The sequence below is a fragment of the Lissotriton helveticus genome, chromosome 11, assembly GCF_964261635.1.
Source record: "Lissotriton helveticus chromosome 11, aLisHel1.1, whole genome shotgun sequence".
Classification (NCBI taxonomy): domain Eukaryota; kingdom Metazoa; phylum Chordata; class Amphibia; order Caudata; family Salamandridae; genus Lissotriton; species Lissotriton helveticus.
This window is the reverse complement of record NC_136072.1, coordinates 209,337,310-209,481,488: the sequence shown is the minus strand read 5'-3', so window position 1 is coordinate 209,481,488 and position 144,179 is coordinate 209,337,310. Positions and strand designations below refer to the sequence as shown.

Here is a 144,179-nt window from a genome sequence, read left to right as displayed (position 1 = left end):
GAAGTAAATTTTCATAAAAACCACTGGAGAAATGTTCACCAAATATAGAAAAGGCACTTCTGCGTACCAGTCCCTACAATTTTGCAAAGTTTGGTGTAATTCCATTCAGCGGTTCGGGCTGTAGCCGTGTCTGAACATCCTATGGAAATTAACATGGGGAAAACACGTTTTGGGACCCCCCTTTTTTCTCGGGCCCCGCTTGATGAATCCCCCCAAAACTTTCAAGGAAGGAGCAGAACTGAGCTGGCCAAAATTTTGGAAAATGGCACGCAATTTCCTCAATCGACGCTAAAGTTATTCCCAATAGAATGTTGCGGATTTCCTATGGTAACTAGGTCATAACTATATATACCTACTGGCTATCGCCAGTAGGTAATATATATATATATATATATATATATATATATATATATATATATATATATATTTATATTACCCAGTGGCGGCCACCAATAGACAGTTATAGTGAGGTCAGAGGTTCATTAAATGCATTATTTATGTTTAGACAAATCTTCATGAAACTTCCCAAAAAAGTGCTCTTTGTTGCCTACATTGTGCATGGAAAGTTTCAGGAGATCCATCAAGCAGGAATTGAGAAAGAAGGGGAGTCCCAAAACAAAAAATCATAATGCATTTTCCATAGACTTCTTCAAGAAGCCCTACCGCAAAGACTGCTGAATGGAATTACACCAAATTTGTCAGGAAGCTAGATCTTGGTCCGCAGATTGGGCCTTTTGTGATCCGGTGTAAATCTGTTCAGTAGTTTTTGAGAAATAAAGATACAAAAATGTTTGCATATCTTGACCATTGGGCATGAGAGACTCATGCAAGAGTCTCATGGGACTGCCAGTTTGAAAACACAGAGACTACATATATATATATATATATATATATATATATATATATATATATATATGCACTCCATCCAGCCCCCGCAGAATCATCCACAAACTCATCCACGGAAGAAGGCACAGACTCGAGGTAGTCAGGATTCGGCATCTGTTTATTCTCGTGGGTCACCCTCAATCCCAGAGGTAAAAGAGAGACGCGTTTCGGCTTGCTAGAAGCCTTTATCAATCTGGTTGGCGCCATTACAAAAACATATTATATAGCCCTTCCCAATTACGACATTAGTAAACATAGAAAACATACTGAAAAATGCTACAACAATGTGGGCCCTATGCAGCATACAGATCCATGTTACCTACAGCTGGGTATCAGCGATGGTTAAGGTGCAGCATATTTAAACATATAAATTGCACAGTGCATGTAACTAGTTAACGTGAAATCTCTTCATTACAAATTGCATGGGCAAATAATTCAGCATGTTCACAAAATGTACATCACCTCCCGTAATTGGTACATTGTTGGTATATTAAATGCGCCGCCAAACATCTCATCCTGTGTTGCCAGAATATACAGCATAAAATGTATTGAATGTATTTTAAAAGAACAAGCCGCTAAACCAAATGTGCCTGAATGAAAACATGCTCAGTCCCGGAGTGCTCTTCACAAGCAGATAACCAAGTTCACTGGTTGATGACCTTTCCCTTCGAACTATGGGATCAGTCAGACAGCTGCCATGCTGTAAATGCCACGATCCCGGACATCAATCAAATATAGGCATGGGAACAGGATAATTGCAGCAGCACCCTGAGGCCTTAATCTACACAAAATGTGGAATTTCGACATGAATGCCTGTCTTCAAGCACATGCTTGAAACCTCCTGGGGACTACCACTCCCATAATGCCTTTCGTTGGTGAATTAATGTACGAAGTTTTGCAATGAAATGTCCGATATGAAAACAATGTCCACGTTCATACCGGCAGGACAAAGGCAAATGTCAAAGCGTCTTAATGGTAAAAACGGCATTAAATACAGTTCTGCTGAAACACAGACTCGGGATTGAGGGGGACCACTTGGACAAAATGATAACGCCAAACAAACCTCACCGCATCGGTGTAGCCATCCGCGGTGCCCAGTCACCAGATGGCGCCAGACTCCTGGGCAAGGCATTTCTTGCTGGGGAAAACTTCGGCCCACGCTGGCAGTTGCGAAAACCGCCTCGCTGTGGGCCTTTGGTCTCCCACTGCAGTCATCCTCGTTCCTCTCTCTGGCAGTCACTCAATCAATCAATTCAACTTTATTCAATTCAGAAAGAGAATCATAAAAGCTTACAATTCAAAACAAATTTAAAAAAGGAAAGAATTAATCAAATCATTAAAAACAGATGCAATAAAAACATTTACAGTTTTAGGGTGAAGCAGTTATAAACTTCCTTCTAGTGATGACCACACATGTAAACAAGTCCGGGAGCAATTGTAAAAATTAGTAGGCTGGTCTGCATTGTCTAAAATGTAACGATTTCATTAAAGGCTTAATGAAAATAATCCTTAAGTCTGTATACAATTTGTTAGTGGATAGTTGATTGATTAAAGATCTGGTCGCAAGGACAGCATATTAGTTGACGAGACCAGTTATTGGTATTGAGGAAACTTTTAAGCGATGAAAAATGTTTAATCTAAAATGTGTCAAGACAAATCTATGTTGAGCATTTAAAACACCAATTAAATACGGTTGCATCGTGTGACAGGTCACTACCATTTGATTATGTTGTATGGTGGGATACACAAGTTCCAGTGTTAATCTCTTTTCCTCTAAGTTGTTCAAGCATACACTCTTTAATGATACTCTTGATATATGCAACAAAGATTCAGGTTTTTCGTAATATTCAGAGTGTCAATTATCATGTATGACATTTTTTATGTACTTCAGCCATGGGATTTTCAGTGCATGTTCTGCACCACAGCAGTCCTGTACAATGGCTCTGTTAAGGCCCATATGATCCGATGTCCATAGCTTGTGCCAAAGGAGGACTGGCTGCACCCTTACAAGTCTTCCAAATAGGTTACGCCCAATTCCGCATGACATACAAAGTTAGAACAGCTGGTTAAAAGCCCTAAAAGGTTTTTAAGAAACCCATTTTCTACCAGCTGTAAGGAATCAACATGTCCGTGTCCCCACAACTCAGAACCGTACATTGCTATTGACCAGTATTTGGCGTTATAAATGCTCAACATATCCCAGGGAAATTTGTATTCCAATTTCCTAGAAAAGTTACTCAGATCCGGAATTGATCTAAGGAACTGTATTCTTCTCAATTTTACTGCACTTTTCCAGTTACCCTTGCTATCTAATTAAATAGCTAAATACGAGTAAGTTGATGTTTGAGGTAAAATATCATTTCCTATTGAAATATTGCGTCCCTTGGCTAACTTTCGACCAGCTTTCATAATGTACGTTTTACCTATGTTAATTAAAAGACCCAAATTCTCCATAAAATGTACAAATGTATCTAAAAGATGCTGAAGAGTAAGCATGGGTGGATTTTGCGAATTGGCAATCCGCGAACTTGCGTATTTACGGATTCGCAATCCGCAAAATCCGCGAACTCTCGCGATTTTTTTGTTTGTTTGTGTGTTTGCAAGGGTTTCTGCCAGTTCGCGAGGGTTGTGTACCAGTTCGCAATTGCAAACTTACTTGTCGGCTCGCAATGGCCGCGACTATGTTGTTTCTACGTCTGGTTCATCATCACTGGTTCACAGCACCCTCTGTTTCACCACTGCCACCCTCTGGTACACCCATTCCACCCTCTGGTACATCACTGCCACCCTCTGGTTGGTTTATCACTGTAGATTATGGGGGTGAAAAAAAGGAAGTAAACCAGCCCTGCTTCAACTGACATTAATTAATTTGGGGTTGATTAATGTGTCACTGAATTTAAACTTCCAGTCTGGCTGGCACCTGCTTCCTTATCTGTAATTTGCTTTCTGTTGCAGTGCAATTTTTTTTCACAGGACCTTTGTGGCCTACTTGTAGCTATTCTCTGAGCCTGCTGTGAGGGTCAGAGCAGGGTCATAGAATAGTTGCAAGTAGGCAACTGAACTCTGAAGGGGCCCCTCAGGAAGCACTACAGGGAATGGTTACTAATGATAAGATTGAACTTTTGCACCTGCTGAGTGCTTTCAGTTTTGCAAAAATCCAAATATCCAGCAGCGTCCACAAAAAGTAACACTTCCAGGTCAAGATCCAAATCAAAGTGACCAGCACATGAAAAAAGCACTGGGAGGAGCCTACTGGACAGGAACAGGAAGTTGGAGACCGTGGTCACTTCCTTCCTCCCACCCCCCCCCCAAAATGGACTCCTTGCAAAGAAAAAGTGCAGGCAAATGTCAACCTGAGGAGTTATTCTGATAAAAATCATAATTTTCAAGATTTATGCTGCCTGCTGGTGGATTTCTTGTGCGAAATTGCAAATTTTGCAATCTCGCAATTGCTGGATTGTCGCTGCCCGCCGCATCTACGTGTTCGCAAGTGTTTACTCCCGCGAAATTGTATAATATTCTAGTTGGCAAGTGCGACCAAGCAAAAAATCCGCTTCGCACGGATTTTACGAATTTTCGGCAAGTTCGCGAGAGTTCGCGGATTGCGAATTTGCCGAAAATCCGCAAAATCCGCGAGCGGAACAGATTTTACGCCCATGCTTACTGAAGAGCATTGGGGGTGGCGCCATAAGCACCGCATCATCCACATACAATAATACTGGTACAGGCCTATTACCGATTTGAGGCAGGTCAATACAGGAGTCCACAAGGGTACTGCCCAAGCCACTGATTTTCAAATTAAATAAAAATGGCACAAGTACGCACCCCTGGCAGACCCCCTTCTTATATATAAAACATATTTAAACTTTACAGAAACACACAGTCACTGGATGATGTCATCAGTGATGTCATTTGGGATGTCATCAGTGATGTCATCAGTGATGTCACTGACCATGTCATGAATGATGTAATATGTGATGTCATGAGCAGTGCATTGTAGGGGCGCGATGTATAGTCAGCTCAACTAACTATATAGCCGAATTTCTCTGGTTTTGTACGAATGAAATGTTGAACTAACTATAACGTCCCTGAAACCTGTGATTTTTTCAGTGAATTTCTAAGGTTTTTAAATGATAATTTCTAACTATACCGTCCCTGAAACCTGTAGTTTTTCCAGTGAATTTCAAAGGTTTTTTAAATGCTAATTTCTAACTATGCCTACAGAGGTAGGACATATGCAGAAAGAGGAAGAAAGGCGCAGAAAGCAGCAAAATGTAGAAAGAAACAACAGAAGTCCAGAAAGATGAAGAAAAGTGCAGAAAGAAGCAAGAGATGTGAAGAAAGAACCAACAGAATGCAGAAAGAGCCCTTGTTGCAAAGTCACCCTGTGCCCCAAACTTTTTGGTTTCTGGTACTGGTGGAAACTGACTCTGACTAACCAGGCCCGGAGCCAGTGCTCTGCTGAAAGACACTTAGAATACAGTGAATACACCTACATACACTAGAGTATACTATGGATTGGGGTACCCCTGCAATTTGCATGACTTCCCCTGTAAGGCCCTAGTACATAATAGGGCAGGGGGATTAAAACTACCTCCAACTCAGAGGTGCAGAAAGGGTCAAGAGAAGGGCAGAAAGAAGCATCAGAGGTGCCGAAAGAGGCAAGAGAGGTACAGAAGGAAGCAAGTGAAGTATAGAAAGAGGGAACAGAGTTGCAGGAAGAGGCAAGAGAGGTACAAAAAGAGGTAGGAGGGATGCAGAAAGAAGGAAGAAAAGTACAGAAAGAGCCAAGGGAATTGCTGAAAGAAGCAACAGAGCTGTAGAAAGAAGCAAAAGAAGTGCAGAAAGAGGCTAGTGAGCTGCAGAAAGAAGTAATAGCAGTGCAGAAAGAACCAAAAGAGGTGCAAACAGAGGGGTGCAGAAAAAGGTAGGAGAGGTGCACAAAGAGGCAAGAAGATACAAGAGTAGGAGAGGTACAGAAAGAGGCAGGAGGGGTGCAGTAAGAAGGAAGAGAAGTGCAGAACAAAGCAACAGATGTACAGGAAGAGGCAGGAGTTGTGCAGAAATAGGCAGGAAAGGTACAGAAAGAGGGAACAGGGGTGCTGAAAGAGGCAAGAGGGATACAGAAAGATAAAAGAAGGGTACAGAAAGAGATAAGAAGGGTGCAGAAAGAATCAAGAGCAGTGCAGAAAGAAGCAAAGAAGCAACAGAGGTGTAAAAATAGGCAAGAGGGGTACAGAAAGAGGTGGCAGAGGTACACAAAGAGGCAAGAAAGATGCAGAAAGGGGCAGTAGGAGTGCATAAAGAAGGAAGAGAAGTGCAGAAAGAAGCAACAGTGGTGCTGAAAGAAGCTTGAAGGGTGCAGAAAGTGGCAAAAAAAAGTACAGAAAGAAGCAACAGAGGTACAGGAAGATGCAAGAGAGGTGCAGAAACAGACAAGAAAGGTGCTGAAAGAATAAACAGGGGTACGAAAAGAGGAAAGAGGTACAGAAGGAGGGAACAGGGGTACAGGAAGAAGGAAGAGGAGTGCAGAAAGAAGGAAGTGAGGTACAGAAGGAAGCAAGAGAGGTGCAGAAACAGGCAGGAAGGTGCCAAAAGGAGGAAGGGGGTGCAGAAAAAAACAAGTGAGGTACAGAAAGAGGCAACAGATGTGTAGAAAGACACAAAAGAGGAACAGAAACAAGCAAGAGATGTGCAGAAAGAGGCAAGAGAATTACTGAAATAAGTAACTGAGGTGTGGAAAGAAGCAAAAGAAGTGCAGAAAGAGGTAAGTGAGGTGCAGAAAAAAGCAAGAGCAGTGCAGAATCAACCAACAGAGGTGCAAAAAGATGCAAGAGGGGTGCAGAAAAAGGCAGCAGATGTGCACAAAGAGGCAAGAGAGGTACAGAAAAAGGCAGGGGGTGACGAAGGAAGAGAAGTGCAGAAAGAAGCAACAGAGGTACAGAGAGAAACAAGAGAGGTGCAGAAACAGGCAGGGACGGTGCAAAAAGAGGGAACAGGGGGTGCAAAAAGAGGGAAGAGGCAATACGCCTCCTGGCGCACTGCTGCTCGGAGGATACACTTGTGTCCTGAGGTCCTCAGGACACTCGAGGACCTCATCACCCCACCAGCAGTGCACCAAGAGGCGCATTTGCAGAGTGGTGTAAAAAAGGGGCATGGCCTTGGACCACCTCTCTGCAATCCAGCTCTTTGTTGCTAACTAGAGGTACCTGGTGGGCTAGGTAGCCCCCAGGGACCCTCCGTATTCAAGGGGAATTAATTTCCTAACTTACAATGCGCTGGGGGTGCGTTTGCAGACTGGTGCAGGAAGGGGGCGAGGCCTCGACGAGATGCCAGCTTTTAAAAAAAATATTTGTTTTAGTAGGGGTGCTGTGTGCCCCCCTTCTTTTAGCATTTTTGGGGCCCCGGGGACCTCATCCCCCAGGGCCTGCCCCCTTTTTGTAAAAGAAAAAAAACTGTAAGGAGGCCATTTCGGCCTCCGCATGGCCCCCCTTCCCTAGGCCACTATTGGTCTCAGGGACCCCATCCCTTGGGGCCGGCCAGCCATTTTATTTATTTTTTCTTAATTGGGAGGGGCCGAGTGGCCACCCTTCCGGGCCACTACTAGCCCCGGGTACCCCATAACCCGTGACCTGGCCTCACCGTTGGGAACCGTGGGGAAAGCCCCAATGCCCCCACAGTCCCAGCCAGCTCCCTGTCTCTTGCAGGAGCTGGCATTGCTTTTGCACAAGGGGAGCTGCTGACATGCAGCTCGCCTTGTGCACAAGCCATCTGCTTTGGTTTTTGGAAGCGAGAGCAGGTTTCCTGCTTTTGCTTTACTATTTCTGTGCAGTATCATGGAGCCTGTGACCAAGGAGCTGCTTGCTCTCAAATGCGTAAGGCAATGAAATGCATCTGAAAGAATCAATGGAATTCATCTGCTTTTTGAGTGTGTCTTCAACTGGGGGTGTGTTGTTGAAAGATTTATGACAGGCTGTTCATCCGGGAAGACTGCACCACCCCTTGAGGTCAAGGTTAGGGGGCCATGAGGACATGGAACTACTCTTAGTCTTCCTTAGTGCAAAAGAAAAAATAAACAGAACATTTTCATCTAGGAGGCCCACTGGATTTTGCTACTGCACAGAAACCTACTAAATGTAAAGGAATTTAGAAAGTGCACTACTGATCCCAGCATGCAGCACTTAGTTGAACTCACCTGTGAGGCCCACTGAGGGCTTATAAATGGACTTATAGACTAAAACCTGAATATAGAAGGTCTAAACTGCATGGTGCTTACAGATCATTGTACACATTTTACACATGTGTGCAGAACAAACGCTTCAACTCTTCCGAGAATCATTTTTCCTATATAGTTACTATTATTGATACTAGTGTGGTTAACATGAGGTGATAAGTAGAAGATATTATCTATGCAAGTCTTATTTGTAAACATTACGCACTGAGAATTAATTTATACTGTCTCAGTAAACCTTGTAAACATTCCACTCGAGTGCAAGGCATAGGTATGAACTAAAGATTGAGCCATTATTATATGTGCAAATCCCATTGTGAGTAGTGCAAAGGTAAATATGTACTAGTAGGTAATAGGCATGCTCTATGCAAATTGGTTGTATGACACTACAATGCGGCTATTACCACACGTGCCATTACAACGCTGTTTTAACAACGCAAGTCGTTACAACGACTTGCGCTGTAAGCTGTAAGCGCTGGACAGTGGAATAGTTTAATTTTCTATTCCAACTCCAGCCCATGTTACAGTAGGGAAGGTGTTAGAATAGAAAATTAAACTATTCCCTATCCAACAGCGCCCTCCAGCGCACGTTGTCGTAACGACTTGCGTTGTAAAAGCAGCATAGTAATGGCAGCGCGTGGTAATGCCCGCGTTGTAAAGGCTGCTCACCATGCAAATCATATTGTAAACATTGAACACATTCAAATTCATTTGTGCAAACATAAACATAGACTAGTTGATGAATACATTGTCTGTTCGGAAGCACAGGGCGGCCCTAGTTTACCTCTGGAATCCCTTCATTTTAGGGCCACTGAGGTTTATGCAGCTATCCTTGCTAGAGCTGTGGGAAAGGATCCTGGCCCGGATGGTGTACCAGCTAACTTGTATAAGGCAGACCCAGGGGTTTGGGCAACTATATTTTGCACGGGTCTTTAATGTGGCCAGCACACATGGCTTTCCTTCATCATGGGCGAAGGCTATCATTATTCCAATTTTTTAAAAAGGGGCAAGAGATGATCCTTCTTTCTATAGACCCATTTCGCTCCTAAAATTATGGGTAAGGTGATCTTGAATCATTTAAACTTGCGGCTCGAGAATTGTAACGTTATTAGTGACCTACAGTACGGTTTTAGGCAAGGGAGGGGAACACTTGACCAATGCATAAACTTGAACATGGTGATTGGGAAGTACACTATCACAAAGAGGGGCACACTGCATTTGGAATTTATGGACCTGACATTGGCCTTTGATCAAGGAAATCAGTCAAAACTATGGCAGATCTTAGAAGAGCTTGGTATGGAGCAGAGTTTAGTATCCTTTTTACATTATGCTCACAACAACACCACAGCGGCAGTAAGGTTCAAGTAAAATGGCAGTCGGACTGACACCTGGGAGGTCAAGTGGGGGTACATCAGGGGTGCATTTTGGCCCCTTTATTGTTTACGCTTTACATAAATAAACTTGGCAACATCCTCACAGCGAGCACTAAAGACATTTAAAGAGCAGGTGCCAAATTGGCTCCTGCTCTACTGTATGCTGATGATGCAGTAGTGCTTGCAAGGACTACCATAGGCCTCCAAAATCTTTTAAATGCTTTTATTGATTTTATGGAGTCACTTGACTTAGCGGCCAACTTTTCTAAATCCCACACAATAACAATAGGCCGTAAAGTGGCCACCAAGACTAAGTTCCACTGTAAGGGGGCTGAACTGTCTACCTTTTCCTATTTGGGGGTGTTGTTTGATGATCACGGGACTTGGGCTGCACAAAGGCAACTGAAAAAGAATACATTGGCAAGAGCAGTTGGAGTTGTATGGGATTTTGCTAATCGGTTGGGATTTAAACCTATACCCACCCTACTTAAGATTTATAAAGAAAAGCACATACCCATGGCAACATATGGGTGCGATGTTTGGGGTTACAAGGACGTGAGGGATATCCAGGGGGTTGAGAATAAATGTATGTGCTGCCTCCTTGCTGTCCCCTCATGTACCCCAGCATTCATTTTGCATGAAGAGCTTGGCATGGGGTACATCTCTGATGATATCACTGTCGCACCACTGGTAATTTGCTTAAAGATTTGGTCGAACTCCTCTACCACCCTGAATCAGATGGTACTAGCGGATTGCATTGCTCTTGATGGGGCGACTTGCATCCCGTGGATGAAATATATTAAAGAGCAAATGATGGATTTGGGTTGTCCAGACTTGTATAGCAAACCCAAACCGCTGGAACCGGCAGCCATCAGGGATCTTAGAATTACATTCTTAGCCAAGCAGCAAGCAACAAGGGAGGGCCGGGAATTAACTTAGGTCTCAGTGAGAAGGTATGCTATTATAAGTCTATCCACACAGCTACAGCCCTACCTGTCATTAGTCACCAGCGCACAACATCGCTTTACCTTAACAAGATTCCTGCTGAATCAGGTGCCTTGGATTTTCGCCTTTCCAAACGGCTATTGCATGCCTGGTACACTAAAGCTGTGCCTCTGCGACAGCTTCTCAGACCATAATACATTGCATTATATATTGTTCTGCGAATTCTATGCACCATTTGTAAGAAATGTATACTGCTTTATTGAATGAGACCAATTTTATTCAAGTTAGACCTGCACTAATTTTCCTGCAGATGCTACCCTCCCCCGTGGTGTGCTTAGGGGTTGCAAACTATCTGATAGGGGCCATGAGACTTAGGAAGAAGATGCCCATTCAGTAGTGATGTAACATTGTTCCAACATAGAATCAGTATTATATGCCTTTTTAACATATTTTTTGTATAAACAGGAGTGTAATATTTTTATTAATGTACTGATATTTGTTGTTTGTCTTTTTAAAAATATGTCCTCTGAATTTATTGCAGTATTTGTAACTATGTGCTTGATAGACCCTCTGTTGGACACTTGTGTTTCCTCTCAACGTATTGACTGTATTTTAAAGTTTTAAGGTGTTTTAACTGTTTACTTTCATGGGCTTCACTTGCCGAATAAAGTATTTGTGAACTGAATGCATATTCTCTATATGAGATCCTGATCAGGACATGATAAATCTACAATTCACATGTACTGCCACAGGCATAACCTAGTTGGTGAACAACCCTACTTATCTCTTAAAATGCCATGTTGGTTGGTCATTTCTTTTTTCAAACTTTAAGACTGGGTTTAAGATTGTGCAATCCCTCATACTGGTGGTTAAAGAAGTGTCTGAGGAAAAGACCAGATGTTTTACTCAATCAAAAGTCAATCATTAAAAATCCAGACTCAATTGGGAAAAAACTCTTCGGTATATAACATTCATAAAAGGCTTTTTTTAAAAAAAATCTATTCAGGGGACCATTAAGTGCAATCATCTCTATCTTGTACCCCATCTTAATCTCCCTTCTATATTATATCAATTCAAGTTTCAAGAATGGAATGGCAAATGTTCCAAACATCTATGGGCCTATCAGTCTAAAGGTGTACATGAAGATCTGTATTTAAGCCTCGTGGAATTTCAGTACCAATCAACATAATCCACCTTGACTCTGATCTTCAAAAGTACAATTCTCAGTCTCCCCCTCTTGGTTTCAGGGCAATTTGTTGAATGCCCTAAAATACCACCTTTAGTCATAGCTCCATTGTGTCTGTCCCACATGTGTTTTGCAATAACATAAGTAAAGTCTTTATTCACAATCGCCCATCTGTATGCCAAAATCTTGTGCTTCAATTTGTTGATGGTACTGTCTATGTATATCTTTCTGCATTCACATTCCAATGCATAAATAACATGTGTACTTTTACATTGTATATGTTCCTTGATGATTTTATTCCTTCCATCTCCTTGTTTGATTGTTGTTCTACTATCACCTCATTTGCAGGATTTCCATTTTTTATATTTGTAAAAGCCGAGTTTCTTGGGGGGTAACCAGTTAGATATTTTGCTCTGGTTGATCATAAAACGTTGCACCAAGATATCTCTCAATGATGCAATTTTTTGATATGTTATATTTGGGTGATTCTGTATATGAGTTTTTTTTTGTTTAAATCTTTTTATTAGGGTTTTACATTTTAGGTCCCCTTGCGGGACATCCAGTCGATCATAGGTCAGTTGTTACACATAAAATGGTTACATAACGTCTACATACATAATTCACTGTCAACAGTTGGGTTCGTTCCGTCATATGGGATTATACAACGTCACACAAAGATTTGCTGGTAAGTAAGCTTGTTGTATGCAGTTGCGTCCCACTGTAGATTGTCTCTTCGGCTATGCAATGGTGAAGACTGTTGTAAGTATCTCCCCCGTGTTTGCATACATGACCCCTTACTATACAGTCAATGGTTAATATGCAATAGGTAAGTCGATATCTTAACCGCCAACTGTAACAGAACTAAAAACTGTGGGAGGGAACTGCCTCCAAGAACATGAGGAAGGGGGAATCACGAAGGGGAGGGCAAGGGCGAGTGACTATGGTGGGCAGAGGGCGTGCTAGCCATTGGTCCAAGGGGTGAGGGCTGCGAAGGCACTGGGGGAAGAGGGTGCAAGCTGTTGTGGGAGTACAGGCTATTCCCAGTGGGGTTGGTCGCCCGTCTCGTCACTCTCATCTGCCGGGGGGCTCACTCTCCTGGTGTCTGATTTGGCGGATCAGGGTGTGGGGAGGGGTTGCTGTGTTGAGGCGGGGCCGGCCCGGCGTCTCATCTAGGGTTTCTCTTGTTTAAATTGAATGAGTAGTTGCGCCCATTCTAGGGAAATTGGCTTTTTGCGTGTACCCTTCACTTGTTCCTCCCTAGAGCATCTTCTTCTGCCGCCCCCCACTTGGGTGATTCTGAATATGATATATGAATTATTCTTAATCAGTGTTTTGATCTTCTTTTCAGATTTGTTAAAATCCAAGATATATAAAGTTTACCCATTTTTAATTGAGTCCTTTTTCTTTTTTGGTATTGAAGGATGATCACAGTTCTTTTGTTTTGCTCTTTTCAGAGCATCAACTAAGACTGAAGTAGGGTACCCATTTCCTATAAACCTTTGTGTCATCTCTTTTGATTGTTCATCAAAATCTTTCTCCTCCGAACAGTTCCATTTGACTCTTAGAAAATGTCCATACAGTATGCTTCATTTCAGAGCTGACAGATGTGCACTGTTTTCAAAAAGAAGGTTATTCCTACTCATAGGTTTTCTAAAATCCTTTGTGCAAATGTTATCTTGATCAAGTGTAGGTCAATGCCTAAAAAAGCTAATCAGCTTTTACTCATTATGTATGTGAACCTTAGATCCTGGAGATTATCATTCAGGGACCGTAAAAAAAACTTTCCAATTCATCTTGTCCTCCCTCCCAAATTATAAACAACTCATAAATTAATTGTAGCCATGGAACCACTTTTTTCAAATGTTCAGCATTTTTTTCAGTTCAAATGGTGTTGGTTTCCCAGAAACCCATGGCTATGTTCACATATCTTGGGGCGAACGATGTGCCCATTGCCGACCCTGGCTTTGTATGTAGAATTTGCCATTGAAGGTTAAGATGTTGTTCTTGAAGAAATATTTCATTATCCTCAGCAGCATTTCTGAGTGCTTCATCAGGCTTAATTATCTTGATCTCAAATAATATCTACTTGCCGCAAGTCAATCTTCATGTTTTATGGATGTATACAAAGATACATCATCTACCGTTGACAAATGTAATCTTGTTACCAAGGGAAATCATTCACTCTATTTAGAAAATCTATTGGGCCTCTTATGTAGGACAGGGGGCTAAACACATATGGAAATATAAATAAAGCTACAAATCTGGAGGCATTCTCCAGTGGAGGTTCACAAGAGCTGACAATAGGGCGTCCCGGCGGGTTGTTGATATTCCTATGAACCTTCTGTAGAAAGTATATAGTGGGTAGCATTGGATTTTCATTTCTTAAATACTGATTTTCATTATCATCGAGAAGTTCTTGATCATGCCATTCGTTCAGTTTTTCATGGAAAGCCGACACTGATTCTTTAGTTGGATATTTTGTTAATTTTTCATAAATGTTGTGATTATTTAGCTGCCTTTTTGCCTCTAATATATACTTGTCTTATCCATAACCACGATGTTTCCACCCTTGTATGAGGGCTTGACTATTATATCATGGATACCTTGTAGTTCTTTCAAAGCTGACTATTCAATCCTGGCCATGTTCCTTATTCATCTATGGTGGCTTGTCTCATTTTCTTTTATTGCTATTTTCCTTAGGCCATCAGATATTAGTTCTTGAAAGAGATCAACTTTATTACCAGATGGTAGCTGGGGGCAGAATCTCGATTTATTTTTCCTTTCACTACTCACAGATCCACCTGTATCTATATTCAATTTTGTGCACAATTCTTGATCTGCTAAGGGAATGATGTTGCCCTAGCCTCCCTGGATTCTAGATTTATCCTCCAGATCCGTGCGTATTCTCAAGTGTGGTATATCATGCCTCATTAATATTGGTAATGTTTGAGGTGAGCCTCCTCCGGGTCTAGCCAGCGCTATATAAAACTTTTAAAATAAATAAATCCTTGCACTCGCCAAATCCATCCCAGTGTTTGGACAAAAAGAGAGACCTTTGTTCAAGAATTTTTTGTGTTTCAGATCTAATGGTATACTTGAGAGGTGATCACTAAATCATCCTCTTTTGTTGTTTTGCATTTCATCAGTTTTTCTTTACTCCTCTGTGTACATATATATATATATATATATGTATATATTACCTACTGGCGGTCGCCAGTAGGTAGTTATAGTTAGAACCTAGTTTCAATAGGAAAAGCATTTTTTGATTTGCTAATAACTGGCGTTGTTTGATGGATCTTTCTGAAATTCTCCCCAAAAAAGTCTATCCAAGTCAGCTCCTATCCTGAAAGATTGGGGTGATTGGTCAAGCGGGGGCTGAGAAAAAAGGGGGTCCCAAAAGTAGTTTTCTCCATGTTAATTTCCATGGGAAATTTTGCGACGAGCTAGAGCTTGAACGGCTGAATAGAATTACCCCAAATTTGGCAAAAAGGTATAGCTGGGTTCAGAAAGCAACCTTTTTTTAAATGGTGTAATCTGTTAAGTAGTTTTTGAGAAATTCAAAAAATAAGAGTGAAAAAATCATTTTCCCACAGGAAACTTTGTGCAAGGCTACAGCCGAAATTACTGAACGGAATTATTCCAGATTTGGCAGAAAGGTAGTGCTTGGGTCAGAAAGCGACCTTTTTAAAAATGGTGTAAATCCATTCAGTAGTTGCTGAGAAATTAGAAAAATAAAAGTTTTGATATCTGTGCGGAGCCTAAGTCCTGTGCGCGAGCTACACTGTGATTGGCTGCCAGCACTCCAAACCAGGAAGTGTTGGCAGCCATCTTGTGGCTCGGTAGAAGCGAGTCACCAGAAAGCAGAGAAATAAAGGTATAAAACAAGAGAAGCGGGCAGGGTAGACATATCCTGACCCGCTAGGCCTGCTCAGGGGGTCCCATAAGGACAACCAGGGCAAAAAAAGCATTTTAAAAAAATAAATCGGCGCAATTGGCGTAGTTGTCGCTGGTTCCCGCGTTTATTTTAATGAGGCCCCTGGGTGGGCTAGGTCTCAGGGGTATTTGTTACAAAAAGAATAGCAGGGACTCGCTGGGTCCCCCGCAGTCCCATGGCTTCAGTTTCGTTAAAAAAATACTAGCGGGGGTCGCTGGGGCCCCCACTGTTAATGTGATTCAGTTATGTTGGGAGGGGGTTCAGTAGACTGTGAAAATAGGTCCTAGAGCAATTTGTTAAAAAAATAATAGTGGGGGCTCGCTAAATCTGCGTAATTGGCACAGTTTTTTTTTAATGAGGCCCCTGGGAGGGTTAGGTCTGGGGTATTTGTTAAAGAAATAATAGCAGGGGCTTGCTGGGGCTGCCGCAGTCCCGGGGCTTCAATTATGTTGGGAGAGGGGTACAGTAGGTTGTGGAAATTGGTCCCGGAGGTATTTAAAAAAAATATATAGTGGGGGCTTGCTGGGGCTGCCCCAGACCCGGGGCTTCAGTTATGTTGGGAGGGGGGGTTCATTAGGCTGTGAAAATAGGTCCCGGGGTATTTGTTAAAAAAATATTAGCGGGGGCAAGCTGGGGCTCCGGCAGTCCCGGGGTTTCACTCATGTTGGGAGGGAGTGCAGTAGGCTCTGGAAACAACAATGTGCCGTATTGCAGCATTTCTTTAATATAATGTGGAATAATGTTTATTTATTATGCAGTGTTCACTTTTGTTATGGATAGAGTCACTTTGTTACAGGAAATGTATTAATATGTCAGAGGGCGTGTTCTGTATGTGTGCATGGAGCAAAATGTACGTTTAATTGGCTGAGGTGTTCCAACAACAAGCTTAATGTTCATTGGGTGCGAACCATCGAAAGTAGAAGTGTTTTGTGCCATTCACTTCTCCGCAGAGTAGCAAGGACATCTAATTGGCTCACATGTTGTAAGGAGGACCTTCCTAAGCTTAATGTTGGTTGGTTGCGAACTATTGAAAGTAGAAGTGTTGCCAGCCATTCACTTCCTCTCCGCGGAGTTGGAGAGACATCTGATTGGCTGACGTGTTCTAAGGAGGAGCTTCCACAGCTTCATGTTGGTTGGTTGCGAACTATTGAAAGTAGAAGTGTTGCCATCCATTCACTTCCTCTCCGCGGATGTAGGAGGGACATCTGATTGGCTGGCGTGCTCTAAAGAGTAGTTTCCACAGCTTAATGTTGATTGGTTGAGAACTATTAAAAGTAGAAGTGTTGGCAGACATTCACTTCCGCTTCGCGGAGTAGGAGGGACATCTGATTGGCTGACGTATTCCAAGGAGGACTTTCCCAAGCTAAACGTTGATTGGCTGTAAACCATTGTAAGTAGAAGTGTTGTCAGCAATTTCTTCTCTCTCCGCTGAGTATTAGGGACATTTCATTGGGTAATGTGTTCCAAGTGAGACCTTCAGAAGCTTAATGTTCATTGGTTGTGAAACATTAAAAGTAGAAGTGTCGGCAGCCATTCCCTCCTCCTCTGCGGAACAACATGGACATTTTATTGGTTAAAGTGTTCCGAGTACAAGTTTGCTCCTTATTGGGTGGGAACGGTTCACTGTTGCCATTCATTTTTCGGCGCACTTCCAAAGTAGTACGGGAAAACAAAGTAGTAGAGGGGAGGGTAGGAACACTATTAACTCTGTACAGTGGTCACAAGGTGGTGGACAGGCATTGTGAAGGTAATATTTTTTTTATATATCTTAAGGACCATTTATATAATTGCTGTGGGGTGTACAAATCACGGCAGAAAAATGCCAGTGTTTTGCGGTGTTTTTTTTTCTAATCAAGTTTGTGGGTGGGATACTTCCCAGGAGCACTATTTACTTATAATGTGGTGTTTACTTTTCTGACAGGAAGGATGTGGTTGCGCAGCAAAAATTTCAGTCTAGGTTTGAAACTGTTTTTATTTAGCAATTACAAATAAACTTTCTTCAGAAACTGACGCTGTATATATCAAAGGGGTGACATCAAAATTGAATTTCATAAAATATCAGTTAAGCGTGGCGACACCCTCCTTTTTTCTGCTAGTTTTTAAAAGTGTTGCCCCATATTCTTGATAAAATAAGAGGACATCAGTTACTTTTAGATAAAGTAGAATAGAAGTGCTACAACAAACATTCCCGCACTACATTATCTGAGGTCAGAAGAACAAGTAAAAAACAGTTAAATACAAATGACTTCATATTAGATAGAAATGTATGCATTATCATTTTTCAAATTTGTATTTTGTAGAATTCGGGAATGTTCTGTCGTAGTGCTTAGAGGTCGCACACTGTATCGCTAACAAATTACATACTCATTTAAGAATATATAGGATAGCACTATTATAATATACAGTACTGGTCCTATATAGTCTATAGGGAGAACGTGAAAAGGAACCGCAACTGAGAAGAATATAAATGGAAAATAAGAATCAGAAATGTAGGGTTTATCAAATATTTAAAGTAACAAAGTATGTATGAAAGCTATATTTTTTTATACTGCAATTTAGTAAAATATGCTCACTTAAAAAATACCTGATCAAGTATGTTCTAATGTTTCGTAATCTGTATTACAGATGGCACCGACAAAATTCCTCTTCTGTAACAATAGGACAGTCTATTACAATATAATGAATGACATCATTGTTACACAAAAAAGAAAAGGAAAATAGAGTTATCTATGGAACAGCAGATCCATAACGAAAAACTTTGGAGTGGTGATTATTTTCTGAGCTTCTTTTCTCCAGGACTTCCTAAAGTTGATCTTAGTGGCAACAGGTCATTATACTGTGAAAATTATAATATACATATTCACAGTATATGATCAAAAGGGGGGAACAGACAAAAAGCCAGAATCTGGTGATGTTGCTTATATATCTTTACTTTTTGTGCCGACGGGTCATAAACTTCTCCGAGATCAACATGACTGTTCATATTATAATATACATATTAACAGTATATGATCCCTAGGGGAAAACAGACTAAGAACTGGAAGGTGGTGACGTTAATTGTAAATATTTCGGGTTTGCCCCGACGGTTCACCAACACCTCTGAGGTCAAGTACGGTGTCAATATTATAATATACAAAGTCACACTAAATAAGCTCGAAGAAGCCAGAGAAGAAGCAATGTTTGCTGTAAACTGTCTGTTTCTGAAAACAAGCTGATGACGTTACAGAAAAAAAGGCAAAAAAATTGAACAATACCTTTTTCTACATATAAATGTTTAAAAATTGATAAATAGCTATGAATTATAAATATCTTCTATGCCATAATCAAACAACTTACAACTCCCGAATATGTTTTGTTGATGCAAAACAAGAATCCAATGCTAGAAAAGGGAACCTGCTTTACAGATTGGGCATGGAGAATTAACTCACGAAATCGAAACTAATCGTACAACGGGTGTGGTTTACATAGTTTTTGGTTGTTGAGTAGTCTAAGGAAGGAAGATGCTGCTCCGCCCACTTAGATGTCACCTTTTAGAGTTCACACATGCTCACGTTTTAACTGTTTAACTCGTGCACGTGTTGGGAAAAGTTGCAAACTGTGAAGCTGTAAAGGTTTCGATTTTCATCGTAACACGTATAAGGTCCTTAATATCTACATACGTTGGAGAGTTTAAAAAGTCTTACTCTGTAAACTGTGTCATTTGCATTCTCATGATTAAAAACATCTAAGTATCGCTTACAATAGAAGACAAAAAAAAGTGCTAATATTTGTCATCACTATGCTGTTGAATTAAAAAAATGCCAGCATTTGTAAAGCGTAAAACTACCCCTGGAAAGGTGTGCTGGAGCTTGGGGGTGCTGGGAAGATTAAGCAAGGTGTTACCCACAGTGAGATAGTGGTGGGCTAAGATGCTGCTGGAGTCGCGATTCGAACTGTGAACGCTGTTGTTGGAAGTCTGGTATTATAGGTGCTGCGTCATACTTTTACCACACTTTTATGTTAATTACTGCTAATTACTGCTGATTAAGTTGAAAACATTGTTAAATTATAAGTAGGGCTCCTTGTTTTCCTTTTTTACAGATTTCTACAGATAAATACAGACAGAAAAGTATTTATTTTCCTCTCTATACTTATTTTAAAATGTGGATAAAAACGGAAATTGGGTTATTTTTTGAGCGATTCTAAATGCTGTTAATGATGAGTACCCGGCCAATAGGTCTGTCGTTCTAAAAGTAAAAGGGTTAAAATAATAGAAGACTTTTAGTAGAGAGCCTTAAAGAGCAATATATATGCTTGTATAAGAAAACATGCATATTTTAATATCAAGGTTGTGGTATAGTTTATCATCTAAGAGTGTTTATATGACTGTAAATGGTCAGTCCTTCAGTCATGAGTGCATATTTATCAGACAAATAAATGTGGAAATATACTAATTTCAGATTCATTTTTTCACAAAACAAAAAATATATATGGGTAAATACAGATACAATTATTAAAAAAATAAATGGAGAAATATACACGGAAATGCCCAAAAAATAAATACCATAAAACCAGGAGGCATAACTATAAGTTATAAAAGACCACTGTTAAGTTTGTTTTCACTATAAAAAGTATACATGTGTTTTTAAAGTTTACTTAAAAAACATTATAGGTTATAGGGATATTGTAGTTAGAAAAAAACATAGGTTCCAAGCCCATTATAGTTAGAAATTAGAATTTAAAAAACCTTACAAATTCACAGAAAAAAAACATACGTTTCAGGGGTGTTATAGTTAGCTGGACATTTTACTCGTACAAAACCACAGAAATTCCACCATTAAGGTTAGTTCAGCTAACTATACCTCGCGCCCCTGTAATGCACTACTCATGACGACACATATTACATCATTCAGGGCATGGTCAGTGATATCACTGATGACATCACTGATGACATCACTGATGACATGATCCACGTGATAATCTGATGCACCTCCTCACACCCTAATATAACCTTTTAAACACCCATTCTAAAATACAGACTATCATTATTTGAACCATAGCCACACCAATACCAGTAATACATACCCACTCACTGATTCCTAGGTCTACACACACATCCACTCCTTCACACATACAACCACTCCTACATGCAGTCACTCATCAATACAACATTATCATATGCAGTCATACACCTATTGAGACAGTCTCATACCGCCACTCATTCATGGAGTTACTCACAGACCTAGATAGTCATGTAAAGAATCAATCACGCTCCTATTTACTCACCTTTACAGTTATGCACACACCACCTCACTAATTCATACAGATAGTAGTGCATACTTACTCTCTTATATAATCAGTGATACAAGTACACACTCATTCATACAGCCACTCTTGAAATCACTCACTGTCACATATAGTTACTTATATACACCATCATTCACATAAACTGCCTTTTACATATGTAGCTACTAACATGTTAACATTTTTATGAGAGAGACCCCTTATAAACCAGGGGATTGGAGTACTTTAGACAGTATGAGAGAGATCATCCCTTGGCTAACACACTATTATTCTCATGCACATACACATATGTTCTCATATAAGCAGGAAACTGTATACGCTGCAAACTATCCACACATCAATTGTTTAAAAATTACAATTTTTTATTTTATAAAAAACAAGTGTTGTTACTGAAGTAAACACTTGTCAAACCATAAAAAAAACAATTTATCGTAGTCACAGGGCACATTAGCAGGAAAATCATTATTGAAATACAACGTTAAAAACAATTCATTGACACAATTTAGTACATTCAAATAATTAAAAAGCGCAATAGTAAACTTTTTTGCACTGAATTATAGTTTGCAGCGTATACAGTTTCCTGCTTATATGAGAACATATGTGTATGTGCATGAGAATAATAGTGTGTTAGCCAAGGGATGATCTCTCTGCTACTAACATGTACCAGTGAGATCTCCATACGCACACTCACCCAGTCATAGAGCTGTTTCCACATGCACTCTTGAACCCATACACCAAGTGAATCAACTAGTCACACATCTATGCACAGAGTCACACAACTCCAACCCACCCACACACACACTCAGGCACCGCCACAAATACTCAGGCAATCAATAACCCATATAAACTGTCATGTAGCTACCGACTAACCCATGTACTAGCTTATACAACAATAGACACACACTTACACAGACATTCACACAGTTAGTCACTAATGCTTGCATTCAGTAAGACACGTTTAATCAGTGACTTATACAATCAGTCACACACCTCGTACATCCTTCATCCAGACACTTATACACCCACTCATTCTTCAATACACCTTGGCATATATATAAAACATATTTAAACTCTACAGAAACTCACAGTCACTGGATGATGTCATCGGTGATGTAATTTGAGATGTCATCAGTGATGTCACTGACCATGCCCTGAATGATGTAATATGTGTCGTCATGAGTAGTGCATGGTGGGGGCGCGAGCTATAGTTAGCTGAACTAACTATAACTGTGGAATTTCTATGGTTTTGTATGAGTGAAATGTCCAGCTTTCTATAACACCCCTGAAACGTATGGTTTTTTCAGTGAATATTTAAGGTAATTTCTAACTATAACAGGCCTGAAGCCAATGTTTTTTTCAGTGAATATATATATATATATTTATATACACACACACATATATATACATCACATATCGCAACTGCAATAATTTGAGTTCACCAGTAAGATCAGCGCAACCAAGGTAAATTTCTTGCACCTATGGGTATTTGTGAAGGACAATAAGGTCCACACGGCATTGTTTAGAAAATTGACGGCAGGAAATTTAGTTCTGAATGCGAAAAGTAGTCATCCCACTAACTTAAAAAACAGTATCCCATATGGCAAACTATTGCGGGTAAAAAGGAACAGCTTGAGGGAACAGGACAGATTTATTGAAAGAGGAGTCTAAAACTAAAGAAATCAATGTGAAAGACAACTGACAATTGATTACAAATTTCTCTAATGCAGCCAGTAGTGTAAGAAAATAATGCAGACTAACTGGCGGATACTGAAATCTGATATAGTGATAGGGCAAGATTTACCATTTGATCCCTCCCTAACTTTCAAAAAGACATGCTCAATAAAAGATCAGTTGGTAGAGATCCATCTACCACCAGTTAGAATGCAGAAATATTTACAGCAAATACCAGGCTTTACACTTGTGGTAGATGAAAGGCATGTGCAAATAGCAATAACGTTTCTTCGTATATGATTCAAGGTCTACAACACCCGATTCGCATTACTTAGTTCATGAATTGTAATAGATCTTATGTAGTCTATTGCCTAATTTGTCCATGTAACCAGAAATATGTGGGAAGTACAATTCACTCAGTGAAAATGTGCATTCTAGAGCATCAAAGAGCGAGTAAAAATAAAGATCCTAGCTACCCCGTCGCGAGACATTTCCCAAACTCATCACCAGAGCAATAGGAATTTACTCAAATACTTTTGTATTGATCATGTGCCACGGGACCTAAGAGGAGGCGATAGAGTAAAGAAGTTGTGCAGATTAAAATCAAAACACATACTAGATATGGTAACAATGCCACTGTTAGGACTGAATATTCGGGAGGAACAGGGGGTGCACCTATAATTGGGAAGGAGGAAGGCAACACAAGGTGGATCAGATTTGGAAGTTAGCCAAGACTAATTACAGTGATTTCAGGAAATCCATATGAGAATGATTGACATGTATAGAAATACTGAATGGTGCATGCCCATCCAGGGCTGAATAGAAGTCAATCTTGGTTAAACCACTATTTATTGAGTGACATTGAATGTATAAATAGGTGAAGAATATGTACAGAATGGTATTTGCCAATCTAGGGCTCAATTCTGACTAATAGAATAGAATAGATGACTAATGTGTACAGTATTCGCCCATCTAGGGCTGAATTTTGGCTAATTGATTCGGTGCGCAACATGTATTATCAAATGTACAAGCGGCTAATAGGCAATGTTTTCAACGAGATGCTAAATTTTCACTACAATATGGCGTTACATGGAATGGAGATACCATATCTAAATCATCTAAAAATTTTATTTAATTTGAAAGAAAATGTATTTAGTGAATTGTTGATCTTTTTGACATTGTGAAAGTCATAGTAAATGATGAATTCTGCATTTAAGACTCACCACTCAAAGATGGTACCATTGTAAATGCCTGACCCTCAATGGGAATAGTTGATGATGTATGGAATAAAAGAAGCACTGACGTGGCGGTCGCCAACCCTGAAGAAGGCGTACCGCAGAAACGTGTTTGTTGTAGAGAGTACGAATAAATATGTGTGAGGATATACCCCCGCGAGTGCTGGTCTTTCTTTATAGAGCTTGGAGATTTGACACAAGACTGCCCTCGAATGACAGAGCACCTGCTAGGGAGTGGGTGAGCAAGTTTCAGACTATGAAGGGAAAACAAACACATATATATACATAAATATATATGCCAAAAAAATTCTCCCCTGTTCGAAGAGCACTCCATGCGCAGACGTAGTGAAAACAGCCAGCATTTCTTTATTCAGAAAGAATTTAAAAGCCTAATGCGTTTCAGAGTAAGAACTCCTTGCTCACAGGCATCTCCATGAGCTGCGCAGTATTAGAAAGGCATTCTCCCAGCATTCTCTTTTCACAGGTGAGTTCATTATATTGCATGCTGGGATGTATAGTACTTCAGTCAGAAAAATTACCTTCATTTTCAAAGTTTTTTTCCCTTAATAGGTTCTGCTCCTCCACACGCTATTTATTGATTATGTCATTTTCCCTCCAGTGGGCCTCTGAAATCAGTAATGCTGGTAATTTTACACGTCTGTGCCTCCCACACAGACTCAAAAGTTCTTTGTCCGTGGCCCTTATTTCAGGGTGGTGCCTCTTCACGGCTGGATTGTCGTAATTAAATGCCAAACAAACTCTCCCATGTTAGAAAGATCACTCCAGGCGCAGACGTAGTGAAAGCAGCCAGCATTTCCTTATTCAGAAAGAATTTAAAAGCCTAACGCGTTTTGGAGTATGAACTCCTTGCTCACAGGCATCTCCATGGGCTGTGCAGTATTAGAAAGGCATTGTCCCAACATGCTCCTTTCACAGGTGAGTTCATTATATTGCATGCTGGGATGTATAGTACTTCAGTCTGAAACGCCTTCATTTTCAAAGTTTTTTCCCTTAGTAGGTTCTGCGCCTCCACACGCTATTTATTGATTATGTCATTTTCCCTCCAGTGACCCTCTGAAAACAGGATTGCTGGTAATTTTGCATGTCTGTTCCTCCTATACAGATTCAAAAGTTCCGTGTCCATGGCCCCTTTTTCAGGGTGGCGCCTCTTCACGGCTGGATTGCCGTAATTAATTGCCAAACCAACTCTCCCCATTCGAAGGGCACTCCAGGCGCAGACGTAGGTAAAGCAGCCAGCATTTATTTATTCTGAAAGAATTTAAAAGCCTAACTCGTTTTGTTATATATATTCACACAGATACATACATATATGCATATTACCTACACGGCCCCCTTCCCCATTCTAAAAATGCCTGGCTCCGGCGGATGGGGTCCACGGGGCCCAATACTGCCCAAGAAATGCCCCCAGTCCCTTCTAATTGAAAATAAATTATAGAAAGCTACTGCCCCCTTTCTGCAGCACTCTGCTATTGTGCTTGCTTGAACGGTGCAGGTTGGGAGATGCACTTCCCTTGGCTGCTGTAGGTCCTTTGAAGCCAACAAGACCTCCTGCTACCTCCAGTATGTCCCACACAGGCTGTACTGCGGAGAGGTCTTTGGAGGCCTTGCCCCTTTCACCACCACTCTGCAAACGTATCTCCTGGTAATCTGCTGGTTGGGTGATGAAGTCCCCTTGCCTCCTGAAGGCCTCCGACTAAAGTGGACTTATTCTCCCAACCAGTAGTGCACCAGGAGGCGCATTTGCAGAGCGGTGAAGAAAAGAGGCAAGCCCTCCAACAACCTTTTAGCAATACAGCTGTGTGAAACTTACTCGAGGTAACAGGAGGGGTAGTTCCCCCCCCAAGGACCCTCAGGAGCCAAGGAGACGTCATCCCCCAGCCAGCAGTGTTCCAAGGCTGAGAAAAAAGGGGGGGGCCTCAAAATGCTTTTTCCACCCATGCAATTTTCTTTAGGGCAGAGGTCTTCAAACTTTGTTGCACTGAGCCCTCCTAAGCTAAATATTTTGAAGTCGGGCCCCGCTGCAAAATTTTATGGCAAGGACTAGAGGAGCAGCACTGAGCACAGGGGTTTCGGCTTGTGAGACCATTTAAGGGATAGTTTTTCTGTAGCGTATAATCCACAGTAATGTGAGACTTAGAAAAGAGTAAATGCTTGAAACAAAAACTGAAATTTTTTAACAAATGCAAATCCTGACAATCTTTGGATAGTAAATCCCAGCATTATTATTTGCTTTGGGTTTGCATTACAAAAGTAGTGCAAACCTGTTGCAAAGCAAAGGGTTCCTTGAATGTTGGGGGAAGGGGGGAGCTGGTTATGCTTGATCTGTCAGCGGCCTTCAATACGGTACCCCACTTAGTTCTGCTGGCCTTGTCTTCAAGTCATTAGAATTAGGGGTAACATAGCGCTTTATAAGTGACTGTTACATTACATTAGTCAATCTGTTCCCTACAGCAGCACTACGCATCTTTGCATTATATTTGGGTGAAGTTCAGTGCAAATTGTGATTTGAGCCCAATCGTTTATACCAACAAACTTACGTCAGGTTTGTGTTAAAAAAGTATCAGAAACCTGATGCAATCGTAATAAATCTGGGCCTAAATCATTTTGCTGAGGCTTGTCTTATGCTGTGTATAATGACATTTTAAAATAATGACACCTTAACAGTGCTTTCTGCAAAAGAAAGGGACCCTGCAGCATTATAAAAACAAAAGTCACTATTACCCACTGCACCAAGCAGGATTATATTCTCTAACTCTCTCTCATTTTGAGTGCCTTTCCCACTGATTAATTTTCAATTATCCTGTGTGTGTGTTATTTTGTATGCAATTAACATGAAGTTAAAAAAACACATCAAATCAGCTACTGAATATTTTGTTCTTAGTGTGCCAGTAATTGACCCTGCCACCACAGTGACTAACCTCTGCCCGATGACACTTTAAAGAAACAGTCCCCATGGTTTTTACAACCCTTTGGCTGCATGTAAATGAAGACAGCCTGGAAATGGAACAAATAAACAAGTTCGCACTTACAGGTCATCTTCATTTACAAGATTTGCAAGTCTTTATTTAGACATTAGCGCCCCCCGGAGAAGGCTGCCATGGACCCCCAGGGGGCACACCGCACAGTTTAAAGACATCTGTAAAAAATAACATAAAGGGCTATACCTACCAATAGCCCCAACCCCATTACCAAATAATCAGTCAGTTGGCAGTGAAGAAAGTTCAATCATTTATTAAGCCAAAATACTCTATAGATGAGCCTCTCCAACCCTCACCCATCAGGTGCGGCGAGAAGACTCTTGGCTCGCATTCAAACATGAGGTTATATACTTTTCAGTTCAACACATATAATCACTGTAAAAGGAAAAACACCAGTTGACCCTCGAGCTCCAGGAAAGGATCATATATGGCACACATGATTAGTTCAAAGCTTAACTATCTATTACTGGGAAGGTCAGGAGGGGTGACTCCCTTTCGTCTTGGTGCCCGGGAGTGTAGGCACCGCGCCTCCAGGAATGCACTTATTGCACCCAATGCCAGATGCGACCTTGAGTCTCAGGACAGTCGAGTGGACAGCCTACGTTCAGCTGCTCCTATTAATTCAGATGAACTGAGGTTTGACAACTGCTGGAGACTAACACGTGATCACAGCCCGTGTTCGAGCACAGGTTTGGAAAATGGCGTTTGTATGGTTCTAGGCCTACTCTGTTAGCAATAGATACGCAAAGAGCGAAAAACGATTCCCCCCTAAAAGCGCATATAAAATATATACATATAGTTTTAGCAAAAAAAGGTACGTATAGATGCATCATGCTAACATAATATAGGTCCGCTGCTCCTTATGTATGGGAAATCTATTTTTTATCCCTCAGAACGCCCTTTTAGCATGATGTAGCTAACTAAAACAGCTCAATATTCAATTATTCCCTCATCAATCATCATTAAATCTTTGAGCTCCTGCTGAACTAACCAAGCCTTTACTGCTGCTGGGGATGGACCGGCCACAGAGGAGGTGAGTTTAGTTGCGCAAGAGGGACCATGTGCCAGTCTCCACATGTATTTCGGAAGCCAAACGATGAAGCTTCTAGATAGCCAAATGAACGGAGGGGCGGAGTCAGGAATATAAACACAGCAGGAACTGCCGATCACACAGCATGCTCCTCCTCGATCTGCCAAGATAACAACTAAAACCATACGTTTTTGAAGCAAAAGGAGACTGGTCGCTTGTAGCTCTACGGTTATAGTAGTCAATAGTCATGCAGTAGTGTTAACTACCCCTTCAACTACTCTGGACACACGCCGTACTTCTTTGCTGGCTATTATAGGCCCCCAAATGGGAATCACTCCTTTTATAATGTCGGTAAAATGCTGTAGTGGAGTATCTGTCTGATCTATATCGTAGTATCTATCTCTCTTTTATTCCTCCTTATAAGCACACTTCGTTTATCTAAGTGGTGATCCTTGTGATAATTAGAAAGGGCACTATAGACTGGTGGGTACAGGAAGGACAGGTAGCAACGTCCAGCCAACCTCGTGGAAGCCAAGTATAGGCATTTTCTCCACAAACAAAATATACATTAGGAGGGGTTAACAATGGAGGGCTGCTAAAAGAACGCAACTGATAAGTGTATTTACATCGGCTTTCTCCTACTGATATGTACCCTACTCCCTGAACACAGAACGCAGAGGTACTATTTAGTATAGGCACTGGAATAGCCCTATCTTCAGTAACATTTTGGTCTTGAAAATGTCAAAAATACAGAGTGAAATTAAACTCAACAAATCCAAAATCTAATTTTTCAACCAAGTGGTATTTTTGTGCGTTGTATTGTGGTAAATAAATAATTAAATACCTGTGCTATTTTTGACAAGATATACTAATAACAGATAGCTCAATAAATAAGAGTCAAGATTCGAGGTAGCTGGAGTTTGCAGGTTTTAATACAGCATAAAGGACAGCAACAGGACAACCTGCACGGGAATAGGATGGCAGGGCCCGGCAGCTGCCGGGGGCAGGATCTGGGAATGGTGCGCACAACTTTTAATAACAGAACATCAGTATATATAGTTAAACAAAATACATTACATGCAATGAAGTAGGCGTAGCAGTAGGCGGAGTTTGTAGCAGTCGCGAAAGATAAGGCATAAAGTGGGTGTAACAAGAGGCGTGTACATAGACATGTGATGTAAACGTAACAGAATATGTCATAAATGGGGCGGAAACATGGAGGGGGCTACCTAAGGAGCCGGGACCTCTGACCTAGTGGTGCGCGCAAGCTGGCAATGACGTGTTACTAGGGAGAACTGGGGGCTATGACTTCTGCACTAGAAGAGGAGACGAAAGTCTGGAGTGTCAGAGCGACATGTACCTAAACACTATCTAGTATCTGATGTTTAGAGAACATGTTGATAGAATCCAAAAGTTATCAGGGTAAAGGCTAACAGACTCTAAGACTGGTGCATGCATTATTCTACATGTAGTGCGTGTTGAGGAATATTAAATGACCATTAATACAGTATTTCTCTTACATGGAGACGTAAAGGCTAGACTATGACTGAAACTATTGCTGCGATTCAGTAGCTTAGGAATGCAGAGAAGGAGGGCTGGACTGATAACTAGAATCATAACATACTCTTGGCAGACTGGGAGGCAGAGCCAGGCCGAGCCGGGCACTGTGAGGCAGGAAGTAAGTGAAGGGTCAGGGATGCAGGTGGGGGCTGTATCGCTCCTCAGCGAGGGTTCAGGAGACAGGAGCTGAATCTGGTGTCCGGGCCCTTTTGAGGCCTAGAAACGGGGACTTTTACTGAATTAACGTGCACACTATGAAACGTGGCAACGTAGCTTTACATAGGCCTAATACTCGTAGTTTTCACGAAGACTGGAAACTGGCATACTGGAGATGGACACAACTAGAATTGCGTCTTTAATCGATCATAAGGGAATACATATGCATATTAATCATGCACATATAACATAAGATGGGGAACACGTAGGGACACAGAACATGGCAAAATTTACTTTTCCACATTCCCTCCTTGTCACTACGTTTCCATCAGGAAACATCAATATTCATGATACCATCTATCATTTCATACAGTATCATTTGCTCGTCTCGAATTGTCTTGGAACGGGACTTAGGACTAGGACTTGGAATACAAGATGTAGCACAAATGCCGCAAATCGCAGGGCCACATTGTAAACAGAGGCAGCAACTGAAAACGATCATTACGGCTATACCTAGGAATGACAATACTTTCCATCCCCAGGCAGAAATTGTACTCCAGAGCCAACCGGACCATGTCCAGGTGCCTGGATTCTGGTGTAACTGATGGGCAATTTTATGAAGTCTGGTTATAGCTGAATAAACAGACGGCGCGTTATTAGGAATGAAAATGCAGCAACTAGATCCGATGACTCTACATGCTCCTCCTCTATCGGCCAGTATGACGTCAAGAACGAGACGATTTTGGAGCACGACAAATCTCATAGCAGATTGCTCTTCGGTTAAGTTACCTAGAGCAGAAGTAGTCTCATTCACTACTGCTTCAAGGGTTCTGGTTAATCTACGGATTAGCTTACTATTCTGGACAGGTCCTATAAAGAAGAAGAAGCCTTTATTGAAGTCTTGATACTGTTCTAGAGCAGTTTCAGTTTGATCGACAATCGGGGACTCGATCTCCCTTCTATGTCTAATGTGTACTAGATGTGTGTTTCTATGATAATCGGATGGGGCTAGAAAAACTGGTGGCAGTAGGAAGGCAATGTAACAGGTTCCATCCCAATCGAGGGGCAGACGAACATATGCGGTCTGACCACAAACAAAATAAGAATGACGTGAGGCTTTGAAAATAGATTTCCCACTGTCACTATACTTGACAATAGTAGTACAATCACTATGTCCTACATGTGTGGAACCATTCTTTCGGACACATAATTCGCCTTTGACTGGTAGTACTGAAATAGCAGGTAAATCTGGAGTAGTATCAGACTGAACATTCAGGACCATAAAATTCGAAGAATAATTACCTAAATTATAAACTTCATTTTCTAGATCTAACCCGGTTCTATGGGAAAGACCTTGCTTGTCTGGAAAACATGTACTGTTCAGAAGGGACATATCAGTTGAAGATGACGTTAACGTGGACCATGCTCCACACGAACCATTATGCGAGAACGGATAAGGAAAGAGTGGCAGAACTCCCTTCGGTGTCTGGAAAGGGGGGAGTCGACCACACACCCAACAATTAGTAGCATTGCTGGTCTGGTGTGAATAGTGTAACATTCTAATAAACGTGTTATTGCGCATAGCAAGACGATAGGATAGCTCGTGAGGAGGCAGATCACTAAACGTGTGCTCTATTGTAGCATTAGAAAACGTATTTACATGAGAAATTGGAAAACATAAATGCAATGCATAACTTGTGCAGGTAACCATCAAACTCAAAAATAGAAGAAAACATAGAATAATGATACATCTGATAGAGTTTTGACTAACTCTCTCACTATGGGGGTCTATCTCATACATGTCAGAAACCTGTCTAACCGTTTCACCCGAGGGGGACTTAGACAATTAAACTGGCTGACTTATTTTACTAGACCGGAGCTTCTGTTTATACTCCTGCTGCGGAGTTTCCTCTAACAGGGGATGCTTGGAATCAAAGTTTGTAGCGGGACAGTCCTTGAGAATAGAACAGTCTTTAGAATTCTGGCAGTCCTTAAAAATGGAACAGTCCAATGTTTTTATGTGACATCCATGGAATTTCTTGACGTGAGACAGGTGCACCCAGCCCTTGCGGCCTTCCAGCTTCACGGCCGTGCGGGTGGTCAGAAGGACAAGTTGAGGCTGTTTCCAGCGGGGCTCCAGCGGACTTGAACGATCAAAGTTCCGGACAAGGACCAGACTTCCTGGAACGATTTCATGCGGTTTCACCTCGGTATTGTCTGGAAATGCGGCGGCAACCTGTGAACGACAAGAGTGGAGGGCAGACATCAAGGAAGCTAGGTAATCTGTCAGCATATTACTGGAAACATCTGTAATACTTCGGGGTCTAGGTGTACCCCACATGTTCGGGGGGCGGCCGAATACGACCTCATAAGGGGACAGACCTGATCTGGAATGTGCGACCATGCGCATATAAAACAAAGCGACTGGCAGAGCTACTAGCCAGTCTACACCTTTCTCTTTACAAACTTTGGCAAGGCGGATTTTTAGGGTCTGATTATGTCTCTCTACGAGACCGGCTGCTTCAGGATGGCGTACACAATGGAACTTCCACTGGTACCCTAACAGAAGGGACACATGCTTCATTAGTTCAGATGAGAATGGCTGGCCGTTGTCTGAATACACGACCCTAGGGAGTCCATAGCGTGGGAAGAATTCACGAACCAACTGCTTGGCAGTGGTCGCGGCGGTGTAATCCGGGACTGGATATGCTTCTGTCCACCTGGACAAAGCGCATACAACTACAAGGACATACTTGAAACCTCGACATCGCTCCATCTGAATATAATCCATCTGGAGGACCTCAAAAGGGTGGTCAGGAGGCTGGAATCCCCCTTGTTCCACCGGGACACTTTTACCTGGATTGAACTGGCAACATATCATACAGGTGCGGACTTTCTGCTTGGCTGCAGCTCGTAAATGCTTGTTGAACCAAATGTTCTGGATACTGTCTAACATGGCTTTTTCTCCTAAATGTGCGGGACTATGTGCGGTATTAATAATGACTTGAACCATTGAGTCGGGGAGAAACCATGTGGCTTTTCCCTTCGTCAACCATCCCTGATCTGTCTGGACCCCTCCTTGTTCGGACCATTTCTTGATTTCATCGGGGGTAGCATGTGACTGGATATCTATGACATCTTGTGTGGGGTCCTTAACTGTCATACATGTAGTCGGATCTGGAGTGTATGTCTGTGTCGTGTTAACTGGAATGTCTGGAGTCTGAGCTGTAAGCTTGGCTGTTCGATCTGCTAGATCATTACCTTGGGAAATAATGTCAGTAACTTTAGTATGTGCTTTGCACTTCATGATAGCGATAGATGTCGGTAAATGTATTGCATCTAACAGAGCTTGAATGAGGAGACCATGCTGAATCTTGGTTCCATGAGAAGTCATGAAACCTCTCTCCTGCCAGAGCACTCCGAAGTCGTGTACAACTCTGAATGCGTAGCGTGAATCTGTGTAAATATTAACTTTCAGGTTCTTGGCGTGTATGCAGGCTTGAGTCAGAGCAACTAGCTCTGCTGCTTGAGCAGACAGGGTGTCAATACGGTGTGTTTCAATAACTTCAGTGTCAGTAGTCACTGCATACGCGGCTACTAGTTCTCCTGTACTCGTTCTCATACATGAACCATCCACTTAAAGTGTCAGGTCGGGATTAAGTAAAGCAATGTCTGTCAGGTCTTGTCTTGGCTTTGTCATAGTGTTAACTACTTCCACACAGTCATGTGTGGCAGGATTTGAAATAACTGACGGTAACAGTGTAGCAGGATTTGAAATAACTGACGGTAACAGTGTAGCAGGATTTAGAACGTTGCAGCGTCTGATTTCTATGTGTGGCTGGAACAGTGTCAGTTCATAACCTGTTAAACGTGCAATTGTCAAGTGCTGAGTCTGTGTTCGGTTTAAAAGAACTTCCACGGAGTGTGGAACTTGTACTGTCAAGGAGTGTCCTAATACTATGGAATCACTTTGTCTGATAGCTAGTGCTGTGGCTGCAACTGACTTGAGGCACGCAGGCAGAGCCTGGGCTACAGGATCTAGTGTGCTCGAAAAATAAGCACAGGGCTTGTACTGTCCGGCTTGATCTTGTGTGAGAACAGATAATGCTGTACCATCACGTTCTGTGACAAAAAGTGTAAAAGGCTTACTGTAGTTCGGTGTAGCTAGAACAGGAGCTTGACATAAAGCTTTCTTTAACTCATTGAAACTAAGTGTATGTTCAGATGTCCAAGGGAGGACAGTCGATACGGCTGCCTCCTGTGTCGTTAACTGTATCAGTGGCTTGGCTAGAAATGCATACTGAGGAATCCATTGTCTGCAATAAGAAGTAAGGCCGATAAAAGCACGTACCTCCTTCTGTGTCTTGGGCTGTGGAAGACTCGCTATTAACTGGATACGGTCGGGTGTCAACTGCCTACCCCACTTGGACAGTAAGTGGCCTAAGTAGATCACTTGCTGGACACAGAATTGAAGCTTTGAAGGGGACACCTTGTGCCCCATCTCGGCTAGGAAATACAGGACTGTAAGTGATGCTCGCTCGCAAGCACGTTCAGAACGGGCTGTGATCAGTAGATCATCGACATATTGGAGCAGGGCAGTGTCAGTTGGCATGTGAATGTTGTCTAGTTGTCTCTTAAGTGCTTGACTGTAAATACTAGGACTTTCTGTGAAACCTTGAGGAGCTCGTGTGAATTTATAGCTCCTTCCATTTAAACAAAAACCGAAAAGGTACTGGCTGTCTGGATGAATGGGGACACTGAAAAATGCATTCTTGAGGTCGATTACTGTAAAAAATATTGCCTCAGAATCAATGGCTGTCAATAGGGATGAGATATCTGGAACAACTGGATACTGTGGGATAATACATTTATTGAGTTCTCGAAGATCAATCACTAATCGATATACTGGGGGTGCATTTGGATCAGTACGTTTCATGACTGGAATGATAGGAGAATTACATACATTGGAGTCAGTTTCTACAACTACTCCTTGAGCCATGAGCTCGTCAATAATTTTGGATAAGGCTGCTACAGCCTCAGGTGGCAATCTGTACTGTCTGATTCGTGGTAACACTACACCTTGCTTGAGAGTCACACGATGGGGTGTGATTTGCATGAAACCAACATCAGTTGGACCTTGCGCCCATAGATGCTGCGGAACATTAGACAATCTCGGATCAAAATCTCGTAAAACATAGTGACCCTTGAAGTCACGTAAAAACAAACGTATTCCCTCTGGGGAACAGCAAATAACTGCACCTAATTCTTTCAGTGTCTTAATGCCTAACAAATTTTCTGGACATGACTTCGTAAGCAATAGATCAGTAGTTCGGGACAATGGACCTACTTCTAGAGTAACTGGCTTTGATATCTCGTTTACAATAGGCTTTCCTGAAAATCCAAGGGAAACATTTCTAGAGCCTGAGAGCGGAGCCCCTGGAACCTCGTCGTGACTAATAGTCGTCCTACTTGCCCCTGTATCAATCAGAAACTTTCTGTCTTTCCCTAATACTTGACTGTGAACATAGGGACCTTCTTGATCTACAGGAATCTCGATGAGAGGCAAGCCTACCTCCCTCTCTAGGCTGTTTCATGAATACTGCTGGTACTCTGGATACTCGGACTGTGCATACTGGTACATCTGCTGTGTAACATGCTGTGTTGCAGCAATAGGCTGCGGTGCTGGAACTGTCTGTTGTGCATTCTGTGGCTGAGAAGTCTGTGAAACTTGTTCTTGTCTAGGCGGACGTGGTCTCTCTTTAGTTTTACCAGTGGCTATATTGTGTTTCAGAACTGCACACTCGTTTATAAAATGACCTGGCTGTTTACAATAATTGCATGTCCCTTTAACGGGAGCTGCAGGATGACTGGCTTGATTCGGACCCCTCTTCTGACTGTCTTGAGGAACAGATTGTGAAACTAGTACTTTCATTTTCGTGTCTTTCATACGTCTTCTCTCGTGATCTTGCTCTTCTCTGATTCTATTCTGGTGATACTGGAGCATCTGTAACATCTGGGACGGAGTACTAGCTTGCCATGTACTTTTGACTTTCAAAACTCTATTCTTAACTTGTGGACTTGAATTCTCGACTAATTTAGTAACGAAAAGATGAGGGTATGACTCGCTACTCGTCTTCAAACCACTGTTTATTATGAAACATTTCTCAAATCTAGAATAAAAATCACTAGTGTCTTCGTCTTGTTTCTGTTTACAGGCTGAGATTGCATCCCAGTCTTCCTTTTTAGTGGCTAATAATCTAGGCAAAACTTGTATCAATAGTTCAGGTAATTCTTTACATTTGTCTCCAAGACCGGTACCTGGTACTCGTATCTTATCTTCAGCTTCTAGAGCTGTCCAATCGATCTTTTTCTCTCCCACCTCCCAATCTTTTTCCTTGAGTTTCTCATATATGCCCGCAGGCAACAGGACTTTTAACATTTTAATGATATCTGGATACGTGTATTCTCCCATACGGAGCATGTCTTTTAATTCTCGGTGGAACCCTGCTGGATCTTTGTCGTGACAGGGAATTAATTTCTTCATCTCTAAGAGTTCCATCTTGGTAACTGGGGTGTAAACAAATACTCTTTGCATTTCACCATCTGCTGTCCTAACTGGGTGTACTTCTCGTAACGGATTCTGTCTGTCTATATGAAACGGTTTACTTTCTGGAGGTGAGACATGAACAAAATGTGGGTTCAGAAACGTTCTATATTTGTGGCGCTGTTCTAGAATGACACTAATTAAATCGGTACCTAAACCTTTCCATCTATACTGGAGTAACTCGTTCAGGATATCATGTAACGGACCTGGATCAGAATGTTGACCCTCATACAGTGTAATTAGGTGTTGGATCATATACATACCCACCAGTCGCTGCTCGGCTGGGGGCAGTTTCAGGAACATGTGTGCCACTATTCCGTCTGGAAAAGTGGTAGAATCAGTAATCCATCGGACTGCTGATCGGGCTAGTTCTTGTTCATGCATGGTACTTAATTCACTATAACCGATTCGTGATTTCAGAATTTGATCGGTAGCTTGAAATACTTGTTCTAGAGAGCCTTGTTCTGGTGCTGGAAGATGAAACACTTTCTTGTGTTCTAGGCGTAAATGTCGGTCTGGAAATCTAGATTTACCTACATACGCTATTCTGGCGGTATTCTCGTCCTCTACCTCTTCAGTAGAAGAGTCATTTTCTTTCTCGCTTCCTAGAGCTTCTTTGCGTTGCTCGTGTAACCTTATTATTTCTTTACGAATTTTCTTGTACATACTCTCTATACTATTGAGTGTCTTGTGCTTACCCTCGGCTATATTATCACTCCACCTTGTCAGAACTTTCATTTCGACCGGATCTTTAGTCGGGGAATCTTGTTCCCGTATTAAACAATTGATCAGAAACTTTAATAACATCAACTGGATCTCAGCTTTCCTGAGAGACATAACTTCAGCAATACTTTCTGGATCTTGTCCTGTACGAATGAAACGATATATTCTGTCTAGATCTTCTTTCATGTTCGGTAGGGTGTCCAAATACTCGGTCACCCGTCTTACGCGCAATGAATATATAACCATATTATCATCGCCCGGGACTGGATCATAACGGCATTCGGTAAGAGCTCGCCTGATATCTGCAACGGACTGGTGTTTGGGCGTACGCTGTAACGCACGTTCATGTAACTCGACTGACGTTACACGTTTGTGTGGCGGCGGGGTACCCGGGGGACCTCCTCCCGCGGCCCCTAAACTGGAATCATCGACTGATACTCTTCGTGCTGGCAGAGTGACTGATGTAGCGGGTACTTGTACTGTAAGCTGGACCGGGGGTACCGTAACAGGTGCTGTAACAGGTGCCCCGGTGGCTGGAGGAACAGAAATTACATTATTTACAGGAGCTGGCGGAGCAGGATTTGCATATTCGGGGACTGTGTCGTCCAAGTAGGACGAGAGAAAAATATCAGCTGCGGTCGGTTTATGACGTAACTTGGTCGGAACTAATGGTGGCGGGAAATTACTGGATGCCTCCGGGGTTGCTTTTGGCAAGCCCTCGGCAAAAAGAGGGTACATACCCTTAATAAGGGCATTCCTCTGTCTGTCTGACTGTTCGGCTTTAACTCGTTCACCTATTTCGATTAATTCCCTTTCTTGGGCTCTTTCTGAGGATTCTCTACTTAATTCTGACTTTCTGATTTCTTTTTCGGTTCTTTTATGAGATTCTTTGCGCCATAACTCGATGGCATCTTTCTGTGACTGTCTGGCTTTCTTTTTCCATAATGCTTCTTCTACTCGCATGATTCACTCGGCATCCCACGTACCTGATACGGGCCATCTATACTTTTCTTCTAATTCCTTGGTGTACTCCACCCATAAATCTAGATATAATATGGCACTTATGCCATGCTTATGATACATAAAATGACCTGGACTGTCCCTAGGCGGGACAGGAACTGCTTCCTCGAGCAGACCTTTCCTAGTTCTTAACTGACGTAATTTTGAGAACAGAGGCATGACTTAAAACTGGGATCTAGACACAATACAATACACGATAAACACAATAATGACTTGAGACTGATCACTCATACCACGACATTGAAAACACATGGAATAACATTTAAAATAACAGTTCGGACAGAAACATTACCTGGAATACTGAGAACAGAAATACATGAATTTCTCGAGAACAGAACTTACTAGAATTACTAGATGCACTGCTGAAACAGTACGAAACATACCGGTCTCATAAAGAGACACGTCAGGACCCGCATCCACCTAGGTGGACACTTCGTGTTGGATTTGCGTACCCAAACCCACGGACCAGAGACAAATTAATTGACCCTGTCTAGATACTACCCCAGCAACGGTACTCACCGGGCAACAAGAACGGAAGGCCTCGGACTGGACTGGACTGCTACGACGACGGACGGACGAACTTCGGACTTCAGTTACAGGTGGGCCTCCGGATACCTCGGACCTTGGACTCTCGGCTTGGGCTCTGGTCGGGACTCGCCGCGTTCCTCCACCGCCTCGTCTGGATGCTGGACCGCAACCTCCGTCTCCTCCGTGGGCCTGAGGGATACTTGAAGCAGAAATATCTGCACGTGCACGGTATGGTTCCGTCACGGCTGCAGAGGGTCAGGGGGCTTGCGTGGCTTCTCCGGCGCGTGGGGAAAGGGCAAGTCCCTATTCGGGCGCCATTATGTGGTAAATAAATAATTAAATACCTGTGCTATTTTTGACAAGATATACTAATAACAGATAGCTCAATAAATAAGAGTCAAGATTCGAGGTAGCTGGAGTTTGCAGGTTTTAATACAGCATAAAGGACAGCAACAGGACAACCTGCACGGGAATAGGATGGCAGGGCCCGGCAGCTGCCGGGGGCAGGATCTGGGAATGGTGCGCACAACTTTTAATAACAGAACATCAGTATATATAGTTAAACAAAATACATTACATGCAATGAAGTAGGCGTAGCAGTAGGCGGAGTTTGTAGCAGTCGCGAAAGATAAGGCATAAAGTGGGTGTAACAAGAGGCGTGTACATAGACATGTGATGTAAACGTAACAGAATATGTCATAAATGGGGCGGAAACATGGAGGGGGCTACCTAAGGAGCCGGGACCTCTGACCTAGTGGTGCGCGCAAGCTGGCAATGACGTGTTACTAGGGAGAACTGGGGGCTATGACTTCTGCACTAGAAGAGGAGACGAAAGTCTGGAGTGTCAGAGCGACATGTACCTAAACACTATCTAGTATCTGATGTTTAGAGAACATGTTGATAGAATCCAAAAGTTATCAGGGTAAAGGCTAACAGACTCTAAGACTGGTGCATGCATTATTCTACATGTAGTGCGTGTTGAGGAATATTAAATGACCATTAATACAGTATTTCTCTTACATGGAGACGTAAAGGCTAGACTATGACTGAAACTATTGCTGCGATTCAGTAGCTTAGGAATGCAGAGAAGGAGGGCTGGACTGATAACTAGAATCATAACATACTCTTGGCAGACTGGGAGGCAGAGCCAGGCCGAGCCGGGCACTGTGAGGCAGGAAGTAAGTGAAGGGTCAGGGATGCAGGTGGGGGCTGTATCGCTCCTCAGCGAGGGTTCAGGAGACAGGAGCTGAATCTGGTGTCCGGGCCCTTTTGAGGCCTAGAAACGGGGACTTTTACTGAATTAACGTGCACACTATGAAACGTGGCAACGTAGCTTTACATAGGCCTAATACTCGTAGTTTTCACGAAGACTGGAAACTGGCATACTGGAGATGGACACAACTAGAATTGCGTCTTTAATCGATCATAAGGGAATACATATGCATATTAATCATGCACATATAACATAAGATGGGGAACACGTAGGGACACAGAACATGGCAAAATTTACTTTTCCACAGTATACATATTCATACATTCATTCGGATCTAAGGTTCCCTTTCAATTATTCCCCTCGGGTCGAATCCCTGATGAACCTCAATATATGCTAAAATCATTTCATAATCCTTTTCCGAAAACCTTTGAGTGTCCACAGTATAATGCATATACATCATTGAAAGTAATTTAAACCAAGTCTCACAACTCCCCAGATGAGACAAGGGCAGGGATAAGAATAAGTCGTGCTTGTGCATAAGAGATGGTAAAAGACCACAAACCCAACAACTAGTAGTATTGGTGGAACTGTGTGTTTGGTGAAGCATTTCAACAAATACATTTTTCACTTAAGTCTGACAATGCCTCTCTTTATGTGGGGCTAAAGTATGAAACAAATGTTCCGGAGGTGGGGCTGTTGTTCCTAAAATAGTATGCATAGGGTGGCGAAATTCTAAATCGATGAATACTCCCTTCAATGTGATTAGTAATATTGCTATAATAACTATAAATGCAATTTTAACTCGTTGGGTCCAACTAGAAAAGACAGGCATATATGCAGGGAAATAAAGTGGTACAAAAGGACGTTCCTCTTCAGGAACGAAATGAGCAAAGGGATACATACTAACTAAAAGTCTAAAAATAAACTTGCCTGATGCAGTCCAACCTGCCAGAGGGTGCTTCTTTCCTGTGTCCGTTTAGAGCCTCACAGGCAGGCTCCTATCGTTCATCACAAATAATATCAAAGCAAGCTGTTCACGTTTGGGTTATGTTCTCACACAACCCTTGAAGATAACACAACCTGGGCCTCTTTAAATAAGAAATTCAGTCTTCCTTTCTGAACAGAACAAGCAAATGTTCAAGGCTCCCAGCATGTTCAGTCCAGTAACTCGCTCAGTACCCCAGAAGTGCTTCTAACAGACATTCATGGAACAGGTATGTACCCTATCACTCAAGTCTCTCCCTACCTCCTACCATATTCACCTGGGGTAGCGCGTTGTTTTTCTGGGCTGCAGGTTGTATTGAGCATGGCCAGGCACTTCTTGATCAGGGAACAAAACAGAGGATGATGAATCCGGTTAAACAGGGGTACTGCGAGCCTCTCGTTCGACTGTAGGGACAATAGAATCTGGGGCAATCACTTGTGCTGATGACATAGCCCCTTCCGAGCCTCGAACACCATCTCCTTGTCCTTCTCCAAGTACTTGGGTGTCAGAAAAAGGGGCAAAACGAGGAACTCGCTCACTTTCCTGGGTCAGAACCCGTTCCTGGATTCGCTGATCATATGGAAGCGGGAGGGGTAGTTTTTTCAGATGTGACACATGGATCCAGTGTCGATTGCTGTTCACCTTTTCTGCCGTCCGCGTGGCCAAAAAGACTTGAAACGGTTCAGACCAACGGGGATCCAAGCTGGATTTTCGCTGATAATTACGGACCAGAACCCACTGTCCTGGCTCCAAGCGATGTCCGGGACCCTCCGGCAGGGGCTGCAAAACTGCAGAGACCTGTTGATGAATGGAACGGAGGTCTTTAGTCAACATAGGATACTCTATATCACAAAATGTTCTGGGTCTCAGGACACCCCAAACATTAGCAGGTGCGCCCAAACATGACCTCATAGGGAGATAAGCCAGAACGAGAATGTGGGGTAACCCGTATTGACATTAATGCCAGCGGTAGAGCATCTCGCCACTTCAATCCAGTACTTTCTTGAATTTTTGCCAATTTGAGCTTCAATATCCCATTATACTTCTCGACCAACCCAGCGGACTGGGGATGTCGAGCCGCATGGAATTTCTGTTTAATCTGTAGTCCATTACAAATGTGACTGATGAATTCTGCATTAAAGTGTCCCCCGTTATCACTCCAGATCACCCGAGGCAATCCATAGCGTGGGAAGTATTCCTTTACCAATGCCTTTGCCGTGGCCAAAGCAGTATTTTCATTGGTCGGGTAGGCTTCCACCCTTTTAATGAAAGCGCACACCACAACCAGGACATACTTCAAATTACTTACTCACTCCAGCTGGATATAATCCATTTGGAGCACATCAAAAGGCAAAGATGGTGGTGCAAAGTTTCCACTCAGAACAGGCTCCCTGCCCCCAGGATTATGTTGTAAGCAAACCATGCAATATTGCACCAAATGAGCAGCGGTCCTTGGAATATTGGGATTGTACCATACAGGATCTAATAATGCACAAATACCCTTTGCCCCAATATGAGCTGAACCATGTGCCATTGTTACCACTGCATTCCCTAATGCATTACGCAACAACCATCGCTGTTTTTCTGTCAAATCAATCCAACAATCCTCTGCATCCAATTTCCCCACTTTCTCTTTCAAGTGAGCTAGCTCAATAGGGGTAGCTTCTTTCTGTATTTCTCGGACACTCTCCAAGGTGTTATTAAACATCTCTGTTTCAGCCACCCACCTAGCAGAGCTAATCATAAACATTGAGGTCACTTTGGATTTTGCAGTTTCCTTAGTTACTTGATCAGCGAAAGCATTACCTTCACCCACTGCATCAACCATTGCCTTGTGTGCACTGCATGTAACTACAGCCACCATCTCTGGTAACGTCAATGCTGTCAGCAATCGCAAAATCAAGGGGCCATGCTGTATTCGCTGACCATGGGAAGTGAGAAAACCTCTTTCGGCCCAAAGCCGGCCAAAACTGTGAGCCACACCGAAGGCGTACTTACTGGCTGTCGGTGTAAATATTTACTCTCAATCCTTCACTTAATTCACAGTCCCGAAGCAATGCCACTAACTCAGCTGCCTGTGCTGATTGATAGGGTACTCGAGAAGCCTCAACTACAGTGTTAAGAGTAGATATCGCATATGCAGCAGTTGTCGTGCCATCTGGTAATTTGAAACAAGAGCCATCGACATACAACTCCCCTTGAGGGTCAGATAGAGGATTGTCTGTCAGGTCTATCCGTCCCTTCATCTCTTCCTCCGTCCGAAATATACAATCATGAACATCATTGTTATGTTATGTTATGTTAAAATTTTATTTATATAGCGCACGGCTACTCAACGAGAGTGTCCCGGCGCTTTCAAAGAACAACTCAGCAGATAAAAAACATAACAGTCAACAAGCAGAAAAGAAGAAATAAAACAGAAAAGAAGCAGCCTACAAATTAAAAAGCCAAGTTTTCAGGTTTTTCCTGAACAGGAGCAAGCTAGGGATGCTGCGTAAAGCAAAGGGGAGGGATTTCCACAGCTGGGGGGCCTTAAAGCTGAAGGAACGACCCCCGATACGCGCCTTCCTCACACGAGGCACCACGGCCATGCACAAAGATTCCGACCGCAAGGAGCGAGCCGGACGGTAAAAGGCCAGTCTGCGCTGCAGATATTTGGCTCCGGAGCCAGAAAGTGCCTTATGCACCAGCGTGAGCGTTTTAAACATTATCCGCTTTCGGATAGGGAGCCAGTGAAGTGACTGAAGCACCCCGGATGTTCTTGCCCACCTATGTAGGCCGTATATGGCGTGAGCCGCAGAGTTCTGCGCCACCTGCAGCCTTTGAATCAGATACTCCGGAAGTCCTAAGTACAGAGCATTCGCATAGTCCAGTCTAGATCCTATTAGAGCTTGGACAGTGATCTTCCTATGCTCCTCTGTAAGCAGGGGTAAGAACTTCCGGAGCATCTTGAGGATTCCAAAACAGGTGCCCGTCAGACCAAGAATGTGCGGTCTGAACGAGAGGTCAGTATCGACCTTTACACCCAGATTTTTGGCAACCACAGAAGGCTGGGCGGGGGGGGCACATATCAGCCGGCCACCAGTCACGCCATTCCGGTTCCGAAGCACACCCAAATAACAGGACCTCAGATTTGCTAGAATTGGCCTTTAGACCATTCTGTTGAAGCCAGTCAAAGACCTTCTTCAGACATCGCTGGATGCTCTCCCCGTAAAATGGGTGGTCTTTCCTGCAGGTAAAGAGAAGCTGCGTGTCGTCCGCATAGGACACGATCCGGGCCCCCGAAGTCTCCGCGAGTGCCGCCAGAGGGGTCATAAAGATGTTAAAAAGGGTCGGGCTCAGCACCGAGCCCTGTGGGACCCCGACTCCCAGTGGCGGCATCTCGGCGGAGCTCGAGGAGGCCCAGACCGTTTGTCGACGGCCCTCCAGAAATGATGTAAACCATTTGAGCACCGTCCCCCTCAGACCGATGTCGTAAAGCCTGGTGAGAAGAGCCTCGTGGGGGACGGTGTCGAAGGCCGCCGACAAGTCCAACATGACCACCACAGCCTTCCCCCCTGCATCCAGGGTCTCGCGGATGATCTCTGACACCTCAAGAAGTGCCGTCTGTACTCAGGTTGGGCCGAAAGCCGGATTGCGAGGGATGCAGCAGGTCGTTAGACTCGAGGAAACCCGAGAGCACGCCATGAACGTGCTTCTCCGTAAGCTTCGCGAGAGCCGGCAGAAGAGAGATAGGACGGTAATTGGCCAGAACCCCGGGATCCAATCCTGGCTTTTTGAGGAGGGGGATCACCATCGCCTTTTCCATCGCTTGTTCCTTTCGTTCGAAGGGAGGGGTAGTAACGTAGCAAGGTTCAGAGTGGCACATCGTTTAATCATAATGTGGGGAGCAAACAAAGTCAATTCGTACCCTGTAAGACGCGCACTCGTAAGGTGCTGGGTCTTTGTTTTGTTCAATAATGTATCCACAGCGTGCGGTACCATCACTGTGAGATCAGTGCTCAGAACGAGCCCTTCCGACTGTCGAATAGCCACTGCGACTGCAGCAGTAGCCTTTAAACAGCTAGGGAGTGCTCTGGTGACGTTATCCAACACCGCCGAGAAATATGCACAAGGTCTCTGCTTACCACCAAATCCTTGTATTAACACAGAAAGCGAGCAACCGTCCACCTCGTGTACCTAAAGCACAAAAGGTTTTTGGTAGTCAGGGGTACCAAGAACGGGTGCAGAGCAAATCACAGATTTCAAAGGGTCAAAAGCATTTTGGCAAGCATCAGTCCAGGTTAAAGGTTCACGCACATCTTTAGTGGTTAAATGCAGGAGAGGTTTAGTGAGAAGGGAAATATTAGGGATCCATTGGCGGCAGTAAGAAGTTATGCCTAGAAACGCATGAGCATCATGCTGAGTACGAGGTACAGACATATTAAAAATGGTAGTCACACAGAGTAGGCGGAGAACCATACAGACGCCATTTTCCAAACCTATGCACGAACATCACGCTGAGTACGAGGTACAGACATATTAAAAATGGTAGTCACATGCTCAGGGGTTAGTCTCCTTCCCTCTTTCGACAGTAGATGACCTAGGTAGGTTATCTCCTGTCAACAATATTGGAATTTAGAAAGAGATAATTTATTGCCATTAGTCGCCAAATGAGACAATAATTGTTCAGTGGCTTCCTTACAACCCTCCTCAGTATCAGAGGCCACTAACAGATCATCAACATATTGCAACAGCACATTACCAGGAGGCAGGACCAAATCATCCAACAATGTCTTCAAAGCTTGACTATAAATACTAGGACTCTCCGTGTACCCCTGGGGAGCGCGACAAAACCGGAAGCTGCGACCAGATAATGAGAAGCCAAAAATATGGCGGCTGTCAGGATGTATTGGAATGCTAAAGAAAGCATTCTTTAAATCGATCACAGAGAAATATTTAGCAGTGGGAGGAATCATAGTGAGAATAGTAGTGATGTCAGAAACCACAGGGTATTGGGGAACCACTATTTTATTAGTTTCACGCAAATCAATCACAAAACGATAAGTATCAACATAGTCAGGATCACTTCCAACAGGGACCATTTTTAAGATCGGTAAAATGGGGGTGTTGCCTATATTAGCAGCTGTCTCTTCCACCACACCCTTTTTGATTAAATATTGTATGATGGAGAGCAAAGCTTTCTCGCCCGCCGGAGAAATTTTGTACTGAGGTATACGTGGAAGCCGAGCATTTTGCTTCAAAGTAATAGAAACGGGTGGAATCCTTAATAATCCTACATCTGTGTCTCCAGTGGCCCACAGAGTCACTGGGATAGCAGCAAACTCAGGAGGGAGGGGTTCATTTTTGGTGAAACACTGCAAAGTATGCTTGCCAAGGGGATTGATAGTCAAATAAACACCATCAGGTGAACAAGGAATTTTTGCATGTCATTTCTTCAACAAATCCAAGCCCAAAAAATTTTCACCACAATGTGAAGTCAAGAGAAACGGGGAGTCTACCGTAACTGGACCAATTGTAAACTGAATAGGTTTGGAAATGGGGCTCACCACCGGAATTCCCGAGTTTTCCACCGAAACATTATTTTGCCTGGACAGAGTAGCCCCTGGGACCAGAGAACGAGAAATAGAACCATTCTTCGCACCATATCAACTAAAATATTTTCAGATGTCCCCATCAAATGCGCCTTTACATAAGGACCTTGCTGATCAACGGGTACTGACACCTGGCCCCACTCTGTCCTTGGCTGTCCTATGTATAGGCATACCCTTTGGTTGTATCCATCGCGCAGTCCTCATTATAATAGTTCCTACCTCTCGGATTATCGAAGTAATTCTTTCCTGATCCGATGTGAGTCACCTCCTCTCGTCACATATCACTGCGATCCACACCACCTCAACCTCTTCCTCCTCCTCTCATAGCCCCATTCTGAGCCAGCAACAATGGACACTGAAATCACCAATTCCCTTCCTCCTTACAATAGGCACACTGGTTTATCCCCAAAACAACAGCAGGCCCTCCACCTCGTCCGGTACCCGCCCCCTCGGGAAAACCCTCTACCACCTCTCTCTCTGCCTCGTCCCCAGCAACTTGTTGTAACAACAGCCGTGTTTTAAGACCTTTCGTTTTCTTTTTTGTCTTATCCTTACTCTCATTTTCTCTATGCTCGTGATATTGGGCCATACTCAATATTACCGAGGGCATAGACGTGGTCCAGGTACTTTCAGCGGCTTGTAGCCGCGCAGAAACTTCAGGTAACAAATTGGTCACAAAACGATTAACAAATAACCGTTTCCCGCTCCCAATGATAAATCCTGTCCACTAAAATCAATGAACACGCCTTCAAATCTAGTGAAGAAATCGGAAACACTTTCGTCTTTCTTCTGCTTACATGCTGTCAATTTATCCCAATCCACCTTACGAGGCGGAATTAAGGAATGCATGTAAGTAATAATAAATCCAGTTAACGCCAATAGTTCAGGTTTTGGTTTATCGCCAGGCTTGCGTTCCTTATCCCAATCTTTCATCTGTTCCCATGTTCCGCCTAACTCCTGAACATATAGCTCTATGTCAGCTAGGGTCATAATAGCCGAGGAAGCCGCTTCTGTGAGTTCTTTATAATAAGCCATGGGATTCTTACGGGGGTTAGGTAGTTGTGATTTTAGCAAGAGGACTTCACTCCTCTTCCAGGGGGTGTAAACCCGTTGTTCCTGCACTCGTGCCTCTACACGAGGTCTAGTCACCTCATCCTAATCATTCTTTAATTCTGGTATTTCAGGATGAAAGATAGGATGGACTTCTCGCATAGGGTGCTGAGAGTCCCATGAGGAACATTTTTGGTGTATCCGCCCTCGATAACTTAATAAAACCTCAACATTTTTGTACACTTCCTCTGGTCTAAGTTCAGACTTATGAGCCCTGTCCCGAATATCATACATCACTTGGGGGGCCATCACTCCTGCAAAACACTGTTCCCATAAAGTAAGAAGGCATGTGGCCATGTGTTTCAGGGCATGTTGCTGCATAACAGGCTCAAAGTCTCGAAGCGTGCTCCATATATCAGTTATAGTATAAATAGGCTGTCGCATCCACTGGGATGACTGATTTTCAATCAATCATCTGTTTCTCGTTTAATCCTACAGTCGAACGAGTAAACAACTTTCGTGTGTCGAAATCCCCCGGAGCACGAGCTGGAGTTGAAACAGCTAAGGATGGGGTCGTGCTCGCGGAATGAGAAGCCCACGCAAGGGTAGGGGGAGACAAAACAGCTGTGGATATAACCGAAGATGTCAATGTAACAGACTATAAGGTAGCCGTCTCAGACACAGAGGGAGATAAAGCAGAGGACGTTCCCGGAGAGACAGGGGAAGAGGAAACAACGGGGGCAGAGGCTGAAGGGACTTGTACTGGAGTTGGGGGAACAACAGGATATATACGTTGTGGGGCATAAGGTGGAGTTGAACGAGTATTCCATAAATCCTCCATTTCATTCTCCACTTCAGTCCTAGCCACATAGGTCTTATCCACTTGCAATCTAAATTTCCTATCTGCACAATCAATTCCCTGTTCGGTTTGAGCTTTATCATAAGCAATGGCTTTCTGCGTAATCGTCTGACCTCCCTTCATTCTGAATAATTTCTCCTCCCGTATACGTCTACGCTTTGCTTCCTTCTGCCATAGGTTTAGGGAATCAAACATTGACTGTCGACTATGTTTAGAAAACAATCGATCCTGCAGAAAATATATCTTTTTCTCATCAAAAGACGCGGTTAAATGCCAAAGGGTATTTGTACATTATCCTTGGTATATTTAATCCATAGTGTTTAAACAAGATAGGTGTAATACCATGCTTTACATACATATCATAACTTGGGCTGCCCTCAGGCGGGGCAGGTTGACTTTCAGCCAAGCGCATATCATTAGGGCGGCAACAACAAGGTATAACCACAGACTGTCCTACAGACCATCCTGCAGTCTTCCTGGTTCACCCGTGTGACTATTCTGACTAGGCCCCCATCCTTAGCATAGCTTCAGATATGTCCCCAAGGCTACCCAGGTACAACCACAGGCCTTTCCGAGACCAGTCCGGCCGTGTGCGCACCACACCACCACACCAGGGCATCCAATTGGCGTCTCTATTGTTCACAAAACAAGTCCGTGGAGAATCTACCCGTGCAGCTACAATGCTGCCCAGTCAGACCCCCAAAATTCTCCGTGGTACACCGACCATCAAATCCTACACAGTTAGCTGCTTCAAAAGCACTGCTCAACAGCGCGTTCCAAAAGACATCAAAAACAATCCACTCACCTGGTGCACACAGGTACAATTGCGTATTCTCCACTGCCAACTCCTGAAGACCAACACGGTCAGTTCCTGGGTAACGCCCATAGGACTCTGGCGAAGGGTCACTAACAGCTGGGGCACTCTAATCGCGAGAGCGGAGTAAGTCAGAAAAATGTTGGTCCATCCACCCGCTCGACCAGAGCTCCCCTTTTTTGTCCTTTCTACCCGGTTACGGGGAGAACGACCCTATCACAGAGTCCCACCAGAGTCGCCAACTGAAGTACCATAAAAAATAACATAAAGGGCTATACATACCAATAGCCCCAATCCCATTACCAAATAATCAGTCAGTTGGCAGTGAAGAAAGTTCAATCATTTATTAAGCCAAAATACTCTATAGAGGAGCCTCTCCAACCCTCACCCATCAGGTGCGCGGAGAAGACTCTTGGCACGCATTCAAACATGAGGTTATATACTTTTCAGTTCAACATATATAATCACTGTAAAAGGAAAAACACCAGTTGGCCATCGAGCTCCAGGAAAGGACCATATATGGCACACATGATTAGTTCAAAGCTTAACTATTTATTACTGGGAAGGTCAGGAGGGGTGACTCCCTTTCGTCTTGGTGCCAGGGAGTGTAGGCACGGCGCCTCCAGGAAAGCGCTTATCACACCCAAAGCCAGATGCGATCTTGAGTCTCAGGACAGTTGAGTAGACAGACTACATTCAGCTGCTCCTAGTAATTCCGATGTACTGAGGTTTGACAACTTCCGGAGACTAACACGTGATCACAGCCCGTGTTCGAGCATAGGTTTGGAAAATGGCGACTGTATGGTTCTCGGCCTACTCTGTTAGCAATAGATACGCAAAGAGCGAATAAACTTTTCCCCCCTACAAGCGCATATAAAATATATACATGTACTTTTAGCAAAAAAAGGTACGTATAGATGCATCATGCTTACATAATATAGGTCCGCTGCTCCTTATGTATGGGAAATCTATTTTTTATGACTCACCTTAGGATTTTGAACACAACTGCATCCCAAACCGCTGGAAAGAATAGCACAAGGTTTTTGTGGAAAGGTAGATCTTGGTCTGAAAAGAGCCCTATTTGTCATTTGGTGTAAATCCATTAAGTAGTTTTTGAGCTATAAAAGGAAGAACAAATTCGTATATGTAGGGATGCTGACCCTCTGCTGGCCCCCTGCAGAGAATCTGCAAAGTCACGTGCCACCAGCAAGGTGCTGAGTTGTTGGCTGCAACCTGAGAGAAAAGTTGCAGCCGCCATTTTATGTTTTGAGAAATGGTACCTGGGGCTCAAATGGAGGCTGCAATTTATATGAAGGGGTCCAGGTAGAGGTTCCCTGACCCTATGATTGTGTAACGTAGGTGTGAAAAGTAATTCTGATGGGCAGGAAATTGCCTATAAACTTTTTTTGGGCACCGTGCGATATCCACGCCTCACCGTACAGCTCCCCTTGTGTAAATCTGCAGATCCTGTGCAAATTATATATATATATATATATATATATATATAATTTGCACAGGATCTGCAGATTTACACAAGGGGAACCGTCATTCCAAATCTTCCTCCCAGGAAAGAAAACAACGCAGAGTAAGCCCAGTAATTTGTGCAAATCTTAGTGCTTTATTGTGCAATCTTGCAGCCAGCCATCCGCCATGACGCGTTTCGCCTCTGAACCGAGGCTTGATCACATGACGTGTCAATGAAACAAAAGAGGGTATTTATGTCAACAAAAAGTGCGTGAAAGGCTGAGCTTCCATAGTCTTAAAGTGAACATAGCATCATTATACATTCGTGTATCTGGAAGTTCAATCAGAAAGCATAGAGGACATAGAGTCCTTTTCATTGTGTCACATCAGGGCTAATCAAAATAAATATATTTCATATCATGTATACATATATACATTTCAAGTATTTAAAAATAAATATAAATATCAAAAATATAATATTATATAAATCAATACAGTCTAATATTGTATATGTATACCCTGTAATGCAATATCTTATTTTCTGGTGTTACTAAAAATAGAAACACTGAGTTCTTCGATACCATGTAAAATGAAACTAATATTGACTCTGTCATTTCATAAGGCTCAAGTGAGCCCATGACCTACCCCGGAAGCTATCACCAATTCTCCATACATCTGTTGTATACCCTCACTGGGCGCTGTAAACTAATCCTACAATAAGTGAAAAAAAAGTACTTGTAAAAATAAAGTTGTGCATATTATTGTTTTACACTATATAGGAAGTTTTTAGTCCGGAAATTTCATAGTCAATCAAATATTTACCTAGTCTGAAGCAGGTCTTTCTCTTATTTAGTTGTGGTCTATCTCATATGCCTGCTTCAGAGCGGATCAGAGGTATCTGCATAATGTGAACATGTAAAAGCTATATTAAATTAAATGGAATTCTGGCAGCTAATGAAGAAATAAAGAAGTTAAACCTATCATCAATCCTGTTTTAGACATGTGTGTAGATCCTCGCGATCATTGAGTCCACCAGGGCTCTTACAATTAAGCTCCAGAATATATCTCGTCTCTAAGAGGCGCAATTTCCCCTCTCTGTCCCCTCACCGTTTCAACGGTAGTACGGTGTCAATTAAGAAGTATTGGAGCATGGCGGGGTCACTATTATGTAAGGACTCAAAGTGTCGCGCTACCGGATAGGATTGATCTCTGCCTGTAATTGCCCTAATATGTTGCAGTATTCGCTTGGGGCGGGCGGCCGTGTGCTGCCCACATAGCTTAGCCCTCACGGACACTGCAACACATAGATGATGTATTCGGTTTTACAGGTCAGTTGTTTGGTGATAGGTATTGGGTGATCTTTGAAGGGACTCACATAGTGTGTTTTATTTACACTAAAGCGACAAGCCTTACAAGACATGCATCTCCTGAAGCCCTTACTCAGGGCCTTCCATGTTCCAGAGAGTGCAGTGTCCAGGCTGTTACTAACTAAGGCATCCGCCATAGTTGGTGATCTTCGAAAGGTAATCTCTGGTCTGGCAGAGACATCTCCTCCAATTACTGGATCCCCTCTCACCAGGTTCCAGTTCTTTGAGAATATCTTTCTGATTTCTGAATGTTGCTGACTGTACGGAACTATAATCCTAGATGTAATATGGTTACTTTCAGGGTTTACTGCATTGGCTCTAGCTTTGGGGAGGAGGGCCTCTTCTCTAGTACTTGCTCTAGTGCGATGTATTGCTCTATCTATGGTTTCCTCCTTATATACCCTCCCCAAGAAGCGTTGCTTGCTTGCTTTTTGCGGTTTAATGCAGTCCTGATCTGAGCTACATATCCGTCTCAGTCTAAGCATCTCCCCGTAGGGAATGCTATTGATGAAATAGCGTGGATGTTGACTCGTAGCTTGCCGCTGTCGTCTTCCTATGTAAACTAGTCCCTACTTCGTGTTCCTTGACAAAGACTTCTACGTCTAAGAAATTTACAGATTCATCATGTATTTGTGATGTAAACTGCACATTGAAAGTGTTTACATTCAAAGTTTTCACAAATTCGTCAGCACTAGATCTCGACCCCTTCCACACCATAAATAAATCATCAATATATCTGAGGTATATCATTACATTCTCCATCATGATTTCTCTGTGTTGACCCATGAGGACCTGCTCCTCCCACAGCCCCATGTGCAAGCACGCGGAGCTGGGAGAAAAGCAGGCCCCCATGGCAACACCTCTCAGTTGTTGATACACCTGGTTGTTAAAGATGAAGTAGTTCTGCTCTAGACATAGTTTTAACATTCCAATGATCATTTTGTTGTGGTTTAAGAAATTCATAGGTCGTTTAGCCAGATAGTGCTCGACGGCTTTTATGCCGTCACAATGTCTTATATATATATATATGTGTATATATGCAAGAAATCACTCCCTAAGCCACCTCCAATCCCTCGGACCGCCGAAGCAAAAACAGGAGACGGACCACAGGATCTGGCCAAAGAGATAATTTACTGGCACAGGTAAACAGCAATAGCAATGACACGTTTCGGGCTTCAAACACCTCTTTCTTGGTACTCTTTTTGAAAAAAGAAATCAGTAATTTGCTCAAGAAGTGGATTTTGTTTGTTGCAGATGTAGGACACTATAATTTCAAATCTGTACTTAAAGTACCTGAAAAGATTTGACAGATGCAGACAGCAGTGTTGCCCTGGTTCTTGAATTGCAATTCTTTAAAGTTACATTTTGTTTGTGTGGAAATGTCATGTAAGGCATCCCATATATGTTCTGCACAGCTCAGAGTTCGAAACCAAGTTTTCGTGGTCTTTTTTGTACAATCTTTATGATTGTTTTTCCCCACTTTTTATTGATGATTCTTTTAACAGTACATCACTTTTGATGTATGAGTATAGAACCTGAGAATAGTAAACAAAAAGGAAAAATGCAACCACAGAGGATATTGTTATGGTGACAAGCATGTGGCATTTCGCACAATGAGTAAGCAGCAGAAATTAGGTGGGATTAAAATGACCACAGCTGATGGTGATTCATGAAAGAAGAAATAAATAAGGTGGTAAATGCAGTATGCAGGGATGTAGTGAATTATTAAATCTCCCCTGTTTTGGTGCTATAGATTGGGCACCCCAGACTTGTCCTTCCTGAAAGGGTTAAGGAGTCAGAGAAAAGAGATCGTATAGTTCATTTGGTGGAAGGCTTACAAAAATTCAACAAATTTAGAGATTGAAATTTAGATCCCAATCTGGTATTTGACAGGGTCTATAAAAAGGTATTCTCAGTTAACCCTAACCTTGTTAAAAGCCTTCTCTGCCTAAAGAGATAGAACAGTTAAGTATTTTCTTGAGTGATTTCCCTAAAAGATTTAGGGCAAGTCTTATGTTATAACCCATTTGCCAGTATTTTATAAACAGTGTATTGTATGGTGAGACTATAATCAGTCAAATATGCTTGATTTTAGAAGTAAGATTCTTAATAAAGAGCTTTACTTCGCTATTCAGAAATGCTATTAGTCTCTACCAACCACAGCTATCAGGGATTTTGTTTGCTTGAGGATCAGGGTCAGAGTAGACTCCATCACAGTGGTAGTAAGCATTTTGGTGTCCATAAAGAGCCAAAAAATGTGGCAAGAGGAATTACCAGTTTTGTAAAAAGAGTTTGGGAATCCATCCGGTTATGGATGCCTATTTTTTAAGATATTTTAAAGCTTGCTAATTTCTTCTTCTAAAATTAGCTCTTTCAAGCGGTCTAGTAAAAATCCCTCATTATATTCATCCTGGAGTAGCGGGCCACACTATTCCTTGCCATAGAGCTCTCTGTAGTTAGTATGACTAGAGGCGTTCATGACTTCTGGGTCTGCTGTAACAAGTTTTTTTCTCTGTGTTTTTATTTCTGAAAATATTGGGGCTTATTATGAAGGGCAGTATCGCCGATGTAGCAGCACTTTTTGCCGCAAAAGCAGCAATATTCTTATCGGTGTATTAACAAGGCGGCGCATGCATTAGTGCATGTTAGCAGCCAAATTTCTAACACTAAGCATCTTAGCGATATATATTGCTAATGAGATGCAAAGTAGGTGTGCCATCCTGAAACAACATGAGAAAGGTTGGTAAAACAACATCGCGGTATTCACAACGCAGCCCTGCAACCGTGTAGCGATGAAAAAAGTCCATCTAAATACGGTTTTCGCCGGATTTTAAGACCTCAAAAAAATCTGATTTACCCATCTCGTCAATGGGAGTTGGATTGTCACACTACGTCCACCATGGCGTATTATCAAGGATTTCCCTATCGCTGAGGTTTTATCGCTGGATTTCCAGCAATAGTCACGCATTTCGCCGCTATCACTGGATTTTATATCGCCTTGGAGATAACCTTTGATGATAACGTGATAAGTCGGTGATGGAATCCAGCAATAGCCAGCGATAAATAAAAGAGCGCTGAGCGCGCTTTGCGATATTTATCACAATTTCTTCATAATATGCCCCACAGTTTCTAGTTGTGGTCTGCTTTTATTTATAGTCTATTAGTTTGTCACGTTTGCCCCTCTTCTCATAATATGTGTGTTGGATGGAAAAAATGTATGGACTGTGTTTCTACCTAATAAAGCTTCTACTTCTCCGCCTGCTTAACATAGTTCTCTTAATCTCCATCTCAGGCAAGTCCATTTATGTGTGTGCTTTAAGTGGGCAATATTTGCATCAAAATCCAAAAGCCTTACCTTGGCTCATCTCACAGATGTGGTCGTGTATTTTAGAAATTCACCTCTTATTACAGTTTTGGCCACACCCCTGATCACAATCCATGGCATGCAGTCAGTCTGGTTCTCTTCCAGATAATGTAACAAGGCATTGCCTATGTTTTTACTGAGAACCCGATCTCTAAATGTAATTTCATTTATTCTTGTGATGCATGTAGGGTTTGGTTCTGTGGGGGTAACTTTTAGAGTCATCTTGACACGTGTGTGGTCAGAAAGTACATAAGTGCCCATGTTTTTTATAGTTACTAAATTCAGTGAGATTGATATTAGAAAATAGTCTACTCTCGAATTAGATTGATATGCATTGTAATAAGAAGTAAAGTCTTTCTAACCTGGGTGTATTGCTCGCCCAACATCAATAAGTTTCAAATCAGCTACACCTGTGGCTAGCAAGGAGGGGCTACCTATAGTGTGATACTGAAGAGAAGATTTATCAGTAGTGAGATCTAGTCCCACATTATAATCACCTCTCACAATCAGTGAGGTAGATGCAAAACTAGCTATTGTTAGGAATAGCTTCCTATAAAAAAGTTCTCTCTCTTTTGTCATTAGGGCCACAAATAGACATATTGTAGAGGTCTCTCCATACAGAGTTCTTCACTATCCTAGCATCCTGTCTTCTTTATCACTGTATGTGGAAGTCTTGTAAAAGGAATACTTTTATTAAATTAGTATGGCCACTCCTCGTACCTTGGATTGCACTATAGTTTGGAATTGTATGGGGTAATACTCAGATTTGAGCCATTTGGTGTTTGTGGAGAGAAGGTGATTTTCTTTTCATAAAGGTCTCTCAGCTCCTTTTATGTGGAGCCAATGTAGAATGGTTTTTCTTTTTACAGTGGAGTTTTACCCTTGTGAGGTAAAAAAAAAATATTGTTTGCTGGGGGTTTTGACTAATATGTCCAAATTGCGGTTCTCCCTATAAGTCTACTGTCGAACCCTACAATCAAGTAGATACATTGCCATTGCATCAAACATCCGTGTACATGATCTATACCTGGGAAACATAACTCTTTTTGTCACTATTTAACTCCCAACAAGGAGGCCTATTAGGATGGCGGACAGACCTGCGTCCGTCCACCACCCCCGAGGTGGAGGGACCGTCCGCAGGGGCAGCGGCGGTCCCTCCATACCAATTAGGATGTGACCATCACCCTGGCGGTCACAGCCCGTATCTTTAACCTTGCGGCGGGTGGTGCTTGAAGCAGCACCCGCCGCAAGGTTAAAAATGCATGCTTTGCATTTACATGCACTAAGCGGCAGGCACCGCGCGGTGCCTGCCGCTTTGTGCATGTCAATGCTGGGGGGTACCATAGGTAGCCCCCATGTGCACCCCCCACCCGCCGACACCCTGGGGGCCCGCAACGGGCCCCCAAACACAAAAGACCACATGCTTTTCCACGGCGGAAATGCCGCCATGGAAAAGCATGTTCAGCCAGCATTCTAATATGGCTGGCGGTGTCTTGCAGACACCACCACCATATTTGCCTGCATACACCGCGGATCAGCAGCGGACGGACTTGCCATCCGCTGCTGATCCCACCGCCATCCTAATGTGGCGGTGGGTGTTTCCAATGTCCGCGGCGGTGAATCTGCATCCTCCAGGCCGGCTGTGGCTTCCGCCGGCCCGGAGGATGCGGATTCACCGCCATCCTAATCGGCCCCAAGGTATTGAAAAGCAAGTATTCATTTCAATCAACCAAACTAATCCCAAAAGTTGGGCCCCTACTAAAATTATTCATCTTCATACATATCTTGGGGCAAAGAAGTAATAGTATTACTGCAATGATAAAATAAATGCAAGTAGAATAACCTCACCTGAGGTAAAAGGGCACATTTCTGGGCTGTGCATGCTGGAGGCTCCACATGATCATATTTTTGGTACCGGATAACTCCGTCCTGTTCTTAAGACTAGATACTCGTATTAGGCCTGGGGGAAGCAGTATTTCTGACCCACTTCCCAACAGCAGTGCACGACATATATAGCAGTCACAAAACATTGTTAATCAAATATATTGATGCAGCTCTATCACATTTCTGTTGACAATCCTCCTAGAAAAAACACCAGCTGGCATTTCTTACATTCAGCCTAAAGTGGAGTTTGGTAGCTGGATTATTCTGCCACAAATGTGATGGCTATCCTGTCCACCTTATTTCAGGTACCCTAGGATATAATGCACTTGTAATAAGGCAGACAGGATATCTGTCACCTTTGTGATGGAGCAACCCATTGCCAAACTCTAATTAGTCTATGCACATTTATGTCTTTTCAAAACAATCCACCCACGAATATTACTGTGGGACGTCTGATTCGACTTCACCATCTGAAGAGTCTTCTTTGTGGGTTTGTTCTCTCTTTTCTTTTTTTTTGTCTAGATAGTTGTCTCTGCCAAACCAGTCTTTTTTCCATTGGTCGAATTTTCTGTTTTACTCTGATCAGGTTCAAGGCCAAGATGCTCAACAGTTTCTTCCTGGGTAAAAATCAATCTTTTGTTCCCATTGAGTGTGAACAACAGCTTACACAGAAAGACCTATTAATATGGAATTTGCTTAGCCTGGAAGAGAGAGATATTAGAGCCCCAATTGGCACTTTTGAATCAGCATTGCAGGCTACTTCAAGATTGCTTCATTGATTTTGAGAAAATAAATGAGTGTCAGCATGTCTCGTGTGAGCTTAGTTTTAGATTGGTAAGCACTGTACACTCTATCTGTCCTATCAAGCTCAACTGACCTAACATCTGCATTATTCAATAAAGATTTGTACAGCCATTGATATAATATTCCATTTCATGCTTTGCCACTGTTTCAGGGATTCTCCTAACCTGCAATTATTTTGGAGAAGGGGGTCCTTTCTCGCCATTGTCGATCTTGTCCAGCAGCATTTCAAATCTTTCCCCCAGTTCTTTTTTATATAATTACCAGTTCATCATTTTTGTGGGCTCCTTTCAAAGTGGCTACTTCCAGTTGTTCCATTTTGTTCTTGACTTTCTGAAGTGAGTGGTCGAGATCTGATAATGCTTTAGCGAATTTACATCTCGGAGAGCCTATTTCTTTGTGTAACTCTTCAATGAGCAAGTAAATGTCGCCCTTCGTGGCTTTGTCTTCCATGTTGTCCTCTTAAGTGTGATCAAGCGCCCTAATTTCTGCCCCAAAGTGATCTAATGTTAAATATCATTCCTGATTGTTTCTGGACTTGGAACAATTCTCTAATAGTTTTTGCGTTTTTAGACTTAGCTTTTGCTGTGCTATTACAGCAAGGCAATCTCCTTATGCCTATCACTTGCCAAATATCTGGAATGGTACTCTAATTTTTCAGTGCTCACTTTCCTAGTTCCAGAGCTCTGCTTTATGGAGACCAAACAGACGTCACGTCTGTTCACTCACTAGTCATTACCAGACAATACTCTATAATCAAAGCAGCCAGAATCAATTGGTACTCCTGTGTTCCTGGATGTTGAGTTGCCTCCTGGCTTCCAAAATCTAAGTTGTGGTTGAATGATGTGAGGGTAGGTCCTCACCACCCTAGAGATTGCCATCATCTTTCCCATCCCATATGTACTCACTGAGCCATGTGGGTCATCCGGACCCACATTCCTGTCCCGCAGCTGAGGCCCTCATTCTGCTCTGGTAAAGGTCAAACGCCTGACCAGCCACATTCTGTTCTGGCAGGCACTCACACTGCAGAGTGATATCAGTTTAACAGGGATGGTCACCCAATAACTGCATACCCCGGGATTGCCCCTCCACTCCACTCTTGTAGTAGTATTTCAGCTGTGTCGTTGCTGGCATCAGCAATATCCCTGACAAAGTGTGCCGACTGCCATTTGTTAGTCTCTACCTTTCTTATTGTTTTAGTAGCAAACATCTCCTTTAGTCCATCCTCTCCTCATCTCAACACATTCTTTGCTGTTTATTGTAGCTAATAAGATGTTTTGTGATGATCCTAACTCAAACCAGTTCTCTGGAAGCTGGGATGAAGCTGACTGATGCCAGATCTCAGCGAAGACTCATCTACATGGGGTTATGCTGTAACTACGCCCCTTCAGATCAATGTTTTAGTTATATTAATTAGTGGTCTGACAGATGAAGATGGAGCATTTCCATAAAGATGGTGCTGTCCTTTAAGTCTTTTGAAATTAAAATAAATCTGTTTTTAAATATTGTCGTTACTTATGAGTTCAAAAAGTGATTTCTCTCCAGGTATCTATTAACTGAAGACCACTCATCAGCACTCACATCATTTTTCTTAGTTGAAGGTGATCAACAGAAACTAAGAAACTGTTTCCTGACTATGGGTCAAAGGAAGGTCACAGTCATCTATGAAAACAGACAGTCCTGAAAGCGGGATCAGTAAGTTGACCATAACCTGCAAGTTTACAGGATCATTTAAGTTGAGCCAATATACCACTACGGGATTGATTATAACACTCTGAATCAGCTGTTCTAAGATTAATCAGCACCCAATTGAATCTGGTTACGAATGTATAATCTTAACGTTAACATTTCTACTTAATAGTATGGTGATCTCTCTAATGTGACTTATATGAGTAGATAGATTAGCATGGTTTTAAGATTGTCTGAGATTGGTGGGTAAGTAAGTGGGTTTCCACTACATATATAATACCCATCTCTAGGGTATTCAAATAGCTCAATAGTTTTCTGAGATTTCAAAGTCCAACTTCTGACCATAAAATAGAGTTGAGTTATAGAAAAGTATGAAATAGGTAAATAAATGATTGCTTCATTAATTCCAAAGAAGAGAAACAAAGGGCAACCCTAGAGAATAAAACAAAAGGCATCCCTGAATAGCCACTACTTAGAAAGGTGGACAATGAAGTGAAGTGGCTGTAGAAAGGAAATTTTAGGCATCCCAAAGTTGTTGAGACCAGGCCAAAAGAATTGCAGGAGTCAGTAGATGAGAACAAATAAATTCAAAGTGACCTCTTATTTTCTATTTGTGGTTTCTATCTGTGAATATGAGGAATGATCCCACAAATGAGAACTCAGAGTAGAAATGAAAGATTCTATCGGTGCCAGGTCCATCTAAAAGAAATAAAAATTAGGCAAAACAAGCAAGGTGAAGTAAAGATGTGAGGGGTAAAAAGTATCCTATTCAATGTCCTCCCAAAAGGAACAAGCAAAAACCTCAAAACACACATGTGCATCATCCTTTGACATTTCAACTTTGAATAGAGAATCTAAACTTAAGCAAACAAGATGAGAAACAATGGAATATATTAGAATCCTATGCGTCTTTGTACCCAGTCACGGACAGAACTATAACAGAGCTATATAAAAACTATTGTCAACATGCATGTTGAATAATCTGAGATAAAGGGATCACTGAAATAATATCGACTACCAAAATATCGACTACCCAAAATATCGAGGAAAAAATATCTACAACCAAAATATCGAGTTTGTATGTACAAACAGGTAAGTACAAAAATATCGACTACAAAATATCGTTTACAAAAATATAGTTGTAAAAAATATCGACTTTAATAAAAACAATGTTTAATTACATTAATATAAAAAATTAATTACTAAAATATAATTAACAATACTTAAAATAACTTTTAATAATTAAATAATTAATGAAAGTAAAAAAATTATATTTTTTTAATCATATTTCTTAAAACATATATATATATATATATATATATATATATAGTAACAAAATGTAATTAAATAATAGCCAATATTATTAACGTACAAATACAAAAGAGTAAAAATTACTATTCCCACTGCAAAGAGTGCAACAGTGGATATATGGCGTTACAACGCAACTTTTACAACGCACTACCATTAAAACGTAAGTATTGGTAAGTATATAATAATTTATTTAATTTAAATTATTTAAAATTATTTAAATATAATTTAATTTAATTTAATTTCATTAAATTAAATTAATGTAAATTTAATTTTACTTTATTTTTACACTGTACCCCTGTACCCCAAAAACCCAAAACTGACCCTGAACCCTAAAAATACCCCTTTACCCAAAAACTAAAAACTGACCCTGAACCCTAAAAATACCCCTTTACCCAAAAACTAAAAACTGACCCTGAACCCTAAAAATACCCCTTTACCCAAAAACCCAAAACTGACCCTGAACCCTAAAAATACCCCTTTACCCAAAAACTAAAAACTGACCCTGAACCCTAAAAATACCCCTTTACCCAAAAACTAAAAACTGACCCTGAACCCTAAAAATACCCCTTTAACCAAAAACTAAAAACTGACCCTGAACCCTAAAAATACCCCTTTACCCAAAAACTAAAAACTGACCCTGAACTCTAAAAATACCCCTTTAATTTAACATAATTAGCAATTAATCAATTAAATTAAATTAATTACCAATTACATTTTAAATAATTAACAAATATTATTTAATTACCCATTAATTAAATATTACTACCAATTAATACATTTACATATTTAATAAATAATAATTAAATTACTTCCCACCCTATTCCCCTATAAACCCACAATCCGCTACAGGAAATACATTATTTTAATTTACATAATTAGCAATTAATAAATTAAATTAAATTAATTACCAATTAAATGTAAAATAATTAACATATATTATTTAATTACCAATTAATTAATTATTACTACCAAGTAATAAATTTACATATTTAATTAATTATAATTAAATTACTTCCCACCCTATTCCCCTATAAACCCACAACCCGCTACAGGAAATACATTATTTTAATTTACATAATTAGCAATTAATAAATTAAATTAAATTAATTACCAATTAAATTAAAAATAATTAACATATATTATTTAATTACCAATTAATTAATTATTACTACCAATTGATAAATTTACATATTTAATTAATTATAATTAAATTACTTCCCACCCTATTCCCCTATAAACCCATAACCCGCTACAGAATAAAATTACACAATAATTTTAAAAAAATAATTAATTAAAAATAATTATAACATAAAATGACACTTTTCACACATATTATAACATAAAAACACTATAAATAATTACATATTATTTAAACAAGGATATTTTTTACTATCTAGATTATATACTTGGATATTTTCACTTTCTATATTATTTACAGTCGATATTACTTCACTTACCTTAAAAACGATATTTTGGCTGTCGATATTCTGTCCTGTCGATATTTTCTCCAAACGATATTTAAAACTCGATATTCTGTCCAAACGATATTTTGGAGTCGATATTATCTCTATGCACCGAGATGGAGGAACCCTGAGAGCTATTGAGACACAAACGGCTGGTATTGCAGAGTAAGAGGTGCTGCTGAGCATGCTGCGTAAGTTAGAAATGCAGAGGACACATATACTTTAAAATAATGAGAAAATGAGTGCACTGTGGGTGGTCTCCCTAAGGATTGCACCACAGATGAATGTGAGAAAGGAACTTCTTATCGATAGGTGCATTTAATATAGATATTTAGAAGAAAGCATCATAACTGGAAATACCTTTGAGCATTTTCATCTATCGCAGTTCTTGAAAATTCTATATGAATGGGCTTTCCTGTTTTAGGTTTAAACCTATAATAACTGATAAAACCCCACCGAAAGAGAAATAACCCTCACCAGTGTAAATGTATAAACACTGAAAAAACACCTGCACAACCGCAAACGAAATGCCATTCAAAGAAAGGAAATGGAGAGCGAAAGAGTTCTTTTTACTTCTTCCTGAAGGGGCCAATACATTGTAACTACGTTATACAAGGTAGCAGCAAGAAAGACTGGGCTAACGTTATTCTGCTTGAGTTTTGTTGTTTAGGGATGTCTCTAAAATATAGTTACTTCTTCCTTTTGCTTAATTTCAGGTTTGTGATCATTGCTCAAAATATGCAGGGTTCAGAAGCATGTTTTATGTTAATTGTTATGTTAATTTGATTTTTTGAGCGCACAGCTGCCCCAGCAAAGGGGCGTCCCGGCGCTATAACTGAGAAAGTCACATAACTAACAGAAAAGAGAGAATAGGGAAGTTTTAATAAGACAGAGGGTAGAGATATGTTTTAACAGCTTTTCTAAAAACAAGAAGATCTTCTAAAGATCGAATATGCACAGGAAGCGCGTTCCAAAGCTTAGAGGCCAGCATAGGGAAAGAACGTCCGCCTAATCTGCATTTTTGGAAGCGTGGAACAAATGCTAGATTTTGACCTGCCGAACGAAGGCTACGTGAGGGAGTATACAGAGTCAAGAGGTGCTGGAGGATGGTAGGGGTGTCTGTTTTAAGGATTTTGAACGCGAAGCACAAAGTCTTAAACTCTATGCGTCTGATTACCGGCAGCCAGTGTAATTTAAAGATTGTACTGCGGGCAGAGCAGAAGCGTGGTAGGCCTACCAGAGCCCTGGCGGCTGCGTTCTGAACCCGTTGGAGTCGCAAGACCTCCGCCTGATTGGCGCCCAGGAACAATGAACTCGCATAATCAAGCCTTGATGACACACTAGCTTGAATTACCATCTGGCGAGCGGAGGCATCGAAAAATTTGAGGATAGGCCTCAAACCGCGAAGAATGCCAAAGCATGTAGATGCCACCTTCTTCGTATGACAAGAGAAGGTTAGTTTAGAATCCAACCAGATGCCAAGATTTTTTTTTTCAGAGACTGGCCTAGGGGGAGGTCCCAGCTCATTAGGCCACCAGCTCGCGCCCCACAGATCAGGATGTTTTCCCAGAACCATCACCTCAGTTTTGAGGGTGTTGAGCTGTAAACAGTTGGTAGTGAGCCAGCCAGCAACAGCCCTCAAACCATCCGCAAAGTTTGATGCCAATTGGTCAGAGTCCCCATCAAGAACCACCGCCAACTGGGTATCATCGGCGTATGATACCATAGTGAGACCCCAACTCTTCGCAACCGCGGCCAAAGGTTGGACGTATAAGTTGAAGAGAGTGGGGCTCAGCGCCGAACCCTGCGGAACTCCTTGAGAGATGGCATGAGGTTTAGATCTGAACGTGGGACTACTACCTGAAATGTTCGTTCCGAAAGGAACGATTGGAACCAATCCAGCGCCTTGCCTGTTATGCCAGCCTCACCAAGTCTGTGGATAAGAATGGTGTGGGATACAGTGTCAAAGGCGGCACTCAGATCTAATAAGGTCTTATTTAATTATTTAATGAACTGTGGATAATCAGGAAATATCAAAACCATATTTGATATTTTGGTTTTGTTTAATTCTTTCACTTCGGGTAAAATGGCTGGTTTCATACCAATCTTTCCCAATATGTGCCATCACATTTTCCCTCAGACAGATAATGGGTGAAACCATTTGATACATCAGCCCCCTTTTCTGGCAAGTCAACATTGATAGTAGGTGAATGACTAAACACCCCAAGCTTTAAGCATTCAATGCAAGGTATAGTGACAGGTATATGTGAAAAGAATGTGGTTACCAAGCATCTCGGATAGTGGTGAAAATATGGCACCAGACTTTTGAAAAACATGGAATGCAGTGTCACTTTGAATACTGCTGCAAAAAGTACTAAACAAGTCAAAACAAGATTGGAGTGATATTGTTGGTATTTGCAGTGATTCAGTTACGTATATATGAAAAAGTTGTGTGATAACCTGTCAAAATCGATACCTGATCTGAAGTGCTTCCCTATAGATGGTACACTGAAAGTATCTTTACAATTTTCAGAGTTAATGAGGAATGCTATTGACTTTGCAGTCCATTCAGGTGCACTATTATGCTATCCACAGGAACTAAAATAAAAATAGTTCTCATTTTGTGCTTTGTGCGGCATCAAAGAAAGAGTTATTACATCTATGTCATTTAGCCAGTGGTTCTCAGTCCTTGAGGCAGTGAATGCTATATTATTCATGTGTCAACCATTTACAGAATTTTTGCTTAGTGATGATGCCAAAGGAAAGACATGAGAGGATCTTTGGTCGCATATTGATAGTGATGTTAAAATAGTACACTCTACTGCATTCGTATATTTTTACAGGAAAATATGCCTGCTGTAGTGGACATAATCAAAAAACTAGATTTGAAAATGCCCTTGTCTACCAAGAGTTCAATGTAATTGGTGTAGATGTGAAACATCTCCTTCAGAGAAGGCTGAGCAACACTTTTAATGACTTTAGCATTGCCACATGTTCCAAGTTAGAATGCTTGCCATTTGGCAAGCAAAGAAATATTGAGGAGCAATTCAGGAAACAGTATTTTACAGTGAATGAGGAATGGCTTGAAATGATGCATAGACATGTCCCTTCACCAACCATGGCATCTGAAGTCAATGAAGCCTCACTGTGATACTCTGTACAGGTTCTAGATCCCTTACCATAAAGGAGAATTGTCTCTGGACTTTGAAAAGTTCTCCTTCATTTTTTACCACTTCAAGAACTCTGAGGGCATATACTTACCCATGTCAACGCATATGTTGCAGAACCTGCCCCAGAGAATCTCAATCTTCAGGGGCACCAGTATTGGCATGAAAAGCTATGTCAGTGGCCAGAGCTAGCAAATGGTGTAGTACTGTTTAGTGTTGCCCATCTCAAGTGCTAAATTCCAGAAAGCATTTCCACAGATAAAAGTTTACAAGGGAGGGAAAGAGTGAGTGAACATGAAGAAGTATTGCATGGTGTACTACAATAAGTTTGATTTGTAAAAATGTATTTGGACCTCATATACTCTCTACGTACCATGCACTATCAGTGCAGAAAGCAAGTAATAACAAAAGCAAAATGTTTCATAAACACCGGAAAAACACTGTTTCTGTTGTTTTAAATGGTGCAAAAATGTGTAACCACTGATAACCACTGTTTTTTTAAAACATGAAACATTCACCATGCCAAGTTTCCAAACCCTGTACCAAAGCTAACCCAACCAACTCTTAAGCCTTCCTATCAAAACCTAAAAAAAATTTACAATCTGACATAATCCATGGGCCTGGGAGCTCCCAGTTGTCTGTGACTGTTTTTAGAGCACTCTGCTCCCTTGATATTAGACAAAGGGTCACATCCCCGTATGCAATACTTCTTGTACAAAACATTGTGCAAGCACAAGGTTACTATCTATGTAATACAATATTGTTGTTTCTGGGTTTGCACAGAGACATGCCCCTATGACTTGAGTGTCAGCTTTTCTCATATTACAGAAGCAGGCACATGTGCATTGAAGCCCTCAAAATGTGCGCTAACTGTGGACAGCCCAGGAGGTGGAGGATATAGTCAGCCCGCCATCTTGGTATTCTTTGAGGGCCATTTGGGAGATGGGTAGTATTTCTTTTACAGGGAACTCTGCCCCCCCCCCCCCTTGAAAGGTAGGCTTGGAGCATCTATCCAAAGACAGTGAACGTGCGTAGAAAGCATGAAATTGGAATATTTCTGTCTACATAGCACAACAACATTGACGGAGCCCTTGAGGGTCCAAAGAAGGTAGGTGCAGTCCGTGAATATAGCCAACATCGGGGGGCATCCAATAAAAGCGTGAACAAGGCGTGTCCATGGTGCGTAATTAGGCCCTCAATGCACAAAGTTACCTTGAGCGACCAAACAGCTTTGTGCTTTTTATGTATGCGCAGTCCATCCGTTTTTAATTGCACAAACGTGTAGTGCGGTTAGCACTCTAGTTTTACTGCTGCATGCATCCACACATCCGCAGGCCAGGCGTGGCCTGCGGGGAGCAATAAAAGGAAGGCGTGCGCTCGGGCACGTCACTTCCGACAGAGAGACTGGTGTGAGTCTCATCATTGTATGCTGCGCGTCCCCACCCCTGCGCTAGCATACCGGTGGCCTGGTGCCCAGCCTGGCACCAAACTACACTGGCGACGAGCGGAGGGGGCCCAACCCTCGCCCGTGCACCTGGTTCCTGTGTGGAGCGATCCGCTCCCCTCCGCGGCAGCGACCGCGCGACTGCTGGCTTGCTCGTGCCCTATGTGCCCACCTCCTCAGGTGCACCCTGTTGCTGCCCTTGGTTTGCCCACTGGGGCCCGATATCGACCCCTGGCTGCCCCCCCGGTGTGGGCGCGAGCCTCCGGCTGCCTTCCGCGGCGTCCCGCTCCGAGGTTTGCGACGCCTTGCCGGACCTCACGCATCTCGCGTGGTCCGCGGTGCCGGCGCCCTACCAAACCTCACGCATCTCGCGTGAGGGCGGGAAATCACCGTGCCAAACCTCACGCATCTAGCGTGCAACGCGTTTTGGGTGTGCTGTGCTCCGGGGGAGTGTGACGTCGCCTGGAAGGCCTGCTGCCATCACCTGAGGGCCAGGGAGGTCGACGCAGGACGACGCTGGGGCGCGTGGTGTGCCGACGGCGCGGATCATCGCTCGCTCAGGTACACGTGGGTGCGACGCAACACCGAAAAGACTGTCCAAACCCGGTCACGCCCCTCCCTAGCAGGGAATTGACGTCATGGGGGATGAAGCCGCTGCAGCGCCCGTTGTTACCATCCCCTTCCAGCACGCCGCGACGGGGGTTCTCCCGCCATTCAGTGAGGCGAGTGACCCGTCCACGGCGTCGCCTCGATGGAAACTCTGGCTGGAAAGACTTGAGAACTACTTTGTGGTTACGCGTGAGACGGATGATGCAGTCAAACGATCCTTGCTACTCCACTACGCAGGGGACGAGATCTTCAAGCTCTTCAAACATCTCCCCAACTCGGGTGCGGCGACTAGCTACGCGGCCGCAGTCGACGCCCTCAACGGACATTTTGATCCCCAACTAAATGTGGACTTCGAGGTCTTCAAGCTGGGACAGGCACGTCAACGAGACGGAGAAACCCTGGACCAATTCCACACGCGAGTCAGGGAACTGGCCAGCTCCACCGACGAGGATCAACCCAGAGCCATTAGGAGGCAGCTGATTCAGGGATGCCGGGATAAGACACTGAGGGGCCAGATTCTCCGAAAACCTGGGATAACCCTGGAGAATATCCTCATTTTGGCCAGATCCCACGAGCTGTCAGATGCCAGAGCGGCGGCCATGGAACAGGCCCTACATAAGACCCCGATCAAAGTGGAACATATCAAGACGGAAAGGGCGGATGCGGTGCGGCCTCGAACACGTGGTCAGCCGCCGAAGGAATTTAGGAGGAAATCACCTCAAGCCCGGTGCGGATACTGCGGCCATGAACCACACGCAGCCAAGGACTGCCCGGCCCAGGGACAGACGTGTGGGAACTGTGGGATCCCGAACCACTTCGCAGCTGTCTGCCGCAGGAAGAACCAGTCCAGGAACCCCAAGAAGTCATGGACACCCACCAAAGCGGTCCGCCAACTGTCACTAGCTACAGCTGACCCGGGCCCAGAGAGGTCAGAGAGACACCTGCCCACGGTCTGCGACGACTCGGATTCGGAAGACGAGGAGGCGTACGTCATCTCGTTTGCCCGGGAACTCAGGCTGCGACGGCGGCCACAGCCCACATGTGTGGTGCAAATGGGACAGAACGAGGTGAAGGCGATCATTGACACGGGGGCCACCGTGAATGTGATGGGACTCCAGCAATTCAACAAATTACGTCCCCGCCCAGAAGTCCTACCGTCCAAAACGAGGATTTTCGCATATGGCGCGGACACGCCTCTACCCCTCAAGGGGAAGATCGTGATACCGGTTCGGGCAGACGAGAAGGAGGTAACGGCAACCATTCACATCATCAACCGGGAGGCTGATACTCTCCTGAGCAGTCACACGGCAGAAGATCTGAAACTGATAGCTTTCGCCAACCAGATCCGAGCCCACCAAGTGGACGAGCTGTTGGAGCGGTTCCCCGAACTATTCAGGGGACTAGGATGCATCAAATGCGACCCCATCAAACTCCACATCGATAAATCAGTCTCCCCCACGGCCTTGCGCCACCGCCGGATACCGTTCCACCTCCGACCCCTAGTGGAGAAAGAACTGGAGAAGTTGGAGAATCTGGGGGTAATTGAGAAAGTGACGGGACCCACCCCCTGGGTGTCGCCCATGGTGATAGTTGAAAAACCCAAACAGCCGGGCGAGATTCGACTATGCATCGATATGCGGTTACCCAACACAGCAATCCGAAGGGAGAGGCATCTGACGCCTACCATGGACGACATAGTGGCCGACGTGAATGGATCCAAATGGTTCTCTAAAATTGACCTCAATGCAGGGTATCACCAGCTGCCCCTTGCGGAGGAGAGCCGATTCATCACCACATTCAGTACCCACCTCGGCCTGCGACGATACAAACGCCTCAACTTCGGCATATCATCGGCAGCCGAGGTGTTCCAAAACACCATCAGAGAACTACTATCAGGACTGCCAGGAGTCATTAACGTCAGCGATGACATCCTAATACACTCATCCACCGCATCTGACCATTACAAGCACCTGCGAAATGTCCTGAAGAGACTGAGTGAACACGGAGCGACACTCCACAAGGACAAATGCCAATTCTTCCAATCATCGATTGAATTCTTTGGCTACCTATTCAATCAGGAGGGGATTCAGGTTGACCCAAGAAAATCCAAGTCCGTCAAAGACGCACCAGCGCCCAAATCGCCAACGGAGGTGAGGAGCTTCCTTGGGATGGCCACATACTGTGGCCGATTCATACCGGGTCTAGCTACCAAGAGCGAGCCATTACGAAATCTCACTAAATCAGACGCTGTATGGCAGTGGGGCATCAAAGAAGAGGAAGCATTCCGTAGCATCAAGGAGGCCTTACTGGAAAACGCGACGCTATCCTACTTCGATCCAGGGAAGCGCACCGAGGTTATCGTCGACGCCAGCCCGGTAGGCCTGGGAGCAGTCTTGACCCAAGAACATGAGCCCGGACAATGGACGGCCCTAGCGTTTGCCAGCAAAGCCCTGACCCCCACCGAGACCAGGTACGCCCAAATAGAACGGGAAGCCCTAGCGATTAAATGGGCCTGCAGCCATTTTCACCTTTATCTCCAAGGCCACCCATTTACCATGGTTACCGATCACCAACCCCTGGTACACCTCTTCAGGGGCACAGCTCCACATCCACCACCGCGCATTGAAAGATGGGTGATCCAACTACAGTCATACGGGATGGAGGTGGTATACCGACCAGGAGCCAAGAACCCGGCGGATTACCTGTCACGCCATCCTCTCCCCCAGGAACCACCCTCCTCCGATGACGACTGCGAGGAGTATGCCCGGTGGGTAGCCCTCACATCATGCCCCCTGTGTATGACCATCGACGAGATCAAAGAGGCGGCTGCTGATGACAACCCATACATGCGATCAATACAAGCTGTTCAGGAAGGCACATGGGCCAACTACCTGCACCCTCCCGATACCTGGACGGCAACAGACAAGGAGACCCTCACGAAATTCTGGCATGTCCGTCATGAACTCAGTGCCACAGATGACGGTGTGCTGCTGAGGGGAACACGACTGGTGATACCTCAACGTCTTCGTAACCGGGCCACCCAGCTGGCCCACGGCGGCCACCAAGGCACCACAAAGATGAAGGCCCGCATGCGAGAGAAGGTGTGGTTCCCTGAGCTGGAGACCATGGTCGAGGACTGCGTGAAAAACTGCCTACCCTGTCAATTGACCAGTGCTCCAGAGAGGCCGGCCCCAATCATCACGGAGGAGGCTTGCACGACGCCATGGACCAAAATAAGTGTGGATTTTGGGAGTTTCCCAGGAGAGGGGTATACGCTTGTGGCCATCGACTCGTACTCAAAGTACCCCTTGGTTGAAAAGATCGAATCCACGGCATTCTCGCATGTAGGACCCGCCTTAGAGAAAATGTTCTCCATGTTTGGCTATCCGGAGGAACTGAAGAGCGACAATGGTCCGCCCTTCCAAGGAGCGGAATTCGCCACTTTCCTGAAGGCCAGAGGTATCAAGCACCGACGCATAACACCTCAATGGCCGCAAGCGAATGGAGAGGCTGAGAGGTTTATGCGAACCCTAAATAAGACATTCCGCATAGCAATGGTAGAACAGGCGGACCCGGAACAGAGACTACATGATTTCCTACGGGACTACAGAGGGACTCCTCACTGCACTACCCAGAGAAGCCCTTGGGCACTCATGTTCCAAGGGCCCCGCAGAGATCTCCTCCCCACTGCCCCGGGGACAACACCAATCACGTATGACATCGAGGGGACCCAGGAACGGAGAAGGCAAAATAATCGGCGAACAAGCCAACGCCGGAGGGCGACCACGCGACGGCTGCGCCAGGGAGATCAAGTGGTCATACGGAACCGACGTCCGGGAGGGAAGTTCCAAACGCCCTATGAACCGGGACCGTGGACTGTGACAGCCACGAAGGGAACCATGGTGACCGCACGCAAGGAGGGAGAAGAAGTATCGAGGAACACCTCGTGGTTCAAAGCGGTGCCCCCGGGGATAACCAGCCATTCGGAAGTGCTGGAAAGCGTGGAGACAATGCCAAATGCTCTGACCCAAGAGGATGGAAGCAGCTCGCCGGCAGGGACACCAGAAGGTTTGCCGGAGTCAGAAGACGGACATCCATCATCGCAAACCCCCGCCAGGAACACCCCACATCATCGGGAACCCGGGCGAAGTCAGAACCTGCGATATAATCTACGGCCCAATCCACCCCCAAGTCAGAAGCTCAAAGACTATGCCTGTCAGCTAAGTTCCTGAACCCGCCAACAATGGACACGCAAGTACCGCACTGTTGTTTTTGTCTAAAACTAAGAGAGACTGGTTATCCCACTTCGAGATAATATGTGATTAAGACACACAAGTTTATAAAGTTGGATAGGGATGTAGTGCGGTTAGCACTCTAGTTTTACTGCTGCATGCATCCACACATCCGCAGGCCAGGCGTGGCCTGCGGGGAGCAATAAAAGGAAGGCGTGCGCTCGGGCACGTCACTTCCGACAGAGAGACTGGTGTGAGTCTCATCATTGTATGCTGCGCGTCCCCACCCCTGCGCTAGCATACCGGTGGCCTGGTGCCCAGCCTGGCACCAAACTACAAAACGTACAAAGATCTGAATTTCTGAAACATAATTTTCGCAACCTTAAGCAGATTTGTCGGAGGGAGGAGTTTAAAACGTATTTAATACGTGTGTTCATTAGTGTGACCAAAATGACGGCTGCTGCTTCATTTTGGTGAGAAAAAAAGTCCGCATGCGGTGTGGTTTTACGATCGCTCTCAAGAGGGAAGGGTGTTTGCGTTTCATTTCCTTTCTTCTTTGCATGCTGCGTAACAGACAAGCCTCTTCTTCCCCTTTCAGAATCTTTTTCTTTAAACGCCCACCCGCAAACCGAGAGTGAGATAATTTGAGAATCTTTCTTGGTAACTTCCCAGTCTTCAGCACACCTGGCGCTGCGTCGTTTCCAGTATTCAGCAGACTGAGGTACCCACACCGCGCCGTCAGCATGCTTCAACACAGGAAGTGAAGGTACTGTGCCAGCAGGTCTCATCTGTAGACAACTTTGCTTCTCAACATCAATTTCTTAAAAGCACATTGTTATTACTGGGTCTTTTTCTTAAGACCTTTCCGCTTAACTGCATAACTCTGAGATAAATATATGTTGAGATAGATTTTACTTTAGCTACTTTTTTATATTTCATTTTATCAAATACAAAAACATATGCTAGAACAAGCAGATGTATGTTGAAAATATGTGCAAGATAAGTCAAATGCCTGTCTGTACTCTCTGTGGATGTGTTAATGTGTTGATGTGTGAATGAACAGCCATGAATTATCTTTCTGTGGTGTTGCTATGGCAATGTCATGGCCTTGTACCAACCTGTGGTGTTTATTTGTGCGTCCTTCCTGTTTAGTCTGGTAATGAACTGCATATTTAGTTATTTATAAATAATTTAAAGTTCCAAGTAGTGGTTATGTCATGCTGTGTATGTAGCTGTAACAATGTAAAATAAGACCCATCTATCATCTTGTGAGACTACAGTTCAATTAAAGCGGCTCACAAATAGACTGCATTTTGCGCTTTATTGAGATTTGCGATAATTACTGCATGTCTGAAATGTTTCCCTTTCACGTTGATCCAGGAAAGACCTGGCGGCAAAGTCAAAGGGAAAAAAGTACTAGTTAAGTGGCAAACAGGTGAAAATCGGGGGAATAAAGTCAATATGTAATCATGCCGCATTGTGAGGAGGAAAACTCGGAATAGGGCAGTAACTGAGTGCCCCTGCCTTAACAAAGAAACAAATTGATACAGGAAGTAGGGGAAATACTTTAATAAGTTCATGTTCCATACACAAAAACAATCAGATTTCATGGTTCAACAGAATAGAAGACCGCCCTGCCTTTCCTGTGGTCAGACCAATGCTGTGTGCAGAACAATGAAGGAGAAGAGAGCACACTGACTCTCGTGTAAAAAAGTACCCCAAAATGAGAACGGATGTCCTGTCTTCCTTGCTCAGATGCCACTGTTCCTTCTGCCCCAAAACAAAATCAATCTATCTCTCTCTCTCTCTCTCCCTCTCTCTCTATATATATATATATCTATCTATCTATCTGTCTATTTATCTATCTAGCGTTCTAGCTATCGATCGATCTATCTATCGATCAATCTATCTAGCTCTCTGTCTGTCCTTCCATCTGTCTCCCTGTCTGTCTGACTGTCCAAAGAAGATATTTTCCCAATATATAATTTTTGGAGGGAACTCTTAGGCAGTCTATGAGGCACAGGAGCTAAAAGTTTCATCTCTTCGTCAAAATGAAAGGTTTTCAGACTTTTGCTGAAACATAAAAAAAATTTCAGCTCTCAAAAATAAAGGAAATAAAGGCAGAGGGTTCCATAATGTGGAGCTCCCATTTCTTTTTTAAAATTGTTGGCAGGGACTATAGAAAAGTAAATGAAGAAAGCAGAATTTCTGTGGGATAAGCGCCAGGACGCCCCTTTGCTGGGGCAGCTGTGCGCGGTAAAAGTAAAAATAACATAACATAACATAACATAATGATGAAGAAAATGTTCCATAAGAGCGAGTAAGCACTGTGCTGAAAAAAATGACATCAAACATGCCAATCTCAAATACAAGTCTCGTATGATTTGGGAGCCAATGTCATCCTATACGGTGTTAAGGTTTTTTTCAGCCCGTAAATAATATGATCCATGTAATTTTGAACACTCCGAAGTTTAGTTAGCAATGCAAGATAAAATTACAAAAGTCCACATGCGTCTAAACTGTATGTGAAAGCAACAGAAAACATATAATTGCACCAAGCAAATAAAGATGGCAGAAACAGGACCTTCTCAACCGATTATATTTGTTTATCCAGAGGCGATTGTGAATCCAACTCCACTCCAAGAGTTTACCCTTCATCCTCAGGCGTAGGACACAGGACCAAATATGAAACCGATGAAGAGGACCCCAATAATTGGGGCTATTTTCAGTGAGAAGAGTGTAATACTTTGAAGGGTTCACTTTTAAGCTGCCCACAGTAGAGCAAAGTCTTGACTATGAAGATTCTTCATTCTTTTCAACAAAGTGTCATAGTCAAGGTTGAGAGGTTTTGCAGTACCAGTGCTCCCACACCACAGAGTCCTCAGACCTAGGTAGATAATCTAACACAGAGCTGATCAATATCGCTACCCCCCTAGAAGATGAACATGCCATTCTAGTAGCAATTGAATCCCATACTATGTAAAATAATTCAACACCATTTTCGTTATGTGACTTTGATTCGCCTAAAGAAGAGGAATCTGTCAAATTTGACTGTATTTTGGGATGGTTTAAATTATAACACATGCATCTCTGCCCTCCTCCCCCGCCTCCCTCATGGCACCTGTGCTTACTTTAGTAATTCATGAGTAGGATAAAGATATATAAATTCTGTTTTTGTAAATCTATGCTTTAATATACAGTCTTTATAAAAAAAGACCACCCGGCTGGTGTTAGGGCATGACATTTGCTCCAAGATGGCTAAACCTTCTATTGTATACACACAAACTATGATTATTTCCCAATATCTACAGATGTAGCCAAAGGAGCTGACAAGAATGGAAGCCGCTCAACCATACGAGTATCAAGAGTTCCACCCCTTCTTTCCCTCTGTTTTTAGTTTTCTGAATAATTAAAAAAAAATCCCTATAAAAAAACTAAGCCATGTTGAGGGAACCCTGGAAAGCACTCTTCCTTACATAGGTCTTTTGCTGATAAGCAAACGCAGGAATCTCAAATAGGCTTGCATGGACTATTATTTGCCAGGCTGAATAACTCAGAGCCTAGAGGCCTGTGAGGTCATTGGTTCGGCAAAGTTCTTACCTTCTGGGCTAACCTTTACACCCTGGTGAGGTGGGAGCAGAGTAAGATCTGGGTGTTTCAGGTTGAATCCTTGCAGCTTCAAGGACTTCAAATCAATCAGAGACTTTAACCACGTCACAACTTGTCACAGGTGTTTGGGGTAGGGCCAGCTTAAAAACGATATGGTGCCCCTCCTAATGACCACCTCTGCCACGGAATCCTTCACTGCCACCCTTTATCAGTGCCCCAAAGTCTCCATAACCACTCTCTCTCAGATGCATTTAATTAGTTTTTTAGGTCCACTCATACCAGGGTAGGGTGTGAGAGCACTTTTCAAGAGAAGATGCGGCACAGCAGCCAGAACTGCCAAATCGGGAGCTGGGGATCCGGGTTCGACTCTCGGTGTTGGCACAACATCCTGTGATTTTGGGCAAATCACTTAATCTCCCCGTGCCCATGGACAGCACCTGGATACCCTCTTGGTTGATAAGCCGCTATATAAATCTACAAACTTAATTAACTTAACTAACATCACACACGTATTATACAGAGACAATCAATTATACGTGTGTATATCAGTATATAAGAAACATTACATAAGATAGAGGACTACAAGGTGTGGGAGTCACATGTCATCCATACTGATTTGCAGTATAGTTTAAGAGTGCTTGGTCTGGAGAAGCACAAACTTAGAATTTAAAACGGAACACCATGGATGAGGGATCTGTTTAATAATAAGAATTGATTTCTACCCAAATTAATCCATTTTTGCAAATTAGAATAATGAAAGACTGGGGGAAAAATCGTACTGCGCTAAAATATACCTTGCAGTTTTCATGCAGCTCTTTCATGACAGTTAATTGCTCACTGTTCTACATTAGGATTTTAACTTATAAACTGCAAGTAACAATAGGATTTTTCTGACAAAAACAGTAACCTACTGACCTCTTACACCATATGCACTTTGTGATAAGCATGGTACCCTTCTTTGCAGCAGGCATATTAACCCTCTGCGTTACCTTACCATGAGCCAAAACTCTTCCACTAGACAAAACTCCGAGCTCTCTTTCTTTTCAGGAAGAACATTAATCACCACAGTTATCTCGACATTGTTATTGTTGCCATTGCTGGAGGCAAAGAACACAGCAGCAGGTGCTTTCAAAAACCATAATATTGGGTGCCCCTATTCGAATTCCGCACCTCACCCTGTGATGAGTTGTGAACGAGCAGGTTTAGAGCGTAGGCATAACGAAACTTGAGGGGGCCCCCCTGCAAGGTACATGGATGGCCCCCCTCTGGACTCTATCAGGAGCTCTCCTGCTGAAGTGCTGTACTGAGGGGGCCCCCTGGAGCTTGGGGCCCCCCCTGCACCGCGGGGGATGTGGGGGCCTGTGTTATGCCCCTGGTTTAGAGGCTGCGGTCAGCACTGATGACATGAGCCGTGACACAGTTAATAGACACAATTTTGATGGCCCTCTGTGCTGGTTCCAGCACTCAGCTTATGGCACTTAGAGCAGTGTGTCGCTCTCTCCCGACAGATGCTGAATAGAAGATAACTTCGACACTCGACTCCCAGTGAGACAGCTGAGCTTTCCCATCCCTTATCCCTGCATTGGCAGCTGAGCCAGCACATGCCCAAAGCGGGAGAAAACTAAAACTGCAGGTATTTATTTTAAAAGATGAGTGACCTAGTAAAACTTTCTAGAACCCAGCTGATAATAGACCAGACTCTGTGCTTGACCCAAGATCCATCTGTGCAGGCCCAGGGGTCACCTTTGTTTTGCAGATTAAAGATAGATGGAAGTGCATTTAAATTGCGTTGAAAGGGTTTAATAGCAAAATGTGCTTAATTTAAGACACTTTACGGGTCTTTCAGCCCATCTCACTGCAGAGTCAAAGAGAGGAATAAGATAAAGATGCTTTTGGTTCATGTTTTGAATCTGTTGGCCTTCAAAGAGGGATGACCTGATACACCAGTAAAATGTCATAAAAACCAGAACTAGGGTCCTTTCTTCCATTGATTAATATCACTTATTTTAATCTGCTTCATTATTTACAAACCCAGCCATGCCCAGTCATAAAATTAGCACGTGTCTCTGCAGACTTGTTCAGCTGCAGCCTGCAAATGTACATGTAGCCTTTATTTTCAGTTGTTTTCACCGGGTTCCTTACTTCTCTGGGAGCGGCTGACTTTAGGCCTTGATTTAGAGTTTGACAGACAGAAGTTTTTTCCATCAGAGTGAAGTTCCCTGTTGCTATGAGTGGGTACCCTCCTGACAAATTCTGATATGTCTGCCAGCCAAGCGCACACCACTTGCATTTATTTACTAGAACCGCCATCACAAAGGTTGCTACAAATGCTTTGAACGTTTGACGGACGGCTCCGTCAGAATGACAGCGGTACCTCAAACGTTCAACTTTTTTTTATTTTCATAAAGAAAATCCCAAATTTGAATTGAAAAAAAAAACCAACAAACAATCCCCTCCCCCCACCTACCATGGAAATTTCCTCCCTGGCGTAGGGTTCATGTTGCTGTTTTCACTGCCCGACCATAACAGACACTGAAAACTCGCCATGTGTTCAATGAGTCTAATTAGGGCAGGCGAACAAATTGCCAAACTTCCAAAGGCCCTTACTGCATTGGGCCATCTGGGGTGTATGTAGGTGGTGGAGACGGAGCAGTTTCCACCTTCCACATAATCAAGTACCAAATCAGACCATTGGTGTCAAACAAACTTTCCCTTTTCAGATAATTATGCTCTGACCATTGTTTGACGTAATAAAATGCAAGGTCTTCTTTAAAGAGCTCTCCATCTCCAACTGGAGCTTAAAGGAAAACTTCCTGCTACCAAACCACTTGAGACTTAGCCATGCGGGCACAAGTGCTAAGGCACGCATGCCCTGTTGCAACATATCACCAAAAACTAAAGTGCAAAGCGCTGACAAGATGGCTTAGTGCGCTGAACTATTGTCCCTGGAACATTTGATTTTCGGGACCTCACTAATTTGAATTGTGTGATTCAGACTTCTATCTTTTCGAAGATCAGTAAGCTCAATACCTTTAAAATCGGTAATAGTAACACCTGGTATTTAGATGACGCAGAAACAGGAGAAGTGCAATAATAATAAATAATAATGCCTGTTTTCTCCCATGCGTGAATACCAGGGGTATCCCAGAATCTGGAACCAAATCATATAAATTGATCCAGCGGTTATCAATTTTACAATGTGCCACTCCATTCCTCTCTAGTCTTGAACAGGCATTTACACCTACCATCTAGTACAGGATGTTGTGTTTGCATTGGTCAGAAAAAGCAACAGGCACTTTTTCAATCATTGTTGGTGCAAATGTTGCTCCAAATTGCCCCTTAGAGATGCAAAAGTGCCTGGAGCTATACACAGTTACATAGCACCAGTGAAGCATGCTTGTATTTATACCTATTGTTCACTAAGTAGATTTGTCTGCTGTAATGAGAATACGATTCTTGGTCATACCACCTGGTAAATAGAGTGCCCTAAAACTCAACAGTAATATTAATTGATTGCTTATATTGTTACAGTATGTTGACATAAATTACCACCCGCGTAAGATGTACCAGTATTAGACTGGGAACCAGTTTCATAGAAAAACAAACTGGTTAAGGGCTGTTAGACCTGCCATCCTTGGCATGGTTTTCCCCCTTACCTTTCACCTTCAGACATCCTGTTTGCTGACTTTGTTTTTTCTGGCTTTAGGACTCTGCGCATGTTACCACTTCTAACCAGTGTTAAGTGCTTTTAGATTTATATTCAGTTAATTTAATTAATTAATTAATTCGTTTATATTCAATTGGTAGAATTAATTGACCTGCAAGTCCCTAGTAAAGAGGCAGTACCTGTGCCTAGGGCCTATAAATGACATGCTACTAGTGGGCATAGTGCCATCCACTTTAGTAGCACTTAAAATATGTCTCATACCTGCCATTGTAGCCTGTGTCTGCAGTTTTAAATTGCCATTTCAACCTTGCTAAAATACTCCTTTTTGCCAGGCCTAATCCTTCCTTTTTAATACATGTAAGTCACCCCTAGGGTAGGCCGTGGAAAGTCCAGAGGGCAGGGTGCAGCGTATCAAAAAAGATGGACATGTACCTTTTAGTTTTGCATGTCCTAATATTAAAAAAAAACATTCATTAATTTTTCACTTTTGTAAGGACTACTTCTCCCATAGGATAACATTGGAGTTCCCTTATTACACTTAATAAGCTCTAACTTTCAAAAAGGAACAGCTGACTCATTGAGGTTTGGTGTTTTTGGATTTGTAATGAAAAACCCTAACCTATGGTGCAGTTGGATTTTAAATTGCAATTTTGAAAATGCTGCTTTTAGTTGGCATTTCCCTGCCTTATATATTTGTGCCTGGAGCCTTTCTCTGGGTCACATGACTGGGAGTAGTTGAAAGTTGGGCTTTGTGTATTCCTCCTAGACAGCCAAACAAACTTGGGAGCAACGGTGTGCCTGGATGGGACATCATTGGAAGGGTAGGAGGGAGGAGCTAGACACAGCCCCACACACGTGAATAGGCTGTGGCTTTCCTCCACACAAACTGCTGCATACCACTAAAACTAATCTGGGGCCAGGGCAAGGAAGAGAGGGCACCTGTGCACTTCAATGGTAAGCCTCTAGGAGTTTCTCTCCAATTAAATGGCACAACTGGGTATATATACCGGAGCTCAGACACCAACTCTTCAGTAATCTTCTGGAGCTGTGGATACTCTGGTAGGAAGAAGGGCTGATGTGCTACTGAAAGGACTGTCACTCTGCTGAATTGCTGCCATGCTGTGCTGGCAATCTGCCTGTTGTCCTCTTGACTGGGTGAGAAGGAGTAGACCTGCATCTGTTGAACCCAGAACCACTAGAGTGACTCCAAGTGCTAGTTGGCTGGCCTCCTAACATGAGCCTCATGGACAGACGGCTTTAACAACCTCAACCCCAGCACCTGGATTCTGCGAGTCTGCCCTGCCACGAGGTGCCACCCCAGTCCTGAACCCTTGGTACTGAGCCTAAAGTGCTCTGCCAAACTCTGTGATTCCAGCGGAACTGATGCATCTCCTCTGCTTTATGGCACAAACCCGAGCAGAAGTGATGTATCACCACTGCTCTGTGGATTGGCCCTCTCACAAATACCCACATCACCTCGACAGCCCGTTTCGGAACCACTGCTGTATGATGCATCCTCGGTACTGGCCCTCACATCCCTCGTCAATGGCAGCCTCGACGATGATGATGGACTCCGCATCACAGCATCCCAGCTCCTCGGAGCCGACACATCGCCTCAACTGCATAACACATCCTCAATGGGGGACTTTGAATTGCAAGCTATCATTTACCGGATCATCGACAACAACCCAGGCCCTCGCGTTGCAGCCTCGCTGCATCTCAGAATCATTGCATTGCTTCTTCTGTGTGACACATCTTTGACATGGATCCAAGCAATACTCCATCATCCAAGGTCTAAGGTACTGTTGTTAAGCGGGTCTTGCTGGGTCACAGCTATCGTCCTCTGCTCTATCTCGATTTGCCTAAACTTGTGACTTTGTCCCTTTTCGTCCCGATATCCACATTTGGCGATTTGTGCTTTTTGACGCTATTGTCACTAAAATCTTTAAAACTGCAGATCTCCGGTTCCACTGATTAGAGATTTGGTGTTTTGGTCTTGCTTCATTCATTAAAAATAACTCTTTTCTTCTAACTTGGCGTGACATACTTTTTGTGTGGTGTGTTTCGCTTTATTACTGTTTGAAGTGTTGTAAAATACTTTACACATTACCTCTAGGTTTAGCCTGACTGCTCTGTGCCAAGCTTCTAGAGGGTTGAGCACAGGTTATTTTAGGGTTGACTTGTGCCTTACCTTGACATGTATCATGGTTGCTGATGAACCAGGGTTCAGACCCCTGTCAGCCAACAACCCCAAATTCTTACAAGGGTCAATTTACACAATGGCTGGTTTGAGGTCACAGAGATATCGGGGGCCAGAATTACTGAATATGGCTTACATTTTCCAACCGCAATCCAGTCACAACAAGTTTTGTTCCGGAAATGGTAATTAACTATGCAGACTGAGGAAAACAAAGTCCTTATCCACATGGCAAATACAGTCACATTTACTACCAGCTCTGAGTAGTTGGTTAATCTAAGCTGGTGACCAAGGAGCAGTAGGGGTTGGAGGGTGCAAGGTCAGTAGGGTTTTTTCTGGGCAGGGTAGGCCATTGTGTGTACTAGCAGTTTTACTAAATGTGGATTCTCGCCTGGTAAAATCGGCTACTAGGTTTACACATCTGATAGTCATGATAGGGTTCTGAGTTAGATGTGCCGGTGTACAATGTTTTACTTCCCTTATACCTGTTAAAGATGGTCAGCAATGTGAAGGACCAATGTAAACATCAGTTTTACAGTGTGAATATTTTATGTTTGTGATAAGAATTCATATTACTATGTGCATTCTGTATAAATATATCAGTTTCTATATCTAAAGATGGATATTCATTGCTTTTCAAAGAAATTGTGTTAAGCATAAAACTGATGGCTATTAATGGTTTTTCAAAGAAATACACTTAAAACAAAAAATAACAATAACTAACGTTGTGCATACCTACGCAATAACCTGATATATGCCAGCAATAGACAACTAGCCCTACAAAGAAGAGGCAAGGTACAACACACAAGTTACAGTAGTGAACAGAATAGCACCAATAAATGCTGCCTGCGTAATATGAAACAGCCTCAATGAAACATGTGTGGACAAAGGGTCTATTAAGTGTTGGTGATCTTTGGTGGCATACCATGTGAAAATATGAGTATGTGCTCAAGATGACCCTAACTTTTCTGAAATTCTTCCAGATAAAAAATGTCATGTGTGCCTGAACATTTTGTGCCTTCAATTTAACATAGGCTTGAACAAATCTGGCACCAAGGATCCTAAGTGCAGTATGTCAAGCAAGTTGTAGGGTAAAGAAACAAATACCCTTTTTTTGTTCCTGGCATACTGCAAACGGAATTGCCTTAAGACACTTGAAACGTATCAATTAAAGGAAGTAAGGCATAGGAAGAAACTTGCTCAAATTCCCACGATTTGATGAAGGAGGAAGCTAGAATTTCACACAAACCTCTAAGGGCCAGTTTCACAATGTTTTTACATGCTTAAGTGCAGGTTTTCGCATGTGGAAACAAAAAGCAGTCATCAAGTACAGCTGTTTTTATTTGAGTTGCATTGTGTGTGGAAAATCACCAACTCCTGTGGAAAAAAAACTCTGCACTTTTAAACTCACTCTTCTACAGTAAATGCTGAGTGTGAGATGTGGAAAAATGTAAGCCAACAATGTGCAGAGACATCACTGGAATTCACATCATCGATGTGCACTGGAAGTGACATCACTTTTTTCTCACCAAAACCATCTTTAAAAGAAGAAACCAAACAACATGACTTAATTTCCCATCATTCATTTGCATATGAAGCAACACCAGATCTTGTCATCTCCCTACTTTAATCAACTCTTCAGGGCATCCCATCACCCAGGCGCCCCAACTAAGGGTGGGCATAGCAAAGCATTGCCTGTTTAGGCCTGCTGGGCCAAACAAGTCATGTGCCAGAACCCCTGTCCCATTGAAGCATAGAAGGTAAGATAAAATCATGGGCATCACCCAGCAACCCATACTGCTAATCCCACAATCATACCCAGATGTTCATGATGTAGACGCTCACATAGTATTCACACAGAACATAGATACTACCTCATACACCTCTGAATATTTACCACACACCCAAAAAATGCAGAAATCATGCTAATTAACTCACTCTGCAGTACTCCATGCACCAGACCCCACATACCTCTCATCACCTACAAGTTTGACACCCTCTTCATGACAGGAATTGGATTCATGCTCACATGTTTGCACATTCTAGATGGCCTTTTTCCAACATAATATTCATCAAGGGAGGATGCATCACACCATAATTCTTCCTTGTCCTTCACCCTAGACAAGCATGTAACACTCAACTCCATGGAGCTGCTCACATACCACCACCTTCCACCTCATCTGAAGGCCTCATGGTCAAAACATGGACTTTGTTGAACAATTCTCTTCTCAATGCCTCATCCATCCAACATGCCCACATAACTCTCATGTGTGACTTCAACCTCCCAGACAAGACAAACTAAAAATAATCCAAGAGGCACCCTCTTCCTCCTCATTGAGACACTTTACATGGTACAGAATGTCACACAAACAACACCTGTAATGCCACATCTTCAACTTTGTCATCTCAACATCACCAACCATTCAATGCAAACCACCCATATCCCTGGACTGGACTGTCACTTTGCTACCCCTATCTCTCTGCCCAGCATCCTACCAATAAATCAAGGTCAACACAAAAAAGAAGACCAAACATTCAGATCCATCATACATATTTCCACAGGCAATATCATCTCTCACCCTGTTAGCTTCATGTCCTCTCCCAACACCCTTCTAAACAAATTCAACAATTGTTTGGAAAGCTATGTGAACATCCTCACCCCATATACACCACACAAATGCAGGCCAAATCCTTCATCACCTGGGTACACAACCTGCTGCTGGACCCACCTACTCCTCACTCCACAGAAAATTACAATGTCATCAGGCTCTTCTTCAGTGAAGAAATACAGAGTATCCAACATCACATCAACGGCTCCAAACCTGCTTGTTCCACTCCTTCCTGTAAAATCCCACAATGGTGAGCCTTCAAAGTCCTATCTCTCCTATTTATCACTGACATACTGAAATCCCACAAAGCAACTTCTCATAAAGATGATGTCTTACTGTAAGAAATTGGGTTATTGGTTGAGGGAGTTGGAAGCCCCACTCAGGCAACAACCACAATCCTTTTTAGGGTAAACCACAAAAGTGACAATATTAACCTGTGCTGAACCCTCTACTAGCTTGGCAGAAAAGCAGTCAGACTTTAACTTAGAGGAACTATGTTAAGTAGTTATGCAGCACACAAATATTAATGAAGTGAAAACACAACACAAGAAAAAGACAACACCAATTCAGGAAGTAAGGTGAAATGTAATAAATAAAATTACACCAAAACAAATAAAATATAATCAATAGAACTGGAGTAATGAATTTCTAGATATTTTTGCGGAAAAAATAGCGCTTAAATGATGAATGTGTGGAAGTCTGTTGCAAAGCCAAGAGTTCAGGCCAATCGTGGTGCAACACAGTTAGACTGCATGTGGTGAATTTGGCCCAGTCTTGGCTTACCTTTGGATTTAAGAAGAGATTTCAAAGAAAAGTTACTGCGAAGGAAAATTTCAGCGGGGTCAGGGGAGTGGGCGGTGTCCATGGAAAAGGGATTGTCGCCAGAGAGTCCCTGGAAGTAGTTTTGCTGAAGATTTCTACCTTCAGACTTTGTCACTTTTTTAAAGTCGAAAATCTCCAGCAGGACGAAGCTGCAGGCTGTAGCCAACAACGTCTCCAAGAGGGCGGATACCTTTCGTAGAGGTCCAGCTGCGCTGGATTTACTGCTGCGGATTACAATAGCAGGAACTACCACAGTGTCAGGCCGACCAGCGATATACCTTGGGCTGATTGGTGTGCAGGTAGATCCCAGTCTTGTGTCAGCTCTCAAGCCACTTTCTAGTGAAACAAACAAGTCCCAACTTTTAGGGTTAATCAGTTAGTCAGGAGCAGCACCTTCATCGCCACCACCAAGGGACCAGGACTAGAGGGGCATCACTTGGGAGCAGAGGCAAGGCACAGGGTTCAAGGTCTTAGGTGTTTGGTAAGTACCTGTAGCTCACTCAGGAGGCCAGCAAACTAGCCCTTGGAGTCACTCTAGTAGTCCAATGTTCAAGCAGCAAAGCAGGCCTCAAGCCACAGGGCAGTCCTCAAGGGTACAAGGCAAGCGTCAATCAGTCGGTCATTCCTCCAGAAGCAACAGAGCAGTCCTCTGAGGTACAAGACAGGCTTTAAGGAGTAGGACAGTCTCTGAGGGTACAAGGCAGTTCTTCTTATGTGATCTGCACGTCCAGGAGTGTACTGAAGAGTTGGTCTGAGGATGGACTATTTATACCTTGTATTTATTTATTCATTTATTTTTATTTAACCAACTTTATTTCCATTGAAGAATTCAATGAACATGAATAGAGCAATGCTCAGAAACCGAAAGGTTGCAACAGTGCCCAGTAAAAACGTTTACTATAGCAAAGCAACATCCATCAGTACGGCACTGTACACGCCACTGTTCAGGCGAAGTGTCGTTCTGAGCTAATCTTCATTTGTTCTGTAAGTATCCTGTATGAAAGTATACATTAAGCAGGCTTATAATATGTTGTAAATGTAATATATTGGTTTTCTTTTTCTCCAACCTCTTGTGTGAAAATAAAATCCATATAATTTGTATGACGCAATATTTTAATACATAATTGAAGCAAGGGGATGTTTTTATTATTTATAAATTCCATGTCTCTTGTGTTTCTTTGTATAAATCAATGAAGACGTGTATGGGTCATCTCTCTTGTTCTACATTTTATCAATGCATAGACTGATCATCTTTAGCAATAATTTTTTTGTCAAGTTTCTGTTTCAAGCTGATGTGGGGTTTCATGACCTCCAGACAACCACAATAAGCTCAAAGTCTGTCGCAGCAGAAGAAGCTGCTTTCCGGTGTTGAATCCAGCTGTAAAATTTGCATTTTGAATTGTTTAAAACCTCCATCTAGTTAATATTTCAGCTAAATCTTTTGAAAGAGTAATTATATTTTAATTTGTGATTAAGTTCAGAAAATTATATTAAGTCCTGCACAAAATATATTCTCATGTGCCTCGTATATAATTTTTGGCATCTCACCTTCATGAAAAAAAAATTCAGATTTCATCACAGTTAAAACGAATCACATCAGATTAATCCACAATGTGCTAAAGTCCATATGACTTTGTTCATCGTAATGAATTGGGACAGGATGGAGGGAGAAAACTGTAGAGTCAATTCTCTTTTCCTGAAGTAACAAACATTGTGGTTGCACAATAACTTTTCCCAAGAAACAAGGCTCAAAGATGCCAAAAAGGTAAAACAAGATATTGAATCTAAAACAGTCAGCAGGCGACCTTATATTTTTTTTACTAAAAAACTTTGAAGCCATTACTTTTGCTGAATAGTCAGTTAGTAAAGTCACTTCCATTGACACCACCACAGTGACGGTAATGGTGGCCTATTGGATCTCTGACACTCTTCCCATCAGCTACAGAAATGACTATTATGTAACCCCTTCATCCCACCCTCTACAGAGCTAACTATCTTCTGACTGGTTGCCACCAATCAATGAATGTATCTCAAGTTTAAATTTGGGTTTCCTCATTGCTGACCTAGCTTTCCAATTTCACATAGCACAATTTTACTTTTTCTCTACAGCATTGCATCAGAATTACAAAAACTCTTCGTATTTCTATTATTTTTGTCTACTTACAGCATAACACCACCCTTGGAGGAGAAACCTTCACTTGTTACGTTCTTCTGTCAAGAGTTTAGGGACTAATTATGAGCTAGCTGGAATGTTGTGCAGGGATACCCTACGGCTGGAATTACTATTACTAGGCAAAATCTCTGCATGGAAATTCACCTATTATGGCCTTATAGCCCACTGCCGATGGCTATACCAGTTGTTAAAGGCCCTGAACCCGAGTGACAAGCTTGAGCCACAAGCAAGGGTATATAACAAGGCAGAGGGCCTTTATCAATCAGTATTAACCCACAGCAGAAGGGCTATAATATTTTTAGAAAACCCTACCAACTAAGGTTGAATGTTCTAAATTAAAAGGGAGGAACATAAAGACAAACTTTGGTATGCTGACGCTCCAGTAGAATACCAGCCATGATAAGCCTGGAGCTACTTCATTGCTTTCGGGGGAACACTTAACATTCCAATGTTGCAATACAAGTTAGACACATCTGAATGGCAGATTAGTTAGGACATGGAATTACCGAGTAGAATTCTTCCTGGTATTCCGTATTCTGAGGATTTTAAGATTCCCATTTTTTCCATCTGCTCCGAGTAGGTGGCAAATGGGAGCAGTGACTTCTCCTCAGGGCACAGATGGAGGGAACGGGAAGGCAGGGAAGCGGGGGAAGGGAAGAATAGTTTTGACAAAGTGGACCAATGCATGCTCCCCCTTGCAAAGAAAGAGTTTGCCAGAGACTGGGGGATGAAGCTTGACTGCTGTTGAAGCTAAAACCGCATGTGATTTTACTAGCTGGAATTTCTGGCTGGTAAATTCAGGTCTGATGTTACCTGCGCCTGGCAAAACGGGGTGTGGGAACACTGGGCCAGTCGTGATCAGACAGAGCGCAGTTCCACACAGGAATTTCACTCCTTGTGACTTGCAGCTCCAGCCTCGAGCTTTATCAGGCTGTGATGGTCATTGTCTCTGATATGGAAAAAACATTTATCAAAAAATCCCTTGGAGAAAAAAAAGGATAATCTATCATGTTACCGCTACTCTCAAAGGGTACTTTCGATAGTTGTCACACCTCATGTGAGTGCTTGTGTTGAAAAGCTCTACATGCATCAATGTTGCCGTTTGTGAATCCTTAATTGCGAAAATTAAGGATTCGCAAATGGCAAGGCATGAATAATTCGCATTTTATTTTGCGAATCGGTATTTTTCCTTAATTGCGATTCACAATTTGCGAAACGCAATTAAGGAAAACCCTTCCCATTGATTCCTATGGGCCAATAGGCCCAGGAATCAATGGGAAGGCATTTTCAATTTGCAATTTTGAAATTGCGAATCGCAATTTGAAAATGCAATTTCAAGGGTGCAGGGGGGGTCCAAAGAACCCCTGCCTGCACCCCTGAAATTAAACTTAACTGCAATTTACACACACACATGTCCCAAGGACATGTGTGTGTGTAAAATTCAACTTTCACAAACGCATTTTTGTGCATGTTTTAAGGTTTTCGGTAAATTAGCACGAGGTTCAACCTCATGCTAATTTACCGCTTCCAAATAGATAATTCGCAATTTTAAAATGATCATGCATTGCATTTCAGAAATCTGAAATTGCGATTTCTGAAATGCAATCGCAATTTTAGAAATCGCAACATGATTGCGATTCCTAAAATTGCGAAATACATGATGCATTGCAATTTTGATAATTGCATTCGCAAACGGCCGAAAATTGCGATTAGCACCGTTTGCGAATGCAATTATCGTTGATGCATGTGGGCATTTGAGTTCTGACAATCCGCCTTCTGCAGCACTCTCTGACTCCCAACCTGTCATGGCTTCTACTACTATATTAAAGCAATGCATCCTGTTCAAACTGAATCCTTCAGCGCAAACCTTTAATTTGGGTGGTTTCCTCTGCATCTAAAACCTTTTTGACACTCTAAAACTCACTTTGCCAGTATATTCTGACTCCCTATACTGGATGAATCATCCTATTAACATTTATCTAAAGGCTCACTGCAAAAGCCCTTCCCTATTTGTTCCATCTTTGAAATGTTTCTGTTTGCTACCATCTTTGATTCCTGCATGCAACAATTGTTTTTTTACCTCTCCGTTCACTTCCCAGTTTTTCTTCAATATAGTCAACTGAAGACTCACATAACCAGAAAAAAATGCCGAAATGGATACGTAATGCAAACATTTTTCTATAAAACTACTCAAGCACGCCTGCAAAAAGGTGCCTACTCTCTCTGTCAGTACTGACAACAAAGTGCCAAAATTTATGTTCAGGACCAACCTCGTTTTCCTGCACCCATTGTGGTGGATTTAAAGAGGGCTCATGTACAAGAGCTTCCATTTTGCAAATTCACGTTTGAACTTTACATCTTTAGTGACATTTAACATACTTTATTATTATTATTAGTGTGTTTTCTACAACGCACAGCTACCCCAACGGGTTGTCCCGGCGCTTCCTGTGCGATCTTAAGCTGAACTAGATGTTTTGAGGGGGGTATTAGCAGAAAAGGAAAGTTTTTAAGGCTTTCCGAAAGGGGAGTTCTTCCTGGATGGTCCGAATGGCAATTGGTAGCTTATTCCAGAGGGCAGAGGCACATACTTGAAAAGTTTTTCCGCCTGAGCGGGTTTTTTTAAAATCTGAGAGTGGTAAGAAGGTTTTTTGAGGAAGAACGAAGAAGCCTGGTGTTACTATAGGGGGAGAGGCATGTGGAGAGGTAGGCAGAACCCTTTCCCCTCACTGCACGATGGGCCAGTACTAATGCTTTAAATTCTGCCCTTTTTTGTATGGGCAGCCAATGTAGTCTGCGGCGATGGGGCGAGATGTGCTCACGTAGGGGTATACCACCCACCAGCCGTACTGCAGCATTCTGGACTGTCTGGAGTGGATGGCAAAGACCTGCAGTCAGTCCAATGTAGAGGCCATTGGCGTAGTCCAGATGGGAGGTGATTAGCGCCTGGACTATAATCTTCCTGGCGTTGTTAGGTAAGAAGTTGATGAACTTTTTCACCATCCTAATTTTGGTAAAGCATGCTGCAGAGACTGTATGTACTTGTTGTTGGAAGGAGAGGTTAGTGTCCCATCTGACCCCTGGATTTTTCACCGACTCTTTAGGCTGGGGAGGGGCACTCAGATCAAGGGGCCACCAGATGTCTGGATCCAACGGAGACGGCTGGTGAAAGAATAATACCTCCGTTTTCCCGGCGTTAAGTCGGAGGAAATTGTAGTCCATCCATTGCGCAATGGTACGCAGGCAGTTTTTTAGTGGGTCAAAGGTAGATTGAGTGATACTGTTAAAAGTGAATAAAAGTTGAATATCATCGGCATAGGAAGTGGCCTTGATTCCAGTTTGGGCCATGATTTCAGCAAGGGGTGAAAAATAAACATTAAATAAGAGGGGGCTCAGAGAGGAGCCCTGGGGGACTCCCCACCGAAGCGGACGGCTGTCCGAGGTGTAGGGGGGGGTAAACACTGCTTGCGTCCGGTTGGACAGGAAAGATGCAATCCATTTTAAGGCCGTACCCTGGATGCCTTTTGAATGTAGGCGGTCCAGGAGGAGGGGGTGGGAGACGGTGTCGAATGCTGCCGACAAGTCAAGCAGCACCAACACCGCTCTTGATCCCTCGTCCATCCTCCAACGTATGGCATCGGCCATCTCTATTAGTGCGGACTCGGTGCTATATCCTGGTCTAAAGCCGTGCTGTGTGTCGTGGAAAGCACCATGTGTTTCTAAAAAACTTGCTAGTTGTTGCTGTACAAGTTTTTCGAGCACTTTGGCAGGAGCTGGTAAGAGAGAGATAGGCCTCTAGTTGGCGGGTTCACCAGGGTCGGCATTGGCTTTCTTCAATATGGGAACTAACCGAGCATGCTTCCACGAATCTGGGAAGATACCGGTATGCAGGGAATCATTCCATATCCCATTCAAGATGGGATTAAGAAGAGGTGCCAGGGATTTATATTGCTTGGCAGGCCAGCGATCAAGAGGGGAGCCAGATTTACATTTTAAGAGTTCTTTTAAGGATTAATCCAAGGTAATCTCTCTAAAGTTAGAGAAAGTGCAGTCAGGTCCCAAGGTGACAGTACTGGTTACCCGATTGTCTGGATTAGTATTGCTAGGGAATGAGTCATATATAGTGGCAATTTTGTTATCGAAAAAATCAGAAAGACTGTTACATAGTGTCTGAGACAACAAGGGGGGTTGTTTGAGAGCTGAGGGGTCGGTAAAGGTTCTGACTGTATTAAATATTTCCCTGGATGATCCCTGTGCACGGTAAAGTTTTTCTTCCAGAAAAATTCGTTTGTGCTCAGTTATTTTTTTCCTATACTCTTTGAGGGCAGATTTGTATAGGAGCTTACGGTCAGGAGAATAAGTTAATCTCCAGCATCTCTCAAGGAGCTTACATGCCGATTTACATTTTCGAAGCGTATCAGAGTACCAGGGGGCAGAGGGGGTGGCACGGTAGGTTTTAATGGGTCTAATTGGGGCAAGATGGTCAATGGTGGAAGAAATCCAGCCATTGAAATTAGTCAGTCTGGCATCTAAGTCAGACACTGTATCAGAGGGATGGATGGGGGAAAGATGAGCAGCTAGGCTATCAAGGGAGATCTTACTCCAGTTTCTACCTTGTAATTTAGCCGGGCGCCTAAGACGATCTTGGTGGTGCAGAGAAAAAGAGAATGGAATAAAAAAGTGATCAGACCAAATCACCCGGAGGGGTTCATTTACGGATAGTCCATCCAAGTTGGTACAAATCAGGTCAAAAATATGTCCGGCATTATGTGTAGGACTGCTGATAAGTTGGTTTAGCCCTCCATCTGATAATGTGGAAAGGAAATTAATAATAGTAGAATCCGAGGGATTGTCAACATGAAGGTTGAAGTCCCCAAGGAGAGTAAAATTTGCATAACGCAATGCTGCTTGCAAGACAAAGTCTAAGAAGGCTGGTAGATGAGATGTTTTAGAGTTAGGGGGACGATAGACCAGAAGGCCAGAGAAGGTAAAATTGGCCACCATTTTAATACAAAAGGGAAGTGCTTCAATACGTTCTAATTGTATGTAAGGGAAGAAGGAGATAGTCCACTGAGATCTATATATTATGGCAACTCCTCCTCCAGGACGAGTGCCCTGCCTGTTAGCACACAGTATGCTATAGCCAGAAGGTATGGCTAGGCATATTGCGGGATTAGTTTCGTCCTCTAACCAGGTCTCGGTTAAAAAGAGGAGATCCCACTTATCATCTTCCAGAGTTTGGGCAATGTCAAGAGAGTGTTTTGCTAAAGAACGGCAGTTAATCATTCCAGATTTTATGGATACAGAGTTTGTAGTGGGAGAGGGAGGGCCCGAGGTTCCTGAAATAGAACATTTGTACCTTATATTATTATTAGGCTGTCCAGGGCTGCAAGATGTAAAAGGCAGATGAGGAGTGAGATCTTGAGGGGTAATTAGTGCAGAGGTACATTGATTGGGCTTAAGGTTCATAAGCATAGCCCTGTCATAAGAGATGATGGATGAAGAGTTGCAAAATGTTGCAGTACTTACGTCTGCGGCCGCTTCCTGGTCGCGGACGGGCGCAGACGGGCAGGACTCTGGAACGACTCCGGCACAGGTCCGGCGGGTCCGCAGATCGCGTCCGCTCCGCGGAGGCATTACCTTCCGTTTATATACTGGCCAATAGGGTGCGTGTAAACGCGGCCCCAAACTAAGATGGCCACCAAAGTAGATTCTACCTGCCCGGGACTCGGCTGTCTCAGCGCCCAAGTCGGCTGGTGTTGGTCCGAGTGGCAAAGTAGCGCTTATTAAGTCAAGGGGGGGCAGGGGGAGAGTTACCACCACTTATTTAATCAAGCTGGGGAAATCACACGAAATTTCCTAACAGTATTGCAAAGCTTCGTGGTCAAGCTAAGAGTGCACTTTGCACATACATGCTCACGTACTCAGAAAGTGTTCTACTTACCAAGCACATTTCTTTGTGAGCATTTTATCACAGCACTGTACATTCTGGTAAAGAATCAAGTATACTGAGCACTCTGCCCTTGTATTTTGTTGTCTGTTTGGAAAGAGCTCCCTATCGATAAGACACATAAGAACATTGATAAAAAGACCTCAGACACAGTAAGAACAGAACTTGCTTTGATTATATAAGCTGCTTCTGAGCTTTGGCTCATCACAGGAGCACTTCCATGAATTTTCTTGGACGTTCCCCTGTGACTGATTGCCAACCTTGCTGACTTCCATCACTATCCTGAAAAGGACAGCGGTCTGTTCTACACCAGACTGGCTTCCTGATATATCACTCATACAGGGAAATGGGGAGTTAAGCTGCTCCAAGAGATCTGGCAGAATACACTTCTTACTATGCTCTCTATCGTATAGTTAGTGATAGGTAGGATTATTCTTATGAAATATTTTCGTATATTCATAGAATCATTGCAGTGTTATAATGGTCAAATTATTCTTCTTCTTCACCATTCTTGTAATGCTGGTAATAATGCTTTGTTTCCTTCTACTGATAGAAACAGCAGCTCTTGCATTTTACACAATAATCCAATTGCTTCAATAAATGTTTGAAATGCCAATTTGTGTGTTTCTTGTGTCTCCCTTTGGGCATGCTAAAGTTAACTATGATACGGTGGATCTGTTCCAACGATTTCTTCCGGGGTGTCAGACTGGTCATGTTCTAAGGTTGCAGACACCATCTGGTACTCTATCAGGTTTAGAGGTCCAGATGCCTCACTGTGAGCTAGCTACAAAAAAGGGTAAACACAGACAAGTCCTGGGACCTGGGTAGAATACTGTACAGAAAGGGAGTGGTCCCAGTCTTGCAATTAAAAAAAACATGTAATTAAATGCCAGCCGGCATTAATTCAAATTACACAACACAATAAAGCGATCAATATTATTTAATCACATTGAGCATCAGAATAAATCTGGGACAGCGTATTATATCAAGTGCCCCACGAAGTGGGGGAAAGAAAGGGGAAATAGTAGGGTGCACTTTGTTAGGATTGGGGGAGTGAAAGAGAAAGGTAGTGACATCAAATACATTACAATTAGAGCCGGCTTCACTCGGCTATACAATAATCATGGAGACCTGTAAAAGGCCATAGTTTGCAATACACTATCACAGTGAAGCAAGCACTGTTGATCAAACTGGTATAGGGCAGTGATGTAGTCGACGTTTCGACCCCAAAAGGTAAGTAGGCTGTTTGGGTCCTTACCCCGGGGTCTTCCTCAGGACTAAGCAGGAGGCACCAGAGTCCACCCTTTACTTGATGGAGGATTTAAATGTTGATGGGCTTCTAGGGCTCCGAAATGACAGTGAAATGGAGCGATGTCACTTATAATGTGTAGTGGGGGAAGCCTCCTCACATACACTACTTGTGTTAGTGAATTAATGTAGAAATCTGCTAAGCCCCAGTGGTTCCATAATTACTGAAAAGGAAACACAAAATCTCGTCCTTATTCCTATTCAAGAGAGTTACCAAATTTTTGTTAATGCGTCCGTCTCCTGGAATTGAGCTAACCAGGAATCGGGCCAACATATGCTGATGATATGAATGGACTCAGTCCCCGAATTTAGATGTCTATGTTTAGTAGGAACCGCACAACACCATCCAAAAACCATGAAGTTTGAGCAACCCTTTATGCTCTACGCGCTTGTACATAAAAAAAGTTACTACAGCCATCCTCAGACAGACCCTGAAAGGTTTGCTGACCTTTCTACCAGGCAGTTCCATTAACAAAGCCATTATATCTTCTGTCTTCCAATGGTGAAATATCCTTATAGCCGTTAGGAAGCACCATAACTCTCAGATATGGTAGTAACACAAATTTGTTTCGCAAGCTCTACGGTTAACAAAGATTACACATTTTTGTAAACCTATGACACAAGCAGCCTGTTTCATTAGAGGTCTTTGATAATATGACAGAACTATTCCAACTCACTGAGAACTACACTGACAACATCTGATGGCAGCAGTCATCCCATTCAAAACACACTGAAACATCCACAAGGCCATCAACACCATCACAACACCATGCCTAGCAATCAAGATCAACAGCTGTGGCATAGCACAGACAAAATGAAACAGTAGAATCTCCAGACTGGCAAGGCGGAACTGCAAGAACTAAACAACATTATCCAAGCACTCTACTGTTAAGTGCCCATGAATGGGAAACACTATCCCAGTTGAAATATAACAGGCCACACTCCCTCTCCAGTTCCAGAAGGAGTTGAAAGCTTATGTATGCAAGCAATAGCTTGAGCCTTCATGAGTCCTCCACAGCTTGTCCTGCAACAGTGTCAACAGTGTCATCTCCTCCTCCTCCAATCAATTATCCCTGTCCCCTTGGGCCCAACGAGCACCCCCTACCAACTCCCCCAAGACCTGACTATCTCTCCCCCAGGTGAGGGCCGGTTTTGTTACTGGGGGCCGACCTATAGCTGAGCTGGGAGCACTGTGATTTGCAAATTGATATGGGTTTAAAAGCACCATCTGCAGAGTTCCTATCACATTCAGCATTTTTCAGGCAACAGTAAAAGTGTCAAGATAACTCTGGGGATAAATGTTCCTTCTGGAGAAGAATCGGAGTTTTGTCTGGTGGTAGTTTTGACTTCTCAAAAGTAGCACAGTGGGTTAACACGCCTGCTACAATGAACGTGTACCATGCAGATCACAGAACTGTATTTTATGTGGCTAGCCTAGAGGCTTATTGCTGTTTCCCTAAAGATCCTTTTGTTGCTTGCAGTATATACGGTACAATCGAAATATAACACAGTGACTATGAACTGCCATCAAAGAGCTAAATGCAAACTGCATTGAACAGGTTAGAAAGTTATGCTTTTTCCCAGTCTTTCATTATCCTAATGTTGCTAAAAAAGGTTTGTTTGGGTAGAAATAAATTAGTTAAGCCAACCCGAACCACTGTGTTACATTTTGAATCCTGAGTTTGTGCTTCTCAAGACCAAGCACTCTTAAAAATGTCTATCAGTATGAATGACATTTGAGTATACACCTTATAGCCACCTTCGTCTTAAGCAACATTTTCTATACACTAATTTACACAAGTATGATTTATTATCGCTGAATGTGATGTAAAGCGCTTTGATAACCTACACTGGTGGGAGCGGCACTGTAAAAGAAATTAAATACATGTGCGAAAGGGCCTATGGAGAGATGAGGGTCACTGTTGGAGGGTGATAGTGAATGAATCTGTGGAGAAGGGGAGCATGGGGAGCAGAGCCCAAAAATATTGTCACACCGAGCCCCACCACTGCTAAAGCCGGACATGCATTGCCACTTATCGGGGTGGATGATCTAAAAGCAATCAAAGTGGTCGTTCACTGTGTTCTCAGTTTCTTTGCTGTGCATAACAATAGATGTGTGCACTTATGTTATATTTCAATTCATGTTCAATGCCTGACATCTTATTTTTTTGTTCTCTGTAAGAATGTCTGTGGGTGTGACTGTGTATTGTGGTGCATTTTAAGGTTATCAATAACTGTACTTCAAAATCTAATTTAATTGAATATATATAATGAAAAATGTGTTGTAGAATGCATCCTTTTGCAATTTTTTCTGTTTTTGAGAAGTTTTTTTTTGGGGGGGGGGGGCACCTGCCCCAAAATCACCCTTGTAGTGGTCAGGCTCACTGGCTGCGCTTGCTTGCGACATACAGTGCAGAGGCTGGTCTGACAATATTTGCCAGGGCTGCTTTGGATTCCCAGACCGGCTCAGAACTATTTTTTTAATATTAGTTAGCAAAGTGGTAGTAATTTTCCACATACCTTGTCTGCGTCTTTAAATGAGAGTAGCAGTTAGTGCCTGATCCTAATATATAGAACCCATTGACTTGTAGTTAGGCTGCTGCCAGATTTTTGATTTTTAACATATAGCTCAAAGTTGATTACAGTCAAAGCCCGTTGTTATATGTCCCAGAAGGCCCAGAGCCATTTTGTACAGCCAACTGGCTGCTGAGCTGCAATAAAATGTATTTATTTTTGGCAAAACAAGTTGCAATTTATATTTTTGGTGATTTTGTTATCCTTATCTTTTAATTTGCTATTCCAATCAGTGTTTAAACTACTGTTTGGGCCACTAGCTTATGCAATAAAAAACTCCTCTTTTGCATTTAAAGGTTTCTAGATTTGCACTTCCTGGTTTCGAAAACGTCAACAAGTAGATTGGAAAACCACCAAACCCACAGATACTCCTATGTAGAAAGAGAAAACAAGTTCTTAATGCCATGTGCTAGTTTCATTTAGTGAGCCAGATGATTCTTCAAGAAGCAGGCAAGAAACCAAAGTACAAAGCAAAGGTATGTCTATTAATTATAACTGTTGTAAAAGTGAAATTTCTGTGAATTGAACTACTGTGAACAATGTGTACAGATATTTACTGAAGAGCTGCAGAAAAAAATGAAAATTGTTGTGCTTTTGGTGGTACAAAAACTAAAAAAAACACGTTGGTGATATTTTTGTATCATTGCCCTAGACTTGTAAAGTTCTCATGCCTACCATGTGCTCAGGGGTTTATTTTGCACATTTGGAATTGCACGTTTCGATCTTTTTGTGTTCGCAGAGAGGAGTCAGGTAGTGGGAGCTACGTGATGCTTACCCTTCTAACATAGGGGCATATTACCACGCTATTGCTTGGTTAGAGACAAAAATTTACCGCTGAGCTGCGGCGATTTTTAACGCAGATAAACCTTGGTATTACCAAGGTTTATCGCGAATGCGATAAAAATCGGCCGCAATGCATGAATATCGCTGAAAAGTCAGCGATATTCATGCATTACAGAGCTAATGCTCTTAGCCATGTTATCCACCTCCCATTGGATAACATGGCTAAGAACTGCTCAGGGCAGGTGTTAGCTTTTGGAGATATTCGCGCTTTGCGCGAATATCTCCATAAGTTGGTAATAGGAGATAGCGATGTTAGCGACTGTTTCCAGTCGCTAACATCTTGGCACGCCCACTTTGCGTGTCATTAGTGATAAATATCACTGACATGCAAAGTGGGGCCCAAGATGGTCGCTATCTCCTACTAGCTGTCGCTGACTGGTGTTAGCGACAGCTAGGTAATAGGGAGATAATTTTATCTCCGCTTTCTTGGCTTTTAAAGCCAAAAAAGCGGAGATAAACCCCCTTGATAATATGCCCCATAGTTGTTAACATACATTGTCGTCATTCCAGGTGACAAAGACAAGAGCCCTCAGCTCCCAGCAGTGCACTAGCAATAATGCGGCATGTGCATTGGCATTGGGTCTCAGGGGAGTGAGAGGCCTTCTGCATCACAATTATGGTGCTACTTTATTATTCAATATGGAGAACAAGGGAGGGGCATTTTCTTTGTTTGCAGTAGTGGTCATGGCACCATTGCTACACTAGTCCCCTGCCCACTTTCAGTACCTTATCTACAAGGCTACCTAAAACCAACAATCAAGGCTTTTCATGGCCTTGTAGATATGATGTGAGGTAATGCAGTGCAAGTCGCTGCTTTGCCTCACACTGCAAAAGGGACGGTTGCTATAGGCGTTACAGTGGGTGTTCCCATGTACACCAACAACCATGGCGTTTAACACATTCCTAGATTTTCAACATTCTGTAAACCTGGGAATGCGTCAAAAGCATTTGCCTCCCCAGGGGAGGAATATGGGGGGCTCAATGAGGTGAACTAACTTTATTTCTCCTTGTTTGTTTCTCTTTCTGTGTGTGCAGCATTCAGCAGGGATGAGAATTCAGAGTTAAGGCTGTCCAGGGAGGTAGGTATTTTAAGAATCTTAGAGTGAAAAAATGTAGCCATTCCATCACAAGCTTTCGTTATATGCTGGGGCAGGCGGTGACGATAGTAGATTGATGAATTTGAATAAATCACAGGGAGACTTAAGCAAGTCTGTCTTCTGGATGTAAAAAGATAATTTTCTAATTTAATGGCTGCTTTATATTCAGCTGATTTGCTCTTTCAGTCGGGTCAACATATCTCTGCCATATGTGTTCTTGGCAGCAACAGGATCGTCTGAGTGTTCTAGGATTCTCTGAGAACCAGGGAGCTGTGGGCTTTTTTATGCCTACATAATATTCTTTGAGGGGAGTGAGAGAATCAATGGCTTCCTTGAGCCAATTTCAATACTCAGTAGCTGCCAGATTGGGATCATTATACTCAGTCCAATATTGGTTACTAAGGGCCTGAGAGAACGATCCCTTGCTGACGTGTTTAGAATTTCTTTTGAACACCCTATTGTTTCTCTCGGAAGGAGAGGGGAAGAGGTTCAGCCACCGTGAGACAAGGATCATTAGAGAAAATGCCATCCAGAATATGTCCTGCATCATGGGTGGCTTACTTTACTAATTGAGATAGGCCACAACATGACAATGTTTCTTTGGAAGTCTGAGAAACATTGCAAAATGTATTATCCAAGTGAAAGTTGCAGTCTCCCAAAAGTGTAAGTTTTTGTTTTCCCAGATAGGCCACACTCAAACTGGCCAACAATGAGGTAAACTGGATGCACGGGGGGTATTCTACCTTAATATTGAATCCAGAATATTGTGTAAGCAGAATATTCTGGACAAAATATCAAGGACCAAAATATTGATAAAGTAAATATATATATAGGTAAATATAGATTTACTCTACTTAACACCACATATATGTAGCTTGAGGATGTATATATATCTTCAACGTATGCATATCTGGAGCTAAGTACCGAATATCTACCCTTAGATATAGGTGCTCCCCTTCCCAATATTTGGGCCTTTTATAGTTTTGTCATAATATTTTGGTAGCACTATGTTGCTGTAGTTGATATTTCAAAATGCATACCAGGGCACTCTCTGTCGAGCTCAGATTGATATTGGTGATGAATATTTGCTACACGGAGATAGTGACCTTACTTTTCTACCCACATGCATCCTTATTCTTTCCCTCTTGACCTGCGAAAAGACTGTACAGTGGCCCGAAGCTGAGGAGTCTCTTCCATACATTGGCTATGCTTGTACCGTGGCAAGAACTTTTCTGTCAGTGTCTGGTTGACTGCCTTCCCTCTCTACTATTGCCATTGCTTTGTCATGTGGCTTGATTTCCCCACATAGTCCATTGAGCCTTGTCCCTTCCTCCTCTGCTGCTCACCAGATATGCCCCAAATGGTGCCAATGCCACCCATTTTGTGGTCCCTGGGGTCTTTTTTATCACCCCGGTGCCAGCATGCTTTTTGACATTCCAATAGGGTGGTGACATACTATGGGTTGCTGCACACTACTCTGTGGTCTGCTCTGACACCTCTTCTCTATTGCTTCTGTCTTCTCACGTACCCAAACCAGGTGTTCCTAGTCTCTTGCTTCTCTTCTAACGGCTATGTGTGTCTTTTTGCTCTCTTGGTTTTCCTCGCCTCATGGCCTGGCCCTGTCCTGCTACCACTGTGACCTCAGATGTCTCTCGCTTGATCCCTATGAAGATCGCTTGCCTACCAGCAACATATTCCCTGCATGTCTTGTTCATCCTGGTGAAATGCAGGATGGACGATGGACTACGTGCTTCTCTGAAATGTTGGCCAGTGCCTCTTTTTTGGTAGTGGCAGATTCTGAGTCCCCTAGTTTCTTCAAAATTGACCCCGTGTGTCTCTTTTCACTCTCGAGCCATCATGTCAGAGCCTGGTAACCCATTTTTCCAATCCAACATTTTGTCAGACCCATTCGGAAACTGTGATTTGGTTCTTGTGCTCCTTTTTGCACCCTGTATCCAATAGCTCTTGCTGACTTTTGGTTACTGTCAAAGAACTTGATGAGGCCTTGTGACATAGATAGTGGTAGTAGTGTGGCTTGGTGAGTGAAGCCCAGTGTCAGTGTGGCTAGTTTTTTTGCTGTGTATCCCACCATCTTTTTATAGTATGCTAAAATGGGTCTGATGGGAAGACATATGGAATTCGGTCCCAGCAGAGAACTCAGTGGTGGGTGGCGAAGCGTCTGGCCAAGTGGTCATTGTTTTTACTGCATGAGGTGATCTGCCAGTGTTCCTTCTTGTTAGAAATGGGGTTTCTGGTTGGCTAGGGGATGCACCTAAGCCAGACAGAACCCAATACTCTAGTCAGGGCAAGTAAGTTACAAGCCAAAGATAACCTGTGCTCACCCCCTTGGTATCTTGGTAAGAGCAGTCAGGCTTATCCCAGAGGCAATGTGTAAAGTGTTTGCGCAACACACTCACACCAGTAACACAATAAATGCACCACAAAAGAGACTGCACTCAATACTATATAAAACTATAAAGCATATTATGCATGAATCATAGACCAAAAAGACATAAATCAGTAATTACTGTGCAACTTGGCAATTAGCAAAACTTCCCAATGAGTGCAATATGTGAAAACAAAGGTTATAAGTTGCAAGCATCATCAAACAACATTGCTGGGCATAATATTAAGTCCCATGATATAGTACTCCTTACCCTGACCACTATAAGGAATATAAACAACATATATCCATATCAGAGCATGAATTACAGCATGTAATGAGTAGGGGACGAGAATCCCCAACTTTCACCCTCAACACAAAGAACACAGCGTATCTGTGCTCCTTTTATGTGTAGTATGGTAAACAACGCCAAAATGTAGGGCACAGGAACCCCTACACACACACTTTGTCAGTTATAGTTATTCAGGAAGTTCTAGGAACGTGGCGAGTATATAAGCAGGGGACCTCTGTAATGCAACCACTCCAAGGAACACGTGCCCCCAAGGTACGGGTTAGCCCATGAGGAGGGGGAGGCACCAACTGCAGGAATCCATGGAAAGCTTTGCTGGCACCTTTTGTTTGTCTTGGCAACTCGCTGGGAGAAAGACAGCATGCCGATCCAGAAAGCAGGAAACTGCTCGAAATGCGCTGGGTCGTTACTTAAAAGCAAGCGCTCACCACAAGCTATGAAAGGAATAAGGCACTCAACATGCGCTTCTCCTTAAGGCAAACACAAATCTCAAATAAAGGGCTCTCCTCATGCTAACTGCAGCGGACTGACGAGGCCGGAATCAGAGTCCTATGGCCACTTATGGGCCATCACCGGTCCCAGGAGAACAACTGGGGGCATGAGAGCAGATTGGCCGGCAGAAGGCAGCACACTGGTTTCTTCAGCAAAGTGTAAGTCACTCTAGCAACCAAGCAGGTAATAAGGAAAGCAGAGTAAAGTAAATTCCAAGTGGTGGTTTTCCTGGCAGTACAGCACTCCTCTGTTGCAATATTTAGAGCCAATAGCATCTGGTTACAAGTCCTACGCAGTGTCTTATAACATAGGGTCAGATCCCTGTACTTATACTCAAGATGTTTTTGATCTGGGGAACTTCAAAAGAAACCTTAGAAGTGCACAACACCCCCTTTCAACTCAACCCTGGCTCCAGACGTAGAGTAGGGGGTAAACAAGCCCTTTGTGTGAGGGCAGGACACAGCCTTTACAAATGTGAGTGTGCCCTGTCTCCCTCTCTCCCAGCCTAGGAAGACCGTTCAGTATGCAGATGAAGGCAGATGCAACCCTGTTACACCAAACTCTTCTTGTTTGATGGCTATCTGGAAAGTATGCACAATGTGCAGCATGCACAATTTATATGCTTTGTGCAAGAGAAGCTTTTTCACCTTCTGCCTGTAAGGTGCCTGTTGAGCGTGTGCAAGACCTGTTGACAACTGCTGCCGGAGCTGTATCAGTAGTAAGTTTGAGGGATGCTTGCTCTTCTGCTTAAATCATCTGCCTGTGAAGCGTGTAACACAACACACCAAACGGCATGCTGTGATACACACACTGGCCATATGGAGCGGGTTGAGTCAAGCTGGAGGAGCCAAGGATGTTTGGTGAGGTGTGGTGCGCTCATGTGGAAACGGAAAGATGTCATGAGTGCATAATGTGCGAAAAAGTGTAATGGCAGGTCAAGTATAAATTAAGGTGGAAATCCTTTGGAAAAATAAACATCCTAAAATATCTTTTAAACCACTAAAACTCACTAAGAAGAAAAAGGGTATTATTGTAGCAAACTTTAAGGACTATCAATCATGTTTTATTTCTAAACACAGTACTCGAAGAATTATCCCTCTTGATTCATTACCCACCATGGTTAGCAGTAGAATCTAAGTAGCTCCAACCTAGGTTCAAATTGGCATAACAAAAAAAAAATCATACCAGTGGATAACACAGCGGATAAGACTCTTGACTGTCGCAAATGGGCATCCAAGGCAATCTATGGTTTACACATCTTGGGTCCCGTAAAGATTCTGTAATCTTTGCAACTTCCTACATACATTCAATCTGAATAACACTGAGTTCTATGCATTTTGTTTTTAAATAAAAACCACCTTGAACAAAATGCCAGCTTTAAACAAATATCCTTATATCTTTCCAATTGTTCCTAAACTATATAAACGTGGACAACGTCTCCAAAACCTGCTCTCTCATACGTCCAAAAGCCACAAACCGTTTACATCAACTACAGCCCAAATGGGAAGTACACCACTCCTCAGTAGACTTCCAGATCATCTGGACGATGGAATGAAGTTCACCATTTAAATATAGACTCCCCCCATCCCTAGCATGGAGCAAATATATGCTACTACACTAGACCTTCTGAACCCCTCAAGGTCAACAGAAATTGAAAATAGGAGAGGTTCCCCTATTCAGAATTGCTGGATTCTTTAGGAATGTGTTAGCCCTTACTTGATGCAAGTCACTACATAATTGACAAAGTCTATAGGACTGACTTTAGCTGCCTTTGAACTTGATTAAAGTATAACAAACATATTCCATGAAGGCCACCCATATATGTGGATGCCTGTGCATGCATGGACACTGGATGGTCTGCCTGTTCCTTATTTGCATACCTCATCTTCTCATCTCAACACCATTTACATCAGTGTGCTTCAATGGTGTACATCCTGCAGCAGGAGACTGTTATCACTGGGGGGCCACCAAGGTTGAGCTTTTCCCTGAGCAAAGCTCGGAAACTTTGTACAAATGTGCACACGTCTAGTTCATAAGCAAACTTAAAGTTTTGCCACCCTTAACCACACATTTGAATGTCATACTGAGCACCATTACATTGTATTTTAACAACACACATATTTTATAGTGATTACAAAAGCAAGAAATGCAATATTGAGCTCTGTAAAACATATTAATATATGTTTGCACCTGACATTAGGGACAAGTGAATGATGTAAAACATATTTTAATTTATCCCCCAGATGGCCACCAATATGTATGGATGGACTCTTGTGAACCAACCTATAAACTAAGACTATGATAAAGTGTTTTTCTTCAAAATGTAAAAAACGTTTGGATCTAATGATCAGTAATAATGACAGATGCCTACTCAGTTTCACTAGCACCTCGATGACAGTCTCAAATCGTACTCAGAAAAAATAAAACAATATATAATTTTGTCATAATATCGTTAACGATAGGGTTCACACTTTGAACAAATTGCTTCCTTATTATCAACATACTCCACTGTTAATCTAAGGGTGCAATATGTGCTTCCTTTTGTATACTGAGATCGCCCAAGAGGAAGGTTTGCAAGCAATTGAAGCATACTTGGAACTGAGAACAAGACCACACAGTGTGGCAACTTATTTTTTGATTAAATTGGCAAGTATTGTATTACAGAAGAATTACTTCACATTTGGTGAGGAATTCTTTTATCAAATCAGGGGGGCACGATGGGTGCTCCTTCGCCCCAGAGCTCGCAGTTTTGTTCATGGAACAATTTGAGAAAATATTTATTTATCACAGCAATCTATTCGGAATAGCTATAAAAGGGTGGCTCAGCTTTATCGATGACATCTTTTGCATCTGGATTGGAGAAGAAGAAGTCTTGGATAGTTTCTTCATGTGGCTAAACTCAAGATCCACATACATCAAGTTTTGCATGACTAAAAACAAGAATAGAATTATTTATTAGATGTGGAAGTGTTCACTGAAGGAGAAAATCTTCTAACAACATTATATCAGAAGCTCATGGACCAAAGTAAGGCCCTCCACTATTCCAGCTTTAATTTGAGAGGTGTGAGAAACAGTCTGCCCAATGGGCTATTTCTAAGGATGAGCGTAGCTGCTCAAGTAAGGAGGATTTTTTCTTCCATGCCAATAACATATTTCATAAATTAGGTGTGCGAGGATATCCCTGGAAACTGTTAAAACGTTCTGTGAAAAATGCATGGTTTACTCCTCATGAAACTCATGTGGAAAAAAACAAGAAAAAACAGTTTTGGGACGCATAGTCTGTGTTTCAACTTACTGTTCACGCACAAAACTGTTCAAAAATATAATTCTTCAGAATTGGCATCTACTTTCTAACATGGATTCCTCTATTTGCCCCTAAAAAAGATCAAGGCATTGGGAGGCAGATAGTGTGAGCCTAAACTCCTCAACCTACACAGAAAACTGACCTGAGACACGTCTGGAAACTTCTGCCACTGAAGGGCCATTACAAATGTGACCCTTGTGTTGCATGTGCTCAAACTATTGAGGGAACGTTTTTTGAACACAACTGAATAAAGTGGCAATAAATCACATTTTCAAATTGAAAAACAAAAATAGATATGTAGGAAAGACGAATCAGGAAATTCTCCACCGAATTATTAAACATAAATCACGCATCTGGAAAAACGGTCTTTCGGCACTTCCTGAGACCCATTTCGTTTAAAAAATACACCACAAAGAGGACATCAAGTGGACGATTTCGGCATTTACAAAATCAGACCCTACCGGGGGCGACCTAGAACGTAGATTAGTCCAGAAAGAAGCTCATCTAATACTTCGTTTTGACAAAGTGAGGATTTGGTCTAAACTAAATGAATGAACTTCAAAACCTGTAATTAATTGCATCATGCTGAGACGCATCATGCTGCACTCAGGGATTAGTCGCTGATAAATCCAACTTTGGAACCAAAAGTCCCAGAATGCATACAGTTGACTCTCTGGAATTCCACAAGAGTCCGTTGGAAAGAATTTTTACCAATAAGGGACGCTTTCATGTATCTTGTTTTTTCTTTTTTTTTAAACTTGAATACCTGCAGAGTTGAAATCAGCGGCGTACAGATGGTGTCGCCTTGAAGCAGAATGGAATAATTCCATGGACATTGAACAGACGACATGGTAGGTTGTGGCTAAAGGATTTCTCGTGCTTATGCGCGCGTGGGTTTCAGAAGCAGACACACACTGCGCTGGGATCGAAGCATTTGTAAATGAATTCTTTGAGTATCAGCATTCCCTAAATTGGCTAATGCGTGGGAATTACAAGTCAATAAAAAAAAAAAATTTGGATTCCACTTGGGCAGTTTGAGTAGATCCCTACAGTGGTGGGGAACACTCTGTGTTGTTTAAATACACCTCACACACCAACAGGCCCCTTGGTGTCATGCTTCATCATCGGGGTCTTCACACTCCTCTACGGGATGCGGCGTGCTACGGCCGACGACTACGTGGGAGCACTTTAAAATGGACTATGTGTGAATGCGTGTGGGGTAAGAGGACATATGTGAGTGGTGAGTTTAAAGTGAGTGAGAGTTAAAAAATACCTGGCTTGTGGGGTGAAGAAACAAAAACTTTTTATTAAGCCCCGGGCTGGTATTGTTAAAAAGGGTGCAAAGTGAGGTTGTAAGTGTAGGTTAAGTACAGCAACCTCGTTGGTGCGTCTACATGGACATGTTTCGGAGTTCAAAGCCTCCTTCTTCAGGACGGGATTTGCACAGAAACCCACCTTACTCACATGTATATATGTATCAAAGTGTATTATACAAAAATTAAGAAAAAAGTGAACTATAGGTGTAATGTACCTAGTTATTAGATTATTCTCGTAGTCTTTCTTCGCCCGATCGGCGTGTAGTGAAGACCTAGAGGGAGAAAAACACAGTTTAATTCTTTTTCTCACTATATATTGTTACTATCCTCCAGGTAGTGGTGACCTTAAGGAAAAAGTGGGGGGTTGCTATGTATTTCATATTGGTTATGTGTTCAATAACCATGCAACCTGTAAAAAAATGTAACAGACTTGACAAAGACACACATAAAACATATAGTGCACACATGTTGGTGAAATGTTCATTCCTACTGCTCGTGCAGGAGAGATAAAGAGAAAGATCTTACTCAATGTACAAGGGTAAATTGCCTCATGAGCCTTTTAACGTTTTGGAGGGTTCCATCAGGCATAATAGGATGATCTGAAATAATGAGAGGAACTCATTATAATCCATACTGTTCATGGAAACTCTATTGCTCACCGCCTATCCATGGTATCTCAAGTATCCAACTGACGGTTACTGGGACGAAATTAGACCTCCTCCCCTCAACATGGCTCCGATGATACTGCCCCTGAGAGTCGGCGGGTCTTTTAAAGCACTCGTAATTGGCGAGAGACCGGTAATTGGTAGCGTAATTGGGCCCATATTTGGTCTCTTCGTTAAACACCAGTGTCTGGTAGTGCGCGGTTGAAGAGACGCTGTATTGTAGCGCATGCGCAGTACTTCGCGTTCACGAAAGCACTGTTTCCCCTATGATCATGCGCGGTGATGTTCCGCGCATGTGCGGAACCTGAAGCGCTAGTTAGACGATAGTTACAGACTTCCTATGCATCAGTACTCGGATTAATTGCGCGGTTTTCAAGTTAAGTTACCGCTCCGTCTGGGCATTTGTGGAGGTTGACTTTTGATAGTGGTAATAAGGTGTGCATGTGCGAGATCGGCCATTATCAGGCAGATTTCCGGGGCGCATGAGCAGATACTCTAAACATGGGGCTATCTTCATGATTATGGTTAATGAGGTAGTCTGCTGTCATTTTGGCAGGAATTGCCCATGGGCCAGAACTCAAGTTATTTTAAAGACAAATCGTTAATTTCAAGGTCCCACCAGCTGGTTTAGTCATAGTTAAAGAGATCAAATCGGTTTCATCACATAGATCTCAGTTAAGTTGGTCATGGTGTCATCGTGATTTAGCTGTGGAGTTGGCCATGAGTGTCATCGTAATTGTCCCAAGGGGATGTCATCATTTAGGCCCACATTGTGGGTACCCAAGCGTAATATCCATCTCTGCTCTTTTGAAAAAAAGGCCTGTCTCAGTAGGTAGCTGTTCAATCACAGTCCATAGGAGATCATTTACGCAATGTTGTTCGTTGAGAAAATGGGTGGCCATCTTAGTCGTGAACTTTTTACACCTAACATTGCTTTTGTGTTCATTCATCCTGGTTTTTACTGCCCTCGTGGTCATGCCCACATATTCCAGGCCGCAAGGGCATGTGATCATATAAACAAAGTTTTTGCTGTTGCAATTGGTGAAGGCTCGTTGTTCCCATTGGCTCCCATTTCGGAATGTAAGACTGTGACTTTTCTTCCTTAAGTGGCAGCTCCCACAGTTCCCGCAGGGATAATATCCTTGCAACCCCTGTAGCCTAGTCTGTTGATTTGGCGTAGTTTTGGGTCTGGTATGGACCAAGACGTCTTTTAAATTCCTCCGACGTCTGTGGGCAAAGAGAGGTTTTTCTAGGTCCAGGGTGCCACTGGTTAGGATCTTCCAGTGCTTGTTGATCATCTTTGATACTTGGTTCGAATGTGAGCTGTACGTAGTGGCACATACTATTCGCTCTTGGTTACTCACTGGGGGTATTTTGTCCTCCAGGAGGGCATTGCGGTTATTATTGCGGGCCCTTTTCATTGCCGAGTTAATCACTCTGTCAGGGTAGTGTCTCTGTTTTAGTTTGCTTTTCAGGTCCAGGGCCTGAGCTTTATATTTGTCAATGTCACTGCAGTTACGTCGTACACGTAAGAACTGCCCATAGAGTAGGTTCTCTCTCAGGTGGCGGGGATGAAAGCTATAAATCTTAGCAGGCAGTTTCTGGCTGTTGGCTTGAAATGTGTTTCTGTTTTTAATGAACCTGCCTCGTGATATATATTCAGGTCCAGAAAAACCATGGAGCTGTTGGACATGGTATGGGTGAACTTGAGATAAGGGTTCTGATTGTTGAGCCAGGTCACGAAATCTGTAACTGACTGGCTGTCTCCGTTCCATATGACCAATACGTCATCTATATATCGTTTCCATGATTGGATGTTCTCTCTGTAGGGGTTATCTAGATGAAGAATTTTTGTTGCCTCCAGATGGTGGACATATAACCCCGCCAAGCTTGGCGCAAAAGTGCTGCCCATACTTGTGCCATGGCATTGGAGGTAGAGTGTGCCCTCATAATCAAAAAAGTTCCTGGTTAATGCGGTGGATATACATTCCATCACCACATTCCGAGGGGTTTTATACAGCCAAGTGGTTGAATGTAGCACCTCCTCGATGATGAGGAGAGTCTCATCATGTGGTAAGCTGGTATAGAGACTCTCCACATCTAGACTCAGTAGCATCTGAGTGTCTGGATTGAAGGGGATATCCTTCAACAGCTGTAGTACTGCCTTTGTATCTTTCAGATAAGTATCTGTTGCCTGAACCAGAGGTTGGAGGAAAGCATCTGCGAACCTGGACAAGGGTTCCTGGATCGAGGTGATGGCCGAGACGATCGGTCTTCCTGGTGGATTTGCCAGATCTTTATGTACCTTAGGTAGGCAGTAAAAATAGGGTGTTCGAGGATTCTTTTGGGCTAGGAATTCCGCCTCTTTTTTAGTCAGCCAGTCATGTATTAAAGCCTCTTCCACCATCGCCCCTATAGAGATACGTATTGAATCTGTGGGGTCGCCTGTTAGTACCTGGTAGTTCCTCCTATCAGATAGGAGTCTCCTACATTCCTGATCATATGCAGTGGTGGTCTGTATCACCACTGCTCCGCCCTTGTCGGCAGGTTTTATTGTGAGGTCCTTGTTCTGGCAAAGTTCTCTTATTGCCTCATTCTCTATCCAAAACCAGGTATTAAACAAAGGACTTGGTTATGTCCCAACTAACAAACTGGATAGTTTCAAGCTACACGGTGAAGTACAAGACTTCATCCGAAGCATCAAACTAAAAGCATACTTCAGTGGACGAGACGTGACACCAACAGTCTCAGACACAGGTCCACGAACAAAATCAACTTTTATACCACTGGACAATACTCTGCCAGTGGAAGTCTTGGCCTTTGAAAAAGCACTAATGACCGAACAGGGTAAATTAAACTCCACTCCTGACAACACCTTCGAACACCCTATTTTTACTGCCTACCTAAGGTACATAAAGATCTGGCAAATCCACCAGGAAGACCGATCATCTCGGGCATCACCTTGATCCTGGAACCCTTGTCCAGGTTCGCAGATGCTTTCCTCCGACCTCTGGTTCAGGCAACAGATACTTATCTGAAAGATACAAAGGCAGTACTACAGCTGTTGAAGAATATCCCCTTCAATCCAGACACTCAGATGCTACTGAGTCTAGATGTGGAGAGTCTCTATACCAGCTTACCGCATGATGAGATTCTTCTCATCATCGAGGAGGTGCTACACTCAACCACTTGGCAGTATAAAACCCCTCGGAATGTGGTGATGGAATGTATATCCACCGCATTAACCAGGAACTTTTTTGAGTTTGAGGGCACACTCTACCTCCAATGCCATGGCACAAGTATGGGCAGCACTTTTGCGCCAAGCTTGGCGGGGTTATATGTCCACCATCTGGAGGCAACAAAAATTCTTCATCTAGATAACCCCTACAGAGAGAACATCCAATCATGGAAACGATATATAGATGACGTATTGGTCATATGGAACGGAGACAGACAGTCAGTTACAGATTTCTTGACCTGGCTCAACAATCAGAACCCTTATCTCAAGTTCAATCATACCATGTCCAACAGCTCCATGGTTTTTCTGGACCTGAATATATATCACGAGGCAGGTTCATTAAAAACAGAAACACATTTCAAGCCAACAGCCAGAAACTGCCTGCTAAGATTTGATAGCTTCCATCCCCGCCACCTGAGAGAGAACCTACTCTATGGGCAGTTCTTACGTCTACGACGTAACTGCAGTGACATTGACAAATATAAAGCTCAGGCCCTGGACCTGAAAAACAAACTAAAACAGAGACACTACCCTGACAGAGTGATTAACTCGGCAATGAAAAGGGCCCGCAATAATAACTGCGATGCCCTCCTGGAGGACAAAATACCCCGAGAGATTAACCAAGAGCGAATAGTTTGTGTCACTACGTACAGCTCACATTCGAACCAAGTATCAAAGATGATCAACAAGCACTGGAGGATCCTAACCAGTGGCACCCTGGACCTAGAAAAACCTCTCTTTGCCCACAGACGTGGGAGGAATTTAAAAGATGTCTTGGTCCATACCAGACCCAAAACGACGCCAAATCAACAGACTAGGCTACAGGGGTTGCAAGGACATTATCCCTGCGGGAACTGTGGGAGCTGCCACTTAAGGAAGAAAAGTCACAGTCTTACATTCCGAAATGGGAGCCAATGGGAACAACGAGCCTTCACCAATTGCAACAGCAAAAACGTTGTTTATATGATCACATGCCCTTGCGGCCTGGAATATGTGGGCATGACCACGAGGGCAGTAAAAACCAGGATGAATGAACACAAAAGCAATGTTAGGTGTAAAAAGTCCACGACTAAGATGGCCACCCATTTTCTCAACGAACAACATTGCGTAAATGATCTCCTATGGACTGTGATTGAACAGCTACCTACTGAGACAGGCCTTTTTGAAAAAGAGCAGAGATGGATATTCCGCTTGGGTACCCACAATGTGGACCTAAATGATGACATCCCCTGGGGACAATTACGATGACACTCATGGCCAACTCCACAGCTAAATCACGATGACACCATGACTAACTTAACTGAGATCTATGTGATGAAACCGATTTGATCTCTTTAACTATGACTAAACCAGCAGGTGGGACCTTGAAAGTAACCATTTGTCTTTAAAAAAACTTGAGTGGGGGCGTGGCCAAGATGGCAGAGTAGGAAGACGCTTCTGCCCTAGGCTCCCGAACCCGTCCAGGCCCCAGCCTTTAGAAATAGCTTGTTCTCCCCCCGCTGGTGCTAGACAGCGACGGGAGAGGTGACGGAGTCCACCGAGCTGAAAACGGAGCTGGAATTGGCCCCGGAAACACCGCGGACACGACGGACCGGGTTTGGTGTAGGGCGGGCCCAGGAGTCGGGAGCAACGAGGGTCTGCAGCCGAGATACGGCCAAGTGCGCCGCGGGACCCTCGGATAGAGAGATCCTTTGGCTGGGACGCTCTGTGAGGAGGAGAAGTGGCCTGGGAACCGCGGGTGCAGCTGGGGGCAGCCCAAGAGACGCCGGGCGACCCTACGGGAGGCCTCACCCCCGGAGGTCGGACACGGCCAAATCGAGGCCGCGGCTGCGGCCTACACCAGAGAGGAATCAGCGGGAGTGCGAGGAAGCGACGGCGGCGTGAAGGGAGAGACAGATGAGCCAGTGAAGCCGATCTCGGGGCCGGAACTGACCCAGGAGACACTCCGGACACGTCTGTCCAGGTGCAGTGTGACGCGAGCTCCGGAGTCGGGAGCGGCGAGAGACCGGGGCCGCGATACAACCGAGAGTGACGTGGGAACCCGGAGTGGTGCCGCCCTCTGCCAGGGGCACTCCGAGAGGTGGAGAGGCGGCCCTGGGGACGCTGAAGCGGACTGGGACACCCCGGAGGACACCTTGTGACCCGGCAGGAAGCGCCACTCCAGGAGGCCGGTAGCAGTCAAAATCGAGGCCGCACTGCGGCCTACAGTAGGAGGGACTGGCTGGGAGGCTGGGAATTGGCGACAGCGCGGTGCCGAGCCACACGGCGCGAAGGTAGGAGCCCGGACTCCCTCAATAGCGGCTGCAGGGCCGGAGGGCAGCAAAGGCAGCGGGATGACGAGAGGCAATACCCGGGAACCTAGAGGCCCGCTGAAGAGGGCGCCAGCCGGTAGGGCCCGTGGAAGGACATAGCACCGAGGGGCCACTACCAGACACATTCCGCAACGGCCAGGGGCAGAGAGCTCTTAAGTGGCCCCCCCGGGAGTAAGGACTGGGGGTAGGACACGGGGTCTGCAGAAGACGCTGCCTATAAGGGCCACCGGAGACAGGAGGGGACAGCACGTGGAAATATAGCGCAGAGGAACACATAGACAGCCCCGCAGTAGAGCCCCGGTGGACCCACGTACTGTGAAGGCTCAAAGGAACAGGGGACCGAAGGGACCTCCCTCGGACATAGCGGAGGAGGAGGGGATACGCGGAGATTCCCCCACACCTGGGACTTACAGCGAGGAGGGTTGGACGATCCGGGGGCAATAAAATAGCCAGAGCAACCTAGCGGCCCCAGCAAAGACTGAATTGCGAACGCGGCTGTGGCCTAGTAGAGTGGAGGACAGAGCGGGTCGGCATGGCTAGAGCACACCGGTTCCCACTGGGGACGAAGGGAGTAGAGCGGACGCACTCAAAAGTGCATTTGCCCTGCGGACTGGATTCTTAGGTGGCACAGGAGAGGTGTAGTGGCCCCGCAGCCGGGATGGCGGGAAACAAAGGCAGTAAGAAGGGGGAGCGCACACTCACCAAGATGCTTAGCAGAAATCAGAACAGAGGAGACAGAAATCAGCCTTCGCCGAGCTCTGCGGGAGGCTCACAATCAGCAGGTGGCGGGGAGCCTCCGGTCACCAGGTCCTTCCTGGAATCCCTTTTTGGCACTCTTAGGGACGATTTTCAGGCACTGAAACAGGAGGTGGCAGGAGAAGTGCGCGAGGTGCGTAGAGAAGTGGACGTCCTGGGGGAGAGTGTGGCCACGGTGGAAAGCACTACGCAGCGGCAAGACGAGGAACTTGTGCAACTGCAACAAGAAGTACTGCCCCTTAGAGACCAACAATTGGACCTTCAAGCACACAATGAGGACTTGGAAAATAGGTCTCGGCGAAACAACATACGGGTTCGAGGAATTCCATCAACGGAAGAGGGCACGGATGTGGCGGGCTATCTGCGGGACCTCTTCAGAGACATATTGGGAGAAGCTGCGGACTTCCCCATACGAATTGATAGAGCGCACAGAGTAGGACCCCCGAGGCGCACATCGGCGCCGCCGCCGGACATTCTGGCCTTTCTCCCGGACTTCCCGTTGAAGGAACGGATTATGGCAGAGGCACGGAAGAAGTAATCGCTAGTTTTTCGTGGTCATCCTGTGGCGCTATATCAGGACCTGTCCGCTATCTCTCTTCAGAAACGCAAAGCATTTAAAATAGCGACACATTTTTTGAGGGAGCACGAGACAGCCTACTCCTGGGGCCACCCGTTCCGTCTCATCTTCAAATGGAATGGCACAATGCACCAATTGCGATCACTACAGGAGACATGCGAGGTACTAGGAATCACCGCGGAGGGGGAAGATTCCGCCACACCGCGACGGAGGCGCGCCACCGGGGATGGCTGGCAGAGGGTGTCGAGGCGGAGACCATCGGCTGCGTCCCGTAGACCGGACTTGCCCACCATCAGGGCCGACATGGCAAACGCCATTCTAGAAGCGTCCGGAGCCTCAGCTACTAATAGTGACATCGCACTGACAGCGTAAGATTGCTCCGGGGGGAGAACGGCATAGCTTTGCTGTTGTTGCAGGTTTGAGGACCGGGGGGGGGGGGGAGCTGAGGGGAGAAGTACGTGGCCGGACATCCACTCAGGTACTATACCACAGACTTGTCCACTTGGGACATGACTGGGACTATAAGTTTGGGGGTTTCGGAGGGTTGGGGGAGGAGAGGGAAGGGGGGAGTCTGGAGGGGTGGTTAGTGGGGAGGGAGGGGGTTGTTGTGGAGTTGCAGGGAGGTGGGGTTGGGAGTTGGTTGCGGGAAGGGGAGGGAGGGGTCCATCCAGTGCTTTTGGTACACTCACGCTGCCCCAAAGGGGGCGTCCATGTCCGTTTTGCCCCCAAACTGTCACTCACTGATACTGACCCATTACTTCTACCACATTGGTTCACACACTTATGGCGACCCTTAAAGTAGTGACCCTTAATGTCGAAGGGCTAAACAACCCGGTTAAGAGGAGGGCGGTCCTGTCCCTATTGGAGGGTACGCAGGCGGATATCATTCTCCTACAGGAGACTCACTTGTTAACGCGTGATTGCCACAGGATGCGATCGCGCAAGTTCCCAACACAGTTCTTTTCCTCGAACACTTCTAAAACGGCAGGGGTGGCAATCCTGGTATCTGGATCTTTCTGGGGGGAGATCCTACACAAGTTCGCGGAACAAAAGGGGAGACTTCCAGCATATAGATTTAAATTGGGGAACCTGGTGTTTACCATCGGGACAATATACAGCCCGAACGAGCATCAGGAACGCTTCCTTAACTCTGCACTGGTGGATGTAACAGCGACCCCAGACAGACACATCATTATAGGGGGAGACCTGAACATGGTGCTCGATTCATCTATGGACAGATCAACGCAATGTTACCCACAGACTGGGGAACTGTCGCAGGCTGGGAAGACCCAATTGGCAGACCTGGATCTTCACGATCTTTGGCGCCGACTTCACCCCACAGACTACTCTTACTACTCACATGCACACAAGACATACGCAAGACTAGACGATATATAGTCACCGGACCGGTTCGTGACCTGGCTACAGCGTCTGAGATTGGAGTACTTTCTCTGTCGGATCACGCGCCGGTCTCGGGGGTCTTCACTCTGCCACCGATTCAGGTTACTCGCGGGGTATGGCGTCTCAGTTACACTCTCCTGCACAAGAAAACAGTGGTGAAACACATTATAGAGTCGGTCAGGGAATACCAGTCGCACCACAACAGCGCTGACACCTCGCTGGTGATCCAGTGGGCGGCACTTAAGGCAGTCCTGAGAGGAGAATTCATTGCAATCTCGTCGGCAGAGAATAGGGAACGGCGGCAAAAGCGAGATGAACTCACGCAAAAGGTCCGGGAACTGGAACAGGTGCATCACCGCACAGTGGCCCCTAGGATCTGGAGGCAATTGAAGGCAGCGATGAAACTCCTGTCGGCCTTAGACATGGACAGGGCGGAATATGCGGCGCTACGTCTGAAGCACGCGTATTATACGGGAGGCGATAGATGTGGTCGACTCATAGCGAACAAACTCAGAGTGGCACACCAGCGTCACCGGGTAAAAGAGATCATGGTTAGTGATGGAGTAACGGTTACAGACGATGCCCAGATAGCAGAGGCCTTCCGTCGATTCTATGCCGAGTTGTACACAGGGGACCGTCCAGCGGCGCAAGAAACAGAGGACTATTTGAATGCGGTCACTCTTCCATCTCTAGCACCAACGCACGCAGAGTATTTAGAAAGAGAGATTCGGGTCGAGGAGGTGATTGCAGCCATCTCCAGACTCAAGCACGGGAAGGCCCCAGGCCCAGACGGCTATACAACACTTTTTTATAAAACGTTCAGTACCACGCTGGCACCCATCCTTGCTAGACTCTTTAACTCGTTTTCAACCCCGGGAGCTATTCCGCCTGATCTCTTACAAGCCACGGTGTCAGTCATACCCAAACCGGGAAAGGACCGGACCCAATGCAGTTCGTATAGACCGATCTCCCTCCTGAATGTTGACCTCAAACTATACACAGGTATTCTCGCAGCTAGACTGGTGCCCCACCTGCCGGGACTGGTGGAACCGGACCAGGCCGGCTTTGTGCCTGGGAGGCAGACGGTGGATAACACCAAAAGAGTGGTACACATCTTGGAGAAGGCCTCCCGGATTCCTGGGGAGAGAATGCTGCTATCAGTCGACGCTGAGAAGGCGTTTGACCGGGTGCACTGGCCTTATTTAGAACAGGTGTTGGAGAAAATGGGTATCGGAGAGAAATTTCGCTCTTTAGTGTTCAACTGCTATAGGTTCCCATCAGCGGTGGTACGGGTAAAGGGTTGTAGCTCCCAGAGGTTCACCATCGAGAGAGGCACCAGACAGGGCTGTCCGTTATCCCCGCTACTCTTCGCTCTGTATATGGAGCCGTTTGCCCAGAGAATACGCCAGAACCCAGGAGCGACCAGAGTAAGGATGGGGGGATATGTCCATACAGTCAGCCTTTATGCGGACGATGTGATACTGACCCTAGAAGACCCGAAACGGGCACTCCCCGCGTGCTTCGGAGAATTAGAGGCTTTCTCGACGGTGGCGGGATTTAGAATGAACATGGGAAAGTCAGTTGCACTGGATGTCTCCCTAACAGCTGCCACGAGATCGGAGTTGCAGGGGCTCTTCCCCATGCATTGGTCTTCGCATCAGGTACCGTACCTGGGTATCTTGCTGGCACCCACGTTGCCGGCAATGGTGGCCGCCAATTATGCGGCTCTGGGTAAGAAGATCAAAGAGGAACTGGGGAGATGGGGCAAGAGCATGATATCCTGGCTTGGCCGGATAGCGGCGGTTAAGATGACGATCCTACCCCAGGTTCTGTACCTGTTCCGGGCACTGCCACTCCAACCGCCTAAGGGGTGGATCCAACAGACACAAGCGGACCTAGCCCGCTTCATCTGGCAAGGCCGCAAGCCGAGGATGAGGAGAGTTCTCTCTACGCTAGCACCTGAGGCGGGGGGACTAGGTATTCCGGACTTACGCAAATACTTCCAAGCAACGCAGCTATGGTACCTGGTGGAATGGAGCAGGTGGGAGTCGGACAAGCACTGGCTATTCCAGGACCAAGCGGTTGCGGGCCGTCCCTTACAGGAGGTGCCCTTCCTGCGTAGGGAACACCGCCCTCCTAACCTTTACGCGTCCTTTGTCACACGGGTCCCGTTGAAGGAATGGGATGCCACCAACAAGGTCTACGACCTCACCACGTTCCCCTCACCGTTCACACCATTAGTGGACAACCCAGACTTTACACCAGGGACGGAGCCAGGAGCCTTCACGCACTGGCGACTGGCCGGATGTAGGACGCTCTTCCAAATGTATGATGCGGAAGGGATTCTCCCCTTTCGGAGTCTCAGGGAGGATTATCGGTTGTCCGAGACGGACAGGATGCGCTATTGGCAGGTGCGGCATTGTGCGCTGCAGCCACAGGTGAGAGAGACGGCTGACAGGAAGCTGCTGCCCTATGAACGATCGTTGGTAACGCGCACTTCGGATGCGAAACTAATCACGGATCTCTACAGACTGTTGCAGCCTCCCCCCTTCCACTTTCATAACCCTGGCAGAGAGCAATGGAACCGGGAACTGGGCAGGACGCTAAGCCATAAAGAGTGGGACCAGATTTCGTATCGCGCACGGCACTCTGCATATCACATAGGACTTACCGAAACACTTACTAAGGTGTCCACATATTGGTATTACACCCCAGAACGGCTGCACAAGATGAATCGACACGTTGAGAATACCCGTTGGCGGGCGTGTGGGCAGATAAGCACACTTACACATGTTTTATGGGACTGCCCGCTGTTACACTCTTACTGGAAAGAGGTGATTGATGAGATCGATACACACTTCAAAATAGAGCTGCCCGCCTCCCTGCATACATCCTGCTGGGTCTTCCAAACAGTTTAATGTACCCACTGAAATCCCGTAGAGGTAGGCAAATTGCTATAGCACTGGGCTCAGCAGTTCAAAACATCCTAATACACTGGCGCACGACCATCACCCCCTCCACCACGGGTTGGCTGCACAGACTGTGGCATGTACTGGGCATGGAAACATTATCACTCATGGTGGCTGGGGAGGTGGAACAATTTGAGGAGCTATGGCAACCATTCCATGCACTGCTAACCACGGAATTCAAAGAGCTCACTTGTCCAAGGTACCTAAGATTATTGAGATTAACACCACCCATGGATCACACTGTTTAACGGTCAGCTGACCGGGCATGGTCGGTGATGGTGGGCGGTGGTGGGGAGTTTGAGTTTAAAAGTTCTTGTAAAGCGCAACGTATACCAGCGGTTTCTTGGCGCTATAGCTAACGGGGACTGAGGTTAAAAGGAAGGAAGGAGAAGGGAGCAGTTATTCGAAGGATTTGGTGAATAAATGGGTTTTAAGGCATTTACGGAATTGTGAGTAGAGGGGGATGGAGCGAAGGTCAAGGGGAAGAGAGTTCCAGAGGGTGGGGGCAAGGAAAGCAAATTTGGAACCGCCCCACTTCTTTCTCCGGAAACGTGGGATGGAGAGGAGGGACTGGGAGGAGGAGCGAAGGGCCCTGGTGGGGGCATAAGAGACAATCTCAGAGGAGATGAAGGCCGGCGCCAGACCTGATCGGGCCAGGAAGGTGATGGATGCGAGTTTGAATTGAATTCTAGCTCGCACGGGGAGCCAATGGAGAGATTTCAGGAGTGGGGTAGAGTGGTGGAACTTGGGGAGGTTGAAGGCCAGGCGGACCGCTTGGTTTTGTATTTGCTGTAGGCGGCGCAGGCTGTAGGCAGGGATACCAGCATATAGGGCGTTCCCATAGTCCAGGCGGGACACCACCATGGCCAAGATAATGAGTTTGAGGGCAGAAAAAGTGAAGAAGCGGGACACCCTACGTATAGTACGCAGTGAAAGGAAAGAGGAAGACACCACAGAACTAACCTGGGAGTGTAGGGTGAGTTGAGAATTAAGTTTTATGCCCAAGGTTTTAACTGAGGAAGAGGGAACAGGAGAAGAACCAAGAGAAGAGGGCCAAAAAAGAGGGGACCAGGGACTGGACGAGCCACCCATCAACACCAACTCTGTTTTATCAGGGTTGAGTTTAAGGTGGTTATGGTTCATCCAGTCCCTGATGTGAAGCATAACAGTTTGAAAGTTGAGGACAGCCGAAGGAGAGGAAAGATTGAAGACCAGCTGGAGGTCATCCGCATAATTAAATACGGCGACCTCCATCTGTTGAAGAGAGAAAATCAGGGGAGCAGTGTACAGATTAAACAGGAGGGGAGAAAGAGAGGAACCTTGGGGGACCCCGCACTGAACTTTCCGGGTGTCCGCTGTGAAGTCACCCAGGCGAACAGCCTGGGTGCGGTCGCTCAGGAAGGAGGATAACCAGACCAGGGCACTCCCCCCGATCCCCGCCGCCCCGACACGGGAGAGTAAGATGTTGTGATCTACCGTATCAAAGGCGGCTGAGAGATCGAGGAGCACGAGGGCCTGGTGCTGATCGGTGTCCATACCCTCCCTGAGGGTGTCTAAGACCGACATGACAACGGACTCCGTAGAGTGTGCGGGGCGGAAACCGGCTTGGCGGGGGGCAAGAGCTCCGTGCTTCTCCACAAAGGAGCTCAGAGCGCAGGTTACAAGGCGCTCGAGCACCTTAGCCAGAAATGGCAGGAGGGAAATGGGGCGGAAATTGGCCGGGACAGAGGGATCTGCCCCAGGTTTCTTTAAGATGGGCACAATGACCGCGGATTTCAAGGAGTTCGGAACTATGCCTTGTGAGAGGGAACTGTTGAGAAGGTGGAGGGGAGGATCTGGACAAGAAATAAAGACGTGACGGAGGATGTGGGCAGGTCAGGGGTCGAGCGGGGAACCAGATTTGATCAAAGGCACCAATGAAGTCAGACTTTCCCTAGTAAAAGGGGGAAAGGTGGTCAGTGAGCCTTTGGGGGGAGGACATTGAGGATCAACAAAAGATGGGGACGGTGGGGGAATGTTAGCCTTGATAGTGGCAATTTTTTGAATGAAATAGTTATTGAGAGAGGAGCAGAGATCTTCGGACGGGGCTGGTTTTAGAGTAGTTCTGTCCGAGAAAGCCAAGTTATGGACTATGGTAAAGATCTCTTTGGACTGGTTCTCTGCTGCTAAGATTTTGGAGGAGAAGTAAGATGTTTTAGCCTCCAAGATGGCTTTTTTGTACTGGCTCAGGATGTTGATGTATTCCAGTTTCAGAGTGGGGCAGTAATTTCTCCTCCAAGCCCGCTCCGCGCGGCGGACTATTAGTTTGGTGGTTTTAAGCTCATTGTTAAACCACCGATTAGCGTCTTTGTCGCGTTTGGAGGTAATGCGTTTGAGCGGGGCGACGGAGTCGCAGCTATGAGAAAGCCACTGATTTACGGCATCAACCTGGGAGGCAGTGGTGAGGCCCTGAAGAGAAGGAAGAGAGCCAGTAAGGAGAGAGGAGAGATGCTCGAGGTTGACACGGCTCCATGATCGGACCCAGGTGTTCTTGGGCCAAAGGGGCTTAGCTGGGGGGAGAATGGGAAGATGAAAAGAAATCAGGTGGTGGTCAGACCACGGGCAGGGAGAAATAGAGAGTGATTCCACAGGGCAGTTCAGAGACCAGATCTGGTCGAGCCGATGACCTTTAATGTGGGTGGGGGAGTGAACATGGGAGGTAAAGTTAAGGGAGTGAAGGGTATCGGAGAATTCCTTGGATGATGAGCATTCGGCGGGATCAGAGGGCCAGAAATTAAAGTCGCCAAGAAGCAAGATGGAAGAATTGTTGACTGTAATGGTGGCCAGAACCTCCAAAAAGTCGGGAAGAAACTGTAAGGGGGACTGAGGGGGACGGTAAGTGAGGAAGCAGGTAAGAGGGGGAGAGGTAGAAACTGTGCGAATCACCAGGAATTCCGTAGTGGCGATGGTCGGTAGGGGTAAAATTTGAAAGGGGAGAGTGGTACGTGCGATGACCGCCACGCCGCCCCCGGCTCTGCCTGAGGAACGATCCGCCCTGAGGGCATAGTAGGAGGCCGGTAAGGTGGATAGGAGAGCAGGGAGGGAGTCGTCGCAGAACCAAGTCTCAGTTAAAAAGAGAAGATCGGGAGCATGGAGGTCCAGCAGGACCGAAAGTTCGTGCGCATGGGCAACAGCAGATCTGGTGTTAAGGTAAAAAGCAGTAAGATTATTAGGAATTGGCGGAGGAACAGACCCACACCTCGTGGGGGAAATATCGACTGTGGGAGTAGGAAAGGAAGGGGGAGTGAGGGGAGCTATGCCAAGAGCAGCGATGCGAGAGCTAGTTGTAGCTGAGATAGGCCAGGGGCCCTGGTAGGTGCGTAGTAGGTCCGGGGTGTAGGTGATGAATGGGGTAGAGTGAGGCGCCCTTAGTCCCGGCCAGTCGCGGACGGGCGCAGACGGGCTTGCCTTAGGCGCGCCTTCGGCGCGCCATCGACGCGCCCGCTGCGCTCGTCCGCTGCGCTTCCTACCAAGACACATGATTTATAGCGGCTGGACGGGAAGTAGGAGGGGCGTGGCCAACCGAGGGGGCGTGTTTCAATCAGGCGCCGCGCCCTCGAGAATGGCTACCCAGGAAGAGAGTCGTTGCAGCGTGAAGCGCTGTTCAAAAAGTCACAAAGTGCAGGTAGGAGGGGGGGTGATCAGAGCATAGTATCACAACAATTTAAAAAAAGGGTTTTTAAAAGGAACAGCGTTTTTCTCACTCCCGGCTTTTCGCCTCAGGAGTCCTATCGTTAGTGCGACGCCTAGCGTTGACGCGCTCTATTTATGTGATCAGCGGGGGGCGTGGCCAACCGAGGGGGCGTGTTTCAATCAGGCGCCGCGCCCTCGAGAATGGCTACCCAGGAAGAGAGTCGTTGCAGCGTGAAGCGCTGTTCAAAAAGTCACAAAGTGCAGGTAGGAGGGGGGGTGATCAGAGCATAGTATCACAACAATTTAAAAAAAGGGTTTTTAAAAGGAACAGCGTTTTTCTAACTCCCGGCTTTTCGCCTCAGAAGTCCTATCGTTAGTGCGACGCCTAGCGTTGACGCGCTCTATTTATGTGATCAGCGGGGGGCGTGGCCAACCGAGGGGGCGTGTTTCAATCAGGCGCCGCGCCCTCGAGAATGGCTACCCAGGAAGAGAGTCGTTACAGCGTGAAGCGCTGTTCAAAAAGTCACAAAGTGCAGGTAGGAGGGGGGGTGATCAGAGCATAGTATCACAACAATTTAAAAAAATGGTTTTTAAAAGGAACAGCGTTTTTCTCACTCCCGGCTTTTCGCCTCAGGAGTCCTATCGTTAGTGCGACGCCTAGCGTTGACGCGCTCTATTTATGTGATCAGCGGGGGGCGTGGCCAACCGAGGGGGCGTGTTTCAATCAGGCGCCGCGCCCTCGAGAATGGCTACCCAGGAAGAGAGTCGTTGCAGCGTGAAGCGCTGTTCAAAAAGTCACAAAGTGCAGGTAGGAGGGGGGGTGATCAGAGCATAGTATCACAACAATTTAAAAAAAGGGTTTTTAAAAGGAACAGCGTTTTTCTCACTCCCGGCTTTTCGCCTCAGGAGTCCTATCGTTAGTGCGACGCCTAGCGTTGATGCGCTCTATTTATGTGATCAGCGGGGGGCGTGGCCAACCGAGGGGGCGTGTTTCAATCAGGCGCCGCGCCCTCGAGAATGGCTACCCAGGAAGAGAGTCGTTGCAGCGTGAAGCGCTGTTCAAAAAGTCACAAAGTGCAGGTAGGAGGGGGGGTGATCAGAGCATAGTATCACAACAATTTAAAAAAGGGTTTTTAAAAGGAACAGCGTTTTTCTCACTCCCGGCTTTTCGCCTCAGGAGTCCTATCGTTAGTGCGACGCCTAGCGTTGACGCGCTCTATTTATGTGATCAGCGGGGGGCGTGGCCAACCGAGGGGGCGTGTTTCAATCAGGCGCCGCGCCCTCGAGAATGGCTACCCAGGGAGAGAGTCGTTGCAGCGTGAAGCGCTGTTCAAAAAGTCACAAAGTGCAGGTAGGAGGGGGGGTGATCAGAGCATAGTATCACAACAATTTAAAAAAGGGTTTTTAAAAGGAACAGCGTTTTTCTCACTCCCGGCTTTTCGCCTCAGGAGTCCTATCGTTAGTGCCGTTAGTGGGGAGACGAAACAGGAGGCAAGCAAAGCACTGGATGGGGTAGGGTAGGGCTGGGAGGGGACAGGGAGGGTGAGCGAGTTGGGGGGTAGTTTAATAAAAGTAGAAAGGGTACAGAGGGATAACTCCATTTTTGTATTTTGATCTCTGACTGAGCATGCAAGAGCGAAGCCGAAGGGGCCCCTGTTATAAGAGACTTGGGATGTTACACACTCCTTTGGGAATGGTGCCACGGCACACACTGTAACCACTGCTCGAATTCTTTGTACTCTGTCAATAAAATGCTTTAAACCTAAAATAACTTGAGTTCTGGCCCATGGGCAATTCCTGCCTAAATGACAGCAGACTACCTCATTTACCATAATCATGAACATAGCCCCATGTTTAGAGTATCTGCTCATGCGCCCCGGAAATCTGCCTGATAATGGCCGATCTCGCACATGCACACCTTATTACCACTATCAAAAGTCAACCTCCACGAATGCCCAGACGGAGCGGTAACTTAACTTGAAAACCGCGCAATTAATCTGAGTCCTGATGCATAGGGAGTCTGTAACTATCGTCTAACTAGCGCTTCAGGTTCCGCACATGCGTGGAACATCAACGCGCATGATCATAGGGGAAACAGTGCTTTCATGAACGCGAAGTACTGCGCATGTGCTACAATACAGCGTCTCTTCAAGCGCGCACTACCGGACACTGGTGTTTAACGAAGAGACCAAATATGGGCCCAATTACGCTACCAATTACCGGTCTCTCGCCAATTACGAGTGCTTTATAAAAGACCCGCCGACTCTCAGGGGCAGTATCATCGGAGCGGCGTTGAGGGGAGGAGGTCGAATTTCGTCCCAGTAACCGTGAGTTGGATACTTGAGATACCATGGATAGGCGGTGAGCAATAGAGTTTCCTGGAACAGTATGGATTATAATGAGTTCCTCTCATTATTTCAGATCATCCTATTATGCCTGATGGAACCCTCCAAAACGTTAAAAGGCTCATGAGGCAATTTACCCTTGTACATTGAGTAAGATCTTTCTCTTTATCTCTCCTGCACGAGCAGTAGGAATGAACATTTCACCAACATGTGTGCACTATATGTTTTATGTGTGTCTTTTTCAAGTCTGTTACATTTTTTTACAGGTTGCATGGTTATTGAACACATAACCAATATGAGATACATAGCAACCCCCCACTTTTTCTTTAAGGTCACCACTACCTGGAGGATAGTAGCAATATATAGTGAGAAAAAGAATTAAACTGTGTTTTTCTCCCTCTAGGTCTTCACTACACGCCGATCGGGCGAAGAAAGACTACGAGAATAATCTAATAACTAGGTACATTACACCTATAGTTCACTTTTTTCCTAATTTTTGTATAATACTGTAGTGTAGTTCCTATTATCCCAATAGGCTCTGCGCATTGGAATAATACCTTCAATAGTATAGGCCTAGACCAGACGTTAACTAGGTCTACTACTGTCGATATTAGACTTAAAGTTTTGGGTTTGCCAGCTAGCTCAGAGTTCACTAGAAACTTTCTCGAATAGGCAAGGAGGAGTTGAACCTCCCTGGATAGACAAGAAGGGATTTAGTTTCTGACAACCATAGAACATGACAACTTTGCTCTCCCCTAATCAAGAGTGTATCTCTAGAGTCGTGTGAAAACAAAAGACGACTTATTTTACTCAGTCAGTACGTGCATTCTTAGTCTCACCAGATTGTAGAGAAGAGGAAGAGATGGGCGTGTTCAATAAAAGATGTTATTTATTGATCAGTCTCTTTTCTCATACAAGAGAAATGGATCGATATTATTGCAATACTTATGGTTAAGTAAAGTGCATACAATAAAAGCAGAAGTATAAAATAATACTGTAAAAACATTGATATGGTTTCTAAGCCATATGAAGGTTTAAAATGAATAAAATGAATACATACACATTTACATTTGACTAATCGTACTCAACTGGTGTTTCTAACTATGCCTACCCCGTGTACCTGACCTAAGCCTAATACGTGGGCGGGAATAGAAAGTTACAGTTTAAGTTAAGTTTGTTTTGCCAAGTGACTGACTAAAGAATTCTCTGCAAGGGGTTATTCAGTTCTGTACCTGGAATCTACGATGAATGAGGGATGGTATCTCTCGTCTCTGGTCTCGATATCCCAGGCTGCCTGCGAGGGCTACCCGGAAGCGCCGGAGCTGGATTTCTTGGCAGGAGAAAGGCAGCGTCTCGTTCTCAGCGCGTCAGGAAGGCGGGACTGCGCCAGCGAGGTCTGCTCTGCTCTGGGCTTCGGCAAGTCTGGCTGCTCCGATCTCGTCACCACCGCGTGTGTTTGCATAGGGCAATATCGGTAATATTTATACCTTTAAGGTGCCGAGATTGACGTAAGGATGGACATAGATACGTCAATAAGGATGTCATACGACCTGGTCGTTAGCACATTCTTTTGCTGAAGTTCTCGGTGAAATCAAAACAATGGCCGCAGGGTTTTTCCCAGGTCTGTCATAGGTTTGATTTGTTTTGAGAACTCCGTATGCCTTATCAGGGGCTGGAGGAATATCGCTTGTCTAATTAGATGGCAAGCGTTATGACCTAATCAGATAACACGTTCCTGTGCCGTAGTGTGGCTTTATCAGATAACGGTTCCTGCATCATGGGGGTTTTCTGCCTCATGGGATGGCTGCTAGTTAACTTGTTAACCAGAATAGGGTCAGGAATAGGGGGATCGATACAGAACCTATAGGAATACATCACAATACACTTTGATACATATATACATGTGAGTAAGGTGGGTTTCTGTGCAAATCCCGTCCTTAAGAAGGAGGCTTTGAACTCCGAAACATGTCCATGTAGACGCACCAACGAGGTTGCTGTACTTAACCTACACTTACAACCTCACTTTGCACCCTTTTTAACAATACCAGCCGGGGGCTTAATAAAAAGTTTTTGTTTCTTCACCCCATGAGCCAGGTATTTTTTAACTCTCACTCACTTTAAACTCACCACTCACATATGTCCTCTTACCCCACACGCATTCACACATAGTCCATTTTAAAGTGCTCCCACGTAGTCGTCGGTCGTAGCACGCCGCATTCCGAAGAGGGGTGTGAAGACCCCGATGATGAAGCATGACACCAAGGGGCCTGTTGGTGTGTGAGGGGTATTTAAACAACACAGAGTGTTCCCCACCACTGTAGGGATCTACTCAAACTGCCCAAGTGGATTCCACTTTGTTTTTGTACTATACCCGGGGAGACTGAATCCACTTTTTCTCTCCCTCCCTCCTTTGTTAGAAATATTACAAGTCAATACGACACTGCTTTATCGGAAAACCACCCTATGATTTAGAAAATATCTAAATAGCTCATAACATTGGCCTACTGTGCTAGAAAATATACATCAGCTCTTTTGCCACCTGTTCGAAAAACTTTCCGAAAGCTTTGAAATATTCTCATAATAAGCATTGCTTTTGCATTCCACTCAGTTTTTCCGAAAACAAATGATCGCGCTTACACGTTTTTTCAAACATCTACTCACTTTTTTAAACAACTTCCCCTTCTTTCAAACAAATGCTTGTTTTTTCCAGATTAATCATATATCGGATTATACAAATCAAGTTGCCTAAAGTTGATGAGGGAAGTGAGACAATTTCAGCAATTTCTCAAATAACAACTTGAGTCACATTGTGCTGTGTACAACATTCAATTTACTTGGCATTTTTTTGATTTTTGTAGGTTTCCAACCACAAAAAGAGAAATCTGGCCTCCGCAATTTCATCATGGCCTAAAACCAGTCAGATAAATAAATCATTTTAAACCATTTGGGTAGAGTGTTTAGTTTTTTCACATAAAAAGTAAAAAGCATTGCAAGTGTTTTTTAATCCTTTTTAGGTCTCGCCTAGGCAGCGCGCATGCGCTGTCTCTCCGAGACATCTAGTAATCCATATGCATGGTGGAACTCCGCCTATTGCCGGGTAATGTCTCGCCGCTTGCCATTAGTTAACTTTTTAATTTTTTTTGTTAGCGTGCTTATTATTCGTTCTTGGTCCAATACATAACTTACGTTTATTCCAGAAGCAGCACCGCCTAACGTCAGTCTTGTTACGCTTCCACAGTGTAATTGTTATTTTTTTAAAATAGTGCGCATTAACATGCGCGCGCTACCTTACATTATACGCATGCGCCAACTTTACATACTTGTTCCCATTGAAGTTGGAGCTATACAATACGTTTATGGCGGTATTTGAGCACATTTGTAGTGCAATCAAGATCCATAACGTACAAAAGTTATCCGTTTTAGAATGATGCCACAACTTAACTACCCGGTTCATGTAAATCGTGGGTTGCAGGAGTGCATATAAAAAACCTTCACCGGACTGGGGAATATGGTAGGCTGTCCGCTCTCTCTCTTGGTGCCAGCACCACGCTGCAGTTTTCACCCCTTGGCAGAAGAGTTGGTGCCTCCCACTATCACTAGTCCTGCCTCTCTTTGTTCCTCTGTGCATTGAATCATGTGCAAGACGAGCAGCCCTCAGCAGCTCTTTTGCGCAGCCCAGGGGCTCAAAAAGAGAATGTGCTGTATGTCCCCGGGGAGCAGCACGAGAAGCGAGCAAGTGCAGAATGTGTTTCTGAGCAGATACACTGTTTTCAAGCCGTGTGCCTCCAGAGTTGAATTACTTGTGTTTCCTGGCAGAGGCTCAAGAAGGCGATTGTGTCATCCAAGGGTGTTTGAGAGAAAAAAGAAGTATGTTGTTCTACCCAGAACTCAAAAAGGGGTAAATGTGAGATGTAAGATTTATTGCTGTGTTTGTTCCTTAGGTTAGTACCAGAGAAGTGAATGCTCTGAAGGACAAAGGACGTGTGCATCCAGGGTGCAGTTGAATTGTGTGTCTGTGGGTTGGTAAGACATTGAGAACATTCGCGTGCATACCTGAAGCATAGGGAGTGTGAACAATCCTGGGCTGTACGGATGGTGCTTATCGTGTGTGTCCCTACGTCCCCAAACAGACACTACGTTTGTGTGACACCGGAGCACAGTTTGTGCTCATGTTGAGACACAATGTGTTCTTTGTGTCCTGTGGTACTTTAAATGAATGTATTGAGTGACATCAGTACATTCTCGGAATACATTGTGTTCATGTAGTGTGAGTGGCTTCGGGACGGGGACCTTCAGATTGCCAGAGTCCTGCGTAGGTTTCAGGCTCATTTGGAGTTTGCATGCTTTTTCAGGCACCTCAATATATAGATTTCTGTATGCAGTGCCTTAAAAGTAAAGCAAAAGCAAAGATTGATAGTGTCTTTATGCCAATGGCCCCAGTGGGTATATTTATACCCCTATGGTACAGTGAAAACATGTTTGTGGCAGCAAAACATATGAAAGCTTGTTTGTTGCGCTACAACATGGAGAGAGCACAAGTGCCTCTCCAGTGAATATATTTGTATAGCATAGGCTTCTCCAACAAGTAGCTCGGGAGGTACTGGTAGCTCTTCTGTGTCCAGTCCAACCTACTGAACTAGAAGCTTTTGCTTGGCTGCATATATGTATACTAAACTTAAAAAGGGTTTGAGGGACTGAAAAGTGAGTCTCTTCAGAACTCATAAGCTGGCGTTTGAATTTCCAAAATCTATTTCAAGCTGTTATTTAAGTGAGGAATCAAGTGGCGTTTGGGAGGTTTCTTACTAAAATTATTACCTTGGTTATTGTGTATTATTACCCACTTATAGGCATTCCAAATTGACAAAGCCTTTTTTTTCATTACTGCTGGCAATCCTTCCTGATGTATTGATCTAATCACTGAAGGTGATTTTACATCAAGTGGCCACTAACATAATCTTGCCTGATGTGGTCACTTTTACAACAATAATGATATTAGTAGAGCGTGAATATTTTTATAGATGATACATAGCTCTTAATACAATACAGGTTGGAGATCCATGGCATAGCATAGGTGAGCAAATTGAATCACCTCAAGATGCTTTCCTATATGAGTGAGTACGTTGATACTTCATAAAAGGTGAGTTTGTTTTCCTGAAAGAAAGGCAGTTGGCCTTAGGTGTGAAAGGGCGTGAGTCTATGGTCAGCAAAGGGTCTGCCTTCTTTCAAGTTGCAACTTATTCAGTGCCTCTGTAGAATGTTTTTGTGCTGTGAGCACAGGTGCATGGGGGTGCAAGAAGTGTGGTGCCATATTTTGTTTTGAAGTTTGAGGCTTACCCAGGAACACATTTTTTTCATGCGAGCTAGAGTGTCTTGAAGGTATTCTGGGATTGACAGGAAGCCAGCATTACCAGTTTGAGACCCTTGAGCTGGGGATCCCAGCATTCGGTTTTGCTATTGGCATTGTAAACGACAATTACTTTTATTTATGTATTAATTATCGAAAAAGATAAATAAAAGACTTTGTAATTTACAATGTCAATAGCTAAAACTCTCGCAAATGCGAGACCTATTGCATTGCAAAGGCGTGTTATTTTCAGCGATTCCGCAGTGCGAAGTCCTGAAGAGAGCCCCCAAACAATTTAGGGTTTGAAACACGGCAACACGTTTTAGAACTGCCAGAGAGGTCTTTATGTTAATAGTGACATCTTGGCTTTTGTAGGGACCCTTGTTTCATGGACACCTTGACTGAATCTTGAATTCAGGTGCCTTTGAAAAGTGGCATAACGAAAGTTGAAGGGGCTTCCCTGCAAGGTAAACAGGCCCCCACTCCGCATTTAATCCAGAGCTCTCAGGCCTGAGTACTTACTGAGGGGGGACCCTACAGCTCAGGGGCCTCCCGCACCGCGGGGACTGTGGTGTCCTGTGTTAAGTCCCTGCCTTTGAATAGCTCTGTAAAATAGAGTGATGTAGCAATACCCATGTTGCTTTAATTCAGCATTAGTGGGCCCATGCTAATTTAGCAAATTGTAGGGGTCCTTTTGGTGTGTTAATAATATATGAGAACTGGTATTAGTTTGACTGTTTGTTTGTGATGTGAATGTTGGTGTTTGTATTGAAATCTGTGTCATTTACGCATAGTTTTTTGCAAAAATTGTTTCAAAAAGATGTATGCCATGTGTTTTGTGTTTTGATGTATGCGACAGACACTTAAACATTGATTCAATTAAGTGTCTTGAATTCATTCCAATAAAGAGTTGAAGAAATGAGATTTGATCATGTTGATTGCTAGTTGTAACCAGTTACCTAATAAGTTTTCATTAAGTGGTGTCAGTATTGGCGGTTTCTTGTTTCATCTTTACATAGGGGTCCATTACTATGGTGGGCGGATACCGTAACGGTACACAGGACCAGCCGCCAGAGGTGCGGCGGTCCCGCCATGTCAATTGATAATTGCATTGTGGTGGGCGGTGCTGTAAGCAGCACTTGCTACAATGCAATATATCCATGTTTTACATTGGCATGCACAACGTGACAGGCACCGCGCAGTGCCTACCACCTTGTGTATGCCAATGTTGGTGGGTACCATGTGTACCCCCCAAGTGCACCTCCTCACCTTCCAACCCTGCATTTCCATGGCGGAGTCTCCGCCATGGAAAGGCATTAAACCGCCAACATCATAATATGGATGGCGGTGCTTGCAAGGCACCTCCACCATATTGCAGGCCTGTTCCACCCAGTAGACAATCGTGACAATTGCCTACCGGCAGAAAAGCAGCAGGTGGTCTTTCCATCCGCCGTGGGACCCCCATCATGCTAATGTGGCGGGGGTAAAAGGCCATCCGGCAGGGAAGTTTGGTGGGTGAATCGGCGGTGGCAATCCGCCTGCCATGGTAATGGACCCCATAGAGCGGACTAGCGTTCCTGACAGTGAATAGGGCTAAACCCTTTAATATTAATTCCTTTTGAAGCTGGGCATAGCAATAGGTTATCTAAACCAGGTTTGGACTCAGCTGTCAGGAGAAGCAGTATCCTTCTTTGTGATGTAGTAAATCATTCAATAGGTAATTCAAAGGTTGTAGATTTGTTAGTTCCTTATAATATTTGACCAAACAACCTGCCTTTGTAACTGTTCCTTCATTGCTTGCTAAAAGTTTATAACAGAATTTGTATGATTTAATTTCTACGACCTGTGTCAACTTTTTTAATAGCATTTGCTCTGGTTCTAGGACCATATGTACTATTTACTGCTCATAAAACTTTGGGTCCAATATAAACAACCTCAATATTTAATTATGACGTAGGTCGCAAATTCCAACTCACTCCTATTGGTAGCTATCACAGGAATGGTGCCAGCTGGGGCCAGCATACCACCATAACTGTGATTGTCTTTCAATAAAATAAGCTTTGTATTTAAATGCACCCTATTTTCCTCAAACTACTTCCAGACAACTGCCTACTTCCAACAAACTTTTTATTATTTCACAAAGGGGAACGTGTCCTACTAACCTTTTGTGAATGATAACTACCCAAAGTTGAAAGATTGCAAAATGTTAATATTTTGCGACTGGATTTTGGTACCAAAAAATTGATACATACGATAACAATTCAGTATTTGGAAGGGATACCTACAACAATCTCCTTCAGATCCCTACTTATTATCCCTACGGAATCCCATTTTAGTTATTGGAAAACATTTTATGACTCTTAAAATTGGATCAGTGCATAGCAAAACACATTTTAATGGCTGCAGATACCAAACTGGAGCATTTGAGATCATTAAAATGCTTTGTACATCGCCCCCTAATTGCTATAACCTTATTAAGAGCTGGAAGGTACTGGAACGATGTAACAAATTTCCATTGGTAAATATCAGTATTATGCAGAAACACCATGCTAGTATGGTGAAATTATAAATTGATCCATTTAGAATGGAGAATAACTAAATGGACCATTTTTTTCCTGGGTCAAGTTGCACATAAAATTCCCAATTCCTTGGAAATTAATGCTGTCATTTGCCACCAGCTCTGAGCAAGTAGTAATTAGGAGTTAGGAGCCTCTGCAGGGCAGGAGGGTGAAGGAGTAAGTGTCAGATACTACAGTAGGTCGTGGGCTGACAAAGGGTAACGTTCCTTGCTCTCCCCATGCCCTTTTCAAGGGTTGGTAGGGGATGGCATGCAGCCCCTGCTTGATCCACTTGTGATTCTACCCATTGATTACATCAGGGCTGATGTTCCCCACATGGAAAATCTGGGTGCAGAACCACTGGGCCGGGCACAGCAGTATCGCATTTGGGAATGGCACTTTGTAATTGGAACTTAAATGTCTATCTCCTTTCTATTTACTGTTGTAATATTTCATTAATTACAATAATGTACCATATGAACATAGTTATTTTTCTACACAGGCCACAATCCTTTTGAGTGGGATGGTGGCCACATAAACATTTATGTTTGGGTTGACAATTGACGAGGATGAGATTGTATTTCAATAATCATGACATGAATGATAGATCACTACAATGGTTGATTTATTTTTCATGAATGACTATAATTCACAGTTTTTAGATTTGAAAACTTTGTTCATGGTGCATGGTTGAAACATAAACTTATTGCTCAAGCCATTGGTGGAATGAAGATTTGGTAGTCCCCTTCATTGCTTGCTAAACGTTTATGCAAAACAAAAGAGTATGCTGTTCCAATGGGAGAAGAGAGAGAAGAGAGTTGAGAAGAGGGAAATGTGTGTACACCAGGCTCTAAAAAGAGAGTGAGTACTAGCACTGGGATAGCTCCAATAAGGAGCAAGGGCCCTCACACACCCCGAGAGGGGTCATGCTTGCTCATTGGGCAGCTCCTTGTTGGGCCTGCGCTGCAATGCCCAACGGGCTGCACGAGGGGGCTCTTTGCCAGGGTTCTTCTCTGGTTGCCATTGTAAAGCTATAGGTGTTATGAGAGAACTTATGTGTTGAGAGTAGTAGTGGAATGATGTGAATGTGATCTAAAAATAGCTACAGAAAACTCGAAAGGTAATTTTATTCACTGAGTTCTTGTGCTATGTGTGAAAATATTGACTGGTGAGTTGTGGACTGAAGTGTGAATTATACTCGCTTCGGTCCAAATAATTGTGCATGGTGTGTGGATGGTCGACATGTTTCACGCCCTATACTGTCCAAAATGATCTAGCCATTTTATCAGGACCCAAGATTCATCTACTACTCAGATGGCTATCACTTGGTACTGCATAAAAGTCACATCCCCTGTAGTTTGGACTCCAAAAGTAATCCAATTGTGTGATAAGTGAAAGAGGTTAAAACTTGTCTACCTTTTGGAAGAAAGGCACCTCATTTGTGGAATTAATCTGCCCCAACCGTGACTGGCCAGGATGGTTGCTGAGTTAGCATTAGAAGGAACTTCACTGAAGTCTCCTGTGTGCGCGGGACCTATCAGCATCTGGCTCCCTCAGGAAAGTAGTAGATGTATCTTAGTTCCTGATGAAATGCCTAGATCCTTTTGGACAGTATAGGGCATGAAACATGTCGACCATTCACACATCATACACAATTATTTAGATGGAAGCGGGTACAATTACCCCCTTCAGTCCATAACTCACCAGTCGATATTTTAATGCATCGCACAAGAACCCAGTGAATAAAATTACCTTCGGAGTTTTGTGTACCTATTTTTAGAGCACATTCACATCATTCCACTTCTACTCACAACACATAAGCCTTCTCATAACACCTAAAGTTTCATTACGGCAACCAGAGAAGAACTCCGGCTAAGAGCCGCCTCGTGGGGCGGGTTGGGCATTGCAGCGCTGGCCCAACGAGGAGCTGCCCAATGATGAAGCATGACACTCCTTGGGGTATGTGAGGGCCCTTGCTCCTTTTTGCAGCTATCCGAGTGCTATTACTCACTATCTTTCTAGCACCTGGTGTACACACATTTCCCTCTTCCCATCTCTCTTCTCTCCCTTCTCCCATAGGAATAGCATACTCAGTTGTTTTGTATAACTGGTTGGGGCCTGTATGCTGGACATTCCAAGCCCCTGTCCTGCCTCGTGATATTCTTGCTAAACGTTTATAACATAATTTGTATGATTTATTTTAAATGAAATGTGTCAACTTTTTTATTAGCCTTTGTAATGGATCTAGGACCAGTTGTACTATTTACTACTCATTAAAAACTGGTTGCAATATGAACAACCTTATTAATATGCATGGGATAGGTCGTAAATTCCAACTCACTTTGATTGGAGGCTATCACTAGGAATTATCACTATAAGACACCATTAGCATCCTTAGCAGTTGATCTCACTTAAGATGTATCCTGGTAAACTGGACGTCATACCAAACGACATAAAGGACATTAGAGTGGTCCTAGAGAATACGATTGGCACAGTAATCCTGGATTTAGGACTTCTGAGACTAGATAATATGTGTTGGGAGAAACGGTAACAGTGAACAAAAGCAAATTACTAGTAGTAGAACTAGATTTTGAAGCTCTACTGGCATTTGTTAATGAACTGAAGGAGAGGATTCGAGATTCTAGAGTTCTAAGCTAAAGATTCAGAAGTCCACTCTTGAAGAAATAATGTGAGTCTTGTAGATCTGCCAAAGAAGTTGGAGAGACAACCAAGGAAACTACTTCTAATTCAGCAAACAAGTTGCCCCTAAGGTCTCCTAACTGTTCATGGTTAAGAATGCCAACACAGTGCACGCAGTATCCTAGAACCCTTGACACCTCTGTGGCCAGCCATAGCACTGCTGCACAGTTACAGGGATTTTGACCTACTTCATATGTGCCAGGCAATTTGGCCATTAGAGGTAGAAAACACCAATTTGCTATTGTTTCCTGACTATACTGTGGCTGTGCAATAAAAATACAACTCCTTCCAAGAGGTGAAGGGTAAACTTGGAATGCTTGATCTCAAATACATGCTGCTTTTCCCTGCAAAAACAAAAGTTCTTGATGATTAGAAGCCTTGATTTGTCATCGATCTCCCAACCCCCATGTAAGAGAAGAAGGTGCTAATGTCAACTACATTGTGACATGGGTCCATCAGACAATGTGATGACAATGGAGAGGCTTGCAATAATACCTGAAATAACCAGGTAGAATGTAGTACATTGCAACTCCAATACAACTGTATCAGAGTTGACATAGATAAAGAAGACTTGGATTCCTGCAGGAAGAGACAGCCCACATTTTACTCCTGGATCAGCTGATGATGTTGTATGATCTAAGTATTGCTCATTGTATAGAAATATGTACAAACCATAGCATTTATAATTAGACCTCTAAATTGATTATTTTAGTGATGGGGTCTCAGACTGCACTAGCAGGGTGGATGGCTCACAGTTGAGAGGCTGAATGTTAGTCACATTGGGCCCAATTCACAAAAGTAAACTGAGACAAAATCCTAACTTTACGACTTTTGATATTAACAGAAGGCATTTAGGAGTACTAAAGGTAGGATTTTGCCTCGGTTAATCTTAAGTTTTGGTCTTAAGTTAAACTTAAAACATACTTAAGTTTAACTGAGACAAAATCCTAACTTTACAACTAGGATTTTGTCTCAGGTAAAATTAAGTTTGTCTCAAAATCCTAACTTTAGTACTCCTAAATGCCTTCTGTGAATACCGAAAGTCGTAAAGTTAGGATTTTGTCTCAGATTATGTTTGTGAATTGGGACTGCCCTCACCAGGCATTGGGTCACTTAATTCTTATTTGTGTGGGCTTAGGTATGTTCTGGTAAAGCCCCAGGAAAGATTTTGTTGAGGAGTTTAGGTGAGTGTTTTGGATCCAGACAGTGCATAATCTATACTACTAAGGTGATGGAAAATTGTGGCTAAATGTGGACATTCCATTGACTCATTTGATCACTAAAGACTTTTTGTCCCAGGATAAGGCAGTGGGCACCCCATGGTTAAATTACTTGAAATCTAGTTTTTCCAGGCTCGGTCGTTTGGATTTGTTTGAACATCCGAGCAGGATTGTAAAAGGGGATGTGGAGGTTATAAACGGGCTTTCCTTATGGATAGGAGTATGCAAACGGAAGGTGTGGAGCTTCAAAAACCAACTGTAAGAAAATCTGTTATGCTAAAATCATGTGAATCAATGGAGCCATATTTGACTGGCTCATTGGCCTCACATGAGAAGTTCTTGCTAACAAGGTTTAGGTTAAATCTGTACCACCATCTGCTGATTAGACCAAAAACTAAAATTTTTAATAAATTAGCTGCACCCTGTGGCTGCGACAGAAAGTCTCCACAGGATATGCTGCATTTTATATTTTTATGTAGGTTTTATGATTACCCACGCAAACTCTATCTGGTTGTTCTTTTAAAAAAACTTAATTTTAATCAGATCAGACCAGCCCTTTTGTACCTACAACTTCTGCATAAGGACAGCATTCTTCAAGTTACTGAATTTTTAAAGCTATGTATAAGGTTTAGAAACTGTTTGGATCAGTGATGGTCCTCTTTGTTGATTTATTTCTCTCTTGAATTTACTTATTGTATGTAAATAACTGACCCTTGAACTTTCCACACTTTACCGTTTATTTTTATATTTATTGAATTTTTAAACTGCTTTGTTGCATATGTGCTTTTATGGTTTGAATCAAAACCGAAATAAAGTCTCTATTGAATTGAATTGGTCTTAAGTTAAACTTAAAACATATTTAAGTTTAACTGAGACAAAATCCTAACTTTACAACTAGGATTTTGTCTCAGGTAAAATTAAGTTTGTCTCAAAATCCTAACTTTAGTACTCCTAAATGCCTTCTGTGAATACCGAAAGTCGTAAAGTTAGGATTTTGTCTCAGATTATGTTTGTGAACTGGGACTGCCCTCACCAGGCAGTGGGTCACTTAATTCTTATTTGTGTGGGCTTAGGTATGTTCTGGTAAAGCCCCAGGAAAGTTTTTGTTGAGGAGTTTTAAATGAGTGTTTTGGATCCAGACAGTGCATAATCTATACTACTAAGGTGATGGAAAATGCTGTAGTTAAATATATGATCATAGGAAGTGCCTCCTGGTTGGATGAAAGATGAGTGAAAGGTGTGGAATGTATGCATGATGGGGGACCTTCAGAATAGGAAAAGAAACAAGCGAACTACACATTTCAATGACAACAATACCCAGCCTCTGATTTTTCTCCTGAAATTTCAGGTGACTTAGGAATTTGTCTAAAAAAATAGGGTTTATGCATTTTTCAGGAGGAGAGCGGTGCACTTCACTCTGTTCCAAAGACACATTTGACTGGGTCAGAGTGAGAACAATTGGAAAAAAGATGAAGAGCTCAATTACATCACCATACCTGGGTTCAGTGCCATATCCTCATATGATTATAGAGGTAGATTTCAACTGCATAGTGTGTGAGTCTGTGGAGAGATCCAGCCCCTGCTACTCTGCACAGATGTGAGTCAGGCCTCAGACAAACTACACAGCTGGCTAGAGGACTGGAACCTCACTGAATTGAAGAGGAAGATTTACCACGAAACAGGGACTACTTCTATTACACACATATTTATGACCTACACTGGAAACTATACATGATCTTATACAGGGCATAGGAATGTATGACGTTACAATGCATACATTTACAACGCATGCACTTACAACGCAGTTTTTACATCGCAACAACCACTACAACGCATTCCATTACATCGCATGACACTACATCTCATTTAAAAAATCTACCTTTACAATGCATTCCATTACATCGCATACTACCTCTGTTTTATTATTGTATGCGTTGTAATGGTATGCGTTGGATTGCCTGTGTTGTAGTAACATGCGATGTAGTTTCATGCGTTGTAATGGTATGCGTTGTAATGACTACGTTGTAGTGACATGCTTTGTAAAGGATGTTGCGATGTAATGACTGCGTTGTAAGTGTAGTGCGATGTAATGACTGCGTTGTAAAGGTAATATCAGACCACAATTTTGCATTCATGATCTTGAGCTGGGTAGGACTCAAACCTCTGTCCTCAGATGGCATATGCAGACCATAGTGATGCGTAATGTTGCTTTTAGGAGAGGACTAAGACTCCATCACTGCATATTTTTGGTATAATTCAGGTCTTCTGGGTGACATCAAAGCACATGAAATAGGCGGTGTTTAAAGGTTTAAAGGTATAGTCAAAGGGACCTTAAAAACACCTTATGTGAAGTCTGCATAGACCTGCATAGGGACCAAATGAGACACAAGGGACAGGTAACGAGATTGATGGTAACAGGACTCACACTGATGTATTACCTTTGTAACAAAAGGAAACAATGCACTCAATTGTTAGACAGGCGTAAGGCACTTTACTATTAAGAATTCATCACTATACAGTATACAGAGAATGACAAAACTGATCACTGATTTGCTCGATTAGTCCAGTTGGATGAACTCTAATTCCTTATTGCAACGCTGAAGTTAAGAAAAGGGTAATCAAAATGCTCTCAATCAGAAAATAATGCTTAATTTACAGATGACTATATTTGCTGCATTCACTGCAACATTGCATTATAATTTGCGCTCAAGTATTTTTTCAAAAGACAAACAGGTGCAGCAAAAAAGAATGCACACATTTTTAAGGAGCAATATGCCCCTTACAAACCTGAAACTGCAGGTCCTATTCACAACCTTCACTTTGTAGTACATTTAGTAATATTACAAAAGTATGACTCCCCTACTACAACATGCTATTTACTAACCTATGTGTGGAAACCTATATCTTTGCATCTCCTATCTTTTTATGCAGAGATCTCAGTCCTAATTTTGAAGATCTCTACGCCAGTAGATCGACAGTAAAGTGTCTGAAAATGGGGAGTGCTTACAACAAAATGAGAGAGGTTTTTTTAGGGGTAAAAAGGGGTTAAAGGAGTGTTAACGAAGGGTTATAGGAGGGACATACACACATCCACAAAGACTAAGCCCATTGCTATTCACAAACTGCACTCTCAAAGTTTCTGTAGCCAAAAAAGCTCCCAAAACAATCATGAATGTACTCCAGCTCAGAGCTTGATTAAGTCCATCATCACACATGGCCTACCATCGGAACTGCAACACCCTTGTATAAAAATTAATGGTTGCAGGGACTTAAAATAAAACCTCATGGAAAAATAATGTTAAAATAACGTAACTTATTTTGACTGTTAAGAAAAATCTAACAATGTTATTTAATGTTAAAAATAATTACTAAGTAAAAAATATTTTAATATAATTTTAATAAACTGTTTAAGATGTAAAATACATTTACATTTTATTATTTAAAGAAATGTGTATACATTCACATTTAAACACTTCTTAATACATATTACATAAAAATAAATATTTTACTGTAATGGGATTTTTTTTATAAATCTCAAACATATTTTTATTCATTTAGTAAATATATGTAAATGATTTAGTGTTTCAAACCCCTTTTTAAATGATAGTGATGTAAAAAACATGTTTTATTTATGCTAGGTGTAAAAAATATGTACAGTTATTTTACTTGAATTTGTAAAATTAAAATATTTTTGCTAATTTGTTGCGAAGATTAATAAACTTTTTTACTTTTCCCTTTACTTTACTATAATGACATATCCACACTGCCGTTAGAGACCCCCACCGCCCTGTGAAAAGTTACTAGGAGTAATGTTACACTTTCAAGTTTGGCTCCACGCCTGATTTCATAAGGTGGGGATATGTAAACCTACACTAAAGGCCTGATTACGATGCAGACTGGAACGGCTCCAACCGTCGGTTGGAGCCCTACAGCCCGTATCGTAATTGGCTGGTCGGATTTCTTTCCAACCGACCCATTTCGATGGGGTCGGTCAGAAAGGAATCTAAATCAGTTTTTCGAATGGCCTCCGAAGGGCTAGGAGAGCCCGTCAGCCAATCAGAAACCCTGAGGTAATCCCTCGGCCAGCTCTTTCCGGTCGAGGATAACAATGGCAGATTCCCACTGCCTTTCTCTGCCAGCCTTTCCAACACAGAAATGCATTAGGGATGTGTTTTTGGGGGCCCCCAGCAGGGACCCCATAGGTGCAAGGCCACCAAATGGCGGCCTCAGGGGCACATTTGGTGCCACCATGTTGATCCCTGCACCCTGTGGCAGGCACCTTGAGGTGCCTGCCACGGGGTGCAGGGATGAACTGCACCTCTGCTCTTTGCAAAGAGAGCATGCATTCTGTTCGGAATGCATTGTCCCATTGTAGAGGATAGGATTGCGACCGAACAGGGTTCAGTCACATCCTACTTCCTGGGCTGGAACCAACGACAGGAGGTCATTCGGTTCCAGTTCCAAACCAATGGAATCGGGCCCTTACAAGTAACTTAGCACTTGGAAGTGGTGAATAACCAAATGCAGCAATATGGCTACAAAGTGTAAGAGTAAATCATTTCCACTTGTAAATTTACTTTTGTGAATATAGCCCTGCCTTTTCATCAACAATGCCCTAATAGTTTTTGTATTGGTACTGTATTTTGCCATAATCTAGTTTAGCTAATTTGTTTTTCTTCAATGTGTCTTTTTTCAGGTCCTGAATTTTTGCAACCGAGACTCGTCTTTCTGTACAAGAAGATGGCTCAAATATGGTCTAATAGATCTTCATATTGTTCAATCTACAGTGATATGGAACCTTTCACCTACTTCTACTACTTGATATTCTTGGTTGGATTTATTGGCAGTTCCTTTGCACTTTGGGCATTTACCCAAAAAGCATTCAATGAAAAGAGTACCAGTGTGTACCTTATTAACCTGCTGACAGCTGACTTTCTATTGACTCTGGCACTTCCTTTTAAGATTGCAATTGACTTGGGAATTGCTCCTTGGAAACTGAAAATTTTTCACTGTCAAGTCACAGCATGCATGATCTATATTAACATGTATATATCAATCATATTTCTAGGATTCTTAAGTATGGACCGCTCTCTTCAAATACTCAATAGCTTCAAATTCTATCAAATCCAGAAACGTGGCTTTGCCAAAATGATATCTGCAGTAGTGTGGGCATTGGTTCTCCTCATCATGGTGCCCAACATGCTGATACCAATTAAGACTATCCAAGAAAAGCCTACTTTGGGGTGCATGGAGATAAAGCAGAAGGTTGGAAGAAACTGGCATGTGCTATCTAACTTCATAAGTATAGCAATATTCATAAATTGCACAGTAATGATTATGATGTCTAATTTCCTTGCCATTAAGCAACTTTGCAAACACCAAGGCACTGACGATTACCAAAGTGTAAAGAAAGAACTCATCAATATTCTGCTTGTTACTGTGGGGTATATCATCTGTTTTCTTCCATACCATATTGTCCGAATTCCATACACCCTAAGCCAGAGTGACGCCATTGTAGCAGACTGCAATGTCAAAAAATCGCTTTTCAAGGCTAAGGAATTTACCTTGTTATTATCAATATCAAACCTGTGTTTCGACCCTGTCTTGTATTTTCACCTCTCGAAATCCTTTAGATCCAAGATTACTGGCACATTTTCAAACAGCAAGATAAGTATGACACAAAGAGAAAAAGAGGTATACCGAGCAAATCAGTCATACATATTGAATTATAGTCCAGCCAGTGGAAGTGAACTAGAAGTAACAGGGTGTCAAACTGCAGTAGATTGAATGTGTTTATTAGAGTTACAAGGTCCAAGAAAGGAACAAACACATCCAGGATCAATTTCAATCTGTTTGCATTGTGACACTTCCTACTGTTAGGAATTCTTATAACTGAAAATGGAAAAGATTGAAAAGAAAAAATACATTAGAAAATTGAATGATGAATCTATCGATTTCCTTTAAAGAATATGCTGTTAGGTTACCACTCTTAGCTGCTGCACATTAATTTATATTTTGAGAGAACTGGAGATTTATGGGAATCTAAGAATATTTAGAGATGCTAACAAATTAATCTTAGACATTGAGAAGTATGGGTTGTTATAAAGCTTTAAATGTAATGAAATCTGTTCAAAACAGGCCCTTGTATTCACTTAATTGAAAATTGAGACATTTCAGTGACTTGTGAGGTACAAAGTGCCAACAAAACTTTAGGTCGTGTGGAAAAGTAAGGTGGGAAAGGGAAAACTAAAAAGAAATTTAACCTGCAAGAAATGTGGTTATTGGTATGAGTGTGGAAGCCCCACTCAGGCAATAGCCACAATCCTTGTAAGGCTGAACCACAAGATGTCACTAGATTAACCTGTTCTTAGCCCTCCGTCTGGTAGCTTGGCACAAAGCTGTAAGACTTAATTTAGAGGCAATGTGTAAAGTATTCATTCGACACATGAGCAATAAAGTGAAAACACTGTATAAGAAAAATCCAAAACCAATTTAGAAAGATAAACTAATCTTTAAAAAATAAAATGGTACCAGAATGTCAAAAATCCAATCAGTGGATCTGGAGGTATTGATTGAATAAATTGAAGTGAAGGTAGCACCAAGGAGCAGATAGCGCCAACTGTGGTTAAATGATCACATTGTACTAGGATAGTTGGAACCGCTCTCCAGTGGTTTCGATCTTTCCTCTCAGATCGAACCTTTAAAGTGGCTATACCACCCTGCCAATCCACCATTCATCCCTTGGATCTGGGGGTCCCACAGGGCTCCTCGTTGAGCCCTACTCTGTTCAACCTATATGTGAAACCGCTAGCAGCAGTCGTCAAACAGTGGGGTTTGACGATGACCTCATATGCTGACGACACGCAGCTGGCGGTGACACTGAGTGGAGACCCGGAAGTGGAGGCCCCCAGATTCCGAGCTGGACTTGTGGCAGTAGCTAGTTGGCTACGTACCAATTGTTTACAATTGAATGCCACTAAAACTGAAGTGTTGGTTTTAGGGAAACATGCTGAGCTATGGGGAGACCAGTGGTGGCCTCCAGAGCTGGGCATGACTCCCATTCCAGCGTCCGAAGTGAAAAACTTAGGGATCTGGCTGCATCCTGCGCTCACTTTCACAGGTCATACGAAGAAGGTTGCAGCCACTTGTTACGGTATTTTGCGAGGCATAAGGCCGGTTCTTAAATACTTCGACCCTCCCACTCGGCAGCTCGTGGTCCAAGCCTCGGTTTTATCTCGGCTGGATTACGGAAGTGCGTTGATGTTAGGGGTTAATCAGGCTGAGGCATCCAGGCTTCAGAGGGTACAAAACGCCGCGGCACGGGCCATTGTTGGACTTCCCAGACATTGCTCTGTTTCCGGCACTATCTCTGCCCTTCACTGGTTACCGGTCAGACAGAGGATTAAGTTTAAAGCACTCTGTCTGGCTTTTAAAATCATGAAACTTTCCTCGCCGCCGGCTCTTGTTAACCTGCTCATTCCCTACATTCCTCCGAGATCTTTAAGATCGGAGGCTTTGCATCTGGCGGTCTGCCCCCGTTTCAAACTCAGTAGAATAGGTGGCCGCTCTTACCGGGTGCTTGCCGCTGGACTGTGGAACTCGCTCCCGGTGCACATCCGAGCTCTGAATGACTTGTCCACCTTCTGGCTTGCAATTAGAACTTTTTTGTTTCCTGTCTCCCACTGAGTAGCCGTTCCCCCCTGCGTGTTATGTTATAGTACCTGTCTGAGCGCCTGGACGCCCCTTTGCTGGGGCAGCAGTGCGCTATAAAAATATAATTAACATAACATAACATAACATAAAGTCACAAGTTCAGGTCAACCGCAATAGAATACAAGCTGGGTAATGGACCGAGTTTAGCTTACTGAAAGTTATACCTCAGTGTCCTGGTGTTGAAATGAGAATTCCTGTGTCTGTCTTTGCTGCACTCCATTTGTTCCTATGAAGCTTCCGATCAGGCTGGCCGGTGTTGCAATTTGAAGTCCTGCACCTAGTTGCTCGGTGCTGCGTTGGTTCCGAGGAGACCTTCACTTGCACCTGGAGAAGTGCATTCTGACAACAGCCTAGGGTCCAGGAGCTGGGACTTGCCTCTTGGGGA

At 43.7% G+C, this 144,179-nt stretch overlaps 1 protein-coding gene across 2 annotated transcripts; it reads left to right on the top strand.

The window, feature by feature from the left end:
- Nucleotides 1–72,209: 72,209 nt before the first annotated feature.
- On the top strand, nt 72,210–142,035 carry GPR171 (G protein-coupled receptor 171). Of its 2 annotated transcripts, XM_078667397.1 has the most exons (3): nt 72,213–72,439; nt 96,876–97,055; nt 140,778–142,035. In XM_078667397.1, exon 3 carries the CDS (start codon nt 140,822–140,824, stop codon nt 141,866–141,868), a length of 1,047 nt encoding a protein of 348 aa, XP_078523523.1. In that variant the 5' UTR covers nt 72,213–72,439; nt 96,876–97,055; nt 140,778–140,821; the 3' UTR covers nt 141,869–142,035. The 2 variants fall into 2 exon arrangements, with proteins under 2 accessions (XP_078523524.1, XP_078523523.1); XM_078667398.1 differs by lacking the exon at nt 96,876–97,055 and having other exon boundaries at nt 72,210–72,439.
- The last annotated feature ends 2,144 nt before the right edge of the window (nt 142,036–144,179 follow it).

Bases quoted from the DNA above. Each gene is read 5' to 3' on its own strand.
- GPR171 (XM_078667398.1), top strand. From the start codon at position 140,822: ATGGCTCAAATATGGTCTAATAGATCTTCATATTGTTCAATCTACAGT.